This window comes from Strix uralensis, chromosome 3, assembly GCF_047716275.1.
Source record: "Strix uralensis isolate ZFMK-TIS-50842 chromosome 3, bStrUra1, whole genome shotgun sequence".
Taxonomy (NCBI): Eukaryota; Metazoa; Chordata; class Aves; order Strigiformes; family Strigidae; genus Strix; species Strix uralensis.
In genome coordinates, this window is record NC_133974.1 from 100331789 (window position 1) to 100475967 (window position 144179).

Genomic DNA, 144179 nt, shown 5'->3' on the forward strand with positions numbered 1-144179 from the left:
AGCTTTACATCTACTTTCCTACTTCAGGACACAAATGTATGACCTTAGACACTGCTCCTCTTCTAAGCCCCTCTAGGCTGGGAAAAAAAAGGTAAGGGAGTGTGTATTCAACCTGAGACAACAAAGTTGTCTCTAAGCTTACTCAAAGTTTATCCAAAAGAACTTCAGAACCAAGAAGGAGTAGCTACATACTTAAACTGCAAGGAGGGAGATGCAGACTTTTAGGTCTTGCCCATCCATGATAGTCCTGCATCGCCCTGAGGTATAAGGGATTTGCTGGGAGAACAAGTGCCCTTTGTCACTGGTGCCTACTTTGCATCGACAGAGCTTCATTCCTAGACACATTTGTATTGCTGTTGATGAGGTGCTTTCTGGCTCATGCCTATTTCAGTTTCGGCTGGAAGGAAGGGAGGTGAGGAGGTTGTCCCCCACCCTCAGTGTCACTGGGATCCCACCCAGCCTGCAGGTGTAGCTGCATAACTGACTGGTTCTCTCAGTAGGGTCTGGCTTAGTCTAAACACTTTCTATAGGTTTTTGTCTTCCCCATTTTCAGGACTGACTTGTTTTGCTAGGGTTAGGAACCTACTGCACGCATGCTTATGCTGGCAGAAGAAACTAATTTTCTGCTAATGGAAGAAGACAGGAGGTTAGGGGGACATTACTCAGGTGCAGCCAGAGCAGCTGATGGCTTTGTGCTTAATTTGCTAATGCTATATCTACTCACTTTTGCCAGTGCTAGGGAATTATCGTTGATTGCAATTGAAACATTTTGGAAATGGGGACAAGAAACCTTGTTTAGTAGACAAAGTTATGCTGCCTTTGAGAGGGATCCAAATATCTTTTCTACCATAGGTCTTTGTAATCCTTCTACCTTTTCCCCTGTTCCAGTTGGTGCTGGTTTTATCCTTAGTCTGGTGGACCTCTGTGATAAAGCAAATCTTCTCTATGCCAAGTCCCTGTTTTGTTACTGTCATTCAAGATTCAGCTCTTATTAACTATCCTGAACCTGGTGGAAGGGGGGAAGTTATTTTGAAGTTACTGTTTTAAATTCAGCTGTATTTGTATACTATGATCTGCATGTGTCTCTGCCCCCAAATTACTAAAATTGCAGCACAGTTGTCCAAGGCTTATTTTTTAGTAAATGATTCTTATAACTGTCATTCAAATTAACTACCATCTTAGAAATGCAGCAAGACATTTAACATGTGTGGGATACGATACCCACCTCAAATAATTACAACACTGCGTCAGTAGGTGTTTTCATATTTTCAGGTAAGCAGGCTGGTGTTGGGGAAAAAGGTTAGTCTATTAACACCTCTGCTCAAAGCAAGCCAACTTCCTTTCTGCATGGAATAATTACTTTTTCACATAAGCCCTGTAGGGCCTCTACTATGTTTGCACTTCTAAGTCTCAAACATTGCAGTACAGATCACCCTTTATGAGTGGAATCTGAGGTCATGTGTCTGCATTTAAAATTCACTGTGCATGGGCTATCATGCACTGGCTTGTGAATTCTGTAGGTGTAGGAGCTATGGGCCCATATTTCAGGTGTGAAGAAAGCAGGGCCTTTTATAGCGCTTAAAGCACCCATGTGTGCAACTCACAGCTATGAGTACCTTTGGCAGAGCTTTATAAATTCTGTTGACTCATAGCTGGCATCTCACCCTCTGTATGTGCAGGATTACATATAAATATATATGTCCTGTACATAAGAGGACCATTTAGAGCATCTCTACTGCATAAAGGTGAAGTGAACTTGGACACAAAAGTCATTATACGTCTGTGGAAGACTTGCTGGGTAGAATACTGAAAGGCCTTTTGTCTGCCATAGTCCAGGGCACAGAAGTGATTTTAGGTGGCTGGTGATCCATGCTTCTGTTCATACAGTAAGGATGGTGGGAGAAGTCACTGTAACCAGCATGCCAAGGAAGTATCAGAGATAGGAAGGCTTCTGTCCTGGATCTTGAATCCTGGGGCTTTCATGGATAAGAAGTTGCAGCTAGAGTTGGAGAGTATGTAATGACACAGAAATCTTCATTTTAATTATCTTCTAAAATCATGCCTACAGTTGGCTTACAGAAGATGAAAAAAGTTAATGAACCCTGAGGAGGTCTGATCTGCAGCTGTCCTCAACAGCCTTCTTGAAGGAGGTCTTTTTTCATTGCAGATATAACTGCTGCATGTTGCTGTTTCATGCAGCTGTGTCTTGGCTACTCCAATATGCTCATTGCTGGAGCTATCTGTGAAAACTCTGGCCAGCACCTGAAAAAATATTATTATTTAAGATGGCATTAACATCTAGGTTCCAGCCACAGTTTTGTGCTGGGCACACTACCGTTGAAATACGAGAGGCTGTCCATGCCCTAGAAACTTATTTTCTATCTTCAGACACTTTAACTTCGAAAGAGGAAACGGATAGAGGTGATCTAGTTTTTTCATCCAATATGAGCTGGCTAGACCAGTCAGTGAGATTCTTAACAGGTGTGAGACTGCAGTAAGATTGGAGTAATCTGGCAGAACTGCAGAAAATCTGATTTTAAAAAATAAAGCTTGTGTCAATCCACACGTGATAGCAGAGCTAGAAGGACCTCAGGAATGAGGGGTAAGACTGAATTTCAGCTTCTCTTACTATCTTTGCTACAAAGTCTTATGTACTTACATATGTAATATATATGTATATTTCACTGCTGTGCTAGATCCAGAATTTATACATTGTGCTGCTGCTAGAAATTTAATCTTGCACCAACAGTACAATTTACAAGGGACATGCCCAAGTGATCTAGAATGACTGTAACTATGCTGGTGCAAGATGTCCCCATATAAGGTGAATTCTTAGTCATGCAGGGTATGAATCTGTAGAAACAAATTGTCATGACAACTTGAAGGGGGGAAAAAAGAACAAGGAAGAATACATTGATGCAATTTATCCAGTGGTACTGTGCTGCAGATAGGAAGGCAACCCCCTAATTTCAGAAATGTGAAAAAACCCCCAGTCTGAAAGGTGTCTGTCTTTGCTCAGTGGATTTTTCTTTTTCTTCTTTTTTTTTTTTTTTTTCTTCTTTCACCCAGCATATTTCCAGCTTTTTAAAATCAGAAATGTTTGCTGTGAGGAAACTATTAATGAAGCCCAGCAGAATGGCAACGGGAGGGGTAAGTGCATATAAATTCAGAAATTGAAAGGGCATGTTCACAAGGAAAAAAGGTGTATTATCAACATTTGTTAACAAAAATATGATAACTAGCTGCAGGCAAGAGTTTAAGGCTATCAGGCCCATGTAGGGAAACTGGGAGAGCCCTGGGGTGAAAATTGCAAGCTGTCTGAATGCAATGTTCAGTACTATGGCTATGTTTCTAAATTAGTGCAAGTAAGGTGCCTGTTTGTCCTAGCATGGATGAAGCATTAAATGAGATGTTTTGCAAATGTTTAAATATATGCTTTTGTTAATATATTATTGGCTAGTTAATATTTTGAATAAAATTAATCATTGTGAAAGCTTTAAAAATTAACTCTTTGCAACTGATCATTTAATCATAATTAAAGGCAGTGAAGGAAGCCTGAAACATCTGGTAATTTCAGCAGTGAAACTGAGGAGGGTGTCTTCTGAAATTCTCTAATATTTCTGATGCAAGAGAGGCAGGGAATTTATTTTAAGTAATTGTTTTTGGAAAAGTATCCCTGCTAGTAGTTTCTTTTTTATTCATGGAATACCCAAAAGAGGGGAAAATTTAGGAAGAAAAAAAAAATAGCATTACAACTCACTGCTAAAGGTGTTAATATGATGCTAATGAACCATAGCCTTTCCAACCTGTAGCTGGCAACATTACCACCCATCTGTGCTGAGTGGGATGTGCAAGCAGAAGTCAGGGCTGAAAACCCTCCACCTGTTTTTGGAAAGTAAGTGCACACGCACTGAAGTTACTCAGCATATTTGTTCCATCTTCGGCAGTCTGGGTGATGTTGTTACTACTACTTTTCTGCTGTCTCATATCTCCTACTGCCATGTGCCAGCTGATAGGGGAGCTGTGACATACCACACCCCCGTGGTCAGGGAGGGGGTCACATGGACTGGTCTCATCCAGAGAACTTTAAAGAAACTGATAAGCTCTATCTCGTTTAACTTGGCCTTTGGAAGACGCTTGTGGAAATTTCTGCAAAGGAGGTGACATCAGTTGTTGTCACAGCTGCTGTGTAAGTCTGCAAGACTGTGTCTGCTCAGTATCTGGCTGGGGTGCGTATGTGTGTGCAAGTAGATATTGTTAATGGATTGCATTTAAATCAAAACCAGTTCATATGAAGTTGGCGAGGAGGTTCAATCACTCAGAATAGGTGCATTATCATTGAGACTTGAGGCAATGATGGAGTACATAAACTTAATAAAGCAGAAAGACAACCAGCTTTGAAACAAACCTTCTCTCAGGGGAATTCCAAGTGTTAGCATGTGGGACATATTCCAGCTGCTAGCTGCTCAGACTTAAAATAAACCAGGCAAAATCCCATATTGAAGCTCTACCAACCGAGGCAAGCTGCAATTGCAAACCTTTCATCTCCCCATTTCTTCCAGTTGGGTCAGAATGACAACAAATATTTTTGAAAGAGCATTTAAACCTTAGTATTTCACACAGCTTTCCTTGTGCTTCTCTGAAGTCATGTGTTTCTCAACATAGTTCTAAAATTAGCAGAGGATCTGGTTTGTACAGGTTGAAACACTGTCCCAGGAAGGCTGGAATTAAAAAGGGGTTAGAAGGAATATTTTTACCTTGTGTGACAATGATATTGCTACCAATAGTACTGCTTTCCCAGTCTAGGTGTTTTAGAAATCGCAGCATGACTTCATTAACAGAGGACTATTTTCCTTATTAAGTTGAACTGGGGAGACCCTTGTTCTTAAAGAGAAACACATGTGACTTTAGGGTGGTTTGCCTTCTTTTTTTTCCCCTTAACATATTGAAGAGGAAATAATTCAATGTGTCTGTGGAAGACACCATAGCAGAATTTCAAGAAAAAAGATGTCTGGGAGATGCATGGTTGTTTGACAACTAGAATATGAAAAACTTCGAGGAGGTCTGAAAATAGATTACAGTACTGTTTGCTTTGTCTTGTGGTTTGAGATTGACTTCAGGTTTTTGGGTTTTGTTGTTTTTATTTTTTTTTTTTTTTTAAATTTTATTTTAATAACCCTCTGACTATAATTTATTTCTAAGGTACTGAGATGCTTGGGAGGGGTGGGAAACAAGCAACTTAATGCAATCTATGCAAATAATGTCTAAATTTTTTTTAAACATTATCCTGTATGAAACTTTATTCATCAAGACTACTCAGTTTTTCTGTGATAAAACCTGTTGGGCAACATAGTACACAACATTTAGGAATTTAATGCTCTTAAAGCACAGATATCGAGCTATACCAGTCAGCTTGAAAAGTGTACAAGTGACTGACACAACCTACCTTCCTGCTTCTTCTTTTGTTTCTTTAGACACAGACACACAAATTCTAGTTCAAACCAACAAGCTTATCCAGAATATATTTATAAGGGTGAACTCTGCCAGGCTATGGTTAATCACATACAGTGCTAGGGATATCTTTTGAAGGTATCCTGAACATTGTGACAGAAGTATTTCTCACTTAAACTATTTATAATTCTAGGAGTTAGCAAGGCAGACAGATGTTTATTTTTTGATTATGAAATGGCAACTCTTCCTTTGTACAAAAGAAATTGGCTGTGTCTATATGGATACATCAGGCAGATATGGAGCATTGTGGTTTTGGGAAACACCATGTTTGCACACCGGACACACTGCTACTCAATTAGCCTTTCTGTCTCACAGATGACTTTGTAGCTCTGTGGAAGTGAACCCATTGTCTGCTGGACCTCTCATTTCTGTGGACAGTTGGAAGAGGTCAGTGCAGGGTAACTCAAGAAATGTGAAGCTTTTGTCTACATAACACCTCCACTAGAAAATTTTTAAGGGCTTCCAAACTGAATAAAACTATGAGCTCTAGTGTTAACCACAATTTTATAGATATATATATATTTTTTGGATGGTGTGCAAAACTATACTAAGGCCATTCAGCCTTTGAGAAATAAGGTTGATAAGCATCACAGTTTTTTTTCTTATTTTCCTAACCACCTCAAGCAATTAGTTTTGAGAACTTTTTGGCAAAGTTTATATGCAGGTCATCCTTCCCTCCTATTCCTTGTTATGTGTCTTGAATTATTCTTAACTCTGTGTTTCTGGGAATCGTGGGCAATGTATAGACACAACGCCTTCAGCAGGCACTTGAGGAATGTTATGAGGTTAGCAAACTTCCCATTTCACTGGTCACTCAGAAGATTTATGTGCCAGTAAAATGAGAATGAATGATGAGGTGTTGTTCACTGATGGAGACCCTATGGGTCTGTCTATGCACAAGAGGTTTTGGAAGCTGATAACCTTTGTGTTTCAGGTTTTGTTTTGAATAGATAGAAGAGGAGAAAATAGTTATTGGTAGATGTAAAACTGAATGGACAAACTGGAGGGTATTAGCCACACTCTGGCAGTAAAGCTGAAAATCTGAGCTATTTATACAGTTGGAAACGGAGTATTTTCATTATTTTGGCACACAGTATCAACTTTTATAGAGTCAGGAGATGTTTCTGCCTAGAATTTCAGTCTCTTTTATTTTTTGGGAGACGATGTGATGTATCGCAGCTTTGGTCAGAGCACTGGCCAAGTATAAATGGAGGGGCAGATTTCGAACTCTAAAACTGAGAAGTCTCTAGGTGACTCTAAACTTGCCTGGAGACAAGGCATATTAAAGTATTTTTTTGACGTTCAAAAGCGAGATAAAATGTCCATAGACAGAACCACTATTACTACTATATAAGTTATTCACTTCAACACCTTTCTCATATCATATCAAGTTGATGACCATTTTGCGCGTCTGGTATACATCCAGAACCCCTGTTGTAAAGTCAAGGTTGCATGAGATATCCCAGTTTGCATTTTTAAATGCTATAGCACACTATATTATTTTGACAAGTATCATAAAGCTATGTGAACAGAAACCATACTCTTAAGATAATTTTTTTTTTTGTCTAAAGGATACGAAGTAAAGATTAGGTACTGAACTTTGATTTTCAGATACATTACGCCTTCCCCTACATATCCTAAGTAGTAAATTCTTGGGAACCTAAAAGATAAGAGCCTGAAATTTTTTGCTTTTATGCACCTAAAATGTAGCTATCTTTAGCAGAAGCCTACGTATTGTGTCTACTGGAGCCACATTAATTCCAGAAGAAACCTCTGTTTTCTCTGGTATTTATCATTTCATAATATCCACTTTCTTAAAAATGTCAGTTGTCTTAAATGTTCCAGCAGCTCCACGTTATAAGCTCTTGAGACTGACTTAAAATTTCACTGTGCATTTTTGCAGTGTGATAGAGAACTCAAGCCAGGACTTCAGGGCTTAGGTCCTATTCAGAAGTGTTACCCATGTGCAAAAGCATTTTTCTAAACATATGGGAAAGAACTGGGTGCTCTTACATACACACCTGGAAGATAATTGGAAATCATTGTGCTCCAGTTTTCAAAAATAAGAACCATAAGAAACCCATCCTAGAATGACACAAAGCACACACATTTTTTCTTTGAAAGGCATTAACTTACTGTTTTTATGTGTACCTATGAGATGGTTGTTGGAATGGCATTTGGAAGCACTCCTTAACAATAGTCTCATCACCATCTTTGTATCTGTGCTGGCTATAGTGGAGACAGACTGTTATTTACCCCTGTGTCACTGTATAGCCACCCATGGGAGTTAGAGGCATAACTGTGTACGTTGCTTAGTATTGGCAGCCAGGCCAGATAGTGGCAGCGGTGGGGACAGTCTTATGTATGCTGCACAAAGCTGCGGATAGTGATGCTTGGTGAGCTGGGGGTCTGATGGAGAGGGGAAGCTAAAGGACCAGCCAGAACAGCCCCATTCTCCCATGTGGTCCAACCAGGGGAGGAGGAAGGGGACAAAACTGCTCTCTTGGGAGCTCCATCTTTCCCAGGTGTGGGCCTGTGCCTAAATGATTTCATTGAGCCCTGAACTTGTAATGGAAAAACTTGCATGATTACAACTTAATATACCATAGCCTGTGTTTACGGCTGAGTTGGCTTGAGTTAACAGTACCTTTAGAGATACACTGCTTGCAAAACATGCACCACTAGCCAAAGCATGCCTTTTATCAAGATGGGTTAGGAATATCCAGTGCTTCCCTACAGGCATGTTGCTACCTGTAGCTGAATTTAATAAGACCAGATTATTGTACTGTGCTTTATACTGGCTTTTTTCTTCATTCTTTTGAATCTATTTATTTACTTAATTTTCCTACCACCAAGAAAAAAACCTATGAATACTTGTAGAAGCAGGGTCAGATGGTGAGACTGGCTTGAAAGAAGATATTTAGGTTCTTAGGATGACGCTCAAAAGAGCCTGTGGGCTCAACTATGCTACACAGCCAAGTACATTATAGAGATCCCTGAGCTAATGCCATGATCGGAAGCTCTGTTAGTGTTGTTGTGTTCTCTCTGGACTAATTAACAGGGGTGCCTCTCAGCATACCTAATTAGCTCCATTCCTGCAGCATCCTCAGGGGCAGGGCTAATTAGCGTGGGTGCTTTGCTATACAGATACAGCTATATTGCCTCTGGGATCTAAGCTAGCATCCGTGCATGGCATTGCAATGTACCATGTAGACAAGCCAGTTTCCCCAAAGCTACCTCAGGGTCTCTAACAGCCTTTTACTGTGTAGACTTGCCCAGTGCGTTAATGAGACCCCAAAAGCTTACGCAGGGAGGATAGCAACTCGGGATGTGGGTCAGAGGGTAACATTTTGGGAGATAACTGTTTTAGGGTGAGTCCCAGATTCATTTGCATTTACTTTACATCTATTTGTTACCTTTGGATTAAAAACAGTATTAAAAGTAAACACCAGCTACAGTGAGGGAAAAAAGTAGGCCTGTATTGAGGTGTATGAAGTCTGAACCTGCTACCTTGCAGCTTGCTGGTTTTTGCTTTTAGGTTCTCAGCAAAACTTATAGCTAGTGAAATATAGTTATGAACTGAAGCATTTTTAAAGCATATTTCCCCATTGCTGTGGTCAAATAATAATGGTAACAAAGTATCCTTTATGGTTTTACAGACCCTGCTCTCTCTGATCTTGAAGTGCTTCGCAAGCATGAGTAAGCACAGCTTCACATGAACCCTGTGATGAGGAAATCCAACAATTCCCATAGTACAAGTAGTAAATCTGAGATGCAAATACCAGCCAAAAGTAACTTAAATTTATTAGAAAGAACATGTCCTCTCTGGTTTAACTTATTCTTGCACCTTGACTCCTCAGAATTTTCTTGTACTGACATTTTTCTTATCAGCACTGTTTTAACTCACTGATATCAGGTGATTGCAGGTTCAGTTTAGCTGAGCTGACCTGAAAATGTTGCATTGCACTATACAAGAGCTTCAGAAAGGTTGCTTATTATTCACAAAAGGGCTGTATACTGCAGAGGACCAATAAACAAAAGATCCACTGTTTCTGTCTTCTGCTTACAGTATCAGTAGCAACAGGGTGCACTGATACCTTCCCTGATAGCTCAGCCTTGCACAGAAAAACAGTACCATTTGTAACTGCAAATTCCAGCCTCTGCATGGAGTCCTCAGGGGTTCAGCACCTCCCAGGAGCTCAGTGGGAAACTCTTCCTGACAAGTGGAAAAGATCTGTCAGAGACAGCCTAATACACCTATTAATCTTGCTTCACTTTATTCTCATTGTTCTAACAACCCCAAAGATACATAACATACAGCTATCCAATTTTCTCTTCTTTCCACAAGGGAAGCCTGTAGCTACACCTGCATTGTATCTGAACTGATCTTGGGAGTGGTCTGAAGCCTGCAGTGTTCATCATGTCTTTTCTGCACAGAGTTCAGAATGCCTATGAGTTGTTCTTCCTCTGGCAAATGATTATGATGTCTATTTGTGAGGAAGACCTTTTCTTTACTGGGAAGACAGACTGGATACATGGAAGTGATCTGGTCAGGCAAGGGGAGGCGGCTGCTGGAGTCTCTCTGCAGGCACGTATGCCCTTCAGTGCCTTGATATGCACAGATCAGCCCAGAATGCATACCAGCAGGTGAAAAATCTAGACAATCCCTAGCTATGTCCTTAAATTCATCCTTAAGGATGAACATTACCTGAAAGAGAGCACAGGTAGCCTGTGCTTCTCTCATTTCCAACAGGGAGAAGTACTGTGAATGATGCTGAGCCTGCAGCATTTCTTTAGTGATGCAGGCAGGAGAGGGGTCTCTTGCAGCCAGATCACCCGGTGGCTGATTCCACATCCGCCTGCCAAAAGCAGCAACCTACCAAACGCTGCTGTGGTGCAAAAGGGGCCCATCTTCCCCACCTTACTGCTTTGATCAGTTGTAGTTAGGCACAGCAGGTGAGCTTTAAAACAAGAGGTGAGCAAGGCCTTCTAGTTAGAGCTCTTTACAATAGCCTCTTCATAGAAATGACTTCTGGTTTTAACAGATGATTACATGCAGTTAGAAAACAGCATTGTTTACTTGTATGGATCCTCCTTCATTAAAATCCCAGAAACATTCTTGCTTGAGCTATGTGCAAAAGAAATCTGGGATTAAAAAAAGGCCTCATGAGCAAAGAGGAACAAGAGACAACGAGATGTGTGTCTCAGCAAGACTTCCACAGAGAAGCCTCAACATGCGTGCAAGGTGAAAAGAAAAACAGGATGACTTCAGCGTTGGCTTGCGATGGGCAAGGGAGGGCCCTTTTCATCACAGTCTGGCAGAGAAATGTATAGCTTCAGAAGAGGGAGGAAGTACAGATCCTTATTTCAGAAATATAAATCCTTTTTTAATAAGTGACTGAAACTGTAGGAGTTCCTAAAGAAATCAAGCTTTCCTGATTCTCATATCTTTAACTCTTTCCCTGCCTCATGGAATGCTGATATTGCTTTCACTTTCCTGCTTTGCTCAATCTCCTGTGCATTTTAGGGAGAGAGTGAGCGAGCAGTGTTACCTTACACAAAGAGGTCTCCAAAAGGTCAAAAATCAACACCAAGACCTGCACCCGAAATAGCTGGAAGCCAGGGCACTTGCAGAGTTCCCAGTGGCTGTATGATCCCACAGGATCCACAGGGTAGGGCTACTGCTTTTAAAGGAAAAGGTACCCACGTTCTTGCAGAATATGATTTTTTTTTTTTTTTCCTAAGGCTTAGGTTCCAGCAGCAGATTTATCTTGCCTACCTTGAGCAATGCGTCTAGTCACTAAGCCCTGTTTATAGTCAATGAGGCTAAATAAGCATGTCCAGAGGACACTTCATCCCATGTGTGTTAATTTGGGGAGATGGGGGTGGTGATGGTGGAAATAAGTGCCCCTGGGTAGGACCTGCTTACTCCAGCTGACCACACAGGGAGGCCAGGCAACTTTCTGGGACTGTTTTTTGTCTATGGCAAAAGTCTGAGTAATGCAGTGCTGCCTATGTTTTTGTCTTGACTGAAGCAAGGAAGTACTGAAAAATGCATGAAAGAAGCTGTTACCTTGCTGTTCTCAGGCTGAAGCCCTGAACATTAACCAGGCATCACAACAGTGTAAGTAAGGGTCCACACCTCTGAATAAAGGATGCAGATAAGAAAAGCACTCATAATTTAAATATGCTCATACTTGAACAATTGCTAGCAGGATCTGAACACAAGACACGAAGTCATTATTTGCATGGTAGTTTTGGTCTGTTACTGTTGAAGTTGTGATCAGGTTTAGAAGCTATAGTAATTTACAGAGAATATGATACCCTTGAAAATGATTTTGCAGCACAGATAAATCATAATGAATCATCTAGTGCCATAATGCAAAATTTTCCACTCCCTTCCTTATGTTCTATTCTGATATCTGCAATCCACCAGTTTAAACAAAACTAATGGTTTTGATTTACTTTGTGCAACAAAAGTCAAGGCTAATTTTCATAGAAATATTTAATTTTAGTATTGAGATAAGAGTGACCAACCCAGATTCTGACAAACAATTTTATCAGTTCAGTCTAATGTATAACTCTTGTTGCAACGACACTTGCCCTGAATAAAAAGCAGGTATGCTAGCAGAGACGAGAGATTTCCCAGCCTAATGCATCCCAGATGATTCCAGTCTGGGCATATTGCATATCTGTGCAATCTGAGTGTGGCTGGCAACTGTGCCTTGCTCTCTGCTGCTGGGTCTCCGCTGCTTTTGTTGGAGCCAGTGGCCTGATGAGGTGCTCAGCACCTGGCAAGGCTGAGTCCACTGGGCTCTGGGATGGTGCAGAATTCTGATGAGAAGAAAAAGACTTATGAGAACAACTTGATTCTGTGCTTTTCCATTAGTGGATTGCTCTGCAAATTGAAAAGTTTTTTAGCAAAACTGTCCTTAGCACATGTGTGTAGGAGGGCAGAAATTAAACAACCTTACTTTTTGTAAAGCCAAATCCAGAGCAGTGATTTCTCTCTCCCTTCTCTCTTTCCAAATTTCTGGAGTCTCACTGAGATAAAAATAAATACTTAAAGAAATCTGGGGTTTATGTGAAGGAGCAAATTTAAGTAGGAAGCAAGTTAGCAGAAAGTTTCTTGCTGAAACTTGAAACTATACTGAAACATTATGTCTAATGTCCCAGAGCTGTTTTCCTGCTGTTCTCTTCACAACCCGATTTATGGATTTGTATGTGCCTAAGAGGTATAACTCTGGCCTGGGATGTATATTATGGTTCAGGCTGCAAATCCATCCTGTGCCCTCTCCCCGCTTTTCCCACTCCCCTTGGCAGCAGAAAAATTAGGACATGTTTGTAAAGGTGCTGTTTTTTTCCTTGGCCCATCATGCTGGATGAATGACTCATAAACCAAACATTGATAATATCAGCTGGCAGCTATTTAAACCTGAGGTTTCAGGTTAAGGAGTAACAATGAATGCAAATCCAGCTGGTGAGAGACTGTAATGCCCACACGTGTGTTAGATCTTGAAAATTTTTAAGGATTGTTACCACAAAGTGCTATAACACAAAATTATAACACATTGTATAGCGAGTCCATTCTAGGATGTCTGTCTGTTTTGATGATGAGGAGGTGTACTTGCTTGTTAGGTACCCCCCCAAAAACTTCAACTCATCCCTGGGCTCAACAGAGAGGACAACTATTGTTTTCCTTGCAAACACCACTTGTTAGTAACAGACGATTGCTGGTCACTGCCTCATGAAAGAGGAAGGTGGTTTAAAAAGACATTATTAATGTTGTGGAAGTAGCAGTAATTACTTAAGCTGTGCCTGGGAATATTCCAATGTGGGACATAGTCATCCTTGCCTGTGACTCAGAGCATTCCCTGAAGACAGGGCATCCCAGAGACCATCCCAATAGGCAGGTTGCACACAGTCACCCACTTCCACAGGCTGAGAGAGGTTGCCAAAGTAGGCATGGGACAGTTCTCAGAAACGGTCATAGCAGATTTCATGGTCTCATTCTTTCAGCGCAGCAATATCAACTATGATGGTCATAGGTTTCAGTTTAGGAAATGTCTTGCTTATTCTGTTAGGGGAAAAAATGCCCACTTGTCCCTCTCACAGATTTTCTCACTGTGGATGGGCAGATAGCTTGAGATCATTCTATTCCACAGCTTCTCTCCTGTACTGCTGAATGAACTGCCTTGGTGCTGTTGATTTACCTCTTTGTGATCTTACTGGTAATAACTAATACAGACACCTGGGTGAGAAAGCTCTCACTGAGTCCTAGAATGAAGCAGTGAAACACCAGCGAATATACTGAGTAAGCCACCAGCAGACAGGAACTGTCTTGATTCTTGTCCTTTCCTATAGTGGCGACAGGAAATGGAAAAGACTCTGGGATACATCCTCACTCTTCCTCTTCTTACCCTTAGGTCAAAGTCTGTGCTTCTGTTTCCAACAGTTGTCCAGCCCCCCACTCTTCCTTGCCCCCAGGAGTTTAAATATACATATTTTTTCTTGGGAAACCTGAAAGATTATAGCCTAGATTTTATGAATATAGTAGTAAGACTGCTTAGTTTAAATATTGAAATACTTTTCTTTGACATTTACTTTCTAGTGTGTGTTTCTGTCCCCTAGAAAATCAATCCATAATAATGTTAATAATGCCACTTTGGAATAGAAAAAAGGAGAGCTTTTTACATGAAGTGAGATTCTGTTTAGACAGTCTGGTAGGTGCTTTAATGATAGATAGATGACTGCATTCACGTCAACCTCTTATAATGATTTTTTACTATTTTTTGTTTTGGACACAAGGGGGATTGGCAATTATTTATATTTTTTTTTTTAGTTTTGGAAATTCTAGTCAGAAGTGTGGGATGACATTGAGAGGAATGTCTGGGTCTTCTACCTATAAACCTTCTCCTGGGTTTATGATTTGTTGGCCTATATCACTTGACAGAAATTATTTCATTGTGTTAGTTATATTGCACTGAGTTGTATATTCATTCAGGAAGAGAGAGACTTCGATCACATCAACATGTATTACCTTTAGGCTTAGTCTTTACTGGGGATATTAAATTAAACTACTTAAAATCCTGGAAACATTTGTGAACAAGGCATATAAACACATTAAAGCATCCTAGAACAATTTATAAATAGTGTAATTAGTGTTTAGAGTAGCTGAGCTTTAGCACATTTAATAGCCAATTCAGTGTTTGAAACAAAGCTAATTAAGTGCCAAACAGGACACAGGAATTAATTCCAATCACCTAATCTCCCATTATGTGCTCACAGTTCATCAGAGGACTTATGAAAGATTCATAATTCCAAGGAATAGGAAATTCTTAGAAAAAGCTGCAGATGAATATTGGAAGTTAGAGGACAAAACTTAAACTTCAGCAGGTCTTGCTTATACAGGTCCAGTTCAGCCGATTCAATCACAAACTGTTCGTTCCTGTTGTGCAAGCATGACCCAACTGAGATATGGAAGTGGAGTTATTTTTCTGAAACCCCATCCCACTGTACTTCATAGCTGTGTCTTTTTTATCTTCCAGTGTGGTTCTGGACAATCATAAATAGAAACCATACAGACCTCCACCTCTGGTTGCTACTTGTAACCTAGCAAAGTCTGTAAAGTGGTGCAGAATCCTGTCTGCAGCCTAATCGCCTGAGTTCCTCCATGCTACCTACTTTATGTTATGTATTCACAGCATTTCCAGGTGTTTTTCCAGAAACTGATCCTGCTAGTGTCACCTTGCAGAAAGAAAAGCCACAACATTTGAAAGCAGAAAAAGTCTCTCATGAAAGTTCACTGCACCTCCTTTGAAAACAAAATACTTTGGCTGTTTTTAAAACTTGCGAGGAAAAACCCTTTCCAGGGACTTCATAAAACCCTGCAGTCCTCAGTCTGCATAATGATAGATAGAAGGCGAAACACTTTAACGACCCAGAGGTCATCAGAGTTACTTATCTAAATAAAGATCAGTTGGCTGAGGTCTGTTACATGGAATAAGTGATAAGAATGAGATGTTCAACCCAGGTGCTTTTAACAAGTTAAGTTATGCCTTCTTCCCCCTGCAGCATCAAATATATATGCTATAACTGTTGCTTCTACTTCCAAAGTGTTTCATTCTGGTTTTGTGCAGTGTGCAATTCATAGGGCATTCTCTCTCAGTGGTGGGAAGGGAATTTTTTGTGTAACCCATGTTGACTTCATAGGAGTTAAGGTTGCGTGCAAAGTTAGTTCCAGTCTGTTCTGTGAGACGGTGGCAGCAGCATAAAGTATAAGTAGCATATTCATACTGGATTTTAGTGATGCTGTGTAAATGTGTCCCGATAAGAAAAGAATTTCCCAAAGCTGGGAGATGCTTTTTCACAAGATTTGTAAAAACATAGTTTTCTATTCACGTACAGCCTAGCATTCAAGTACAGGAAAAAAAAAGGAGTCGTCAAGATGCAGTGAGAGAGCTCAGTGGTTATGTCTGGCTTGACAGATACTACATGTTCTTGTAAGCGTAATTTCTAAACCAAAGGAAATTGCAGACATTCGGATAAACAACTGATGATATCTGAAGTTTCGATAATCTTGTTCATTAATCTCTGTTTCTGTGCCTCTGTTGCAACTACCTTTGCATGCTCTTCTAAAACATGTCTACTGTCTCCTTTTCAAGGGCTTCTTGTAGCAGAAATGTTCTTAAGAAGTGAGTCGGTAAAATATTTACCAAAACACCCCTAAATAACCACCATCTCATGGTGCGTAAATACTATTGCTCAATGTACATGCAATGTTACTGATGGTAACTTGCTTTATTTCATTATTTCAAACCTTTTTCTTGGCTTTTTACTGCAATTCTTTGGAACTGGGTTATAAAACCTTCCTAGTAAGCTCCTCATGTGAGTTTCCTGTGCAATCAGTAAATAATGGTGATGAAATCTGAATCAAAGCTTTCAAATTGTTTAGTGTTTTCTAATCATATTTAGTACTAAATTTTTCAGTTGTTTTTTTTCCAGCAAGTAAGACACTGTAATTTCTTACACTTACTACTACATGTCAGGAGTCATACAGAGCTTGGATCCGTTCACTAGCAAATAATATTGCCGTAAGGACTGTTCTTTTTCGTTATTCTAGCTCTTAGATGGGAAGAGTCAGTTTTGTTTTCTTCATTGAAGGCCACTCCTGGAAAACTTTCTTTGTTCTCCTGCCCTGACTAGCGGGGCTGCTAAAACAAGGGTGCAGCTATTCATATGTTTAAATGGGCAAAAAAAATTTTGTTTTGAATAAAGCTAAATCCCCTCAAAGAATGAGGGGCTGACCCAGTGTGTTACATGACCAGTAGACTTTCCTCAGAAATGGTTAGGACTTCCAAGTTAATGATAGAGCTACTGCAGTAGTGTGGGGCCAAATCTGTAGCAATCCCCAGACAGGCTCTCACTGTCCCCAGCGGGACCAGCTTCTTTTTCTGCTCAGGGCTGGGGGGGGGTGGTGGTGTGAGGAGGAGGAGGAAAGGGCATAGGGTCAAGGAGAAGTCAAGTAGCACATGACAGAACTGAACTTGGCCCAGTAACAGAAATGTGAACCAGAATACTCTCCTAAACACTGCCAATGTTGTTTACATGGGTGGGAGCTCAGTGCCCATTCTCTACAAGGGGCTAGCATATATTGCCCATAATAGTTAAAATAGAAAGGGAAATCTAGCTTGCCCAAATAAGTGCTAAAAGAACTATGCAAGTGAGGAGTCAGGTGGGCAAGGCTGACCTAGATGAAAAACAGGCTGGTTATTGATTGGGACATATGTATTGGGACACCAGTAAAGCAGAATGTTACATAGAACAGTGAACGCTGCCAAAAACACAAGAATGTGCAGTTTTAGTAACAGAATACAACTGTGTTACGTTTAGCAGATGTCTGCTAGAGTATTTATCCTACCACCTGCAAGATTTGCCACCAACATAAAATCTGAGAAGAGATGAAAGGATGGTGCCAGTAAGTGCTCTTTTTAGGAAACGAAGATTAATGCTGATTTATTTAACTTTATTTAATGTAGTGTCCAAAATGTATTGGGTGTCTTGCAAGAAAATCTGAGACAAAAGAATAAATCCAGCCTTTGAGCCTGAGAGATTAAAATCCTGTTACTTTTGACCTTTTCTCGCTCCTCCGTGTGCGTTTTATACCACTGAACACCAGGTTTTGACCAAATCCTATTCATGTCACTGGGATGACTTCTGCTGCCTTGAGTAAGGTTTCTATAGGAATACACCTTGTCATATTCTCTCATAACATTTAATGTTAGTTTTTAAGGTCAGCTTTGGTAGCATTGATTGACAAATGACAAGAATCAAGGCCTTATCCACCAATTTTTAAATACTCAGGTACCAGTATTGAATTTTGACCATTGTTTCTATCCTCTCATATCACCTACAGTCACGCCAAGTGACTACTGTATACCATGTCTGCAAGTGCTGTAGTTTGCTCCTAATGGTTCTTTTAGACTGTGAAATGATTTATTAAGATATGATCCATATCAGAGAGATTACAGATCAGAAGTATTTTGATTAAAACATTTGGCAGGCCATGTTTGCTTGAAGATATGTTAAGAGACTAAAAGAATGATCTAGAAAAAAAAGTTGCTGTAATGAGTAAAATATTTTTCTTCTTATGTGTTTCTAAGAACTTCTAAATTATCCATTTTACCTCTTCAAAGATTTCAGGAGTTACATAACTCCTGGATATTTTCCCTCACACCAAATCCTACAGTACTGCCAAATGAATTCCAAATAAATCCTTCCTAGTTTTCTGTATCTCATTGTGTATCAAGGTGACAGCTAGCATGCTATGATCCAGACTATTGCTTCAACCAGATAGTTTGCACTCTGGCTAGTTTACCTCTAAGAGACATTGCTGGCATGAAATTAAAACTGTATCAAATGACATAGGTGCAAAATGCTGGCCTTTGAAAAATTATTAAAGTTGCTAATAACTTAGTCTGTATAATTTTTCAGGTCTCACAAACCCACCTAAATTTGGGTGATATGAAGGCCACCTCAATTTATAAAGGGCTCTGAGGTATCTATTTACACAAGTGTAGCTAAACTTGCGCTGCCTAGAATCAGTGCAACAAACCTTGGAGCATGTGGTCACAATTTTAAAAGACTTGTGCAGTTCATCCAGAAGCCAGGGCTTTGACCATATGTCCTCAGGTGACTGATTAGGTAATATTTGTACACCTCTACAGAAAAATAACAGGTTTGTATAGAGAGGTATGTAAAAATTAGCTATTATGATTGTTAATTATGTTTTCCCGACTGACATAATCTGTTAAATTCACTGTTGAATGTATTTAGCAGGCATTTCTGATCTATCCTTGTGGAGTTCCCTCTTCCACAGTGTCTGAGGACCTCACATTTCTCTAAAAGATCCTGTGAAGCAGGAACATGGTCCTGTCCTCATTTAATGGGAAGGACTTTGAGACGATGCTGCGCTGAGACTTAACTCTTCACCCTGCATGAGCGAGTGTGTGTGCTGGCCGACACTGGGCTGCACTCGCTGAACAGTGCCGGGCGGGCGGCGCTATGGGCTGCAGGATGGGTGCCTGGAGCCATCCTGGGGTCCCTGTACTGTGCCCCACCACGCAGCATGGCCGGGTGGTAGATGAACTGCCCATGGCTGCATGGAGGCACTGGATTTTCTAATGCATGTGAGGAAGTTTTGGCCCATCCATCTTCTCTCCTAAAGTGCTGCATGGAGTGAACCCAGAGTTAATCTGGGTGTCCACCATGCCCGGGGGAGTCTGTCATGTCATGCAAGACTTACAAAATTGGATTTATTTGGGCTTGCAGCAAGGCTGGGACAGTGCAGGCTTTGCAGACTGCCTGCCCCCATGGGCTGAGAGGGGCAGGGGTGTCTGCAGGCCAGTGTGCCTCCTCCCCAGCTGCTGGTGGCTTTCCAGGGAGTGACACTTCTGACAGTGTCATACTTGTCCCCTCACCTTGCCCTGAGCTGGCTTCCTCAGGAAGGCAGCACAGGACTGTCCACAGCCATCGCGCCTGATTTCTCCTCCATCTCAACAGACCCTGGTTTAATTTGCGTGTCAAATGTTTACAGATTATATCCTCTATTTAATAATGCTTCTGTGACAGTTGTTTTGTCCAGCTATCTTCATGATGTAAATGTTTTCACCCAAAGATCCTTAGATACCTACTAATGTGGTACACTTTCTCACGTGTTTGCCAATTTGGTATTTATTTGCCTGAGAAACTTGCTGAATTCACAATGTATATTTTTGCCACTCTACTTCTGTTTCAGGGTAATGTTTAATCCACAACTCGAAACAGCTTTTTCATTCTCTTCGCTATAATAAATTACTAAACTGAAAGAAATGGAACTAAGCTCCTTTAGTTTAAATTCGCCGAGCTTTTGTTTTGTGGTTGAACAGCGAATCTTAGAAAGCTTGTTTTTCATTTGTCCTGAAACCTTGCCCCTCCTGCCTCCCCCTTTTCATGCCAATAAAAGGTAACCAGAGACAGCTGGGGGCTCTCTTTCTACCTCCCTTGAATGGGAGCGTCTTCTGAATGCCTCTTTCATGTACCTGCAAAGACCCTGCTCTGCTAAACACTACGCCCGAGGTTCTCAAAGGTTGAATAGGTTTTCATTGCCTGCATTTCTGGTCTGAAGCAGACTGAGAGAAATGAGTGTTAAGTAAACGCGGTGGCAGCCCTGCCAGCGTCAGCATTCCAGCCCGCAGTGTTGCTCTGGACTGGGACACTGTCGGCACAGGCTTCTGCACATCCAGCTGTTGGGGGGTTGTTTTACTTGTTAGCAGTTGAAAAGAAGAGGGACGCGAGTCAAAGCAAAGAGTGGCGAGTCTACTTTTTATGAGGCTGTTTATTCTTTCTATAACAAGTGTGTGGTGCCTTATTGATGTTGAATGGGAATTTAATACAGTAATAAAGTAAAACTGTAAACTTACCAAGTCTGTTTTCAGCTGCCTTTGTTCTGTACCTCTAAGCATCTGCAGAAAACATGTTCAACAGCACTCAAACACTTCTGTGAACTTATATGTGATCTTATTCAGCACTTTCTGCAGAGAACTGTTCACCTTGCTGCACCTGATTGAAGTAAATAGAAAATGAAGGTGTTTGTCTCTCTTTCCATGCTAGGCCTTTTGTGTGTGAAGTCAATGCTCGCAGGATTTTAAGTGAAAACAGAGGTTTATTTCCAGTTTTCTATCATGAGCATTTTACAAATCTGTTGCAGTTTAAAGATCAAGATTTAGGAAACACTGATATTTGATAATAGAGGGGATTTGGATTTGGTGTTTTTATTAGTCAGGGCAAACTCCAAACACCCTAATGCCCAGCTTACAGTGGAAGTTACACATGGAAGGATTGTGCATTCATAATGTGCTAATAACAACGTCGGGGTATTGTCTGTTGCATCAGGCAAAAGAACCTGAACTGCATGAATTAGGGCTTTGTTTCCACAAACACCTAGGCATTGTGTAGACAGGAAAGTTTCCCCCTTCTACCAAAATAACCCTGTTCCCTACCACACGTAGGCACTCTTATGCCAGTTCAAGACCTTCTCAAGTAAAGACAGTTTTATTCAGGAATGAAAATGTGCACTCAGGGAGTTATCTTGCAGTAAATATAGTGTGGGTTCCTTCTACCTTGCTTGCTTTCAGTTGCTGCTCGGTGAGCTAGAGAAGTTAACTCCTGTCCCAGCTGCTTGTTCAAGATCTTTTGTTGGGTGATGCCATTCTCTTAGCTCTGCCGTGTAGCTGACTTAGATAATATTCTTATTCCTGTTTCACTCCCACTGAACTGGTGGCTGTAGCTGCCTTGAGGGCATCTTGAAACATGTCTGCATTATCTAGTTAAGGTACCTAACAGGGATTACTAATCATGGCCTGGGTAGTGCAGTGGTGATGTTTGTATTGACTTCTCAGCTGAATATGTGTGATGTTAGGAAGAAAATGACAAGTAAAAAGGCTTGTGGTTGGATCATCAGTGCAGGTGTAACCGTAGAAGGGGGAGTTGGGAAGAGTTACTAACACAGTGCATATATTGCTCTGCAGCAGTTCTGTGCCACCCATGACCTGTGGCAGGTGCTGCAGAAAGGTCCTGCAGCAGAGTTGGGCAGCAGGGCGGGCTGAGAAGAGAGCCAGCAGGTGTGCTGCAAACAGCCTCACATTTCCATTGTGCCCTACAGCACCGCACCTCGGCTTCTGAGACCCAGAGTCCAGAGCTGCATGCCAGTTGTGCTTCTGAATGCTCAGAAGTATAAGCTAGAGTAGTTCACCCTAATAATTTTTCACGAGTTCCTACAACATCTGAAGTCACGTTTACAAAAATGTGTGCATAGAGCTACAAGTCTTCAACTGTTTGTCCCAGAGAAAAATTTACGTGCTGACTTCAGAATGACTACTGATGAAGGACGCATCAACTTCTTGGAAATGGGATGTAAAACATCTTTAGAAGAGCAACTTCTCTGGATGCTCAAAACCAGGCCCAATGCACCTTAGATTTAAGGTAACAGCAGTTGTAAGTTCTTGAAGATTCTTTTCCCCTTTCTTTCCCCTTTCTTATTGTTGCAAGTATGTGTTACCATGTCATTAAGATTTCTTTTTTTACTCCTAATTGATGGTGCTGTGTTATTTGAATAGTAATTATTTTCAGTTTTGTATGTAGCTGTTTGTCAGTTTATTGAAATGAACTGCCATCCGTGCACCCTGATCAAAGCAAAAAGCATGAAATCCCACGTGTTGCACTTTTGAGAGCATCAACAATGAAGCTAACCTTTCACCCTTGACTTTTTTTTAACCCTAATTTTGAAAGACAGTAGCAAACAATTCAGCTAACTTCTTAAGTGAAAGAATATTCAAGCTAGCTCGATTGTAATGCAGTGTCCTTTTCAAGTGAATGGAAGATCTCAGAGTAATGCATACAAATACAGCGGCTGGGTAAGTTCATTACTTTGGAGTTTCTGGTGTGGCAATAAGCAGGGAAATGGTTAAAAGGTTGGCTTTAAAGTGGTCACAATTAGGCTTCAAAGTTAACACCCCACCCCACCGAGATGAATGGGAGCAGTTGACATTTCTTAGTGCTATTGTTTCAGTCTGGCCTGCTGTAGCTTCTAAAATAAGACAACAGTACATCTGTTTACATTCTGCTTCCGCAGACCCAGATGGGCTAGAAACTTCATTGTTTTTTAAGTGGAAGCTTAGATTCTGGAGAACACAGCAATATCCACGGGGTATCTGTAGGAAGAAGAGCTGAAAGCCGCCTTAATCACAGACATCTCCCCCTTCCCTGTAAACTTCTATTGTCCCAGGACAAATCTGTAAACCACTGGGGGGAAAAGTAAGGTAATGTATATTTGAAGTACTTTTTACTTACTACATGACATGCACACAATAACTTCTCAACAAGTCCCTAGCGTGCAGATTTTCATAAATGGATGTGGGGCTCTGAACTTTTTCAGTGAGTAGTCTGTGCTGTAAAAGAAGGTAAAGGTCCTGCTTTTACTGAACGTGGTAGCTTCTCTTAACCAGGTGTTAACTTTCTGTGTTCATGAGTAGAATCCTTTAATTTACCTCTGAGAGTGATAAAAGAAAAAAATAAGATTCTTGGGAGTTATGTCTTGCATTTTTCTGGTACTTTAATAGGGCAGCTATATTAACTGCAGTAAGATCTTAGAAGCTGGAATGGATTAATAAAGGTGCAAGGAAGGCCAGAATTTGTAGCAGATGGTCTCTATTACCCTATGCCTCAGTTCATGTAGGCAGTACACAGTGTCCTCTCTGACTTTTGTTGAGGGGTCTGCACAGTGGCAAACTGCCCTCAGTAGCAGCCAGAACCCTCTGAGAGCTTCTCTGATAAAGGCAGCCCATTAGATATGCTTAGGCTGTAGATTGAAACCAGCTGTGAATCTGTCGGAAAGATTTTCCTCATTGTGCTTTCATCAGGGTGGAAAGTTTGTGGCTCATTCTGCATATATATGTATTTTGGGCTTCATTGCTCTGACTTTGCAAGTCCTAGAGTCTGCCAGTGATGAGAGCTCTCATGCATACAGACTCCTTTTGTCCACTGGCACCCAGAGACCCTGCGTGCCTTTTGCCTGTGGACCAACACAGCTTGTGCTTCAGAAGTGACATTGTGGGCTCTCCCAAATGGTGTCTCCCAGATTTCAACCCCTGATGAATCCTATGGTCAAGGCAAGCATGCGTGCCATCTGTGGTTTGGGCTAGTGAAGCTTGTTTCCTGCCCAGCTTCAAGCAGCATTTTCATGAGTATAAAATAAAGCAGCCCTGAGCCTAGACAGGCCTCCAAGTCATCTAAGGCAACTGTGGACATTTTGAGAGTAGAAGCTGTCACCTCTCTTGTCCTTCTCTTCAGTTCCTGTTCCATCCCCTGGTGGGGAGTGCAGCAATCTGGTCTGTGTGAAGAAAATACCTGAGAAAACCCAATAAGAATATTTATTTTGAAAGCTTCTCTCATGAGTTTATCTCTCTATTTAAAAAAATGGCTTTAAAAAAAAAATTATGTTTAATCATTCTGGAAAAAAGCAATTCAGATGTGATAGAACTCCTACAGTGTGCAGCAAGAAACACTCAATACAGCTGCAGGAGGAAGGGCATGTTATTTAATGGAACAAAGGGTTAAAGAATAGCATCAACTATGCATGTTTTATTTGTTTCCACTTTCCATCTCCCTAGTCCATTTCTGACTGTGGTTTTCCATAGTATTGTGTAGAGATGAGTTACGTCTCACATATCTTGTTGGAAGAAACAGATATCCTATTAGACCTTTCAAATCTAATCAGAATGACTTCTGCAAGGCTACAGTAGGTCAGTGGCAGAGCTTGGAAAAGAAGTTAGGAGTCATGCTGACTGGTTTTGTATAGTTTAACTAGCAAACTGACCTGCTTCCCTGTATTACAATAACATTGATACCTACACATTCAGAAGCCTAAACTTTGTATGCTCCCCTATCACAGAGAGTTTCCTGAATAGACCTGAAGGAAATATTACTACAGCTTCTCTACCACTTGTGCCCTAACCTGCTTTTTGCCTCATATTCAAAGGTGATTTTAATAACAGAATTATCTTTCAGGGAATATGAAATACTAGAGATTCAAAGGGACAAATGTGAACAGGGCAGGAATCTGTTGTCGTGATGACATTATAATGCAACTTTTAAAAAATTAACATTTTATGAGAAAAAAATTATTTTTTTTAACATTGTGCTGTTTTATTTTTCTTTCAGAAAAGAAAATGGAGCCTTCCATTTTAAGACTATTTAGTTTTGAGTAAATTCTGCATTTCCCTTTTGTGGTGAATTTCTTTAGTCAATTTATAGTATGCATGCCTACTGCTCCCTTGCCAACTGGTATTTGCCACTAAGCAGCAGAATCCTAGTTCTCTTTGAGCAGCTTGGTACATTATGGCAGTCATTATCCCATAGAAGCGGATGAGGGACGCAGGCAGTCACTCCTGTAGCTTTCATGAGAAATGCAATAAGAACTCTGCAAATTGACACAAAATTTTTCAGTTCAGGAATACTAAAATTTAGAATTTCTTCCCAAAATAACCCTCAAGTTTTGTTTTTTATTGGAAACTCTTTTTTAAAAAAAAAATGAAAACCAGTTGATATTTACTTATTCATCCCAGGTTAGGAAAAAAATATTGAATATTGAAGTATTTTATAGGATTAAATTCCTATCTTTTTTTCAGCTCTAATTATGTACAAGGATGTTTTTTTTCTTTCTTTTTCTCCTTCCTTTTCTACCCTAGACAATGAAAATAATTTAATCTAACAGCTTTTACATTGTGGTCTGTGGACCAGAGCTGACTTGTAAAACTTTTTCTTTCAGTGGTTTCATTGTTCAAGAACTGATGCTTCCTGTTACTTCTGGCCATGCGTTTTGATTTGAGTATGCTTAGACAAAAGAAGAATACTAATGAAGTACCTTTTGTACAGCTTTACATTCTCATTAAATCAAAAATGATACCAGAAATGCAGAGGTAACAACTCCTCTGAAAGATGGAGTCAACTGGAAAAAGACAGAAGTGGCAGCAGTCAGTAAGAAATCTGGGACCTCTTCACTTCAGGCATTCAGTAAGGAAGAGGAAACAGCACGGGTAAAACATAACACAGAATATTGCTCTGACTGTAGAAATTTTAAACTTGATGGCATAGGAACTGTGTTTTGGGTTGTTTTTCAAGGAACAGAAAGTCAATCGGGTTCTGGTTCGTGGCAGGGTCTAACAAACCAAGTAGTGATCAATTATGATTTAAATAGATAAGTGAGAGCTACATGATCTTAGCTTCTGTATCATACTGAGATTTTGTTTCTATATTGGCTGTTGTGGTTTTATTGTTCTAATGCTTAATTTTTGTGTAGTTTGAAGGTTGTTGTATACGTGACTAGATTCGCTCCCTACTGGGATATGGGCCAAGATTTTCAAAGTGATTGTTTATTTTGAACACCTCCATTTTTTAAGGGTCTAAACATGAGAAATTTTAGAGTAAGGTGCCTTGAAAGGAGTGCAGACCATGCATCTTCTAAAACTCAGTTGTCTGTGTGGTGTGTCAATATGTCATGGAATAATGAAAGAAGAAACAAAGGATGCAATCAAAATCCTTGTTCACTCTTCTTCATTTCAGTATCTGATCTTTGGTTTGCTGAATTGAGTCAAGCAGATTTGGTACTGCTGTGCTGAAACCCGGAATGCATACCCTGCTGTGGTCCAGACTGAAGGAAGCAAAGCTGAGCCATGTGACAGCACCCTGACTCTGCACTTCCCTTCTGTAACATCCTAATTGCTCTAGGGCTTTATCTGAGATTTAGATGTGATCTTCTGCTAAGATGGCGGTGAGACCAGTGCTGGCAGTACTAATAGATGTGATAGCTACAGAATATATATTATAATGTATATATAACCTATGTATTCCCTCTTTCTGTCCATTGTGTGGGTGAATTTAGCCAAGGCAGGGGTAACAAGAGGACAGGCTTTTTAAAAGGACAGCATGAGCATGGGTTCTGTCAGGATAGTTGGCTTAGAGTTAACTTTTCTCTCAAATTCTTTCTTGCTAATACAGAGCAGGACTGTTTGGGTTGCAGAAGAAATTCAATTTAAAAGAAATATTGGTGTTGAATAAAACAAACCAGTCCTGGAAGCATTTCTATAGGTTTTAGCTTTTTGAATGCCTATTTTTAGGACTAGATGTCAGCTGACATAGTTCTTTTAAAAATGCACTTTGGCTTCAAGGAAAGAAAATAATGAAGTGTAAGCTGTGAAGTCTTAATTGTTAGAAGTGCAACAATAGCTTAAGAACAGGCTGCAAAGCCTGCTCTCACAGCTGGAGGAAAGGATACTTTATTAATAGTTGCAAGGAATGGGTGGATAGGGCCTGAAAGAGGCAGTGGGGGATATAAAAAGAAGCCTTCTAACATGAAACCAGTGCCAAAACCCCTTACTGAATAATTTATGAAAGAACCTGCATCACGTAAGCATCAAGGTAACTCATGATGAACATGATATAACAGACTCTGAGTGATATGCCTCACTGAAAGTTAAGGGGCACCAGTGCTCACTCCACCTCCGCTGTGGTAGATACTTTGGCGGGCTGGAGATGAGCACATGTGGCTCACGAGTCAACAGCCTCTGTTTTCATGACTCAAAGTTTCTGGCTGGTAAGCCACAGATAATGCTTGTGGTGACTGGAGAGGACACTTGCTGAATAATCATCACGCTTCAGTATTTTATAATCTGATAAGTCCCCCAAACTTCCTTGCAACTGATAGCCAAGCTACTCTGCTAGTATGACCTAGGACAAATAACTCTAAACACTCATTACCTGGAGGAGGTGGAAGGGAAGATCCCTCTCTACAGAGATTTCATGTAACTGCAATCCCCCCAAATTAAATCCCCAATTTAAGCACAACTGCATGTTTTCTGTAGCCAGAAGCTGACTTCATGGAGATAAGGGGATTGCAAACTGTCCCCCATTGCTCCAGCCCCAGCTTCAGGGCCTCTGTGCTCCCAGACCACCTGGGTGCCCAGCAGTGCAGTGTCCCATGTTAGACTATGACTAGTTGTTTATGATGGATCCAGACTACATCAATTTTCCAGTTATTCTTTAAAATAAGTCCTTAGGTAACTGCCAATAGCCCCCAGAAGTTGGGAAAGCCTTGGGAGCAGAAGGGCTGCAGTGCTAGGGAAGTTTTTATTTCATTTGAAAGCATATATCCATAAAATCGCTTTAGCGCAGACTCCCTGTCTCATGCCATGCTGGCTCTGTGTGAGATCTGACATTGTTCTCCACTCTTTAATCACACGAGCTCGGGGCGGGGGGCGGGGGGGGGTGGGGTGGGGTGGGTGGGCGGGGGGGGGAGAGGAAATATGAGCAAAAATCTGAGCCTGATTTTTACCATCGTACAGATTTAATCCAAGTTGCTTATGCCAATCATAATCCCTCCTTTCAGGTTTGTCCTTTCCATGTGGGTCAATGGCAACTCAATGCCTGATGCATCAAATCCAGAAACTTGCTGAGACTGTCACTATCCCTGGCAGCATCACACGGTGCAGATGACACTTATTTTGACTGTGGTACATGGTAAATGTATTCTCAGGGCCAGTCTTTGTTGTGGGCATGGTATCAGTGTGGCTTCCCTTCTCTACTGCTCCCCTCCGTTGTAGGTGTGTTGCATTAATATGAAGCATTATTTGTCTTCACCTTAGTTTTAACCATTATTGCATTTATTTGTTTGTTGTTTTGCTTTTCCTAGAAAGATGTTTTCCTTTTTCACCAGTGATCTCAGCCAGCTTCACTGGAGTTGATGGGAATCTCTGCTCCTGCTACTCTGCTGTAGATGTCCTTTCTAAACTGTTTATGCTGTACAAAGCTGATATACCCTTTAATAGCTAATGTTTGTTTGTGAGAGGAATTGACAAAGTAGGTATTTCCTTGCAGCTTTTCCTGCACAGCATTTTTTCTCCATCCTTTATTGCCCTCTCTGGGTAGCACCAGTAATGGGAGCAGCAGAGCTGCCAGACGAACTGCAATGTTCAGATTTGCTTTGGGTGGTATAAGCAATTAGCTAGTTAGAAGACTAGCCCTGCATTCATGTTGGTATTTCTGTCATTACAAGTGAAGTAAAAATGCGAAGGTAGATGTTGAATGTGGCCCTGCTGAGGAGAATTTGTGTTACTAAGATGTGAGAGGAATTGCATTTCCATGAGATGTTTGGGATTTTGTCTGCTGGATTCTTTATTCCTGCACTGTGCAAGGGAAATGTTTAAGGGGCTAGCGTTTTACATACTGTGTAGGAACGTGCCCAGCCTAATCATAAAAAGACGGTGATTGCAACTGCATTCATTAATAACTTTCAGGTTGAGTATCCATTATGGTAGACTTTGTAGAATGTGATCAGAAGGAAAGGCAAAGACAAATGTTCTTTGTTGCAACTACTGATAAGATGTTTACCCACGGTTTTCTTATTAAAGCCATGTTGGCATGTGACAGAAGGAGGGAGAACACTACTCCTCATCCTTTCCAAAAGCGTATATATTTATTATTTCTGTTGGCAAAGTCTGAAGTCTGGTTGGACTGGCTCCCTCTGCTCAGGTATGCTTTCTTTCATACATCCTACCTATAAATGCTAAATCATGGTTTGATTCCATGTTTCAGCTGCTCTGTACTGAAATGTTCATCAGAATTTTCATTTTGGTCCCAGGGAGGCCTTCCTTACAGTTTTCTAAATGATAAAGGGTTGATGTTAGAAATGCTGCTAGCCATGCATCTGATCAACAAAAAATATCACTTAAGTTAAAGGAAATAATTCAACTTTCTTTGTTCTTTTTACTCAGTTCGGGTTTAAAGTGTGTTGAGCATCCTAGCTATACCAGAACATGTTAATTGCTGCTGTACATTATTACTGTTATATTCCAGGAGAAAGACACCCTATCAGGAAAGATCTGCTCCTTATTTATTAGATTAGAAAGAAAAATATAAAAGGTGTCACATGAGGCTGAAACTCTAGTCCATCTGTTGGGAGACTTCGTGCTGCTACGGGAGAGGTATGGTGACGCCATGCTCCTTGAAACAGCAGGATTATTACTTCCAGCAACTGAGGCATATTCCCAGTGTGCAGGGACCTACACCCTGACTTTCTTGAGGTAGGTAGCTCTGAAAATAAGGTTATCTCCCTGCCTTTACTGGCCTTTTTAATACTTGTAGGCATCAGTTGCCTTCATGGGTCTTTGTTATGGTTATAGTTACTAAAAAATGCAACTGGTTTGAGTTCCCCACCTAAATAGCTTAACTATGATACTTGCCATTCTCCTTCTTCTTCAAAGCTAGACTACGATCAATGAAAATTTGCAAGCAGTTTGTTGAAACAACTATTATTTGAGAATTTTCTCTTCTCCCTGAACATTGCAACCTGTGCAGCTTCCTTGTACTTTGTTTCTTTAAACATTATTCAGAGTAAAAAATAATTTTGCTCCTTACTTGGACTTTGAACCCTTTGAAATGGCATCAAGTGAGTTTGCCTGTACTCAGCTGGTTAGGATCTTAAGAGTGTCTATTGTTTTTCTGTGGAGGAAGTGCCATAGCTGATTAAAATAGACTTGATCTTTTGTCTAATCCTCTAGATCAGCAGGTTAATTTGTGATTTTTAGATCTACAGTAGTATCACAAAGTTGTAAGGTATCACTGTAGTCTGACACTTCCATAGGAAAAAATAGTGTAACTACACTGGGTTTAGCCAGGGTTTGTAAATCATAGTGATTCATATAAAATATATCTGAAGTTAGAGTCTATGAGTGCAGCTAGGCTATTGACTCTCCTTATGAAGAAGATAGAAAAATACAAAGTACCAATGATTCCATCACTATCTCCAAAACTAGGACTAAACGTGATGACATAAACACAAATATACATAAATATATAACTATATACACACATAGATAAAATATATATGTATATATGCAATTCTGTAAGTGTTCTCCATCAGCTCTGTCCTCAATTCATTAAGTTACTAATATGCATGCCTTATACTACATATCTATACATGTGATAAACATATGATAAAAATTAGACACAGGCAAAAATGCCTTGCAGAATTTGTGGTCCGAATGACAATTTATCCCATATGAATGCCTGCAGTGTGGTAATTTAAGTTCATTCCTCTTCTGTCCTAGCAAGTGGTAGCTGCTCTAGGAAGCCCTCTAAGCTTTCCATAACCAGACGTGCCACTAGTAATCTTTCCAAAATGTGATGTCAATGGAGCTGCAGCTGGTTAAAGGGCTACGCAGGGCAAAAAGTGGTATTAGTGGCTAATAAAGGCTAATTCTTTTGCAAGCAAAATTAGCTCGCTTCACTAGCTTGTTATGACTTGAAGTGTCTGGCCATTGAACTATGCATCTGGCTCATTTGTTGCTCTCAAAGAGATCGCACCCTGACTGACAGTTGTACTGGACTGGAAAAAAGTAGCCCAAATGAGCGAGAACAAGAGGATTTCAGTTTGTTCGAGTTTGGGACAGTAGCAATCCATGCAAACAGCTGTAATAAGCAAAAGAGATGAACCCAACAAAGAATGTCTGTGATATAGATCCTGGCTCAGGGCACTAATTTTCCTTACATAACTGGTTGCTAATGCAGAACTTTGTCACCCACTCACGTTATACACAACTACCTAAAAGACACAAATGTCCAGTAACTGGTTATAGCAACCCTAAATAATCACTAGAAGCTTAATTTCCAGCACATTCGAGATCTTCTTGTGATGCTCTAAAGTGATTTAAGCTGCACCAGAATAGCCCAAGCTCCATGGATGTGTATTTATTTTTGCTCACTAATGTTTTGGGGTAAATGCCACATCAGAGTGTTTTTATTATCAAGTTCCTGTTCCTGCACAATGCAGCTGTACCTATTCTAAACTCCTTCATCAAAGGGGACCATTTCCTTTTTTTCTTAATCTCAGATCAGTTTACCGAGAGCAGTTGTCCGTGACTTCCTTAAGCTTGCCCTGCATAAAAGCTTTCTTAAAGTCTTCCCTACATCCTTTCTTTCCTTAGCACATAGAAATGTGTGTGTATACATATAAACGCTCACACACACATGCCCATGCATATTTTAATCAGTTTCTGCTTCAGTCCTACAGCCTTGTGCATGGTCAGAATGGCAAAGGACTCATGGAAAAGGTTACTGCCAGAGAGCAGCAAATCACATGCTTCTTCATGTACTTTGGGTGTTTCCAAATGGTTTTAATGCCTTCTTTATTTATGAGATGGTTCAAATTTCCAAACTCTGTGATAATACCACGCAGACAAATGTGCACTAAGGTCAAGACTGATTACTTTTTCACCTTGGTATTGTTTTCTCAGGTGATTTGAGGCTCAGTGTTAATACAGGTCATCAAGAGTGAGAGGTTGGTTGATGTTGCCTTTTGTGCAGTTAAACCCTTGAATGTTGTTCCTGGATTGAGAGTTTATAGAAACCGCATGGAAATACTGGTTTATGTTGTTAAGTAAATTCTGGGTCCCAAACTTTTCTTCATTATCAAACAGTATTTATGTTAAAAGAAGACCTTGGACTAATGAATGAGTGAGTTTGGCTTCTGTAGCATGCCTGTGACATTGCTTTCTTTGCACCAGAGACCCCATGAAGTGCCACCACCAGCATTTTGGTAGAGGGTGGAACAGGAAAGGGAAATCCTTCAAGGGAAGACCTATGGGTCCAGCTCATGACCCCAAAAATGACAAAGGAGAGAACTACTAGCTTCTATAGAAATATGGTGCTTGAAATTGGGCTTTTGCATCTCTATTGTTTTGTTCTTTGTGAAATTTTTTCAGATTAGCCATGGTTGGGTACAGCCTGGATGCTCAGCCCTTTGAGAGTCTGAGAGATGGTGAGAGACAGTAGTATAAATGCTTTTTGCTTACTGAGCATCTCAGGTAATCATGCAAGATGAAGCTCCCAGTATTTTCTTTTCACACTAAAAGGGATTTTTCTCACACAGAAATAAAAGTAAAAGCTCTTTGATCCAGTGGTAGGCATAAAGATATACTTAAAAATTGTGTAGAGAGGAGTCTAACATGGTGTTTAGTAAATGATAACTTCACACATTGAAAACATAATGAGAAATTACAGAAGATAGATCTTGCAACAACCAAGATGGTAGAGAGGAGAATTGGAGCTAACATTGGACCCAGAACAAAACTAGCCAACTGGGAAAGCATTTGCAGAGTTAAGTTGCTTGCCAGGGTACATGAAAGATTGGTACTGAAGAGCCGTGCTCTAATTAGATGCTGCCAGTTAGAATGGTGGCAAGATGTCAACCCTGCTGACCATGCTCAGGCTGCAGGTGACAGCCACTTCTCTGAATCTCAAGTATGGAAGTATTAGTACCATGTATTATCAGCAAAGACTGATAGAAAGCTTCTAAAGATATCTTGACCTGACTGAAAAGTCAGAATAGTCTGTTTCGTGCTGGATCAGACAGTTTCTCTGTAAGGAAGCAAAGAAGAACTGAAATAACGTAGGATGTGACAACTTCCTGCTCCCATTAGCTTTTACCATTGTCCTTCCTCTCAGTTTGTGTCCCCTAGAGAATAAATCTCAATTGTGAGTCCAATATAGGGAGTGGTGGGCTGGGATCCTTTTCATCTTTTTCTCCTTATGGTGCTACGCTGTCACCAGTGTTGTTACCTTTGCCTCCCCTTTGCCTTGCTGAAGAAATTCAGCTCTGTGTGACTATTCTTGATTGTGTTCTGCTGTTATTGTACCTCCATGGTTTCAGTTCTTCTTGGTACCCTCTTATCAAAGACAAAAGTACTGCTCAAACCTTTTTCTCCTTCTACAATCTCCCTGGTTTCTTCTGCTGTAACTCTGCAACTGAAGTTTTTTCCCTGCTTTTCTGTCTTTAGTCCGTGAAGCTGGTTTTGTGCAAATAATAACACCATGCTACAGCAACAGCCAGCAGTGGTGCAGTTGCCCCAGCGCTAAGCTGATAATGCAGACAGCGCTGAAGCATTTCTACCTCTGTGCTTTGAACTCCTTCTCGGAGGTGGTTTCCTGATTTGTCTCGTTAGCACTGATTTGCTTTGTACTCACTGCAATTGCTCTGTTGGTAAGAGTCACAGCACCTAGATCACCATTTTACCCTAGCATAGGCAAAGCAGCAGTGACAACTGCCTCTCCCTGGTTTTTCCTTGGCAAACTTCCCAGAAAGATGTGTACTTAATTGTAATTTTCTCTCTGTGGTCAGCAGCAATATCTTAGCTTTTAGTATCTGAACAGCATTTCTATATTTAACTCTGTATGTGTCGAAGGCCTCACCTGCTCTTATACAGAGTAACTCTGTATAACAATTAAGTTGAATATATGCAGCAGAAATGATCACATTTATTGTATATACAGTTAATTTGCTTTTCATTTGCTGCTTCATCTGCTTGTTGTAACTTAAAAACTAACCAACCAAACAAAAAAGGCCCCACCATTTTCTTTTGGAAAAATAATATCACTTTCTGGGGAAGGCTTGCTCTGCGCAGCTAGTACATCATACTGAGGCTGTTATTGAGATTTAGGCAGAGAAGCAATTGTCTGTCAAAGTGCTTCAAATGAAACCATGAGAGGGCCGTAAATCCAGGAGCAGCACAAGACTGTGAATATGAGACCTGCAATATGTAATATGAGTCTTTTAGTCTAACCTCTCCTATTTCCATCCTTGTGCTAAATATACTGCTGACGTCCTTGCAAGAAAACAAATGCACTGAGCCTGGACATCAGTGGTTTTGGAAGGGCAATGAGCACCATTAGTTTAGGGTTAGTTTCACTTCAGTAAATTTCCTAGATGATACATGAAAGAGGACAAATTCTTGTATTTGTGACTGTGTGGTGAAGTTTGGCAAATATCAGATCATCTTAATCAAATGTTTAATTTTAAATCTAGCATTTCAATTTTAAAATATATTTTTAATATAAGTAGAACTGACATCTTTCAATCCAGGTACATACCATGCTCTCCAGGAACTCCTATTCTGGATTAAGAAAAGTGAAATTTACATTTGAAGTGCACTAATAACTGTTGTAAGGTAAGATGTTTAACTTGGCTGCAGCATTTGTATCAGATAAGTCAGCAGTACTTTGCTAGCCACTGTTGTATTCTATTTTATGAAGACAGATAACCATCCCTGTGTGTCCTGGAATGAGCCTTTCCCTACTGTTGGTCAGGTGGTAGTTTGCTTTTTCTTACTTCTAACCTCAGGGAATGTAAGGAAAAGTGATAATGTTGAAAAACACCCAAACAAACAGATTCAGGTTAACATGAAATTATATTAAAAACTCAATTCAAATATTTTTTTGTGTGTAAAAATAGCATATTGATTTTGAAACATAATTATCCAGCTTCTCCAGATTTCATGTCTTTCACCATCACTATCTTTCCTGTCCAGTTTTATAATCATGCTTGGTCATCCACAAACTGAATTTTTGGGAAAATGTGTGATTTTCCATTTTGTACTCTTAGCACTGTTGATGGAAGAATAGAAAGCCCATCCAATGTTGTAAATGACACTTCTCCAGGATTTTGCAGCTTCATCTGAAATATTCTGCAATACTGACAGCAGCTCTTGTTTTGAACTTTTGTATGTAACTCTGCTTTGCTTTATAATAGTTATCTGGGAATAGTTTCTCTTAAAAACATTGATATGGCTTTGCAGCAAGCTTTTCAAGATTTCTTTCAGAATCTCTTTCTGTTGCCATTCAATGAATAGTTCATGTCTCTTTTTATAGCTTTTATCTCAGAATTTTCTAGTTACTCCATTGTTAAATGAAGACTTTAATGGGTTATAAAATATTAAATATTGGGTACAAGTTGCTTATGAAATCAGGTAGGTTTTGTTAATGTGATTTATTTCGATGTGTTTTGTATAAACAGTAAGTTTCATTAAATAATTCTGATTGTCTCACAAATGAGTAATACTTTTTGTAGTTTTTTTTTATAAGACTTAACATGCTGCCCCAATGCATGTGGATTCCTAACATCTGAATCTGATGCAAATCACCAGGGTAAGGACTGGCATGTGCCACATGTTGGACATGGTGGGTTATGGCTTGTGTGTGGGAGCACCCACATCAGGTTGTGCCTCGCTGTGCCCCTTTCTCTCCAGGGGCATAGTCTCAAGTGGCAATGGGAGGACCATGGCATCAGCTTTCCAGTGGAGCATCTCTCTCCCTGGTCTCTGTAGGGGACAGTTGCCCCTGTTCAGGGATTCCCCTGAGAGGCTGTTGCCTCTAAGGGGATTACAGAGCTGTGTACTAGCTGTGTCTGGCAGGTTGGGATCCCAGCTTCAGAGTGAGGAAGTGATGCTGCCCCAGAGATGCATGAGAGCAGCATTGCTGTGGTGCTAATAAGGGGGAGGTGATTAGAAGTGTGTGAGACAAGATAGGCTCTGTAAAATTTGGGAAGTGCTCCTTTTTGCTGATTTTTCTATTCTAGGCCCTACAGTACTGCTGGCTGACTCCAGAGAGTCAACTCATCATTCTGAGTTGGAGTTTCTCCATCTACAAAATCAGGGGTAAGGATCAAAGTATCCTGAGATAGTGAAATGAAAAGAACCATGGTTATTATGATTATGCTGCTTGCTGTTAATATCAGAAAGGGAGAAACGATGTTCTTGCATTTGGGAAGAATCAAATGCTGTGAAACTAGTGGAATTGTAACAATAGCATGAGGAATGCTGGTAAAATACCAGCATGACATGGCTTGAGTTAAAAATATTATATTTTTTGCCACATGTTAGGAACCACTAACCCCGGTGGCTACTGTAACTGATTAAGAATTGTATGGGAATCTGTTTTCAATATCTGTGATTTAAAAATATCTTGGAATGTAACACTGGAAAAGAAAATATATTTCCTGAAATCTGCCTCAATGCTGTTTTGTCACTGTCTAATTTCTGGTTTTCTTCTCTTGTTGGTTTTTTTTTCTTTTTTTTTTTTGGTTTGTTTGTTGTTTTTTTTTTTTTTTTTTAAATTATTATTTTATACGCCATTTCTTCATTTTCCCAAAGAACTGATATTTGTCAGAGGTCACATGCTGAAAATCAGCTGTGTAGTTATATATGCTTTGTTTTCTTTTCAGAGAGAATGTTAAGCATTTCAGGAATAAGAATCTATTTGTCTTCCTGATTTCTCTAACATGAAATGAAATAGTAAGTAAACTTGAAAGGTTTTCTGTATACTTCTGTCATGTCTATTTTTTTTTCCTTAAATATTTGACTATTACAGCTGAAAGGATCTGATGAATCACATGAGGTTTTTTACAGTTCCTATGGTCTCTACTTAAAGTGCATTAAGCACTTAAACTCAGCTTCACTAAACTGGAATGGATGCTTTAAAATAAGAATTATCTTCCATTTTGTAATAAGGAAATGAAAACTGTAGAACTGCTAGTATCATCATGGCCACTTTTCTTCATAAACAACACAGACAGCTTTAACTCACTGATAGTATCATTTCTGCCCTGTGGGACTTGAAAGCTCAATGAGAAGACTTTCCCATGCCACAGAGAAGAACAGGATATCAACAGTTCTGAGTCCAATTTCTAGCTCTGACACAGATTTCTTCTGTGGCTTAGAACAAATTATTTCTTCCTCATATGTTTTAGCTTACTCACCAGCTATATAAAACCTCTGAGGTGTATGTGCTTGCAAAGTGTTTTAAAGCAATGAGGTGAAAGTTTAAAAATTCTTTAAAAAAAGCTTCCATGGGGTCTCAGCCTACTTCTGCAATTGTCAAAGTTTTACCATAGACTTAAATGATCAGAGTTAAGTTTAGACTAACTTCTGTTAAAATCCCAGCTATAAAGAGGTTTGTAAATTTAAAGTATTGTTGTCAGAAATTGCTTTAATTTAAATTAGTGACTTTATGTAGATATTCATATTCACAAGTTTTCTAGTCTCCCTGACACTTCATTCAGATTACAACTTGATTCTCCTGAGCTAGGAGAATAGAAGAACACTAGGAAGCATTCAGGCAGTTTAGCTGGTCCAATTTTTATCCTTTCATCCACCTAAAAACATACCTTCTATCATAGAATCATAGAATGGTTTGAGTTGGAAGGGACCTTAAAGATCATCTAGTTCCAACCCCCCTGCCATGGGCAGGGACACCTTCCACTAGACCAGGTTGCTCAAAGCCCCGTCCAACCTGACCTTGAACACTTCCAGGGAGGGGACAGCTACAACTGCTCTGGGCAACGTGTTCCAGTGTCTCACCACCCTCACAGTGAAGAATTTCTTCCTTATATCTAATCTAAATCTACCCTCTTCCAGTTTAAAATTGTTACCCCTCATCCTATCACTACACCCCCTCATAAAGAGTCCCATCTTTCCTGTAGGGCCTCTTTAAAGTACTGGAAGGCTGCTATAAGGTCTCCCCGGATCCTTCTTTTCTCCAGGTTGAACAACCCCAACTCTCTCAGCCTGCCTTCATAGGAGAGGTGCTCCAGGCCTCTGATCATCTTCATGGCCCTCTTCTGGACTCGCTTGAGCAGGTCCAAGTCCTTCTGATGTTGGGGGCCCCAGAGCTGGACCACAGCGCTGCAGGTGTGATCTCATGAGAGCGGAGTAGAGGGGGAGAATCACCTCCCTCGACCTGCTGGCACATTTCTCTTGATGCAGCCCAGGATACAGTTGGCTTTCTGGGCTGGGAGCACACATTGCTGGCTCATAGTCAATTTTTCCATCCACTAATACTCCCAAATCCTTCTCCTCAGGGCTGCTCTTGATCCACTCATAGCTCAGCCTGTATTTGTGCTTGGGATTGCCTCGACCCATGTGTAGGACCTTGCACTTGGCCTTGCTGAACTTCATGAGGTTTGCATGGGCCATCATCCTCAAAGCCATATCAAAAAAGCAGTTCATGCCTGAAATGCCACCATATTTAACTGGTTTGGTCTGGAGGTGGCAAGCGTTCCCTTTGTTTAACAAGGGATTTTGGCTTTAAAACCCTCACAGCTCTTAAATGTGATATGGGAGTAGGAGCAAGTGCTGATCAGATGCCAGACCATAGGCTATAAGTGGCTCAGTAGGACCAGAGGATAGCTTATCCCAACTCAAGAGCACTGTAAGCCTCCCATCAAGGTGTTCTGGTCAGTAAGTGAGGAACAGAATGGTGTACTAGCACCCATGTCTGCTGCTGAAATTGATACTGCGAGGTTGTCCTGATAGGTTCAGCATCTACATATCTGTTTATGGGCCAGTGGTGAGCTGATTATCTCCTCCTGCTAATTGGTCCTGGATCTCCCATACGTCTGTTGGCTTCCTAAGATGTGTAGTAGGTACCTTGTTTCTGTGGAAGGCTCAGGTGCTAGTTCATATGGCCAGAGGGTTGGCCACAGCTCTGTAGATAGTCCCCAGTTTACTTACTCAAGGTCACTGTGCTTTTTTTTCATTGAACTCGGGTGAGCTTGCTCTGGCCGTGCTTCAGTGTTCTGGTACTGGCTGAAGCAGATAGGACCTGAATGATAATGGGCAGCAGCAGCAGCCCAAGAGCATGAGGTCTCCTGCTACCTTGCTGGCTGTCCTAATGGCCATGCAAACATTTTATGCAGGAACGTTTTCAAAGTGACATTCTTCTAGACTGCACATCAAGGGGAACAGTTCTACCAGAGAGCAGGCTTGTCTGTCTACTTCTACCTAAGACTTCAGGTTTAGGTAGGAAGCTGCCAGGCTCTAGATAGCAAACTAGGTATGTGACACCCTATAGCAAGCCAGTGGAAGATGCAAATCTAAATGCAAAAATAGGTATTCCAGCAAGGCAGAACTTTTCTCAATGTCAGATTGAATCTAGTGGGTCTTCAACCTGTAAACAATGCTGCCAAATGGTTTATATACAGTAGTAATGCTTAGCAGCAAATTACTGAGCATACAAATGGAAGCACAATATATTCTTATAGTCTCAAGAAAACTTTCACGTGCAGTATTCTGATTTGGGGAATTTTGTCCTCAGTGTCAGGAAAACAATTCCCCTAGATGGTCTTAGTTGCTTAAAAACTCTGTGATTTTACTAAGGTTATTTTGGACAGCAGAACTTAAAAGCTGAAATGATGTAAGGTGTTGGAATAAATGTGTATGCAGAGTTTGGTCTTCGTGGCTTTACAGAATTACTCAGACTTCCTTTATTTAAAAAAGGAACCACATTTCCCACGTCCTAAAAGTGACAGTCCTATAGTGAAAAGAAGAACTTGATAATGCTCAGCTTGATGATAGGGGTCAGTGAGATGCAGAAATAAGTGTTCCTTGAACACACAGATCCAGATGCACATGCAGGGATTAAAGGGTTCATGGCTCAGAGGAAATGGTGTAGTGGCTAAAAGCTACCTGACAAACAAGGTCAGCTCTGAGGCTGTTGTGAGTTTTCTACTCTGTGGCCACTCCTATTCTAAAACAATTCATTTAATTGTCTCTACAAGCGATGAATGCCCAGATGAAGCAGTTCTTTTATAATTGGAATTGGCTGAGTTGCTTTTCATGGTTGGAGCTGAACTAGAGAAATGGTCAAAAATATTTGAATGGTCTTGGCATGTTTGGTACTGAGTAACTACTGAGAAAATGTAAATGATTACATGGTAACTAGAAAGATGCATGCCAGGTTAGTAGTGTAAGAATGCCTTGGCAAATTAGATTAATGACTGCATGGGACACACTCTGGAACAGATCCTGTTAGTCATATGAGTATGTTTGATGAGAATGAGATGTGTCCAGAAGCTTGAGCAAGCACAGTCTGAACCAAGTGCTCATCCTGTTAATAGAAAAGACTCCCAGAGTCATACCATCATGACCCATCTTTCTGTGTGTGTTCACACATCCTGTTGTCTGATCCATGAAGCTGCAATGATCAGTTGAGGCACTTGCAGTCAGTTGTTCAAAGATACTTAGGGCAAATAGAATGTTTAGTAGAATTGCCAGAAGCTATCATGTACTACTTTTGATTTAATGGTGATTTTGTGAAAATCCAGCCCAGGGCTAGTTCCACCAAAGAACTTCTGTGTTCTAATGCATCTAATGGAATTTATCCAGAAAAGATGTCCTATACTGCGCTGAGGACCATGCCTGGGCACCTTGTGAGGGAACGCACAAAACTCTGCACATAGTGAGGAGGAAACTGCTAGCAGGTAGGAATTATTTGGAAGAAAGATAGGACATAACTTACTCCACCTTTCTCTACATTCACGATGCAGTTCAGCCTCCTTCCTCCCAGGGTCCTCAGCCATGAGCTGTTGTTGAGTGATGCAGCTTGGCGCTGCATGGCTAACATATTCTTCTGTAGTTTCCCAATGTACAAACAGCTTCCCAAAACTCTTTAGCCAGTTTTAGACCCTTCTTCAGCTCCTAGAAGTGTCTCCTTTTCAGCAGCTTTTCAAAGTGTTAATTTGCAGCCCACTGCTCCTTTTCTCACATTGTCTTTACTCTCTCTAAAAGAAATCTCTCCTTCCCTGAATAAATCTGTCCTTCCCTGAACCTACTGAACTGTCTTGTAGTGGTTACAGAGACACCAGCCTTCCCATTCAGTGGGATTAACACTGATACTGATCTACAATTTCATTTCTTTGCTGATTAGAATTCGTCTTTCCAACTGTTGTCTCAATCATCAGCATCATTCTTTTTGCAGCTCTGATATTTTTCAGCTCTACATACTCTTACATTTTCTAGCCTGATGAAAGGTCCACATAATCAGCTAGTACTTATACATTTATACAACATAATCCATGGAAATATACATAATGAGAAGGGAAAACTTTAGTCTTGTTTATGGTCATTTATGGTCATGTGCTGAAGTACTGTAACTGGTTTTAGATATTTTGTTTAAAAAAAGTTGGCTAAATCTTGAGCTATGTAAGAAAAATGATGGTAGGTTTCCAAAATAAGACCCACGGTATGATGTTAAATTGAGAGAATTAATCACATTAATTCCAGGAAGTTTAAAGTGACCTCTTATTGTCCACAATAGAAAGGAAACGAAAAAGAGACTGTATTTGATTGTTCTCATTAGGTAACAATAAAGAAAGAAAGAAAGAAAGAAAAAAAGTGGCCCTAAGCATTGTGAGGGGAACGTTAGGATTATATGTCAGGGAAAAGTTTATAAACATAAGGACTCATAGCCAAGGAAACCAGCTGCCAAATGAAGCTTTGGAATCAGCACCACTGAAGATATTCAGGGCTCGGCTAGACGTCCATCTATCAAAAAAGGATAAAGAAATCAGTCCAACCACAATGTAGGGATAATCCAGCAGAGTTCCCTGCCAAATTTCTACCCCAAATAGTGTATGATTTAGTTGGAATGGAAAAGGAAAGCACTTTGGCTTGCTAGATCTTTCACTGTTACAATTTTAAAAGGACAAATTCTTCTATCTTTAAAAAAAAATTATTACTAGTAACTTTCAAAAAAAGAATTATTTATTGTAACTGGAGTGTTTAGGCTTTGTTGTAGTTTCAGACACATTGATCCTAGCTTAGAATGTTATTACATTTTCTTGAGATTTTTAAAAAAGGTATTTAGAATAAAAAAATAGCTCTTAGAATGAAAAATTGTTTCACAACATCTTTTCGTAGCAATTTTCTGGACATTGTCAGATCACTCATACCAAGCCTGAGGAGAAACCATCAGGAAGATTTTTTTTTTTTTTTTGCATGATAATTAGAGGTATGAAGGATCATAAAACTGAAAGGTTAGGATGGTTATAATGGTATGGTTAGCTCTTTACCCCTGTGTCACAACAGGCTAAGAAGGATATTTCTCGTTCATTACTTCTGGGTTACCATTCAGATGGGTGGTAATGACCTAGTGGGCAGGTGGGTAACTTTCATACAGTACAGTGTTCAAGACTGAATTGAGCTGGCAGGCTAAGACTACTGGTCATCAAGAATAGGGGTTCAGATGTTTCAGGGTATCTAGGCCTTTAACACTGAAGTAGTTGCCTACTGCAATTTTGAGGACTTTGCAAGCACTCACCTCGAGCTGAAGTAAGTGGAGTTAAGGTACCTAAGCTCTTTACAGAAAGCTAAATATACATTTATCTGGAACACTGAACACCTTTAAAATTACAGCCTAGCACCCTCAACAAATTTTCAATGAAACTCTGATTCACCACTTTTCAATGCAGCCTCAATAAGCCTCTGCTTTCCCCATTGTTTATACCAACACATACTGTAAAGAGAAGATGGATGACAGTTCATTAGCTTTAAAGTACACTGCTGCAAGTGTAGTCTCCTTTCACGGCAATATCTTCCAAAGCATCAGTCACATCAGAGATAGCAGGCTAGCACAGAGATGAAGCAGATAATACAGTTTTAAAGAGGCTGTTTCAGAAATAGAATTAGCCTTAATAAAAAATGAATCTTCAGACTAATTGAGTACTGATTTTCTGCAGAAATGTAACACATAGAATTTAATATTTACAAGCACAGTACCGTTCATATGTTGCATTCCTTAATTATACTATAAAAATTAGTGCTAGTTTCTAGAAATGCTGTAGAGTAGATCAAGGCTAATTCTTTGCAAAAGTAAGTCTGCCACGTTGTCACTCTGCATTATGAAAATGTGTCACATGGTGGAAGGGAAGTCTGAATATCTGCTATCTGATGTATACAATTGAAAAGGGAAAACACAGAGTAAAATCATCAAGCCACATTAGCCGAAGTGAACAGATAAGAAAGGGTATAACACTGGAATTGTAAACAATCAAGCAGAGATTACATCTATATGTGGAACTGTGCATGTTTTTTAGCTGTGAAAACTAAAACGTTGATAGTAGAAAATAAAAAAAATCTAGAGCCCTCTTCATCACAGAGAATGTTCAAAATGCTGTATGGATGGAGCAATAATTATATGTATGAAAAAATGCAATTTTCTGTGTCACTTGAAACTGTTCTATAAAAGGTACAATTTATAAGCAAGGAAATTAACTGCCACTGGGCTCCGATGGGGCTCATGTATGTATGTGCATCCTGTGCCCTTGTACCCAGCTTCTTTCTACAACTCCAACAGTGTCACCGACTGTATGCCACAGCTCTTGCTGCTGCCCCACCAGCCTGACCTGACATCCAGCGCACCCTTCTCAACCACCACAGGAAACAGGTCATGCATGTGCTGCTCATCATCTCTATCTTCCCTTCTGAACGTTTCTGTGAAACCACATGACATCAGATAAAATGCAAGAAAGCCTCACCATCGGAAGATCTTGCCTTTGAATGCAGCAGTCTCCATTGCCCTCGTTCCTTCCCCCTCCACTTTCGAGAGAGAAGCCACGATGGCAGGAAGAGTGCACCATTTCCTCTCAAAGAGACTCATTACCTCTGTCAGTAGCTCACATTTACCCAGATTTTGCTCTTTCAGTGTTGACATACTTTCAGCTGCATGAAATATGAGACTTACCTGTACATTTTAAGTCACTTAAATAGGACATTTTGGTAGAGGAAACAATCAAAATAGGTTACCACATAACGGGAGCTTTTATAGTTGACCATTCAGGCAGTGCTGCTGACTGCTGAGCTAGCTCTTAGTAAGAATGTGCAAGTTGTGCTATTTTTACTTGCTACTTGTCTAGCACTGGACTTGTTTGTAATAATTAATTTATTCTTGCATATACAGGTATATATCTAGCAACAAGAATTTAGAGTAATTTTCTGAAAGCTAATAGAATTCTCACAAGACTTCCATTGAGGAGGGAGAGAAAAAAACCTTGCTGAAAGCAGCTTTGAATGAACTTTAGAAAAAAGGTCCAAATACATTTGACACTCCCCTCAAAATACTCACGTTTTAGCCTGTGGCGAGCACACTTCATTACCCTTGTCATGCCACTTCATAACTTCTTGTTAACTTTTTATATTTTACCCACTCATCTAGTTCAGTGGGTTTTATTCCATGGTTTTCAGCCACCAGCCTTTCCCAGTTTTCACTCTTTCCAGCTTGTATACAGACACCATCTGGCTTTACCCCTGGGGTGTCCTAGGCAAAGGCAATCTAGTTAGCCTTGTGAAATCCAAACCCCAGGCAAAACAAAAACTGTACAAAACCTCCACAAAACAGGCTTTCTCACTTCTGTGTGAGGGGTATCTACATTATCCATAGCAAGTGTCAGAACAGAAATCACATCTTGCGTGGAAAGCTATCTTCTCAGTACTAAAGTACTTTTTTTCCCAAAACTTTTCCTTTCAATTTACTGGAGTTACTACAAGTCTGTTCTAGTCAAGAGAAAGTTTGACCAGTGTGTGTGTGTAATTATGGAGCTTCAGAGTAGAACATCATGTAAGAAACTGTCTATAAAAATGCTTGGAGTAAAGTAGATTGAGAACAGATTTACTAAAGAAATTAGGAAGTCATTCCAGTGTTCTTTTCTGTTCTAAATAACATAGTGCAAATAAATCTCTGAGGCAAGATTCTGGACAAAGACATTCCTTTGAAAAGAGACCACAAGATTCCTGGTCCTCTTAATGGAGAAAACAGAAAGAATTGGTCTCAGTCTGGGACTCTCAAAATGCTGATCCTTTTGAACAATGTGGACAACTGCAGAATATTGTCCAATGTATTCATCCTTGAGCAGAAATAAACCAAATATCTGTGTGCTCTGACTGTCTCATAGGAGCTGGGGAAAAAAAAAAGAAAAAAGACACCTCCCTCCCTTTCTTTTCCATGTTTGCTAGTTTCCAAAGTTTCTAAAGGAATTTATTTGGGCAAGGAGTTTCGAACTGTATATCTGATTTTTCGTGAGAAATTATGATCTAGCTGTGCAGTTCAGTGGTTTGGAGCCAGGTACTCTTTTCTTTCAGGCTTTGGGAACCTAAAGTCAGTAGGGAACTGCATACCTACATAGGTGCAATTCCCTAGTGCTGGCCACGGAGTGAGGACTGAGGTTAATTCTCCACTACACAACAGCCATCCCAGCTTATAAAGACTTAATTTTAATTTCTCACAGTTTGTTGTATTTTGATGTCTCCTCTAACTTAACTAACTTAAGTTACTCCTGTATGTCTTCACATGAAGAATGCGTATCACAGTCCTGCTCTGACAGCATAGTCTCAGTGAAATGAAGATGAGCAACTTTTCGACTGTTGTACACCATGGAAAGGTAAAAATACAATCAGCTGTTTTCTCTGCTTGGCAGTCACACAATTGGAAAGCAGGGTGTATGTAAGGATAGTTGTGGACCAGTGATACAGATAATAACTTTCAACCTTGTTAAATGCCCTGTGAAAAGCAGCATATGTTGCTGTGTGCTCTTAATATGACTGAGGTTGTATGCCATTTAGATGATAAAATATGGTCATGTAAGAAGTAGGTGACATATCAGATGTGCTACCTTTGCTTTACAGAGTTCCCCAGTGAAAACCACAATTTCACTTTGGTTTAATGAGCATGCTCTGATGACATTGGTAGGTTTACATTTTGACATGATCAGAAGAGTAGAAATAGACTGGCTAATGTTAGCAGGGAGCAGTGTCTGATATTAATTAGGTAGAATTTTGCAGTCTAGAACTGGGTTTTTGTTGCTTTTTGAGCTTTCTTCTAAAAATGGTGGCCTTTTCAGTCAACACTATACAGAGAAAAGTCTTGCCGGTGGAAATTCTTGTGTCAATTAACTCAGTTATTTATCAACAGTCTTAGAAGAATGACTTTTAAAGGATGTAAAATGTAAATGAACAATCTCTGGTTTTAATCACAGTGGATGCACAGGTTCCCTTTGAGTCCTAATAAAAAAGTTTAGAGATCACAACATGTTTGACTTAATTCTGATGTTCATTTTGAACATTTCCAAGGTATCTAAGATGTGGCTAATAATAATAGCAGGTGTTGTCTGTTTCTCTCAGCATGTGGCATGAAAGTAGTGTGGTCACACAGCTATGCATTATTTACATGGTGTCAACATGTCAGCAAGTGGGATGGCAGAGAGCCAGATTAAATCAATTCTGATTTTAAATACAGGACACTGAATAATAGCTCTGTGTCACACTTGAGGACATTGGAATCTGGCAAATCAGCAGTAGCTCAAAGTGTCAGGCTAATTTGAATGGCTTCCCCCCTCCCCACCACGAATGATGAAGGAATCAAGAGTCAAGGAAACTGTAAATATTTGGCTCCCCTGGCCTGAGCAGAAGATTGTATCCAGTAAAGAGACACTCTTTGATTGCTTAATATAAAGATGCATGGGTCTCTGCCCTCATGCAGGAGTGTCTACTCCTGAGAATGGGCAACCACCCTACGGTGCATCTGTTTGCCATTTATCTTTGTTGTCTTGGTAAGTCATGGTAAACCTGTTTGGTATGATAACTTTCTTTCATTTTTTTTTTTTGCAGAAGTTAGCACAACAGATCCACAATCACAAATGGTAAGTGTACTTGTAAGAGGCATTAGAATGGATGCTTTAAGGGTTTGAGGTCTCCCAAGAAAGTCTAGGAGTGCTGTTCTCAGCTATTGCTGCTTCTGCACCAGCTCTGATTTCTGTATCACCCCTAGAGCTGGTTCACCTTGCCAGCTGGCAGAAAACTAACTCAGCAAAATAAAAACATGAATAGTTTTCTCCTGGTTTAGTAATCTAATTGGGTTCACCAAGGAGCCATGTGAAAATCAGAGAAAGTGAAAGGGAAGGAATGGGCCTGGCTGCCAGGGAAGGAAGGATTCAGGGAGAAGTGGAGGGAGCAGGACTGTTAGATGAATTGAGCCATACTGTGAAACCTCGCCCTAGAATGGTTAATGCACAAGGAGGGAGCTGTTAGAAGGTTAAAAGAAGCATCCAAAATACTGGGATTCATTTTACCTTGTCACCATAATACCCTTTTTATGAAACTAGAGCTATGCATGCTCATAAAAACTTTTTGCTTTTTTTATTTTAAAGGATAATGCAACCATTGGAGTCTGTGCACCGTTCTTTCAAGTTAAATGCTTAGTTCAACATTCCACTTCCATTTCCTGGTAGAAAATGTTTTATATGAAAGCAACTTTAACCTTTCAGAAGGGTTCATTTACTGTTACGTTTGGTATCAGCTTTCCAAAAAATGCAGTCTGCATTTGGTATATTATAGGTTCTGGTTTTAATATTGGTTTAGAAAAAAAAGAGTCATATGCCATAAGTCAGAAATAAAATATTGCGCCAGAATTCTCTCTATACAAGATTTCACTCCATGAGCGATTGGTTTAAAGTAAGTTTGATCACTTAAAGCCAAGACTTTGGCTCAATCTATCCATGAACCAGCTGGTAACAAATAACACATTCAACTCTTGGTCACAGGAAACTGTTAGGTTGCCTTTTTATAGACAACTACAGCCCTACAGCTCCTGAAGCACAAAGGAATATCATACGGACTTGTAAAGTGTTGAACACCTACCATATGCACATAAAGAAGGGTAATAAAGATGAAAGGCCTGAACTGAGCTTTAATTCCTATTTTTCTGCTTTTGATTTATCAGCTGCTTCTGCACTGCTGTGATTTTCTTTGGCCTAAAATTAGGTTGAAGATGCTTGAATTGCTTGGTTTGATCAAATCAGTCAAACTTAGGCTTCCCTCTTTGTCAGTGTAACAGATGATAAATGTAAAACTTTAACGTACATTCTTGTATTCTTTTCAGTGTTATTGTGTGTTCATTTCTGAGGTCCTGACTGTTGTAACAATCCACTGCAGCGGGTGGTTCCTGGCCGTGTGTCACTGTTATGGAGGCGCTGCAGTCATGGTGAGATCGGCACTGAACTGGTAGAGCTGTATCAACGTGACTCTGAACAAGTGCTAGGGCTGATTTGGTTGGGTACAGGGACATAAAAACATGGCTGAGCTGCTTTTGGGATCTTAACATCTTCTCTGCATAGTGCTGCAGTTTTCTGTGGGACTATCTCAGCTGTCAGGTTTGCTCAGGAGTGTCTACACTGTGGTCTGTTGCCATGTATGGATGTATTCTGGGAATTAACCTTCACAGGACTTCTGCCATCAATAAGCACGTCTTACAGAAAAAAGGGCCTTCAGACAGGCCTGGCCATGAGTGAGACAATAAAGGCTAATCCTCTGGGCTGCTGAGCCTCAGCTTCTAATAAAGGACTCAGAACTTGTAAGGGTAAAGCTTCAAAGTAAGTACAGATTTACAGAGGGAGGGCAGATAAGAGGGTTGTAGCCCACCCATTAAGACCACCTGGTCTTAATATATGGTAGTAGTCAGCCTTTGTGTGACACACACTTTCCACATCCTAACCCTGTTCCAGGGAGTGAGATTTCCAAGAATTCTGCTGGCGATGTACTTGTCAAAGTTGGGTGCACTACAGAGGCTAAGTCTGAGAGTCATACATAATAGTTTTATCACCCCTTGAACTGTGGCAGCTAAATCTGACAGTGATGGTGAAGCAGAACCTTAGTAAAATAACAATTATGATATTTAATATCATTAATCTTTTCTGATGATGAAGGCATGTCCAATGCTTTGAAGATGGAAAGGTCTGCAAAAATGCAAACTATTATTTTATCTGGAAATGTGTTTTGTGGCATCCCAAAGAGTATTCACATTTCTTATTCCTTTTTTGTGCATGTGCAGGAGTTCTCATGAATTTTCAGCAATGAGTCCGTATGGGAATAATTTCATTGTGAGAAGAAGGCTTCTATTCTATCATAAAAAAAGGCTGCATGGAAATCACAGAAAGCTACAGAAGAAAGTATCAGTCATTGTTTGAAAGCATTGTGGCCTATGGAGATGGAAACCAGAATGTGGATTTGCCTCCAAATTTTATAAACTTCTAGAAACCCAAATGATGAGAAACAAATGTGAAAAGTTCACAAAAGTAGTGGTTGCTTAAAAAAAGAAATTCTTAAATCCCTGGTTTTTTTATGATGAACAGACCTGGCGAGAAGGATATTAATTATCTTGAATACCATTGTTTAAACAGGTAGAGCTATTCCCAGTATGTTTTGGTTGCCACCTAGATTAATGTTACACTCCCCAGTTGCTAACAATGAAGTTATCAGCCACTGGAACAAATTATTAAGAGGAACAGTGAGCTTACATTTCTTGAAGTCTGCAAACTGAGAGTGGATGGTATGCTTTAGCAAACAATGGAGACACAGCTGGGTGAAATTATATGGTTGTACTAAAGAGAAGGGAACATGAGATATTCTATGTCATCCTTTCTAGCCTTAAGAGCTACAGGTCTATAATTTCACAAATACCGTTACAAAGAACTCCTTAGACATAGTGATGACCATAGCACCAATCTGAATCCATCTCCTGATTTGGGGTAGATATTACCCCAATGTATTTTAAAAAGTTACCAACTGCAGTACTGTTTCTGCGTGTTTCTATCACTACAAGTCATATTACTAAGATAATTTTACAATATTGGAAATCCCTTTTTGAGGACTAAAAGGACCCGTCCTCTGCCCCAAAGAGCTCAATGTACTTCAGTTCATGAAAGAGTGCATAAACAAGTAAGCATGCATGCTGCTGCTTTCCTACCTGATGTACTTCAGTCATTGAAATCTGAAATAAGTAAGTTAGATTCAGTCAGTGAAATAAAAGGCAAACCATGAAGGAAATTCTAAGATACTTCGCATTATTTCAGACCATTTCTAAACTAAACTTTAATTTTGCCCTCCCTGTAGGGTGATCTGGCACACTGCTTAAAAGATGTTTTTTTTTTTCCTTATAGTAGTCCTCCAGTTGAGAACAGCTAAACCATTTTTTCCCCCAGATTTCCAGTGTTTTGGGGCAGCGGGACAGTTAGAAGTTTGGGAAAGCTGTACCTGACTGAACAGCTGGACATGAAAAGAAATAGTTCTTCAATGCTAAGAAGTATTTTTTTTTTGCTATAAAGAAAGAAGGAATTAAGTGACTACATGCTTGGAAGAAAAGCCTTACCATTTCATGATGGCTCTTGAACATCATCTTCATAACTCCATTTCTCTGATAAAAAACCTGTAGCTTACAGTACAAAGTGCTTTGGGTATATGTATAGAAAATGCTGTTATCAGCAATCGCCACAATGGTTACAGAAGGTATTCCTTCAGTATGGTTAAACTGTCTCATTAATCATAAGACAAAATTACTCCTGTGCTAGTATGTCTTCCACCCACAGAGGTGAGTTTGGCAGCATAGACAGGACAACATAGTTGGGATGTCCTAACTAACACTAGAAGATCTGAAAAAATGTCATGGTATAAATTTTCAACTATTTCAGGGAGAGCTGATGATTTTATGTCCAGAATGGATATGCATAATTCCAGCTGCAGATTTTTAGTTTTCAGATTGTAGCCAATGAATAGTTACCCTTGCTTCTGTGACTGTCTAAATCTCTATTGGTGAATCACTTCTTCTATATATGTATGTTGTGCCTAAATAAATATCTCAACTGTCCCTCAGCTGGAGGGCTGTCTGCACGACGTGCTTTAACCAGAGTGTGTCACTTAGATACAATGAAGGGAGCACAATATAAGAGAGCCCAGAGGAAATGTCATTGCTTTATCGAGCAGTCTTTTTTGGTCTTAAGTTTTATAAATTTATATCTTATGCTGATTCAAATAAGTTCCATATTCTCTTGCAACTGCGTTTTGTGCTCTTGTGAAAAGATGTTTGGAAAAGCTGGATGCTGACAAGAAGGAGTGGCCTATGACTGTTCTCAAGCTTTTCAAATATATCATCCTTTTAAAAAAAACCCAAAACAACCCAGTTTATCATAACGTTTTCAGCATCAACAGTGACTAATCTATTTGCCATGCAAAGGCTATATTAAAATACAGGTGTGTATGTTTAATAGTTTGATTTAATGAATCTACAAGAACAGTTTTGGGTTGATTTGGTTGAAGGAATTCCCCTAAAGTTTTAGTCCACTAAAGACTATCTGTGTAGCTCTCTTCTAAAACATATAGTAATAAAAATAAAAAAAGGAAGAAGGGAATAAGAAGTTGCTAAACATTTGAAAGGTTGGAGGTCTAGACTATGTTTCCATTAATCAAGGTGGTTCTCAAAAGTAATTTTTGAGCCACACTGCAAGGAAACTGGGAAGAGCTTGAACTGATAATGTTCCCTTTGCTGTGTGGATATACAGAAAACAGTTTTCTTGTCCCACAGGCATTCTGCTGATTTTGAAATTTTAGGCCTGGCGTGGGGCTCAGTGAATATATGAGTGACTTAAGAAACAAGCAAGCATATTTCATTTTAATGCTGACCTTTTTTTTTTTTGTTTGTTTGGTTTTTTTGTTTTTAACCTTTTAATATAAACTAAATTAAGTTTCAAGAGGAGAAGATGCTTTTAACCACAAACCCAAGACCTTTTGTTTGAAAAATGTTGAAATGGCCCATTTCTAGAATTTCAAAAACTGTTTTTCCAATTTTTTCGAGGACAGGAAGCTCTTCTGGGAATAATTTCAGTTTTGATTAATTGTCAGTTGTGACCATCTCTCTTCTTCTTTATGAAAGCTCTGTTCTCACTACCAACTCTAAACCCAGGCTTCCAAAACTTTCCAGAAGTCTAAGGTATGATTGCCTTAGTTACCTTACTGATGCATTAGAGGTAGACGTAGGTTTTGGGCAACTATCTTTATCCACTGGTGCAATAAGACAACAGCAAGAGTGTTGGGATTCTTCTTCCTCTACAAGTACTTGAGATTGTAACAGTTTTGTGTTTTGTTATTCTATGTTTCACATACATACTCTTTCACATCAATTATTCACAATTTGTAAACAAGTAGATACATGTTACATGTACAATAGAAATTAATTTCATTAACACACTGAGTGTTTTTTTCCATTACATCTGTCAAGAAGGATTATTTTCCTGTAACTAACGACCATGGTTGTGTTGATGGGACAAAATCCTTTGGTGAAGGATTATTAAAGAACCCTGCTTTAAGAAGTCTGGATGGCTCTTACACCTGGAAATGAACACTGGATTTTTTATTTTTTTTTTTTTTTTACTTTTGATAGCAATAACTGTATATATTTGCATTACCCTGGAAATAAATTCCTTTCATGATTTGACTGAATGGACCATCTATTCTGCTAGGAAGAAACTAAGGCACCAATTGTCCTGTATCCAGAGGAGCTGCTTTGCAAGCTGGAGGTGGAGGAAGTCCCAGTGGTGGAACAGAAGCACCAAGGGCTGGGTAAGGTCTGCACAAATACTGCCAGATTATTCCAGCATAGGTCCTTATGTTTCTTTCATGTGTGAGAAGAGAAATGTGAGTTGAGGTGTTCAGACCTCTGAAAAGAGGAGTTGGTTCATAGGTACTGTACAAGGAAGTTATCAAATAAGCAAGAAGTGGTTTCTTCCTGGCTGGAACCAAAAAGTCCTTACACTCAGCAGGATTTTCCCATCCCCTCTCCAACCATGCACTACTGTATAATGTCCACCAGCTGGTAGATGTATGTTACCTTATATGTGAACTGAGTACTGACATTTTTAATAGATTTAATAGCTTATATTCCTGCTCTTTGGTAATATTTTAAATGGGTTTATTCATAAAATTGCATAATTTACTCAGCTATACTTACATAGGCATCATTAATGAGCATAGCTTTGGAATGTCAGGGCACTGAGGGCACCAACAGACCCCAGTGACCCTGCCTAGCTCCTGAGGCTCCCCCACCTGCCTGCAGCCCAGGACTCCATGTCAGCCCCTGGGCCATCACCCCCTGCCCCAGCAATACTGCAGCAGGGCTGGGCTCCAGCTTCACCTGTGGGCCCACAGCCCAGCTTGGCCTTGGCCTGTACTGGTCCCCAGGGAGGTGTCCAATGTCCAGGGCTGGGGCTGCCCACTCCTGGCTGGGGCAGTGGGACAGATGCTGGCTGGTGAGGTCCTGCCCTGATGGACCCCTGGAGAGCCAGCCCTCCACTGGTACCCGTGCCTGGCTCCAGGTAGCTGCTGTCCCGCATAGCACCCTGACTTGAGTTGTAGTGAACCCTTGCTACCCATAGTGCATAGAGATATCGCCATTGTGTCCAGATACAGCAGACACAGCCTTTTCTAACCAAATATTCTTGTGAGACAGTGTTGGCCTCCAGAAGGAAAGGACTCCTCATGGTAGAGGTGCTGTCCTTCATTCTCAGGAATGAACCACACTTCTGATGAAAGCAGGTATGGAAAACTAGTTTTTATCTTACATTTGTTGTAGTGGTTTCCCTTGAAGTACATGACTCTGGTGTGCTGTATGACAATAATATATAAAATAAATAATAATAAATAAAATAATAAAATAATGAAAAATAACTGGACCAAAAGTGAAATTTTCAATTATCAGCTTTCTGAAATTAAGTACAGGTTGACAGCTTTTCAGACTTGAGGACAGCTCTACTCTTTTGTTTCAGGCTTAGCTGAGAAAGAGCTGAGATTTCCTAATGCAGATATTATATTTACATAATAGCTTATATCACAAGTTCTCCATCAAAAATGGTGAAAGCCTTTTGTGGAAATGCCTGACATCAGAGGGGGTTTCAGCACGTTATTCAGTCACAGTAAGTTTGAGCACAACCCATTCTGAAGCTCAGATGGCATTAAGGATACACTTTAGGATATATTTGCATTCTCGGGACTCCCTTTACTCTTTCTTGTCTTTTTTTTTTTTAAAGCAAAGTTTTGAAATTGTAACAAATACTTTGAGGTCCATCTGGAGTCTGATTAACACTGTCTCTGGGATCAAGATGTCTTATTGCTAGACAGCTGAAGGGAAATACATTTTCTCCATTGCAGTGTCTGTATATGCTGCATATTATCACTTCTGAGCTGGAGGAATTAACAGTGGCCTCTGCAAAGCTTCAGCACTTCTCTGTAGTCCCGGAGAGGGATGGTGCTTCATGATGCATCTTTTTCCAAGTAACAGCTTTGAAAGATGCATCCCATTATCCTTCCCATGCAGGAAACCAGAGGTCTTTTCTGTTTTCTGTGCCAAGACCTCCTTCCACCCTTATTGCGAACTGGCAACTCACAAAGAGCAGCTAGTGGAATATCCCATTAACCAAATGTATTACCAAAATTAAATGCCTTACTCATGTACTAGCCTTAGTGTAACAGAGCACTCTGAGTTTCATCCCTTGCTGTCTGTGCTAATCAGTAGCACTCTTTTGCTATCCAGTTCATTTTGTATTGTTTGAAATCTTAAATTTGAAGCATAACACCAGTGTTATTTTTGGACTGACAGAGCACCAGTGCATTGTAGAAGATCAATGGAGAGATTTTGGCAGTGGAGTAGGGAGCAACGGGGGCTTGTGGTGCTGCTCTTTGTGCTTGGAGTTGAGGTTTGTGATGGGGGGGCAGGACTGTGCTCTGCTTTCTGTTGGGTGCAAGCAGTTTGCACTTGAAGGCAGGGGAGATTTGGTTTTCATCCACGTCTTGAGAACTGTGAAAGTGACTAACTGCTCTTTCATTTTGAAACTGAAAAGGAAGTGCATTAGCCTGTGGTTCTGCTGCTAAAATAATTTGTTTCAATTGCAATTCTTGTTTCTGAATCCTGATGATCATTTGATTTTGCTGATTGTGAGTTTGGAGCATCTGCGGACTCAGGAAAATTTCAGCAGCTTCTATCTGACATCAGTTTTAATATCTTTCTTCGTGACTATGGGATAAGTACTTCTCTATAAAAAGAATGCTTCTTGTGTACAGTTATACGGCAGCTAAAAAAAGGCAATTATTTGGAGGTTAATGGTAACGACATTTAATCACATTATCTACTTGGCGTGCCAGTAACTGACTCGTGGCAGTGTCCTGAACCTACAGTTGCATAAAATGAGTAATAGGCATCACAGTACATAGAAACCTTGTTGAAAATAATATTAGCTCTGAAAATCAAATAACCTTTCAGGTACATAGTCATAGTACTAAACTTTTACTCTGATCATATATATGTCTTGAATTCTCACTATCTGTTGGGTAGTAGGGAAGTAGGTTTGGTTGTTGGAACCTCATCCTGTCATTGCATTACTTAAATAGTACACTAAATATTGTATAAATACTTATGCATGAATGTTGTCAATACAACATGCGCATATGCAACATATTTTGAGGATATGCATCCTCGAAATTGAGAATACAATTAAATGGCTATAAATCAGGAAGACATATAATATTTTTTAATGTTGATTTAAGTACCAACCAGAAGAAGGGGCAGTGCTGATAAATAGTGTGAATATTTAGGTTTAATTATTTGTTAGCATAAAACAAAAGCACTGGATTTTGAATAACTTTATATTGGCTGCATTCACGCTTCTGACTATTTCAGGCATTTAGCAAGCTTATATATATATACACATATATATATATACTATAAGTTGAATACAAGCCCTTTCTGTCATTAGGAAATCATATACTTAATACTTGAAGGAAGACTCAGTCTTTACATTGGGACACTTTTTCTTTCTCACTTTTGCAGCATGTCTTCTATACTTCCAGACTCAACTCAGAGTAATATTTGCAACTGCTGTTATCCAAACAAAGATACCTACTATCATTGATTGGTCCTAACCTGACTTCATCATACCTCAGGTCCTGCCTTCAGGAGCAGCTTAGGAATTTGACTGAAGGAACTTCTTTGTAATACAGCTGTGAAGGGCAGCATTTCATACTAACTCATAAGAAGAGAAGATTTATTCTGGATTTAGGAGATGTTACTTTTATGCATATTTTGGAAAATTGAAGGGAAATAAGTAGCCTTCTATCTCCTTCCCCCTGAAGCAAAGAAATCTGACAGCTGCAAATGGAACAGACTGAAGCCATTTTGGAGATGGATGTTTAAGTTGTACAGCATGGATGGGATTGTTTAACAAGTATTCTCTCTTTTTCTTTCATTACATGAGGGTTTGCTTTTCTTGGATCACACAGATTCTTGTAAAAATGTAACAAGCTACTATTCTGAATATGCCAAATAAGAAACAGATGTATCTCTTTAAAGAATAGTCTATCAGTAATATTAATGGGATTTCATGTTTGGGGACCAGGCACCTCCCTTTCCTCATGCCAGCCTTCTTGGCCTGAACAAAGAGGCTCTTCTAGCAATGACTTGCACGTGGCAAAGGAGATAAAGGAGGTTTTGGTAGCTACAAAATAAAGCATGGCTTTTTTTCTCTTTTCATGATGTATTTTTAATGTGCTATACCTTTGACACAAACCACAAGGTTTTCTGTGGTGGACTGATTTAAACCCAAGATTTGACCCTGTTGTCAATGTCTCTTTCACACCACAGTTTAACTGGTGTAACTCCAGTGCCTCAGTGAAGTTCCTCTGACTTAAATGTGAACCTCCCCAATGTAATACCATGTAGAGCTATATTCAGGTGACTAAGCAAGATTCTTCTGGATGAAGAAAATTCCAGTTGGTATAACGTACAATAGGATGTACATAATACTCCTTAGATGACAACTTATTTATTTTAGATTAGAGCTTTACTGTAGGTTTTGCATTATCTTTTTGCTCGAGCTGAAATGGCCCTGTACTCTCCGGTTCTCTTGCCTTGTGACACCTTTCTCAATAAAGCAAGCTTAATGGTATGAAAGACTGCGTACCTCTACTTCTTCATGAACAACAGCTTCATATAACACAAAACCTGTATATTTCTGTGCTATATACTATCAAAACCTGACTTACCTGCTGTGCTGAAAGTAATCTAAAATAGCAACTTCAGAAATGGCTGAAGTATGCCCTTTTGAGCTGATTAGACCCTCATGAGTATACTTGATGTGTCAAGCCTTGAGTTGCCTGTGAGACAGCCAAGTGGGTGAAGGCAAGCATGAGACAGATTCTGTGATTCTTGTAGCCTCCCTGACTGCTCCCAAGTCTGTTATGGGCCAAGTATGTGAGCTGCACAAAAGATGCCCTTCAGAAAAATCAAATAATAAAGCTGAGATGTTCCTTTACTGCTGTTATTTTCTTTTACTTGCGATATTTCCAAAGTTGGGCAGATGGGATGTACAGTACTTGATTGTTGATGAAATGGTAACTTAACCTAGATAAAGCATATACATACTGGTATTTCAATAAAAGAAACAAGGCTCACGTTTAGTAGGGAAATATAATACAGTAAACATCCTTTTGTACTGGCCTAGTTGTTTTTCTAAACTTGAGCCAGGCTGAGGTATTTGCCTTCCAAAATAGAATTTTTGCTAGAGTCTGCAAGTTCTGTAATACCTTTTTCAGTATCTGTTGAGTGAGCCAAAGGTCTGTGGTCAGCTGGGCATCTCAGTTACAACTCTTCCTTGAACATTAGGCTTTAAGTCCCATAGACCTTTCTCTTCCCGAGAAAGGCTGTTGAGCATTTCATTTTCAACTTCTTCCTAGTTCCAAGGAAAACACCAGAAAATGAATCCAGTCTTCAACCGGTGATGCCCATGAGTCTTGGATGTCCATGATGTTTTGGTTTAAACTATTCAAAATGATCAGGAAGATTTTTTTTTTTTTTTAATTTGACTTTGAACAACCTGAAAACACAGGGAAAAAACATACATTTTCAAATTTTATCCCTATTTCCCTTAGAGCACTGATTTTTTTCAGTAGTTATTGAAGCCTTGTTAGAATGATCTATTCAGATTTTCTCACCTTTTTGTGCATCTCACCTTTAATGCCTTTTAGAATGATTTTTAAGTAAATATTTGATACGTCCAGTCTTTTTCCATAGATGTTATTGCCACTCCTCTCAACTTGTAGTAAAATTACTTGTAAACAAGGTAAATCACCTGAGTGTTTTGTATTTGGTATTCTGTTTCCTTAACACCAAGTGTTCTGGTAGCACAAGCTAAGTTGCATTTAGAAATCTTCCTAGAAACATTCAAAATATTTATCTTTACAGTAGATGAAGATTGCTTAAAAACTGAGCTCCTGCTTGGTGGGATGTTTGAGGTCTCAGAATATATGTAGTTTATTTTTGTCTTGAATTATAACAGAGAGTCAAAAGTGTTTGCAGAAAAAGAATTGAAATGTTTTTCTTTGATACTATCAGATCAAATATAAGAAAACAAAAATTCTCTCTTCAGGGAAGAAATGCTGGATATTTGATGATGACAATATTAATGACCTTTGAAAATGCATTATAAATCCAGGGCAATGTCAACATTGGTATTAGTGGTGGATAAGTTTGTTTAAATAGCATTTAAAGCAGCTTATTCATGAAACACAATCTTTTGGATGTTTAGAAATGTCTTATTGTATTATTATGCTAGAGCTTATAGTTAGAGCTGACCTGTTGCTCATTTAGCTGGAACTGAAAAAGTTGTTCTTGCAGTCTATCATATTTGCTTGGAAGGAGGAAAGGCTGGCAAAAGCAGCATTGCTGATAACTTTGTTTCCAGTGAGGAGGCACTAATGATGTTCAGGTAAATATCCAAAACATTAGGCCACCTTCATCAGAATGGTGTTATGTACCAACATGTTCCGCTGCCAACTGTAGCCAAAAGAATCCTAGTTTAGTGTCTCTGAACAATGCTGGTACATTTTTTTGCAAAGAACAATGCTGGCCATGCTTATCCATGGGATACTCATTAGTAGTTTGATTAGCATTGTTCTGAAATACTGTTTTCCAGCCAAAACCTAACAACCTTCCCCTCAATCCCCCTCTGTGAAAACTATGCTAAAACTCTGTAAGGAACAATGAAGTTTTACAATCATTTAGTGAGCACACTTTTGTTCTTCAGTTGTGTCTGTACAATAAGGGGAAATCTGCGAAGTGGTGAGCATCCTCATCCCCCACTAAGTTCAAGAAGAAGCACCAGAGTTTAATTACTCTTTAATATCTCTTTCTAAGAACTTTCCATTCAGAATTATCAAGATGACCTTATCAAAATGTTCTCTTTCAGCAATGACAGAGTGTGTATATTTTAAACAAAAACCACTATGCCATACTGATTTGCAAAAGCTCGAGTGATTCCATGGCTCCGAGAAATCTGCTGTATGTAGGGACTTATGTACCATTTGATGGGCATTTTTGTTATTAAAAGCAACACATAGGTCCGGCTTGCAAACTGAAGAGGCTTCATCCTGCAGCAAGAGCTCAGTACTGAGACATGTCTGAATCTGAGCTTCAGTAGTTCCTGGTGGAAGAAGTTTTGCTTTATGAGTTTTTGCTTTATGAGTTTGAGGTTGAGTAACTCGATTGGTTGCCTCTGCATCCCAATTTTCTGTTTCCAGGGTCAGCACAAGAGGAAAACCAGGAAGAGGCAAGACTAATGCCTTCTGCAGATTATGCAATACATTAGGATTGAGGCTTCCCTGCTTTCAGTCTGTGTTACAGAGGTATTAATCATCATCAACAGGAGTAGACCTGAGAATTATAGGATGCTTCTTACCATTTCTGTAACTCTTATGTGTATCTCCAGGTCTGCAGAAAATGAGCTTTCTGACAATGGTAGATAAAAACCATAGGTATGGATCCATTGTACTCTGAATTTTCAATCATGTCAGCTGAAGATGAATGGGGAAGATATAAAGAAAATTTAGATAGTAACGTTTGATTCTGTGTTTCAAGGCTGGAATAATTACTGAGACTGCTGAAAGATGTGCATGGCAGCCTACTCTGTATCTGCTATGGTGGTGAGCACTGTGCTCATGGCATTGACCATGCAGTTGCCACTCAAGCAACAGAAGCTAGCAATTCCTGACTTCTGTCTATGGACAAGACGTGATATCATGAGGTCAAGGGTCGGAGCCTGTTGAGATGTATGGAAAGCTGTAAAAGATGCCCAAGCTATCTGCACAACAGTGATGTGTGAAGGTCAGAGGTGGCCTATCTGTCTTACCCCATCTGTTCCAGGGAACAGAAATTATGCATGTCTCCACTCTCTCCATTGTAGACCTGGTGAGGTTTTCTATTAACAGGACAATGTTTTTCTCCATCAATCTGTGAGCCATTGCAAAACAGTTCTGCTCTTTCTGTATCCTTCAGTGATGGCAAGTAGGGTAGAAAGCATGATGTCTGAGCTTCAGTAATTTGTAGCTATGGAAACTTGCATAGAGAAGACATCCCTTCTAGCTGTCCTTGTAGAATCACAGAAATGAGTGGACTACGTGTTTCTCCTTGATGACCTTTCTTACACTTTTTCTCTACATTCCTGCTGCAGCTACAACCTATAAGATCATGGTGGAGTGTGCATTTTGCTGGCAAAAATCTAGATGTCAACTGATAATTGTGGCAATTGCTACAGCACTGCATTTCATCTCCTGGATTTTTGTCATGTGTTGCCACCAAGCCGGTATTGGCTGAAGACTGAGAATGGTAGACATCAAAGATCATCTCTGTGATCTCACAAAGCTGCCATTTCTTTGTCCTCTGACACAGCCTTGGGACACCTCCTGCTAACATCCCTGGCATCACTTTTTGCCTTTAAACTGGTAGTCTGGCTAAAGGCTGTGCCATAGTGGATGCCTTAGAATGACATGTTTCAGCAGGTGAAGAATACAGTTGTCCTAGCACACCTCAGGGATTTAAGTCCTGATGCTTTTCTGACATGCAGTCCTCACAAGTATTTTTAAGGCTTGGGAAGATCTACAGATAAGAAAAATATTTTTTTGTCTTAATTTGGAAAGCTTCAGCATAAGGATCAGGACATGGATTGTTATCCTGGACTCACAGCAGTACCACACATCTAAAACTGAGGGTTGCAAGGAGATGCTAGGATTTTGGTGTAGGTCAAATGATGGCCTTGGACAAGACCTTCTTAGAAACAGTTTCAAAGGTAACCAAGATTGAGCAGGAAGTGTAGTTATGATTAGCTAAAGTTGTCAGTGACTAGAGGATGGGAAGTGGAGAAGTGAAAGAGCGAGGCAGTGGGGGCTTACCTCTACATTGTTTTGATTATATTCAATCAGCACTGCTATAATGATATACATGGCATCTGAAAAACTATCTCTTCTTCATGAAGTTAAAGAGGCTTGTTTCTGCTGAAATCCTGCAGAGATGGAAAATGATGGCTGCCTTCCCTGCTGCTGAGAAAAATGATAACTGATCTTGTAGTACTTGCTGCAGTGCCAGTGTCTTACTCACGTGTCCTGTGTTGGCAGTCGCAGACAATTATTTGAGCTGGAAAGCTAGGGCAGCACACATGAGGTGTCTGGTTTTGTGATTAGAACCTGGGTTTGGCTAGTTGCAAAGTTAAATTATGAGTATTAGTAATCTTTTGAATCTGCTAAACTGAAAACTTAACCAGCTAAGATCTGGGAGTGAAAGACCATGTGCCATCGAGGTTTCACTGTGGTGCTGCACGGAGCAGGCAAAACAGGGAGTTTGCAAGGTGTTGTTAGACTGGTTGCAGGGTGGGGAGGAAGTTGCAACTATTTATGAAGCATCACTAGGCTTGAGTAGCTTCCATGACTAAAAGACAACATTAAATAAGAGTGATATGCACACTCGGAACCCTGTAAATATGCCCCCTTTCCTGTTTCTGCCTGGACAGATTGCTCTGACTCATCTAGATTGTAATGAATGCTCTTGTCTGCTTTTGTATCTGAGTTGCGCTTGATCTCTCTAGAGATACATAGGACCTGTGGCCTTCCACGCCCTGGGCATCTATCCTATTCCTGTCTGAAAACTATATCCGTCCCTGGATATCTGCCATGCCAGCCTGCTTTCTGAGGGTGCCCATCATTGAGAGATTTATATGACCGTGTTCCTGGATTACCAAGCTCCAAATTCTTTAAGGCATGGCATTGTTTTGCCTTGCTGTCTTGCATGTAATCTGCCTGTTGTTTGGTCCGATAATGGCCCAGGATGCTGATGATCCGCATGGCATATACTGCATGTAAATGGCCCATATAGCCATGCTGCTCTCATCCACATCCTTGATTCAAAGGAAAAGCAGGTTCCTCTGGTACCGCTTTCACAGTGGGACAGATCAGACTTTGTACACTACAGCTGTGGTCTTATAGAGGTCACAGAGATGAAGGCATAAATGTGGTCATAAATAGGTTAAAGACTAGAAGAGTACTGTAGAAGTTTTCTGGTTTGCAGGAGAGTTGCACCCTGTAGGTAGTTGAAGGTGGTAGCAGCACTATCTAGTGAAAAACAGCATTACTTTCTCTGCACAGAGTAGTAGGAAAGGGACCTTGAACTTACTTACAAAGGAAGTGGGACATCCAGAAACATAATTTCCAAATCTTTCATGACTGGAGAAGGGGAAGGAAGGCATCCAGCTGGGTGCAAAGGCAATTCAGGGCACAGTGAAGTACACAGATGATCACAAGTTTTTCCAGAAGAAATGAGTGTTCTGACTTCATCTGAGATTTAGACTGAGTTAAATCTGAGCTGCCAGAGCCCATCGTTGGTGTGTGTTATGGATCAGTGTCCACTTTTGGGTGATTTTACTCAGGTTTCTGTTGTTTTATGAATCAGATAGTATGATGTTATCTATGCATGAACACTTCCCTCACACAAATCTTTTCAGCAACCCATGAGCTTGTCAGTCTGGGCAGAGGTAACTGTTGTGATGTCAAAAAGTCACAGCTTTATTAGGTTCTGTTAAAATGGGAAGGGATTTTTTTTTCAGCCAATTAGTACTGAAGAAAAAAAGCAAAAACCGTGTCTTCCTCAAACACGGTACACCATGTACTTCTTATTAAGGGCAATGTGTGTGCTGAGTGTCACATTTCAAACTTCAGCTGTTTTTGCTGTTTCCCTATTCAAAAACAAGTATGGTTAGAATTTCATTACAATGGGAAAAGTGTGTGCGTATATTTGTTTCCCACTGTTCCATAGCACAAAAGCTGTTGGGAATTTGCTCCCATTTTAGCAAGATGTACTGGTGCTGTGTTTTGTTTTGTTTTTACCCTAAAGCATAAAAAAATCAGTTTCAAAACTGGATAAATGTGTGAAACCAAGAGGCTAAGGAAGAAATTATTTTCCAACTTTAACTAGTATCGGTGCTATTACTGTGCTAGTTGGCTGAATCCTTCAGCTAGGATCTCACAGTAAATAAAATTAAAGATTTAATTGGTGTAGGTATTTCTGAAGGTTCAACTGAGATCAGGGTGTTACATGAAGTAGTATGTCACTTCTGTAAGTGGCTTTGTGGCTTCTGTGTTTCACTGCAGGAATCTTTTTGTGACTGGATATGAGGCTTTTAGGGCTCTTACATTATTCCAACCACATTATGTAGGGTGAAAGGGTTAGTGTATATGTCTAATTTGACAAGATAGATGAAGTGAAGGAGCCAGTCTTTATTGTTGAGATAGGGAAATGAGGTGAAAGAGACATATGCCAAAGATCAGATAGATTACAGCTAAGAACTGAGGCTATGTCTTACAATTCCCTTAATGATAAGAGAAAGCATTTCTGTTTTGTTATGGCAAACTAATACAGGTAGTGTGCCATACTGAAGTGACGTCTGTTAAGGTCTTTTGGAATTCCCCTCTCTCGTCCCCTGCTTATTCACAACAAAATGTATTTTCACTAACAATGATTCTGCAGTGCTTTTGTACTATATGTACAGGAAGCTGAATGAGTGTCTGGGGACCTATTAACTGGATCTATAAAAAGTCTGTGTCAATAAAATCCTGTCAGATCTATCCTTCAGTACTGTGATTACAGAAGAGGAAAAAGAAAGGCATTGCTCAATGTGACTGCAATATTCCAGTGTGTAATCTTCTCCCATGTGGTCATGTTTCCTCAGATAAGAAAAATTGCCGCTCTGGTGTCAGTGGGGATGGGGTCACTGAATGGGAACAGGAGCGTTTTCATTTTTTTCACAATGGACAGTTGTTTTGTGTGTTTTCCTGACTGGATAAACTATGTCCATGGTTACTGAGCAAAGTTTATTTCTGTAGGAAATAGGTAACCATGTTTGTGCAGTGGGGGTATCAGAACACAGAGGATTTGAAAGGAAGGGTCCAGAGGTCATCAGCAGAGGGGATATGATGAGGAAATGCAATGAGATATATCGTGTGGATACTGGCATATACTTCATGGGATGCTTCCTTTCAAGCACTGGTGAGCAAGAGAGGCGAATAGAAGCTCTTTGATAACACAGCAGCAGGGTGAATTCATTTCAGGGCCAGCTCTTCACCTTGAATAAAATAGTGCAACTGATTTATGCCCACAGAGGATTTGGCCTGAAGCTTTAATTGCTTTCTTGGTTAAGTTCTGTTTTCCTTATGTGTGTCCAGACTATCAAAAGAGTGTTAAATGTTATATTTCACCAAAACCTGTTGCTCCTGCCACCCTATTTGTTCATTATGTTCTCTTGAAGTATGGCTGCAGAGTAACGTGATTTCATAGCTCTAATAAAAAATGTGTCCAGAACTACAAATGGCTTTGTGAATGCCAAGATCATTCCTAAATTGTCCTTTCTTGTTAAGTGACCAGTGGAATGCTGACAGGCTATAAACGTAGAGTTAATCTTACCAGATAATTTATGCCATTGCTACACTGTTTGTATCCTGTGTTTCCACATTCATCTTCAGGTTTCCACATTGCTTCAGGTATAACTTGTGATACGACCTTGTATAACATTATTGCCTAGAGCACCAGTTAAACTGTGACTGAAGCTCAGGTAGCTATGAGCGTAAAGCTGAGTGTTGCAGAGATGAGAAGTTTTGCTCAGACCAGACTTAAGACGCTGCACAAAAACCAGCATGGAAACTCAGGCAGTTGGTTTCTGCTGAGTGCTATGCAGTTATCCTGCCTAAGTTTAGGATCTAAAGCCCTTCCAAAGTAACATTTACTTGAACTGGATTTACTCTTGAAGACTGTGTAGCTCTTACAAGGAGAAAGTGATGGTACTTTCCCCAAAGGCTTGACAGTATAAAAGAACAACAGCAAACAAATAGTGGACAGCAAAAGGGATATTTTAAAATTGCTTTTGCAGGTAAGATTCAAATGCATGGAGAGACTGAATGATTCATGTAGGATCACGCTTAAAAATGTGAAATGTAGTGTTAAACTGAAATTTCAGGCCAGCACCTTAATGGCAGGATGTGAACTACTTTTGTTTCACTGTTGATTTGTGCTTTTTATGTGCATAAGTGTATCCATATTTTGGTTATACTTGAATCATAATCAAATATTCATGGTAGAAATAATGGCTGTGGAAATTTCAGGTGTGACTGTATCCCTGGCTGCTTGTTACCATATTTCTGAACCAAGTGGTGGAATGGGATGCAAGAAAGTTTCTCACCTGCCTCAGTGCAGAAGCCATATGTGTCTGGTTTAGCAGGGACATGGTTACCTAAATGTGGCTGGCTGACGCTGTGGTGGAGCAAGTCAAAAAGCATTCACTGAGACCTCATATTCCTCATATCCTCCAAAGGATCTCAAAGGTTTTAGATCTTTGAAGTCTCTCTAGAAGTGGGTAGAAATATGTGAAATTGTGCATTTGACTACACTCACAGTAAAAGATCATTTTTGCATGGGTAATGTACCTGTCTGAACTGTAGCTGTGTTACCTTTTCTCTCGCTGGGTGCATATTGCTGGTATTGGGAAGCTGTAAGGCAATCTGATACCTGACAGTTTGTGTTGTACAACCAACTTGCTACTCTTATAGCCATAATAATGCCTCATAGTTGTAGCATGTTTTTATACAGCATAAGAAAGTCATCACAGCATGCTTGAGGTGCTGCTGGAGGTTACAATGAAAGAAAGTGAAATCAGGAATTAGAGTAATATTTTGGTTCAAGCAATCCATCTGAGGGAAAGCAGACAGACTGGAGCTTCCATGTCAGTGGTCAGCTATTTCTTTGATTGATGCTCTTAGGGGTAATATCAGCTGAAGCTCTGTGTTGCCTGAGTACAGGAGGATTTATGATGATTTGTATTACAGATGATGGATTTGCTGCAAATAAATAATGCGTCTTTGGCATGAGGTGGAGGCAGCTTCAAGGGTGGACCAACATTAGCTCCCCAGTGCCTGTAGGAAAGTTATTGAGAGAGTGGTGCCAGGCTATGCACAGCAGTGCACGGTGGGAAGATGAGACCCAACAGACATTTACTGAAAGAGGAGAGGAGCAAACTGTGCACAGGGAAAAACATTTTCTCCATGAGAGCAGTCAGGCAGTGAAGCAGTGGAACATGTACCCAGAGGGGTCGTGTGCTCTCTGTCCTTGGAGGTTTTCAAGACCCAGCTGATCACAGCCCTGAGCGTTCTGGTCTGACCTCATGGCTGAGTCTGCTTTGAGCAGGAGGTTGGACTAGAGACATCTGGAGGTCCCTTCTAACCTAAAGTATCCTCTGATCCCATGACAACTTACACCACAGAACTTTATCATGTAATTTCTTGAGGAAGCCAATACCTTTTGCTTTAGTGGAATCATACACCTCTTAGAAATTATTTCAGCTTTGATTAAAGAATTCTATCCTGTAATAACTATTTTGTTAATTATGCTTGTGGTTTAAAAAATGGATGACAGCTTAGCTCAAAACTCTCATAGTATAACTAAAAACCTCCTACCTCTTCTCTGATTTTCTTCTCTTCCTCTCCAGAAAAAGTTCCCAAATAGAATTAAAAAATTTATTGGTGCAATCTTTGGTTCCATTTCATTGTTTTTAGTTTGTTTGTTTCCTTAAATTAAATGCAATGTTTTTTGTTCTTATTCAAAAAAGGTTCTGTTAAGTCATTTGGGCACATCTTGTAAAAGAAGGGTGAATTATGGGCCATATGGGGCACGTTATTTTTCAGACATACATTGGACTGGCAGCTGGAAGTTCCCATTGTCTCATTTTAGGAATTAATACACAAGAATAACTGATTTTTTTGTGTCTGTAAAAGTCAAAGAGGAAAATATTTTTATATTCTTAGAAATGCTATATTATATTGCAGAAGTGAAGTTGCAGAAACTACAAGAAGAGAATAAATAGCATGACATTGTTCCAAGATATCTATTAGGAATTCTCTGAGACAAATTCATGCTAGAAATTCAAGCACGCTTTTTGTTTGGATCTTGAAATGATCTTATGCACATGGCTCAGTTTTTATTCACCATATATAAGATTTGGTATATATTCAAGTCATGAGTGAGAGGATAAGATTTTGAAATTTGTGGCTTGGTTTTGGCATTTAACTGGAAGGAGAACATGATAGGAATCACATTCACATGGTATTTGAAAAAAGAATAAGGTTGTATCATGCTGTCAACTCTGCCAGCTTTACTTACCTAACTCTTCAGCTAATACCACTGATAATGTCAATAGGAGTATTCATTTGGTAAAGGAGGATTTAGGCCAGTAATGGTGGCAGAAGTAATTTAAATTTAACTTGTTTGTCCCTCCACTATGAAATAAATTCCTCTTTAACAAAGGCCCATCTTTTGCCTCTTTTTCTCATTCTCAATGGTGTCATACTCCAACTGTAGTAAGGTACTTATCAGTGAAACAAAAACACCAGGAATGAATTAATCTCGTATAGTTTAGGTGTCTAAAAGTTGCACCAATCTGAAGCAGTTACTTTGGCTACTTCTAAAACTGAGGCAAAGTAAGAGGTGTTCTATAAAAGCTGTTCATCCTACCATAGGAATATCTATTTGATTAACTTAAAGTTTGTTCACCTTTTAGTTAGTTAAGGGTAAGTTTCATCTTCTATTTGCATATTTTTATGTATTGACCTTTCTAGGTGGAGCTGAAGTAAACTAAGATGGTATTCTAGTATTCTAAACCAGCCTGTGAGTCATTACAGTATTTTATGTATTCTAAGAAACCTACATTCTCCCAGCTATTAAAAATAGTAAGATTATTATTGTCTAAAGTAGCATTCATCTGTTGTAATTTGTATATTATGTAGCAGATTCATTCCTGCTCAACAGCTTTCTGAGCAGTCATTTATTTTACTGTGCCACAAAGTGGAATGCAAGCCAGCAACATGAACAACACAGAATAACGATAGTGGGTACAAACATATCAGTAGCACACCTTCAGCTCAAATATTTACTGTATGTAATGCTTTTGGTCCTGCAGTGCACAAAGAACATTTTGTCCAGATAGCCAGTAGAAATCATGGAGAATCGCTTTATATTTTCTGCAGAAGGCACTGAGGTTAGCCAGAGCAGAAAAATACCAAAGTATCAGTCCTGATTATGCAAACATTAATTCAGAACAAAAATTTTGCTTTTATAGCTGTATTTTTTTTAACAAGTCCACTGTTTCTCAGAAATAGGAGAAGATCCCAAACCCAGTTACAGTCCTAAATATACTTCTGCACAAATTTCCCCAGTGTCTTGGCCATATATTTAAGGTGAGCCTGTTAGGCAGGGATTACTGAGTCCAGAAAAGACAAAGTGACATTAAGGGTGGTAGAGCTATGCAGTCAGAATTGCGGCTGCAGAATTCATACACCTGATGTGTTCTTTGTTCTAAGATCTGAAAGGGTTAGTTATAAAATGGATTAGAAAGGGTTAGTTATAAAATCTTGCAGTGCTGACTATGATGAACATGCTGCTTCAGCAACTCTAGCAGTGAGGGAAGTATTTTTTTCACCAGATCTCTATTCTCAGTGGGAAATATCTGGACCTTGCTCATGGTCAAGTGGCTGAGAGAGACAAATAACTTGCCTTACATGAAGTAGACTAGTTTTATTAAGTTACTTTTTTTAACATCTCTCCAGCCAACTTTGTGCTTGGAATAAGATGAGGTCCCCTCTTCCATAAGCCTCCCGTGTCTGACAGATGAGGCAACCCCAGGGTTCCTCGGCACTGCATTACTTGTGTTTAACTTATTTGCAGAACTTCAGTCCCCTGCTTTATATTGTCAGTAGGTCCAGCTTTCAGCAGACTGCGCTGGCTCTTCAGATGTTTTAAATGGAACAATGCATTATTCATATGCCATAATATGAATTCATGGCCCTTCCGCAAAGGAAATTACTTCTACCTACTTCTGAGACTTCTCCCATTCAAGAAAATTAAACGAAGCACTCAGAGATGTTTTTAATTGCTTACGACTCAGTTGAGAAACTTCTAAGAATGAGTTTCTTTTTGTAATGTAACTTGAGAGCTCATTCATTGAATGTAATTATGCTGTATGATGGATTGGAAAGTATAAGTGGAGAGCTAAATAAGATGGAGATGACAAAATAATGGTAATAAAAATAATAGTGCTTGGGTTATGTGATACTTCCTCACAGTGTACATCACCACAGTGTCACTGTCTCTGAATACTAATGTAGCCTCGTGGCTTCTTCCTGTAGCATATACTTAGCAAATGGCATGCATTGTATCTCTTCTGGACTTCAGTGTACAAATGGCTTGGTTGCAAGCTTTGGAGCTCTTTGGAGAGGTGGGAGTGAGAAGGCATTTTGTCCTCTCTATGGAGTGAGTGCAGACCTGATTCCTTGGGGTCAATGTGCTACCCCTCTCATCTGTAAGACCGTGTGGTAATTTTCACAGTTACGGAGACTTGCCATGCCTCTGCTCTTTCCCTACCTGGGGGCTCGGCTGGAGTCCAAGATGAAGCCTCCAAAGAGCTGTAAAGGCTGCTGGGTGCAGACCCATGTGTGTAACACCAGTCACCCAGATAAAGCACTGAAGTTGTTTACCACTAATGAAACCCCCATCACTTTTTCAATAGCAGTGTTAGAAAAGGCTTTTATAGATTCTTTAACATAAAGCAAACACATTTTATCAGTCACATGAATGAATGTGTTTGCCTGTCTAAATTGCTGTATGGTACCAGGGCTTTTCCTGTCAATCTGTAACTAGGAGGCTGGCTGGAGAAGAATCACTTTGCCACCTCAGTTAAGTGTTCACTGGGGCCTGCAGAGGAGGAGAATAGGCCACATATTCATAGAAAGTAACTAATGGAGGTGGGGTGGCTGAGGTATAGCTTCAAAGAGAGAACAAGAGCACTTCTGAGCATGAGATGTGGGGAGGAAAGGCTTATTGCTGAACATTTTCTTTTCTGAGTGCTAACTTTCGCTGTAACTTAAGAAACCAGACTACATGTGTTTTCCAGATTCCCTGGTTTTGTCTAGTGAGACGAATCCAGCCTTTCCCACTCTTCTGTTTCTCTTTTCCCACCCTATTCCAGATGTGCAGGCCTGCATAAACCAGCAGGATTCCAATTATAATGATACTTTCCCATTCACTATTCATCCAGTTTTTTCTTGATGTGAAAATGAAATGTGACCCAAAATAACCCAGTTGGGGGGGACACTCTATCATTACGTGCATGCGATTTATTTTTCCAGAGTGTTTTTTTATTTTTATCTTTTTTTTTTTTTTTCAAGTACTAAAACAAAACAAAAACCCACAAACAGGAAGAACAAAAAATTGGATGTATGCAGGAGACTCCTATTCAAACCAATGGCATCTGAGGACAGGAATTATCTCCTAGATGGAACAAATGAGCAAGACCCTGATACATAATGATTACTAATTAATAAAAACAATATCAAGACCCATAGTGATGAGAATCAGAAAAATGACTTCTGCAAACAATACCAGCATTCTTGCCTGGGGGAAACGGATGCATAATCAGAAATATAAAGAGCAAAACCTCTGACACTAAGTCCTGGAGCAAAATTTCAATTTACTTCAATATCAGCTTTTTCAGAATCACAGAAATATGGAATAGTATGGAATAACTGAAAAGTAAATATTATAGTATTTACCCCAGTTTTAATACTGACTAGGGGATTGCAATGCTGTTCTATTTTTCCTTTCCAGGTAAGTTGTGACAGCAAAAAGAATGCATTGCTTTTTGTTGTGCAGTTTGTACACCAGAACTGGGATGTGTGGCATTTTACAGGCTAAACAAACAATATCCAGAGGCAAGCTGAAGTACAAGTCAGGGGTGTGAGTTTATTTCCGCTCCTGTGCACTTTCCAGAAAAAAAGAGTAGTTTTTAAAGGGTGAGCCATGGTATTTTGAATTGAGGAGGAGGCTGAATGAAGGTATGAGGAGTTTGAAAGAAAGGCCTGAAAAGACGCGAGAGAAGAGAGTAAAGAGCCTGATATAGCTAGTGGTCATGTATCTCCAGAAAAATTGATCATTTAACATCAATTTGAAGAAAGCACAGCTGGCTTTCTTTTGTTTTTATCTGAAAAGCTCTCAAAAGTGCTTTCCTACAACAGCCTTTTGGGTTTTGCTTGAAGACAAAATCTTTATAAAACTTGTAAAAGAGTCAATTGGGAAGTTGGTTTGATTTTTGTTGTAAACAATTCAGGTTTAGAGGAGTTCTGTTAACTGAGTTGCTGCTCTGACAATTAAACTCACCAAGATAATGTGCTGAACTATTCTAAAGAAACTGTTTCCAAATCAGCTGTTTGCAATGACTTTGCCTCTCAGATGTGGATAGCACCTGTCTTGTACCAGAGCTAATTGTATCTTAAGGTCAATGCAAAGGTTTCAGGAGATCCAGAGGAGAAAGTTGTGTCCTGATGTAAAGCCCAATGGATCCAACCAACCTCTCAAAACAAGGTGCTTCAGGAAAAATTCTCAACCTCATTAACCCCTTTCTGTATCTCAGGAGGTTCTGGCCTTTAAACTAGATTAAATCTCTGTTCAACAGAACTGTCACATATCCATTAAGTTCAAAAATTTGTTGACCTTAACGATTTTAGACACTTTGGTCTCATTCCTCTTTCCATCCCCATAAAGTGCTGAGGTTTTTAATGACTGCAGTTGGTCTCACTAAGGGTTATTTAGCACCTCTGAAAAATTGAGTCCCTAATTACTGTATCCTTCCAGGAACATTCAGGGTGTAACTCTGCAGCAGTGGTGGAAGGTGAGGATGTTTTTTTTTTTCCCTTTTTTTCTCTCTTGACATACACTTAGTCACATACTTATCACTTTCAAATCCTATTTCTTAAGCATTTGGAATAAAACACAGTATAATCTTATGATAGGGGAGAACCATGTAGTTGGCTGCATAGCTATAGACCTCTTCACAAGTTACCAAATGTTTTCATAGGAGTGCCATGCTTTGTCATAATTCTGAATACAGGACTGTAGGTTCCAAATAACTTCATCTTTTTAAAGTTTTATTATATATTTAACATTCTTTTCTAGAATATTTTTTTTGTAAAACACTGGGGTATAGTTGGAAAATTTTTTATGCTCCTCTGCTTGGCTAGTATTATTGTCTGAATTAATGATAATCCATGCCTTTAACAGTTTAAATTATTGGATTTTTGCAGAACCCGATGTTCTGACCAGAGCAGAGACATACCCAGTTGTATACATTCTTGTGGGCATACGTATATTTTTTTAATAGATTGGTTTGAAATCTAGCTCTTTACCATTCCCACAAAAATAGGACTCAGAAGGTGTTATTCTTCTGAAAATTGTTGTCTACACCAAAGGAGATTTTTTAACACAGGGCTAATCTATAAACCTAGAAATAACTGAGATTTGCCTTGCAGCACTTATTCAAGGAACTATGTAGCAAAATGTGTGCTCTGAATTCACAGAAGACAAAAGAGTTGCCTGTTGTTATTACTTCTCAATTCCTCTCAATGGAACCTGATATTCTAATTTTTCTTATTTTTATAGATTAGGAAATTAATATAATAGTGGCATAGGTGAGAACAGAAAGTTACAACAAAAGTCTGTTGGAGCTTTGTGACTGCAACCTCCATCTCCTGATATGAGCCTTTTCCTGTGCTTGCTGACAGTACCAGCCCAGGAGGTCTTCCTTTCACAACCATGCTGACCTACCTTGTGGAATGAAAATAATAGATGTTTTTTCTTTCATTCATCCCACTGAAAACTTTTTTCCAAAATTAATTGATGGAACTTTTTCCATGCTGATTTCAAACTGGTGAAACTCTACTGCGTTCATGAGTTTTTGATGGCTGACAACCAGTGGGATAGGAGAAGAATCAGGCTCACAAATTCTGCTTTAGAAGCCTGGTTTAAAAAAAAGGTCACATTTAGAAAGGCTGAGCACTTGCCTATGCACTTGACAAGATTTTAAACAATTAGGCAACCAGCAATGACTTCTGATCCCATGGAAACGGCTGTAGAAAAAAAAAGGCCTTCCTCCATTGAAAAGTGATTAGTTGAAAGCATTCTGTCCCATTTTTGGCAGTTTGATGGCAGTTTCCATGGGGATGGGAGTAGAGGATTGCTGAAGTGTTATCATAACTCCTGCAAAAGACACAGATGGAGGTTAAAAGATGCAAATTATATTTCAACAGCACCTGTAAATATATTAATTTTGGGAGAGGGAGAAGGGAAAGACAACAAAATGTTTTTCCTCTCTCTCCATCTGCAATACATCTCTGATGAATGACGCAGCTAGTCAGAATAAAATAAAATGATCTTTTTGGCTTCTCATTCATAGTTCTGCAATATAGTAATATTTACCACTTTGAGAACATGATGACCAGGGGTGTCAGATTTCTACAAAAGTAGATATTGTTATTCTGATTTTATAAATTGGACAGCTGAGTCAGAAAAAAGGTTAAGTGTCCAAAAGACAAAGGATGGGGGATATTGCTGGAAAAACACTGTCTGCTCATTTCTAAAGCCCTGGCTAAGTGACTGTACAGCTCAAATAATGACATTTTGTTCAGGATTCCTATCACAGGGCCCTGGGGGCACCAACAGTGTCCAATGTCCTTGCCCAGCCCCCAGGGCTCCCCCACCCTACCCAAAGCCCAGGACCCCATGTCAGCCCCAAGGCTGTCAGCCCTGCCCCAGTGACACTGCAGCAGGGCTAGGCTCCAGCTCCCCATGGCCCTGCCCTGCCTGGCCACCCATGGGCCTATGTCCTGGCTTGGCTTTGACCTGTCCCTGTCCCCAGGGAGGTGCCCAGTGCCCGGGGCTGGGACTGCCCCAGTGCTCCCCTGAATGCTCACTCCTGGTTGGAGCAGTGGGACAGGCCCTGGCTGCCAGGCCCTGCCTGGGGGATTCTCTCAGGGAGCTGGTGGCCCAGGCAGTCCCTGGCAGTGAGCCTGAGCAAGGGCTGATGACTCCAGGCTGGGCTGAAATGGAGTCTTGGGCCACAGACAGGGTCGGGGAGACTCTGGGACAGCTGGGCAGTGGCACGCAGGGCTGCAGGTACCCTCAGGGCCTGGCCCTCGCGTGACACCAGTGACAAGCGCGAGTTTTCTTGAGAGTTGATTTTTGAAGCTTTTCAGCTCTGGCAGGACTGAAATGGAAAGGTAAATTTTGTAGCTTCTGAAAATGACCTCAAATCGAGTGCTGCACCACCACGGCTTTCTAACATCTTGCCTGTCTGTGATGTGGGGAAATGATGGCACTCGAACCCAGTGCTCTCTCTGTTTCAGCTGACGGTTGGGTGTGAAACCCAGAGGGTTTGAATTACTAGTGCTTTGATAATTTTTGCACTCAAACAGATACCTAAAGGGATTTTTTTTGGAGAGGAGGAGGGGAGGTTTGGGAGGGGAGGAAGAGAGTACGTGATTCTGACAGACCCAAGCTGAGACTAGGTCTTCTTGTCACCCTTCTTTTTCTTTGTTTTTCTAGTTGGTAACATTGAGGACGTACTTTGTGACTGTGAATTGTGAAGTATCTGCATGGAGATTAAAATCTCTTCAATAGATTCATGACGTGAAAAAAAATTGCTATGTGGATTGCTCATGGAAAATCTAATTTTAAACAGTGTTACTTAGCTGTGATTTGTTGGAGAGCTGCACGGCATCATTCCTCTGGTCTGATGTGATGAACATTGAGGTGCTACTATGTATTCTGTACTATCTCGTAATTTCCTATGAAGGAAATAGGATGTACTGAAGAATAGATATACTGGCCTTCATTTAATGTTGTCTTAGTATTGCATTATGCAAATACAATGGTTTTTTTCCCTATGGGTATTTGTGACAAATACACAATTCAACTATTATTAGTTCCAGTTTCTTTTAAAAAATATATATTTGTCAATCTTAGTAAATCTCAGTTTATCTTTACGCTTATAAGTTGTGCTGTGGAATTCTTTACAGTTACATCAGAATTTCATTTTAATTTCAAGCTGACTCCTAACCTAATCAACATTCAGTGCATTTCTATGGTCTGCCTAGATCTGCTTAAATGAGGAAAATATTCTTTTCACTGTCCTATTTGGATAGGAAAAGACATCTATCATTTCAAGTGGTAGGAAACTGAGAGAACAAAGGTTTAAAGGTGAATGCTACATAATTTTTTAGTGTATGACTCTTGACGTGAGTGATTCGTGTCTATTCTTTGGCAAACGTCCATCTGTAGTTTTATGACTTCGTGAAGAATCAGTTTGTTAGAGAGAATTGCTGAATCAGACTGTGGAAACGTCATTTGCTAAAGATCAAATCTGAATTGTAAATTTTCTGATTTGGTTTTTGGATAGGTGTTTAAATAATAGCAGACCTTTTTTTTTTAATCAAATAATTTATGTAAATTGTTTAGCTTTGGTCAGCAATAAATGGTACAAACAATGACTAAAGAAACACCTGATCTCACAAAGAAATCCAGGAATTTCAGAAAATCTGTGAAGAAGATAATCACAGGTTGAAGTGCAGGGACTATACCGGGGGAAAAAACATGGAGATCAGCTGTGTTTGGAAGAGCTACAGAAAGGAAATAAAGCCATTGGTATTTCAATGGCCAAGAATGTCTAAAATCAAAGCAAGGAACGCAGACATTTTGGGCCCCTCACTACAAAAAGGACATTGAATGACTCGAGTGTGTCCAGAGAAGGGCAACGAAGCTGGTGAAGGGTCTGGAGCACAGGTCTTATGAGGAGCAGCTGAAGGAACTGGGGTTGCTCAGTCTGGAGAAGAGGAGGCTGAGGGGAGACCTCATTGCCCTCTACAACTACCTGAAAGAAGGTTGCAGAGAGCTGGGGATGAGCCTCTTTAACCAAGTAACAAGCGATAGGACAAGAGGGAATGGCCTCAAGTTGCGCCAGGGAAGGTTTAGACTAGATGTCAGGAAGTATTTCTTTACAGAATGGCTTATTAGGCAGTGGAATGGATTGCCCAGGGAGGTGGTAGAGTCCCCATCCCTGGAGGTGTTTAAGAGTCGGGTTGACATAGCGCTGAGAGATATGGTGTAGATGGGAACTGGCAGTGTTAGGTTAATGATTGGACTAGATGATCTTCAAGGTCCTTTCCACCCTAGTTGATTCTGTGATTCTGTGACATCTATCTCTTCTTCAAGAATTAACTTTCATTTCTCTAATTCTCTGTAAGTGTGAGGACCAGAAAACATCCAAGTTCAAACTGCATTATAAAATCCTTTGAACATTTTAAAAACCACTGAAACTCTCTCCATCATCTCCACTTAACTCCACTCTGAACTTAAAAACGTCAATTGTGTATCCTTTCTTAATAGTCAGAAGCCATTTCTATGAGCTGGAAAATATTCTAATATTCTTTCAGTAAGTGTGGGGATGTGCTTTTACAGTTCTACATGCTCAAGGGTAAAATGCACGTTATACTTAAATCATTTTGACAAGTTTTTGTTACACACTGTTCAGGGTTGAAGGATGACTTACTGATAATGCACCTTGGTGGCTATTTAACTGAAGGCAAATATTTATGCTCATTTTCAGTTAATTTTTAGGCAGAGTGAAATCACTAACACCACTACCTATAAATAGTGCTATGTTGTCAAAGTTGAAATAAGTGGAATTTTAGTTTATATTTTCAAATATTTTTAGTTAAGTTCACTGTTGACTGAAAAAGATCAAATTGAAAATTAATTATGAACCTTTCATATGCATATCAATAAACAGCTTTCAAAACTACACTGAGACTATTGTGACTGGACATCTCTGTCACAACAAAAAGTTAAGTTCTGTTACACTAAGTTTTTAGTAATATACACTGCTGAAGGAAGAGCTAATGCAATGCTCAGAATAGTAAACCTTCTTCTAATAGGATATATAATTTAAAATCTGGAGAAACTTGGAGAATTATATTACTTAATTTACTTTTGCAATCCAGTGGTTTGTATGAATGATGTAAGACATTCATACAAACTGTGGTACATTTTTATTGCTTTTGTATCACTTTGTTTTCTTTTATATGATTTAACATTTTTGAAAAAAGAAGAAATTTTGTTTTTAGAGCCTATATTGGGGTTTTTTTAATTTGTTCTGATTTGTACCTGAAAGTTCAATGCTGTGAACAACTGAGAAACTTCTGCATAAACTGCAGCCCTGTGGCAAATATTTGTCTTTATTGAGCTATGTGAAATGATCTTCCAACTCACTCTGGAAAGAACAAATTGTCTTTTTAGGGATTGGATGTCAGTGGGATGTAATCATTAGAGTCACTAGCATGTCTGTGATCTGTGAAAGGAATGTAATAAGCTAAAAGTTCCCAGTTAAAGCCAACCTTTGGTCCTGATCACTTTGCTCTGTATTTCCAGTATGTTGGGCCAGTAGACTCTAGACACTATGCAGAATCTTTCCCACAGAAAGTATGTAGGATAAATCTTCAAATACTAAATGTTTAAGCACACAGGAAAATCCTGGCTAAACTGATTTTTAAGGCAGACTAGAGCTATTCTAGAAAATTATTTCACACTTCTTCTCCTTTGCATTTCAGTGGCATTTCTAAAATGAGTTCATAAAACAATTTAGAATATTTGGATTTTAAAGTACCGCAGAAGTGTAAACTATTGTTTTGGAGAACAATGAATACAGACAACAGTTCTTTGGAAGGGGGGTAAATGAAACATTTCCAGAAGTTTTCTTTCTCCTTATATGCTATTTCTGTACCTATATGTACAAAAATAGAAGTCTGGTGTAACATCAAGATTTAAAGCATAAAATTTGAATGATGAAACTAGACAGTTGGGTTCTATTTCAGATGGGCAAGTTAGTGTATTAGTGCAGATAATTTATTTTGAGTAGTTTCTTAATTTTTCTGTTGTTAGATTTTTGTTAATAAGTTTCTGCAGTGAAATTCTACACTGAAAATAAGGTTACTTAATGTTTATATATAGCTTTGATCTTTAAAGACAAAGAAAGACCAGAAATGAATAAAATAAAGGATTGTTCTTAAAGTTCTTAAAATAAGAGTCATTCTGACTGATTTTGTTTTGGGCACTTTCTGACTTTTTGAAAACTCAGATGACTTTTTTTCCCCACTGAAACTTTGTTTCTTGTCCCCTGGTCTTCAGTCTATGATTATCTTCTTTCCAACTGAAAAATAATTTTTTGTGGAATTCTTAGATTTACATGTAGGACAGACTCCACAGACAGGTTGCAGGAATGAAAACTGCTTGCAGATCTCCTGAGTTATCTTTTGAATGTTTCTTTGCAATTGCCGAATTACTCTTCAGTATCATTATAATTAAAATAAGCTGAAAGTTCCTATGTTTAGAAATGCAGAAAATAAATTATGTACGCACATGTATGTATGTAGTCTGCATATGTATTGATTTCTTCTTCCTAAAATATCAGAAGGATGTTGGGTTCCGAGACTTGCATATTAAGGGCAATGAGAAGCACAATGAAAAACTTCATTGGTGACTTTATATGATGAATCCTAGCAGTTGGTACAACCCATCACTTCTGGAAACAATGTATGAATAGTTGAGTGGGCTCTTGGTGCAGTAAACTGTGTGTAGAGAGATTTCTAAATATAGATGTAGTAATTCAGAGTCAGTTACTGTCAGTCAAATCAATATAGATCTTAAAAATGTCTGAATCTATTTTTGATGTTGAAAAAGGAGAGCGGTTACTGAGATTTTAGCAACTATGTGATGTGCTTTGAAGAAACTGTGTGACTGTTTATCGATGCCTTAGTAGTCTGTGATAGAAATTGATGTGACTGTCCTGATATCTGCATCTCTATGTTTAATATATATACTCATACACACAACACATTTTTCTGGTCTAAAAAAGAAAGGCCTGTAGTGGAAAGTGCTATCTATTGCCATGTCCAAAGCTGGCAGTGCATTTTGAACAGCTGACATTTGCCTTCACATGTAGGAAATTCCTTCTTCACTGCACAAAGCAATAAAGAGACCTCATGTGCATTAATATATATTTTATCCCTTTTACTTTTGACTTGTTTGTTTTAGTATCATAACAAGCAGTTTGAGTTGGACCTGTGACTGCATTTACGAATTTTGGACTGAAAATCCAGTAATTATGATGAAGTTAAATCATAATATAACCCCAATCTTCTCATAAAACTCTACAGACTTTTCATATTAAGAGGAGAATGGGGAAGAAAGACACAGAAAGCAGTGCGACATATAACCACCTTTCCCTCCTGATGCTTTTCTCCTTACATCTTAAACATTGGTTGCGTGCTATGGACTTTTCTGCCAGATCAGACTGACATATGGGATGGGGTAAAAGTCAGGAGAAAGGTTATTCTACAAGCTGCGAAACAGTTCTGCTGTTTCTGGGAAAAACAAAAGTGTTAGTGTATTTAGAGGAAACTTTCATCCTAGGGAAACACCCCAGTGTGATTTCAGTATAGTATAGATTAATTTCCCTTACATCTGTTTCAATATGTTCTGTGACATTTCTATTCATTATGAAATATATTTGTTGCACTAGCAGTTTTCGAACTCTGATGTCCACCATAGCCCACCTGCTCTGCCCACAAAACCAGAGTCCAGAATAGTGAATTGACTGTGTCAGAGTTGCTTGCCCAGCAGGCAGATGTCATCTGAAATGTTTGGCTGTGAGTGGTCTTTTGAACCAGAGAGGCTACAGTCCTTCAGTGAGAATGAGCTGAACCGCCCAGTCTCCCCATGGAGAAGATACAACTATTGACTTCAGACCGGAAGCATCCTTTTGGTTAAACCACTATAGTTCAGAGAAACATACTCAAATAACTGGAATCACATTTAAAAAACCAAACCAAAACAAACAAAAAAGACCCAACCAAGCAAAAACAGGGTTTCAAGTGGGACCACACCCAAGCAGTTTACCATGAACGTTGTGTTCCATTCTGGGCCTTATATTAACAGGAGGTGTAGTTGACCCCAAGGGAACAGGAATAACACAGGTATTGCAAGTATCACAATAGGGTAAAAGAGAAAGACCAGCTGAGACAGAATATAGCAGCTCAAAAAACATTTTTAAAAGCTAAAAATTCCAAACAGAAAGAAACATTACTCTGTGTAGCATATGAAATGTGTAAGAAGTGTGGACTTTTCCATCCCTTTCTCAGCTAAGCAATTTTTCAGCATAATCTGGTTTTCTCCTGTGATTCTTTGGATTTTTTCTTACTAGGCTTGGCATTATCAATTATTATGTGACCCTCTCTCCAGCAGGGCAGGTCAAGCTTCTAAAATCAAGTACGTTCAGCTCCATCAGAATGGAAATAAGAAAGTCTCATGTAAGTGTAAGAGTGAAAAGCAGAGGAGCTCTGTTTCCAGTGCTGTGAGAATGTGTGCACAACGCAGCAGAAAAACATACTTAAAGGAGACAACATTTAAGGCAGGGAAGGAGGTAGACTAAATGGTTTTAAGAGGTCATTTCATCTTTAGCTTGTCACGTAATGTCTAAAATTATGTCTGTGTTCATATAATACTTTTTATCCGTGATGTCAAAGTGCTTTTACAAAGCCAGGTAGTACTGTCTTTGTTTAAAGACAGCAAAGTCGTGCCAAGATGCGTAACAAGGAGAGAGCCTAAAATAAATATGTATTTCCTCACAAAAAAAAAAAAGTCGAAGAGTTGCATAACAAAATTTTGTGACAAAAAATTGCACTGTAACATCCCATCACAACAAGACTCCAGGCTTGCAGTCATAGGGAGTGTTTGCATGCAGTGTGGCCCAAAGTTCAAATTTCAGTTTTCATTCCACTGCCATGTAATGAGGAATAAAAGCTGTCTCTTGCTAAGACAGCTCTAGGGGACAAATAATTGATCTTTCTAGAGCTTTAGGACTGCTGCTATTGCCCTGCCTGGATTCCCCATGAGGAACTCACCTTTCTCTCTTCCCCACTGTGTCTGCAAGCAGTTCAGTCAAAATTCGTGATATACATTCCTCTTTTCTAATGACTGTATACTGATTACAGTATAATTACAAGATGCCACAGATTGGATCTAGTATTGTTTTATATTTCAAAAGGTGTAACACATTTGGAGAATGTGATCCAGCCTTTATATTTCCTCTTGCCTTCTTCCTGCTCTGCTACCAGCTATCTTCAGTTGGGAAAGCTGTGGAATTTGAGTGTGGGGTATAGAATATACAATGTGATGGGTTAAGAGATTTCCTGGTAAGTGAGGATTTTGTTTTGTTTTCCAGGAGGGAAAGTGCAAATTTAATTGAACTGCCCTGACTCCAGGATGGAAATTACCCATATTTCTGTTGAGGAGGTGTTTTTATGAGCAGCAAGTAGGTATGATTTTTAGTAGAAAACAGAGATACAGGGAAAAGTATTTTAGGAAATAGAAAGTCCAAAGAAATACAATCACACGATCGGGATTAATTTCTTAAAATGTATCCATGCTCATGCTGCAGACACTCTTCTCTTGCCATTTCTCCACTTCACATATAGAGGTGTAAAGGTGTGCAGTTGAAATGGTTTTGTACAATTAATCATAAATCAGAGGCTCAGTATATTTGTCTCACAAATATGTTTTTCTGCAAGGACTCATCAGATCTTCATAGCAGTAGCATTAATTGTAATTCTGTGTGTAGAAAGAAAATGTGGATTTATCTGTGTCCTAAGCAAATTCTCCAAATAGTGACTATTGCGAATTAACAAGTTTAAGATCTAAAAGGTGTTTGGCAGCTTGGGGTATATCTGAAACCTCACTTCCCCCTCCTCAACAGTGGTTCATATAGTGTGTTTGTTTTGTACCTCTATGGTCTTGAAAGAGAGGGGGAAATACAACTGTGTAGGAGATGATGTCAGCTTTTCTGTTATCAAAAGATACAGTGAGTATGTGTGTGTGTGTTTGGGAAAAAGGAAAAGATACTGGCTTTGAACCCAAGACAGACAGCTGCGTCTGCCATGCCATTAATGTTGCTGGATCAGTGCTGAGAGAGGAAAAAAAAATAGTCCTTTGGACCCTCTGCTTCTGCAGCTGTCGGACAAAGGTCTGAGTTTCCTGCAAACACTGTGAAGACATCGACTCTCAAAGGATCTAGGGAAGCTTTATAAAAGCAAAGAGATGGAGGGGAAACCTCTCCCTCTCCTTTTCTCCCTCCCATCTACAGGGCACTCGTCCACTGGTGTGCCAGAAATGAAGTGATTTTCTGTCTGCTCTGCCTATACAGCCTCATTTCCTGTGCATGCTTGGGCCCAAATCCTCAGCTACTTTGGCACTGCTCTTCCCAAGTCAATGGAGCTGCCCCACTCAGGACCTAGCAGCTGAGGATACAGACTTCAGTGTTATTCTTAGGCTCTCTGGCATGCTGAATGCAGAGAGGAGCATCGTGCTGGTATATGCACCCTTTGACTAGGTGAGATGATTCTACAGCTACGAAGCTGAGTAGATGTGAGTTTTGGAGAGGGGATGCACTGTTTTCTGGGAACTGAGTCCTAGCTGTTGTTCTGTGTTTACTTCAAGGGTGGAAATCTAGACTGCTGGGTCAGAGTTAAATCCTTTGGGAAAGTGCAGTTTTCATGAGTCTGATAGTCTGAATTTATGCACTCTGAATTTTTTTAATAATTTCTTTTCTCTCCTGACAGAAACTAATCCCAAATCTGGATTTTTGTTTTCATTTTTATATTTTGTGCCTGAATTTCTGCCAGATTACACCTGGGGGGACTTGAGCCTTTAGCCACGTAATGGGTGAGTGAGCTTAAGAAAGTATACGTTTTCTGCACCTTAATCATTCTAAGGACCACAAAACTACATCTAATGCATTTGTAAACAAGTCACATGGGAAGAAAGGCCTGGAAGTATTGAGCAAACTGAAATCACTTGCTGAGTGTTTTGAGAAATTCTTCCACTTTTTAGGTGGAATGTGGCAACTGTTAAACAGTACATGGCAACCACAGAGACAGTCTGGGACAGGATAGGAGACAGGAATACAATATACTTGTGGGAACTGTGGGGGAAATAGAGAGAGACAGACTGCTGTGCAACAAACTCCAGGATCGGTTTGTGCAGAGGAATGCACAGTTGGAGGGGTGGGGGGTGGAAGGAAAGGGAGGAATAAGAAAAATAGGCTTCCCCTCCGTGAAATGGATATTATTTAAAACAATAGCTGAGGATTTCTCAAATCACCAAAAGATATGATGCTGAAGAATACAAATACACAACTGAAGAGGGAGAAAGAGAGAGCAAGAGAAATCTCAAAATCAGCTGGATAGTGCTGGTAATTTCAAGACTACAGGAAGAATACTTGGTCTAATCTGTGAGCCTTCTTGATACTAATTAAAAAGCACATGGAAGAGAATTTTATCAAAATTGTTATCACGGAACATAAAACCATGGGGATTTCTAAGCGGGGAATTCCCACATTGAACTTTAAATAAGACCTTTTTTTAAAAATTTCTCTTTTTAAGGCTGTTGCTTTGTACTTGTAGTTATTTTCAAATGAAAATGCTAATTCTCAGCCTACAACCACATAACTAAAAGGCAGGTTTCAGAAAAATTTTGCTCCCACTTTTACCCTAGGATATGTGACAAACACTCAAAATCTTTTAGTGTACCTTTTACAAAAGATAGAACCCTAAGTGTCTGGCTGTGAGCGTTTGGGTACTGAACACTTTCAAAATTCTGAGCCTTCTTTAGCTGCCTAATTAGGCACCACGTGTGAGTGGTGGAGCATATGAAAAATTGCTCTTTGCCCCATATGTCAAAAAAGATGCTAGTCAACCTCTTGCACTCTCTAGGTTCCACTTTATCTGAGACTGTACATCACAGGTGCAGTTCATTGCTGCTTAATCTTCAGGTTTGCTGTGCTCCCCAGGGCTTGACCTGTGAGTTTCTGAGCACTGCTGCTGAAATCCTTTTAGTTTAGCTGGAGAGTGCTCCACAGCCACCAGCTCAAGTCTAATGTGTTATCCTGTCATATGCTTGTCCTTCTTCTAGAAGTGCTGGAGTATTTTTTTTCTTTTTCCTGGGGTGAATTTAAAAAGTGATTTGATTCAAGATTTTTGCAACTGCTGACGTTATTGATGCTAGAAAGTGGGGTATATAGCTATGTTTGAAGAATCTTGATCTGTATGGCTGAACTTCTGAGCCTCTGTCAACTTCAATGAGCACAGAAATCTGCTTGTACAACTCAGGCCCTAATTTCACAACCAGGACTCTGTTTCATTTTTCCATAATACAGCATGTCAGCAGAAACATGAAGGGTAGAGCCAAGGGATCCTGGCTCCCAGGCTCCTACGCTTTCTCTGGACAATGGTTTTCCCTTAGAAACCAATAAGTTGTGGACTAAGGACTGCACCATTTAAAACTATCTTGGGCTTTATGGCTAAAAGGATTTTAATAAAATAGGAGTGATTACTAAAGTATGTTACTGCTGAGGGGGGTGAGGATAGTTAAAACTTGTGAAAAGGCTTTGCTTGCAGCAGAAAAGCACAGTAACCACTTAAAAATATCTTTGCTAATGTTTTTATTTTAAAAATGGAAAAAGTGAGTCAGCACTGAAGGCTCTGTATTCACTGCTGTGTCCAAACTCAGCTGCTCTGGAGTCTCCCCATTCCCTCCTCCCATCTATGCTGTTGGCACAAGTGAATATAGCTACTCCTAATTTAGCAACATGCAGTCTCTACCTTTGCATGGACTCTAACAATGATCCTGAGAGGTTTTCTGCTGTAGGAATTTCTTTTCCAAGGCTGTAACCAATGGTGGCCTCTGTGCAAAAATACAAGGAAAATAATATGCAGGGATCGTTTTCAGGTGGCATGTGTGTTCTGTCTCCAGACCACTGGAACAAGAAAGTGATGTTAGTGGAGCATAGCTCCAGTAGCAAAAAATCAAATGGATTTTCATATACACTTATCCTTATTTATACTTGGTCTAGAGGCTAATTCACTGTGGCGGTAGCTCTGGGCATATCTGCAGAAAGAAATCTTTCCAAATTCTAGGAGAGTTTATTACTGCACTCTGGGCTTGATCAGCTCTGATCCTATACTGTATTTTGCATTGTGATTAAAGGCAGAATAGCTGTATTAGAGGGTCTCTAGCAGTTATTGGGTCCATAGGAAAGAAATAAGGGTGGACTGTTTCCTACTATAAGAAGTAGATACAGTGGTGTTGTCACAGAGGTGTGTATGAAAATGTGGAACGCAGCATCTTCCGTCTCCTCATGCAGAAAGCCTTCCTGCCTGGCATGCAGCTTTTTTTTCCTAAGGAAAAGCTGTCTTCCATATTTTATTGCTTCGATATCTCCTGTGGGTCCCAGTCTGACAGGGTTTTCAATGCACACTGCAAGCCTAAGCGAAATACACACCGCGCTGTGAAAGAGATACGTTACATAAGAGGTCTCTGAGGCTTACACAGTGCTGGACTGCAGTATAAACTGTCTCCGGGATGGATAAAAACCATCTCGCAACCTAGGATTAACACTGATTCTTGTCAGGGGCTCTTGATTTGAGAGAAGAGAAGGAAATTTGTGTGTGCTGTTTTAGTGAGTTTTAGCAGCTATATAAACCACAGTTTGAAAGTCTGATGTGTATCTAACCATCAGCATGCCTGAACTGTGTTTGATAAAAGGGGCAATGAGCTCCAGTTATGCAGCCCTTACTCCCGTTGCTTCTCCTCTGCAACCACAGAACAACCAGGGTTATTTGCATATAAATCCTGAGCATTTGGCAACTTCTGCTGCAGTATGAGAGGAAGGGAAAGAAATGCAAATTCCCCATAAGTTAGTTTGTGTTTCAGCCACACTATGGAAGATTTAGTTTATCCACTGCTTGGCAAGTGATCCCAGCAAGGCAGCTGGGGGTCTGTCTGCCTGTCTGCAGCTTCTCTACAATGGCCAGAGCCCAGTATCTGGAACGAAGTTCTGGTATGACAACAACAGCTGCAGTTTGACCCCTCAGATACCGTGAGTTTCACTTTGTGAAGGGTGAGATGGAGCTTTCCTGGAGGCCACTCCAAAGCTCCTGACCAGACATTGCCAGGGACGGCTTGCTGTGACAGAGCTCACTTACTTCAATGGAAGAAGGCTGCTTCCACTTTGACTTCTCTAATAGCCCGACAAGCTGCCTTCTAGCAGCACATACGCTGGGAGATGTCCTCCCAGACCTCCAGGCAGGGCATTCTAACACATGCACCTTTTCACTTCAGGGGAGAGAACAAAAGTTGTATGCTACTCAAATTTCCTAGTGAACTATTGGCAGGCATTCAGATTGCGTGGTAGAAGATGAATACTTTAAATACCTGTGTTAAAAAAGATCAAAAAAGTAGCTATATACCAGAAACAAATCCCTATACTTAGTGACCCATTATCCTAAACATGGACCTGCATGGAAGAGAGGGTGAAGTGGTTGGATCATGATAATTACTGAACACCTGAAGTCATACCCGCCACAATATCCAACATTTCACTGGAGATATTCAGCACCTCTCGGAGTTATATGAATGCTACAAGTTCAATTTCAAAGCACAAAGGTGAATTAAGGAATGGATTTACAAGCAGGATTATATAATACAAAAATATGAAACTCGTATTAGTCCTGCACACCATCACCATACCATATTTTTTCTTCAAATTTCTTACCGAAGAGCTGCAGAAAGCTATTATGTGAAGACTGTTACATGAAGCTTTTAGATAGGGATATATAAATGTATCCTCCTGATACATAGTGCTTTCAGAAAGTCTAGAAGCACACTACAAACCACTGCAAGGTGTTGCCTGCTGCAGATCCCAGACCTGTCTATCAGATCTATTGGATACTTTTAGACTGCTGGTTTTTTATACATACTTATGTCTTATGTTAAAAGATTTTTTAAATTGCATCTATTTTTCGTTCCTCATTTATCAAGGGTAATTCTTGCTATCTTCCAAAGGACTGCTACCTTGCTGTTCTGTAGGTTTGGCAAACATTGGTTCGCTTAGAGTTGCAGATAAAATTGCCAAACTTTTATCAGCCAAACCATCTTCAAAATGTTTTCTTTCCAGGAGAAAGGCCTACACACAAGCCTTTTATGGAATTGTGTATTTATAGCTGTAGTCTGTTCTGTGAATGAACGAATCACTCCACAAAACACAGTGTGGAGACATTTGATGAGCATGCTCAGCAGTGCGTGAGGCCACTGAGTGGGGAGGCAAAGGTGCAAGGCACCTGCTTGGTTTCCCATTCTTGCACAAGGGATAGTAAGGAAAGGCTTATCTGAGTTTGGGAATGCTTGAGTGTGTCACTGCAGAGCTGGTTCTCTCTGAACTGCTGAGGAGCCAAAGCTCTTCCCCCACCCCTGAGTCTTGCACAGTTCTCCAGAGAGAAGTGGGGGACAATGGCAGGACAAAGGCTGAGCCGTGACTGTGGCAGCTGGTCAGTCAAAGCTATCCAGAAGGTGGTGGGGCCTGTGACCTGCTGGTGCTCTAAGGCAAAACATGCACAAGCCTCACTGGTGGCTCCACCAACCAGCAAGCTTGCTGTCCACAGTTCCCACTAGTGTTGGAAACAGCTTACATGCAGAATGGTTTGGGTGTCTCTGTCATCAGTGTCACCCAGTGATATGATAACATATTTTGCACCTTTGAATGCCTATCCTGCACACTGCTCACAACAGTGTCCCTTGGGGCTCTCTCTAATATCACATATTTAGTATGGCCTTGGTCAGCAGCCATTTTTTTTCTGAATTCATCTGCTTTATTGAATTACAGTTCCTGGAGAAATATCTGGACCAGTAGTAGAAATAAGGCTGTTATCTTAAAAATCTGAAGGATTAGGAAAGATAGCATATCTTTCCAGACCAGTGAACAGATTGAAGTAAGTGCTAATGGGAACTGTGACACAAAATGTTTCAGTTAATGAAGCATACTCAAAATACTGTTCTCTATGTAAAGCTGTTATAAGAGATATATTTAAGGTTTTGAAACATATTATATTGCTTTCCATTGGAAATAGTTTGTCTGCAGTTGAATCTATGATAGTGATTGGTTCTATACAGCTTTGATATTCTATTTTTTAGAACTCAAAACATTTCTAACACTTCATGATCCTTATTTATTTGGTGTGTGAAGAGTACATGGAAAGATGCTGTATGAAAGTTGGTTAGCAACTGAATGACATGCCTGAGCTATTTCGAACAAACTGATTCAGCTCAGATCACTTCCCCACCATCAGGTATCTGCCTTTATTTCCCATGAAAGTGTGGGCATCAATAAGAATCTATGAGTGCATTTTAGGTAATCACCTCCCACTACTATAGACAGATTTTCAGAGTCTGGATCTCAGTAGTTCAGATAGTAAATGTAAAATTTTCAATAGTAGCTTCCCATGTAACTGTGAAAATCTGGTGTGCAGAGACAATATCAACACATATCTCCACTTCTTAGAAGCATCCTCCCTAGTGAATGCTATGTAAAAGTGACCCTGAAACTATGTTTGGAAGTGATTTCTGCATGCTGCCTCTGCCACTTTATTCATCTGGCAAATTGCTCTTAATTAATATTGCATAGCAGTAGGGAGAGGCAAGATCTAGGTCCCAGTCCCTGCCCCAGTGAATAGAAATTCTATCAACATAGAAACTAGAGCAGAGGTTCCCTCTCTATTGTGTGAAGTGTTGGAGGCATCAAGTTATGGAAGATTTACCTACTTTATGCTGTTTCTATAAAGGCAGACTTTGCAAATCACACTTTACAAATTTGTCCCAGAAGAGGAGGATTCCAGCTCTTCTCAGGTGGAGGAAAGTTTTGAACTGGTGTATCTTGGGAATGCAAATAAGAGCAAAAAGGCAAAACCTTTGAAAGAAAATGTGCAGAAGAACCTGTGCAACGTAGGGCCTAAAGATGTCTAGACTTGGAATGAAATTATAGATTTCCATTTTATTTTTCCAATACTTTAGCAAATATTGCCAAAACAAACCATCCAAGTTATCTCAACCCACTGAACTGCCATCTATGCTGAGGATAGTGCTGTCCTACTGTTGCCAGTTCTTTTAGCAATAAGATTTTTTAAAGCAGGATTTTTTGAACAAAATGTCTCTCAAAAGAATATTATCATCGCTGTGACATCAAGCACCTTTTTTTAAAAAAGATGCTAGAATAAAGATTCTCTTTAGAGAGCCACAAGAAAGCATGCACTTGTAGATAAGGCAGTTTGGTTACTTTGCAAATGCTGGCAGATTTGCAGGTTCTTGTTGTTAGGGGGCATAAATGACGCAAACTGCAATTCATAAATGGCTGTTGCTGTGAAAGAGTGGGTGCAGTTTTGGGTGAGCTGCGGTGTGATATTTCCGTCTGATACCTAGAGTCAGCCAATAGCAGCAGGTGATGAGAGGCTGAAGAGCACAGCATGTTCCAGTAGCACCTGAGGTTTGATCTCTGTGACACACTGGCTGCACGCTACATAGTGAGCCTCTGTCATTGCTGCCTCTGAATTTGGTGCATACAAACCAAAAGTACATTTAATTTGTTTAGATCTTCAGTAACTAGTGAGCATTTCCTCAGAGGTATGATCCACTGAACCAAGAAAGAATTCTCAGACATCCTGGTGCAGGCATTGGTGATTCTCTAGCAGATACATATTTACTTCTTTTCTTTCTGGTTTGCATTCAGGAGTTGTGCCTTCTTGCAGGATTTCACTCCCTACTGTCTGCAGTAATTAAAAATGATGGGGTTTTAAATACTTTGCCAAGCTATGTTTTTTCTCTGCACAATTTAGAAAATCACAACCTCCATGATCAGTCAATAGTGCTATCAGAAGAGGGATGTATGTTTCTGTTCCATTTGTGGAAAAAGAGAAGGTGTGAGCAGTGTTATCTCAGGGATTGTAGATGTGCCTTCCCATGCTATTTTACTACTTATAGCAAGATGTTCTCTGGAGTGAACGCATCACCCTGGGAATGTGTTTTGGTTTAGGAATGGGACTCAGCTGCCACAAATGAAAGGACTGTACCTAAAGGTCCAGTTTTGCTTTGGGTTCCTCATCTGTGAAATGTAAATCTGACAAATCGGAATGAAGTTTTAACAAAGGTGATGTTATAATTTGGCCTGAGGGTATGTGGGGCTGTGGTGTAGTGCTCACTTCACAGGGTCCCCAAACTCGGAAGATCACAGAGCTCATTTTGTACATGTAGCTGTAAATCCAGGGGGAACTTTTTGTGACAGCTTTCTGTAGACAGAGCAATCTGGAAAAGGGTCACCTGCCACTGAATCTGAGCAGAGGTAGTTTAGGGTGTTTAGGTGGTGAAAACTGCATTGTAGGTAAGAGTTTTGACCAGAACTGTCCTGCTTACCTACTCCTGCACTTGCTGGGTTTTGCACATTTTTTTTTTTAAATGTAAGTACATGGGTAATTTTTGGCTCTCTTTTCTTGGCTGGTTTGGTTTTTTTTCCTCCTCAAAAAATGCAATTGTGCTTTCATGTTCCCAAGGAATCAGAGAGCCTCTAAGTGGGAAGTACCACAAAAGTGGCCTACAGGGTTGTATCTCAATTTTGCAGAACCAGGAAGAGGAATAATAGGCTAGTTGGGATCTGTACTTTTATTTATTTCAGGATGGTACCCAGGACTTGTTGCTGCAATATGGTTATTTCTTCCCACTGAACCTGCTGATGAACTGTGCAATCGGAAGATCTCCTCAGCTGCATGAGCTTGTATTAGTCTAGGCATTAGGCTAGTTGCAGAGAGGGGGACCTGTTTCTTCAGTATTTTCTTCTGATGTCTTCTAATGCTGGCTGTGACATCCTCTGGATGTTGTGGGTTTTAATCTCTCTTCAGTTTTAGTGGTTACATTAGTTTGTTACAAAGCTCTTTTCCTAGTGAGGCTAAATTAATTTGCAAACTGTAAGTGATAGGAGAATCTAGTATCTTTGTTTAATTTGTACCCCCTAAATTTGTGTGTCCATATGTGCCTTTTAAATCTCAAATGTATATTTTTTCACTGAGTGAAAAAACGTAACTGCAACTTTCTGATCTTCTGACACATTGGAAAAATGGTAATATCTTTACCACATAAGGAATCTAGCCATATTTCTGCAGGATCCCCAGTTTTGGACTCCAAGTTAGATCCAGTTTATACCCCAAATACCCCAAATATATGTGTTACTATAATTAAGACATTATTTGAGAATTTTTCTTTTCAGTGGAAGTTTTTTGTTTTCCATTGCATTTCATCAGGTACTAGCAGAATTTAGATCTACACACTGTTTGCACAATGTAAACAAATTACAAGTATTTAAAGACAATATTTTAAAATTAATATCGAGAAGCAAGGTATATATAAGTAGATTTTAAAAGTGTTTTCTCCAGATGGAATTCTGTGACTGTCAAAGAGAAAATGAAAATTGGTTATAGGTGAAAAAGTAATTTGATATACTTCTAATGTATGAAATCCTTCAGCTTGTGCCAGGAGAAGGGAGTGTAACTGGGTTATACTTAGCAGGAAGGTGCAAAGCTGAAGTGAGATTTATGTCTTAATTTACACATACTTCTATGCCATTGTCAGTTGTTTTCCCTACTGTGTTTGTCTCTTCTGTTTTTTTGGCATATTAGTCCATTCTGCACAGAGAACCCTAACTAAAGAAAACACGTAAGATTTAAAGTCAGGCTGAGGCTAGACTGTGCCTATTAAGGACAGAATGGAGTTATGTTTTGTGGTTGTTATAACCCTTTCTTGAAAAGTGTATTGAAGAACTACACATACATGGTATCTTTTCCATAAGTGTCCAAACTGCTCTGTGAGATGGTGCCAGTGCCTGCATGCCCTTTGGGAGAAGATCTGTTCCTTCAGACCCAGAAGGAGAAAGGTCCAGGGCCTGTGCATAAGAGGCACTGACTGGGCAGTGGAAAGCTCAGTAATTCCTGCTAATCTGGTAATGCTGTGAAACCACATAAAGGCCAGTCATTGCCCTGTCCTGGACTTCTGTAACAGTGTGTTATGACCAGTTGTGAAGAGGATCAGCTTACACCAAACTCCAGTGTCATGAGGCATCCAACTTTCACATTGCTTTAGGAACCAACCTTCTCACCTTACCCCTTAACCCTTAGCACAGAGGTAGATGCAAAAGCACACTTGCTTAGGAATTTAAGACCAGAGAGGCACCTTGCCAAAGGCAGTTTTCTGCAGTCCTACAGTTTATGATAATGCTGCAGGAGTAACTTTATTATGAGTTATGTGTCTTCACAGGTCATATCCTCATTGGTTTCAGAAAAGACATTTTTTCTGCTTTTTTCTTCTGGCAGAATTTTGGTGGTAATTAGAGTTGTATGGTATCATTGTTAATAGATATCACTTGCCTTACCTGGACAATACCACTCTTAAGTGATCTTGGTCAGATACTACTTTGTGAGTCATTATGATTGTGCACTAAAGATGTTAAGCACTCTGGTTTTGAGGAGTTTTGTGTTGTGAATGACTCTACAGCAGAAATATTCTCCTCAACATCCTATGTAGTGGTGGAGCCATGCTAAGAGCTCTCTGCTAAACATGGAGGTAACAAAGTTGTCGGCATCTTGGTTGTGTCTAAGGCAAAATTGCTCCAACCTCCAGAAAAACCCTATTGCCTCCTGAGTTACAATTTTTCATATCACTTTGTAAACTATTCTATTGGCTGGCCTAGATGAAATTACCTCCTATAGCAATATAACAGTGTATTTAAGTGCGTATGCGTAGCCTTCATTTCCTACAAGGTGATGAGAACTCCCATTACACAATAGTTTCAGTAGAAATTCAGGGGCCTTGTCACCTTGCCACACTATGTCAATAAATTAGCTTTTGGGCCTAATTTTCTTTATAGTTTCTAAAGTGCCCTACACATTTATAGCACTGTGTAAATAATAATTCTTAGTCTAGCAACATTATCTTGTAATAAAAATAAATATATAATGGAAAACCAGCCTCATCAGAGAGGAATATCTTTAAAAGAATTTTCCCACACGATTGGGAAGACCCAAGTTCATTCTCAATCAAAAGAGAAAGACTGCCTGTGAACATTTAAGTAGTTCCCTCAAGTTTAGAATTTAATTAAAGTTTAATTGCTTTTTGGGCTAACAGAATATTTCTGTAGTTAAAATAGAAAGCCCTACAGTAATAATTGTAATAAAGGCAGATGACATTACCCAGCCATGTCAAAATCCAGTGCTGTACCCACCATCCCAGCATTAAGACTGTGGCAGTAAAAGGGGCAGTAGTGAAGTACACTGCCTGCAGCTCAGCTGGTCCCAGTTCCCCGTGTCCAGTTCAGGGCCTGTTTGACAACACCGTGGCTCTCATCATACACCTCCCTTCTGAGGACAGCCAGGTAGGAGTGTATGATGGGTGAAGAAAGCCGTGCTCAGGCTGGTCCTACCCGAGGACGCAGTCAGGATGTGGTGAAAGGGCATGCCCTCCCCTGGGAACTGTGGTACCCTCCTGCAGCCTACTATCTAGCTTTTGAATTTCCTTTTCTGAATACTGAGGAATATGAACTCTAAAGGACTGGAATAGCAGAAGGTAAATTACATTTTTAAATAATTTTTGTTTAGTTACTGCCAAAAGCAAAAGAAAGTGTGCATTTACAATGTGCAACGTATTTACTAGTGCCTTAGGAACTGGGGTGATAAATTCTTCTCCCTTTGAGAGGTAATTCAGTGTATATTCTACTTTTAAACTGCTTTGAGTGAATGGTTCATTATGTGGCTTTACTTATACATGGTAGAGTATATCACAGAGCAGATATATTAGCTCAAGTCCCAGAAAGAGAACCACAATTTAGCGTGGTTCTGCAGCAGAAGTACAAAAACTGAGCTTTGCTTGGGCAAACCTTACTGTGAGTATTTAGAAAGCTACAACATAGTGACCCCAAACTTAGCACTGAAATTGTAGTGCATATTCCTGTCTGGCTATAATTTCATATTGGGGTGATAACTCTGGTGCTGAGGAGAGCTGGCAGACTTTGGTGCAGAACTGTCCCTCAGCTACTGTTTGGAGCCAAATGGGGTATGTCCCTGGCATACTTCATAGCATGATGGTCACACACACACTTTGTGCCTTGTAGTCATAACTAGTCCTTCCCTGAGGTGGAAGGTTTTTGTCCCTTTTCACCACTATCTTGAGGCTCCAAGTAAATCATACAGCTTGCTGCAGAGTTTGTGGCTGAGCCTGGAATTGAACCAGCATCTTTGTGTCCCAGCCTATTGTCCTAGTCACTCTCTGTTCTTTGGGGTCTGACTCAGCTCTCCTCAAACATCTCAATTTCTATTTTTCCATTTTTTTTCTGATTTTATGTTCTTCCCCCCCAGCAACCTTCTGCCTCCGCTTCTATTTTCCCTCCTTGCCACTCTTCATTATTCAATCTTTAAATATTCAGCAAACTCAATGAATAGCAGTATAACATTGGGGAAAAAACTGTTACGGTTGGATGATGCTACATAATCTCATTGCTTATTGTGTTAGAGACGATTTATTCTGTTGTATGTTTGTGAATAGGTTACCCTTTTCCAAATACTAGGATGTCTTTTTTTTTAGCTCACAATTGATCCTGTAAATTCAATACTATTTATTTTCATTTATTAAAATTAGGCTCCTTTTCTGGAGGGAAGAAGAGGATACTGAGTTCTCTCTGGGTAAATTTATAAATTTTGCCAGTGTGCAGACTCTCCAAGTTTGGACTGGAAAAAATGTGGAAATGATAAAATGTCACCCAAGATAGAAAAGAAATTGAGGGATTTCTTTTAAGCATGCTTATAAGAAACAAAATAATCTTTAAAGATGTTCTACCCCCCTACATTTTTTGGGGAGATATTTATAACCCAAACCAGTAAACTCCAGTTGTAAACTATTGACGAGACCAACATTGAAAGGAAAGAGTTTGTTTTGGAGGATGATTTCAGGCTCAAAGGCATTACTCTCAAAGCACACAATGTTACCAGTAAGAGGAAATAGTACACCTCACTTGACATCATTGCATTGTTTCATGAACTGTGCTTTTTTTTTTATCTCCATGCTGGTCTGGGAACATCTCTTTTTTGCAGGTTAGAGTTATGACATGTTGGCATTTAGCTGGCATCCCTTTGTTTTCTTCATTTAAAAAATATTGTCAGACCAACTTGCTTTGGAGGAATACTTTAATTTAATGATACTGGCACTAATATCCTATATAAATGTATTAGCAACTTTTATGCTGTGCAGGTACATTTCAGTTTGGTGAGAATTGGTCCAGCTCATTTTTCCATTCGATCCCATTCAAATATCCCTACAGAGTCATATATGGTGATGTGCATACATTATGGATGGGAGAGGGAAGGATAGTCTTAACCCCTGTTTTCTGTAGTCTGGTTTATGGACAACATACTGAGTTTATTACAGTGATATAAGTGTTCTATTTTTTCCCTTTTTTCCATCCCTTTTTTCTCTTCATGCAAGCTGGACGTAGGAAACAGACTTTTTTGTTTGCCATTTTTCTAGTAATTTTTCCTGTCTGTCTTTGATGGGAAGCTGCAATGTTATTGCTTGCCAGCAATAGTAAAATCTTAATGAGGTATTTGAGAAATCCCAGTGGAGAACCTACCACATGTAAAGAAAATATAGAATAATGCAGGAAATATGCAGGCCAATGCTTTGCTTTATGGATTGTCCTGATGCACGTAATACAGAACTATTCATTTAGTCACTTGTATGACTGTTCTTGACAAATATTTTTCATAGAATTATACCTTTCCTAGCAATTCCTCACAGGAAACTAGGTAGATGGTTTCATCCAGGCACTTGATCAGAGCAGCCCTGCCTTCTGAGAAAATTTAGGTCTGTTTTGGAGATTCACGCCCACTTCTAACCTTAACCAATCATGGCTTAACTTTTGTTTCAACAGTTTTGCAGAAAACTTTTCTTTCTAAAGACTCCACTTTTGAAGTCTGTTGCTGAAGGTGAGAGCAGTGAAGGATCAGAAGCTGAAGCGCTCTCTCTCCTCATCTTTTTGTCAAGGTGCTTTTCCTACTGCCAATTTCTGGACTTTGACTGAGCTTTCAGCAAATCAGTGCAGGATAGCACCCTCAAAACAAGGAAACCAAAGCTGACTTGTGCAGCTGTAGTGCTTTAGACAGTCTGAAGAGTGACTTACTTTCTATATCAGGGTTATGCTCACACTGCTGTCTGGCAAACTGTAAAGGTAAACGCCCAAAGAGGGGAAGGCAGTGTCCGTGGGGTGAGCTGTAAATACAGCAGTCTGTGAATCAAACCACTCTCTCTCTCCCACCCTTTCTAGAAATCTATCAAGCTGGCAGGCTGCCCTGCTTGAAATAAATGTGGAAAATATTATGTAACTTTGCCCTGTGCGCTGCGCTGACAGCGTAGGCACTAGGCAGGTTTTAGTTACACTATCTGCCGTGGCTATTTTTGGTGACCAAAGGTTTCTCTCTTTAAATTTATGTCTCTATTTCCTTTCCCCCCACCCTCTCATTTATTTTTTTTCCCCACTGACAACAGAATGCAAGTCAACATCTGCAAACAGAACGACATCAGCAAAGCTGTTTAAGGGCAGGCTATTCCCTTTTAAAACAACAACCAAACAAACAAAAACTGCCTGAGGAGGGATATATTGCCTCTAACTGTAGCCAAGCACTGAAACAGTCAGTCTCAGATCTCCCCTAGAATTATATGCTGTGTCAATACCTCCCTCTGCTGAAAGCTCTACATTCTTCCTCTCTTGCTTGACTATTTTTTTCTTCTGACAGGACTTGCATAGATCAGGAGCAATCTGTGATACATAATAGAGCAGCCTGCTCACTGCAACGCAGCTGCCCTACCAAGATTATATGCTCTGGGGAGTGCATAAATTTAAACTATTCGTCCTTCCCCAGCATGACTGTTTGCAGGCTAGAACCTGAGATTAGGAAAAGATGATAATTCAGAGTCAGATGACTTTTAAAAATACTCTTTAAGGAACCCCTGTGCTGGTATTCAGCCATTGCCAAAGGGACGTCTGTTTAAAGACAATTCTATGTGTGTGTGCCTTACAACTTCAATTTATTTCCTTCAGTTTTAGTCACTTAATTAGTTTTTGTTCTAGAAATAGTCAAATTACAGCATAGTTTGTGATCCATTGTGCTGCATAAACTACCATGTAAGACTTTAAGTGTTGTGTTACTCAAACAGATTGAATTATCTTAATGGTTGGAAAATCTATGAATCATCTCAGCTACAGCTGGTGTGGTTATTAGGGAGCTCAAAGTCAAGACCTCAGTTTTTCAGAGGCTGCAGGATTAGGGACCCAAGCCAGTCATTTCTCATCTCAGGTCATTATAGGGTAAAGATTTTAAAGTGACCAGCAGATTTTATTTTTCTTTGTTTCAGGTACCCCAAACTGATATACCAGAAAGGGTAGTGATTTTGTTAGATGTGAATGACTGAACTTGATGGAGAACTGAGCAACTTCTAAATGTCTTAAGACCCTAATTTTAGCAGAGGACTAGAAGCAAAAGACCCTAGTTCATAAAGACTATTTTCCTTTATGTCTGCCCCCTCCTTCAGAAATTTTGAAATTTCTGCCAGTGTTGCAGGAAGGGCTAATGCACTGCAAAACAATAGCTAAACTGCAGTAGTTCACAGCTTTTTAAAATTAATAATCCTTAATATTTCCTCATTACGTTCAGCTGCTTCAGAGGCAGTTGAGTTTTCCCTCTGATCGCACATGGCAACAACCACTTTACATCAACCTTATTTGGGAAGAAGTACGGATCACGTCATTCCTATTAACTTTTTCAACAGCATTTTTTAATGTCTTCAGGGACTTTGGTAATGTTAGAGGTAAGAGGAGGAATAAGTCACACAAGCAAATATCTAAGGAAAATGAATAAATTCTGTGTACAGGCAAATTGTCCTGATTGAGTGGGGGTTAAAAGAAACAACACACAAGGCAGGGAACGAGTAGAAGGCAGACAATAGGGTGCAGGAAGAAGCACAGTTGTAGGGAATAAAAACACTCAGTGGAAGGTCATACAAGGAGGAGAAGGAATCATTATCATCACATGGGTGAAGTTTTCAGGAAGGTGCTATTGTATGGAGATTTTTGAGGAGACCTGACCTTATAAAGGAAAAAACAAAGGACTACTTGCCACAACAATGATGGTAGGAATTAGGCTTTGGAGGAAGAGAGGGGTGTTTGACTGAAAATGTGCTGTGAGGTTGAGGTTTTATGGCTCTCTAGAAGATGGCTTCTCCTACCAGGAGAAGGCTTGGCTAAGGAAGTGTGGCTTGAGGAATGGCACCCTGTAGAGAGAAAGAGGTGACAAAAATACATGTGTGATTCATTAAACATCAGGTTTTTTGTGGAGGTTTTCTCATTCTCAATTCCTGTGCATAATAGTGTATCTTTTTTTCCTCATATCTTTGATACTTATAACTGGTAGAAAAATACTAGCAAAATTACTGAGGATATGGAAGGAAAGTCTTGGCATGTATTTGCACTTGACACTTCTTCAAAATGATATGGGGTCATGTTTGGAGTTTATTTTGATATCAAGTCCCTCATATACAGGTTCTGTAAGATACTGGATGTGGATGTGACATGATGAACTGAACCTGAGAAAAGAGGTGCAAAATTACTTAAATGGATATGGAAAAAAGGATCCTTACAGATTTTCTGGACTTCAGTGGTTTTTGGATATGCCAAGATTTCTAGTATTAGGTTGGATGTTATTATTGCTAAAGACAAATGCATATTCTTGCCTCTGATTTTTTTTTTTTTTCCCAGACTGTGGTACAAAATTGTGATTTAGAGGCATGTAGCTTTGACTGAACTATTCAGTAATTAACATATGAGCATTGCTGAACTTTGTGTTAGCTTGTGCTTTGTGAGTTTTAGATGGATGTGGTTAAGAGACAAGGTCCCATTCTGTGCTTTGAGTTTACTTAGATACTGCGGGCCCTCAGCTGAATGTCTTCTAAACAGAGATAGATTTAGATGCAGTGAGGCAGTCTACAAAGTGTGTGTCCTAGCTGTAACAGGACAGTCAGAAAGACATCTGTAATGCTGTGGGTATGTAGTTGTTTGCAGTCAGCTGAGAGACAAAGTCTAAAGCAGTGACTCAATGGGAATCTGCTGATGGCTTTGGGTCTCCAGAGCTAGGTTCACTTCTGTGAGCTCTGGAAAGCTTCCTCACATTCTGCAAGACTCTTCAGGGATGAAAGTCCTTTATGGAAGGCAGATGAAATGAGGATGTGAAAGGCTCTGCACTCATAGCATAACTGCATTCAATTAATTTTTATCACTTTTTCAGACAACAAACTATGTATTTCTGTAGGCTTTTTTACTCAACACAGTAGCTGTATGCTAAGATGCCTCTTAATGCAGTTATATTTTAGAGTATCAAAAGTGTCTGAACTAGCTGCACTTATAATTCATGAAATACATGAACGTGTAAGACACTTAGAGCAACTTGCTAGGAGCACACCTCTCTTGCAGAAGCAGTGTCACATGTTTATGTTGCCCAGATGTTAGAAAATAAACCAAAAAACTCAAGGAGATGGAACATGTATCAGAAGGGATCATTAACAATTATGCTAAATGCTCAGTGAAATGTGAGACCAGGCAAATCTCAACTGGTTTCAAGTTTTCTTACAGTCTCAGTCAGGTTCCTTGAGAGTTCAAGAATTTCTGAGCAAACCTAGAACTTGAATAACAGCTTTGCAATACATGGTCAAAGCACTTGTTATAAACATTAATAAATTCCCACAGCACCCATGTGATTTAAAGAATTTTGATTAGCCTTCTCTTACAATTCAGATCATAGGCAAACAAAGAAACAGATTTGTGAAGGGTTTTAGTATGTAATGATGCAGTTGAATATCTCATTGGGTGACTAACCTCCACAGGTAAGCCCTCTAGGTTCCTATCTGGTTTTTAAGGACCTACAAACCTTTAGAAGTATTGTACTGAACAGGTTATCTTGGCGAAGTCTGGTTGTGATGAGAGCTAGATGAGCTATCTGCAATGAATGCTTTGTGCCAATAATATAGGTCCTATTGCTGGTTTGTAAATCGATTTTTATTTTAGTATACCTAACCATTATGCAGATCATTAGGTGAGATATTAAATGGAACATTTGTGAATGGATCAAGATTTGCTCTGTAAATACTATGATTTGAATCCTGGTGCTATTCTCACCATCCCTCAATTCACTGTCTGCAAAGCCGGGTGAGATGTGCAGTGTTTAGATGTGAATAATTGGGTGAACAGATGCTAATGTACATCTTGTGTGAACTGTTTATTTTTGGCAGGGGTTCTGTAGAAAAATGGTCTGCATTATCACATAGAGTAGTTCATTTGGATGCATATGGGTGTGTGTATGCATGCACATCTCCTCTCCCCTTGGTCCCCAAAGGAATTATACAATGTACATGTGCAAAAGAGACAGGATGGCCTCTTCATTAAGTCACTGAACAGGAAACCAGGAGAGTTAACTCCTGTTCCTGACTCTGAAGCTTTCTGCCTGCAAATCTGGGAAATCCACTTAGGAAAACTGAGGCACGTAAAACAGGAGACTGGAGTAATTTCACAGTTGTATCTGAATACTTCAAACCAGCATGGAAAAAACCATGAAAGTGTCTTAAAAATACTATTAAAACTGACTTTGAAGCCTTGAAATACATGTAGCCAAGTACAGAAAATTCTTTAAATATATACTTCAGGATTATAGATAGATATTGCACCAAAAAAATGTTGCTTTGGCTGCTTTTCAATAACAAAAGCAAATTTGTCAATATCAAAAGACAGATCTGTATTTATTCTATTAATTACTCTTGAAATGTTTGTAGAACTCTCTATCAAAACTTAACATTTTTGCTTGAAATGTCCCTTTTTGATGTGGGGCAAATGAAAAATATTGCTTGTGGTCTGGCTTTTTAAATGACATCTCAATTTGTGTACAGTCTTAGCATTCTGCTAATGCAAAGTAAGTCTTCCTTTCCAAAACTGCCAGAGAACTGAAACTCCTCTTATCCTTTGTTCTGATTAGTTATATGGATATGCTTTTACCACCTGTAAATGCTTTGGGTACTCTGTTTTGGTTTTAGTGGCAGTACTCTGCCATGTCTCTGCTTGTTTCGTTGAAGGAGCTTATATTCAAACACGTAGTCCTAGGAGTGCTAGGACTAGTGAAGCCTGATGCCTATGGTTTTGTCTTGTTAATATGGCTTGGAAAGTTTTTTGTGTACTGCGTGTTCATAAACTTTCTGCTTCCTTTCTGTGCATATTCCTGGGTGTCTTACAATGTGTGAGCTCACTGTTGCTTTTCCATTAAAATGTCTATCAGGAAGTGTCCTTGTTTCCTTATGGGAATTTCCTATGTATGCAAGAAAAAAAACTACTGCCAAGTCATATCTACAGGTTAATTGCCTTAAACAAAGATGGGATGTTTAGCCTGTCTCTTTGCTCTATCTAGCTGCTCACTTTAAAGATAAAATTTGGAATCACCTAGGCCAGTTTAGGCCATGGGACACCTGCCTTAAAACAGATGAGGTCAATACAGAGCTGTTAGATCTTTTTTCCTTCTTCCTGAGCCATAGCGACAACATACTTTGAAGTTTCTGTATAAATTCTTGAGTTATACTTCAGGAATCCAATTTCTTCTTCTAGAAGAGAAATTAAGGCAGATGCTTAATGGATGACATCTCTTACTAGCTACATCATTTAAATTCTAATTGCAACCTGATCCACTTCTCTAGGTCTTCCTCCAGGTGTACAGTCTTCACCTTGCTGGTCCTTTAGCAGCTAGGACTTCAGGCACCTATTTTTGTGCATCTGTTCCTCTCTCAACCCAGAGTTCCAGCTCTGGACTGGCCAGCAGCGGGTGCTAGGGGGGTGAAGCAATTGGCACCTGCCTATCCAAACAGCAGGGCAACCATTCTGCCTGTCCAGGACGAAGATACTGGCCTGGATTAGTGTTTATAAACCTTGATTGATAACTGCACCTGTGTGGCTGCTAAGGTCAGGCTGTCTTTGGGAAAATGTTTTATCACCATGGGCACCTGGCTTGGCATAAGATTTAGGGACATGGCCTGTCTTTGATGACATGATTCTGGCAGTCTTAAAGACTCTGTTGCAAGACATTGGCTTGCAAATTCTAGCCAGGTGACAGCTTTGCTTTTTGACAGCTATCAGAACTTTGAACAGGGAAGAAAGTCTAAACCCCACCTAGTGCATCCATAACTGATGTTAATACCTAATAAAAGGTAATGACTTTTTTCCACTGATGAATATACTGCTTCTGAGGGCTTGGGGTTAAAGAGGTTAGAGATTCCTTGCACTTTTTTTTTTTTCGTAAAGCATCTACAGGTGTTGAACTACTTTTGCATCAGTATATTTTGACTTGAGGGAGGAGGGATGGATGAGAAGTCAGACCAGGTTTCTCAGAGCTTTATCCAGAGAGATATTCAGAAGCTCTGTGGATACAGACTGCACAGACACTTTGGACAACCCACTTCAATCTCCTCATGGGGTGGAGAATTTCTCCTTGCATCCAGTCTGATGTATCTTGTTTCAATTTATGCCCATTGTCTCTCATCATCTCAACACTTATCACTGTGCGTTGCCTTGCTCCATCTCCTCAGCAACATCCACACAGGCACTGAGGAACTGCTGTTGATCTCCCCCAAAGCCAGTTCTTCTCCAGACTGAGCAAGTTTGGGTTCCTCAGCCTCTCCTTGCTCGGCAAGTGTCCCAGCCATGGTAGCCTTCATACATTTGTCAGCAGAGAAGAACTGAAGAACAGAGATCTTGAGGGGAAAAAGGTAAAGGGATGTTGCAAGGAAGATGAGGGTAGATGAATGGAAAAGGTAGCCTTTGAGAGCAAGAGGTTATTCTGCTAGTATCGCCTCACTCCTGCCCTTGAAAGAAGTGGGGAGATTATTTGTAAAGAGGGACTGAGACGGCCAGAGGTAGAAGCTTAATGTGTTGATCGCAGGTGACACATCAAGGAGCTGGAGCTGCAGAAGATAGTGTAGCTGAAAAAATACGCATGGGACTTCTGCTTGGCAGGATGAAAGGAAAGGTGGGGAAAGCTATGGGCTGGGCACTATTGTTATTCTTCAGAACTTTGAGCTGAGGCTGAGATGACACAATGAGTTGGTGATAGTCATAATCTTTGAGAACTGGTATAATTTTTAAGCAGATATTTAAGTACACTATAGTTCTTTGAGCTGTGTTTACTACCCTCAGCTGTCACATATTGAGACTAAAGCTGTGCACATCTACGTGCTTTCTCTTGTGTTACTAGGTACTGAACTCCTGAACATGTGCTAGTCTTTCTCCAAATCCTGCAAGTTGGAGCTTCAAAGCACTGACTTGAATTTAAAAGAAGAGACTGCTAAGTAATTCCTGAGGTTGCCTCTCAACTCTTCCAAGGGCCTTGACACATCTTTGCAATTATAGTGTTATGTTGAATACAGTATGCTTTTTCTTATCCTACCCCAATATTTTAGTTAGAATGCTCTGCTATGGAATGATTGGAAGTTAACATTTAAGCATCCTATTGACTTGTTTATCACAGAATTGTCTAGGTTGGAAAAGACCTTGAAGATCACCTAGTCCAACCATTAACCTAACATTGACTGTTCCCAACTACACCATATCTGTAAGCGCTATGTCGACCCTACTCTTAAACATCTCCAGGGATGGGGACTCCACCACTGCCCTGGGCAGCCCATTCCAATGCCTAACAACCCGTTCTGTAAAGAAATGCTTCCTAATATCTAGTCTAAACCTTCCCTGGTGCAACTTGAGGCCATTCCCTCTTGTCCTATCGCTTGTTACTTGGTTAAAGAGACTCATCCCCAGCTCTCTGCAACCTCCTTTCAGGTAGTTGTAGAGGGCAATGAGGTCTCCCCTCAGCCTCCTCTTCTCCAGACTAAACAACCCCAGTTCCCTCAGCCGCTTCTCATACGACATGTGCTCCAGACCCTTCACCAGCTTTGTTGCCCTTCTCTGGACACGCTCGAGTAATTCAATGTCCTTTTTGTAGTGAGGGGCCCAAAACTGAACACAGTAATCGAGGTGCGGCCTCACCGGTGCCGAGTACAGGGGTAAGATCCCTTCCCTGTCCCTGCTGGCCACGCTATTTCTGACACAAGCCAGGATGCCATTGGCCTTCTTGGCCACCTGGGCATACTGCTGGCTCATGTTCAGCCGGCTGTCAGTCAACACCCCCAGGTCCCTCTCTGACTGGCAGCTCTCCAGCCACTCCTCCCCAAGCCTGTAGCGCTGCTGGGGGGTGGTTGTGGCTGAAGTGCAGAACTGGAATTTGGCTTTATTGAACCTCATACAGTTGGCCTGAGCCCATCGCTCCAGCCTGTCCAGGTCTCTCTGCAGAGCCTCCCTACCCTTGAGTAGATCAACACTCCCACCCAACTTGGTGTCATCTGCAAACTTACTGAGGGTGCACTCTATCCCCTCGTCTAGATCATCAATAAAGATGTTAAACAGGAGTGGCCCCAAAACCGAGCCCTAGGGGACACCACTCGTGACTGGCTGCCAACTGGATTTAACCCCATTAATCACAACTCTTTGGGCCCGGCCATCCAGCCAGTTTTCTACCCAGCAAAACATGTGCCCATCCAAGCCACGAGCAGCCAGTTTCACCAGGAGAATGCTGTGGGAAACGGTGTCAAAGGCCTTACTAAAGTCAAGGTAAACAATATCCACAGCCTTTCCCTCATCCAATAAGCAGGTTCCCCTGCCATAGAAGGAGATTATGTTGCATTAATCTGTTTTACAGTATTTTGAGTTGTACTTACACTAAGGCAACCATTTCAGAACAGAACATTTTGCTGCAAGATCTGACTAATGTAGGGGTTATGTATGTTAGCTTACGTGCTATGTTTGAATTTTTTGTGGTGGTTTATGGTCCCTTGATATCCATAAAATCACTGCTTGTACTCGTGACAGGACTGCTAACATACATAAATAACGTGTGCTCCTTCTTTTTCACTTCCTTATGGGTAATTGGTGTATTGCCCAAAAGTCCAGCTCCAGCAGAAGTAGTACACTGGAAAGTATAAGTCTTCCTAGTGATTTGGGTAATAAAAATGTCAATCAGTCTTAGGCAATGATGCTAAAGACTTTCTATAGAAGCTTGTGTCACAGGATAAATATGAGTGTGGGTTTTAACCCACACTGTTTCAAATAGTTCCTTCTGCTGAATCAGAGGAATAGCAAGCTATGTTTGGTCTCCATGTATGGATTTGGGCAGGAGAATGATGCTGCTACACTTTTATTCCATAGATTTCTAGATTGTGTTTTTGAAGGGGAAATGCACAAAAACTTCTATAGCTGCTCTAAACAGCAGAGGAAAGGTCTAGGTTTCAAGCACTGTTAGAAGATGAGGGTGAAGATTTTAGTAATCTCTTATTATAATGACTGGCTTAACATGTGTGGACAAACAAATGTCCTTTTGACATACCTGACTGCAAGTACAAAATGTACTGCTGTGTCTAGAGTTTTCATCCATATTATTCAGAACCAGACACAACTGCGACTGAATTTCATTTTACCACACCTGTTTTTCTTCAAACTGTGCAATCTGTTTTGTCCCCCGCTGTTTAGATTCCCATTTGGCTATTATTTCTCTCTGAAAATACATGTTGGCTCTGTAAACTTGCTTACTCCCTTAGCTGTATGTTTTTTATGTGTGCTCTTGCATCATGATTATTGGTGTATTAGAACACTGTTGTATTTTCTCTGCTTAGGGAGGTAGTAGAGAAAACTGCCCAGGAAGAGTTCTCAAGCTTTGACAGGAAACTTCATGACCTGCTGGAGGCCAAACTCTGTCCAAATTGCTTATCTGAAGCACTAACTCTAAAGATTTGAAGAAACTGGGCTTTGGATAAGGCTTTTGAATCCTGAGTTTTAAATGTAATATCTTTGAATTCAGTGCAGTTATTCCACTCCGTAATGCAAAATGAATAGATGTATTGGTGTGGCTGGTGAATTTTATTCCTTTGGTGAAAGAGTTCTGGTTCTTCACTCTGTGGTTATGTACTGTGGTGATTATCCATTAATTTGATTATCCATTAATCCATAAATGTCAAGTATTTTATCCCCTTTCCAAATAGTAATACCGGGACACTGCAGAATGGTATGCAAAAGAATTATCATCTTGATGGTCTCTAAGTCCCTGTCCAAGCAGATCCTTGGGTATGGTAGCCTGCTGTTGTCATCCATTTTTACATGGACAAAAGCTAAGCTTGCTGACAGCTGCTTTGAAATCTATAAGCACCCAGCTGCAAAGTCATGATCTCTCTTTTAGACAATGTCTAAATGTCTCAAAAGCTCAGCTGAAGAGAAATTGGAACAGCAAGTCAAAAATGAGACCATGTACCCTGGTGTCATCTTCAATCTGTTTACATCTAATAAACCTGACCTTGTTTCCACTAAAGCTGATGGAAAAATTGCTTTGCTTAATGAAATATATTGTTTTAATGATATGTTCTGAATCTGTTATCACCTACTTCTAGAAATCCCCAAGAGGGTGAGATTCTGTTGTGCTGTTTGGTGTAAAAGTGAATAAATGGAAGCAAGATCATACTCTGGGCAGCTCAGAATTTCAGCACTGTCGTTTGTCAAGTGGATAAGATGGGGACAGCAGTCACCCCCAATCTCCTGTCTCCCTGCACGATTTTCTGCTTTTGGGGGAAAAGATTGAAAAGCCTGGAGCAGCTGGTAGCTTTGGGTCACATGGGTGATTGATTGTTTTTTTAAAAAAAGTGATGTTTACAGTAGCACTGGATGAACTACAGTTCCTTTGACTACTAAGGCAGAGCATAAAACATGCAACTTCTAGCTTCATATTGAGTTCGTTTTTGGTTTTTTTTTTTTTTTTTATTTCCACCACTTTCCATTGCTTCTTCTGTCATCTATGTGTGAACACTTCTATGAAACCTTTACCTCTGCTATATTGAATCATTCATATCACATGGTTGCCACCAACTAATTTTTATCGCTGTTTTGGTAGAGACTGTGCAAGAGCTGCCGTGTGCCTGTACAGTGTGCTCCACAGCTCCTCAGGTGTGACTGTGCCATGAGCAGCAACGTATAAGCACATGCCATTTTAACATCGGTCCATTACCTCACAAGTGTGAAACCGCATACAGAAACCAAATGGGTACCAGATTCAGAATGTGCCTTCCTGTTTTTGTACTGTTTTCTGACTTGAGCTTAGAGTGTAAACAGACCTTTGTTTTTGTTCCTTTTGCTTAGCACATGCATCTGTAGCAGCTTTCTCCATTCAGCTATCAGCAGAGAAGCGAGACTTTTTCCCTTGAGCAACTCTATAAATGTGGTAGGCTTGCACCCTTGAAACCTGTAGGCCAGCCTCAAGCTCTTTGCTAAGCAAAATTGACTGACCTCAAGTCAGAGTTTTTTTTGAATAAAAGGCTGTAGTTTTTTTATTCTAATGAATATTTAAAGCATATATAATTGTTTATTATCCTGTTCTGACACTGTAAAGTGAATGTGCTGTTTTTTAAATTTTTAAACACTCAACCTCAATATCCAAACAATAAGGAAACAAAACAGAAAGTCTCTTCAAAAAAAATCTGTGTAACTTGCATTTTTCAAGTAGTTAAAAGTAGAATCAGGCCTTTGTGCTTGCCAAAGGTCTGTTGGTTCATACATAAACCATTCCTTTGGAACTATTTGCTATTGTTAATAGAAAATAAAGTATTTTAAATAATATGTGGTACATACTTCACCTATACTAGTTTTCTCCATCTCTGGCTTTGTATTCATTGGTATTGGTGAACTTTGATAAGAAAAAGCAAGTTGGATAAGTTCATAGGAAAATACTGAGTGCAGAATTGTAATGAAGAAGTTCAGTTTAAAAGCAACTTACATAATGATGCAGGGGATTTGCCATCAGTTGAAATCTTGACCTCCACACTGGATGCCTTTCTGAAAAATACGCTTAATTTAGTCAGATGTTTTGGACTTGCAGCAGGACTTGCTAGGTAAAAATTCTTCTCAGTTTATCCAGGACATCAGCCCAAGTGGTCATAGGTTTCTTTGTTTCTGCTTCTTGTGAGGTAGTTCTTAAACCGAGAATCACCATTATTTTACATACAATTATTCGGTCCCTGTTCTCAAGGCAGGTTGATGCAGGGTTTCTCTACAGGAATCTTCTGTGGTGTTTGCTGTATTGCTGTGCAGCCACCAGTGTGTGTTATCAGTGTAAACTGAAAGGGGAGTGCCATCTCTGTTCCCTACACCAGATCTGTAGTGGATACTTTCCTGCATTTCTGAACTGTTGTTAGTGTAATGTTAACTTCCTTTTAGCGCAAACAATTTGGATGATCCCCGGCAGGACTTCGGAGCTACCTTGGACTAACTGGTAGTCATAGCAGGTTGTTATTCTCTCTGGCCAAGTACAAGCATGGAATGAAATCTAAACCCTGCCAGTCAGCTCCACCAATATTGATGGCTATGGAAGCAAGGAGGAATGTGGGTACCTGGGGTCCCATTTCAGGCTTTGGAGAAGAGTAGGCTTCATTCAGCAAGCCCAAACTCTTCTGCACAATTTATGCACAAAATTTCTCTTTGAACAAGATTTTTCCTAAATTGTGCCTAATTTACTGTGTCAGTCCCTGCAGCCACCCCCTGGTCAGCCTGGCTCTGAGCTCCTTGTCCAGCTCACCTCCTTGTTTCTCAGTCTGCCTGCTCTCAGATCACAGATACCTTCCTGGATTTCTTGCTCAGTTGGGCAGTTTGTGCCTTCTCACTGTAAATGCACTGCCCACCCAGATCCAGTGCTGCTTGTTCCCTCTCTTGCTCCACTGCTCATGTATCCTGGACCTGTCAGTCATACCCTCAGACTGTTTAATGCTTATTTTAATGTCTATCTTCAGTTTCCTATTTTCTTCTGTGGGTCTTTAGATTGTGCTCAGCCCCTCCCAGTCTTTACCACCGCACTCCTCTGCTACACAAAACCCCAAAACACATCCCTTCTCCAGACCAGAACCTCCTACTTCTTTGGTCATGTCCCCCTGTCTTCCCCCAAATACCCCCCTGTTTTCAGTTCAAAGGAATATTTTTTAGACATATTAAAGCCCCTCAGGGATTCACTGGTTTACCAAGAACAGACGAGGTCTCTGCCATCAGTTGCCCAAGCAAAGGAAACAGAGAGAGGTATTACACTGAGAAATGAAAAAATAAATCCAGATTCATCTGCTTCTTCTCAAGTTGGAATTAATTCATATATTCTGTGGCAGTTGCAGGCAGAAGTTGTAAATGTATGGAGCATGTTAAAATTTCCTGGTTTGAATAGTATACACAGCTTGAACTGATGAGAGATGGCAATTTGCTAAATGAAGAGGGACTAGGAAAAGTTAACTGCTAAAATATCTCCAGGTACAAGTGGATACTTTATTTTTCATTTACAAGAGCTTAGTGTGGCAGAACTGAGGTAAATGTACCCAGAACTACAAAGGCCCATCTTTGATGCAAAGGTTTCTCTGGTAAAATATAATATTCCTACTTCAAGGTCTAGAAATATTAGGGATGCTTAAAGAAAAAGTTGATAGAATTTGAGCTTTGCAAAACCAATTTACTTTTGATACCACTCATCTTAGAAATAGCTGAACTGTGGACTGAATTTCTTCTTCCCTTTCTCTCCCTCCAAATTTGGTTTAGTCAAACACATGGCATGGAAAAACTTCAGCCTTGTTAGTCTTACAAAATTAGAAATTTGTTTTCAATTCATTACAAAGAGAAGTCTCTGGATATAATTAAAGGTAGGACTATGTTTTCCACTGTTGTAAATATATCTTATGATCTTCCAAGATGAGTAAAACTAGAAAGAGAAGGAAAATAAAAAAAAACCCCACCTTCTTGCATCCATGTTTTCTGCTTTTGGTTACTGATTGGATGAAAGGACATTTGTGTATGTGTATATATTCTTAGATTGACAGTTTGGCCTTGTGAGCTCTTAAAAGTAGTTATCTTTTAAGCCTAGATCCCCCCCCCCCCCCCCCAAAATGGCAGCAATTTGCAAATTCTAGTTTTATACTTTTCAGTCTCTGCCTTGCATTCTGAAAGTCATATTCAAGTTCCTTGATTTTTTTTTTTTTTTCCTCATGAAATGCAGAGCTCTGTGACTCCTTGACCTCAGGTTGGGCACCCAGCAACCTACTAGTGACTTTAAAGGTTATTCCTCTGGACAACTTCAAGATGAAAAAAAGTGGAGACTTCCTGGCAAGTCACTAAAAACTTTTCGTGATATCCATGCAATAGGATGTTGGTTTTTTTCCCTGCTGTGCAAGATTTAAGCAGATAGCATCAGTAAACAGCAACTGAAGTGTCAAAACTTGTTGGATTTCTCTTCCCCAGGCAGCCTGTGTTTTATGTGAGAAGTCCTGAAAACTCTGAAGAGCTCTACTGTTGAGAGATTTAATGGCACACAGTTTGAGTTCAGCATTAAATTTTATTGGGGATGAAATGAAACAAAATAGATTATATTTCATAATCTCTGCTGTTTCAGGTTTTCTCTTTCTCATGCTGCTTCCTTTGTTGGTGTTGATAACCTTAGCAAATTTCTAGAAAGCTGAGAATGTGTGTCCAGGAAACACTGGAGAAAATTTGGTAACAACAGTGACTTTACGTAAACATAAATAACAGGTAGTGTTAATATTCCTCACTGTTAAATTGCCATTCTTAGACCTGGCACGTTGGAGACAAATTATAAAAGTGGGTTGGCTGTCAGTCATTCATGATCCCTTCCCCTTATTTTGGAGCAACTAACAGGACAAGAAAAGATATTATAGCTGAAGCCTTTAGGAGCAACAGGACAAGAGAAGACGCTATAGATTAAGCCTTTCGGGGAGTACAAGGTTTCTGTTACTGTCTCTGCTGTAGTTGATTGCACTTGAGAAATGCCATGTATTAACATCAGAATCCACAGGTTTACATTGGTGACTGAATTTTGTTTCCCTCCTTATCCTAGATCTAAATTTTTCAGACATCCTTAAGATCTGGGCTGATACTTTGCTAATTAGAGTGCAGTCCATGAAACTGAGAAATGGTCTTGTTTCAGTTACAAATCCTAAGGGAAAGGGGCAATTTGATCTCATAGAGTGGAGGGTAGAATGCCAGTGGCCCCTTGGGCAGAAAAGCGTATGTTGGTGGTGGACAATCCTTACTGCCAGTGTTTGTACTGGTAAACACTGCTGCTTTTTTTTATCAGCTCGTTTTTTGACTTTCTCACTTATTGAGATGTCTTTCTGAAAACTACTACATTCAAATGGAATAAGTTACAAGAATATTTGTAATGATTCCCACTGAGCCTTTGCACAACATGGGCAATAACAGCTATTTCTATTAATACAGGGGAGTTTCCCCAAGGCAGCTATTCATACCTCTGCACAAATGTTTTTAGAAAGTCCTGCACAGTCCCTTTTTATATTGCAGTAAAAGTTTGTGGTTGAAACCTCTTAGAGGATGCTTATATATAACTAGACTGAAAATCCCCTTATGTGAATGTTGTTAGTGGCCAGACAGGTTCTTCATATTTTTATTGTAAGGTTGAAGAACTACAATGAGGTGCTATTTGGCAAAGATGCTAGTTAAGAAAAAGGTTTATAAAGTGTTATGTAATCCATTCAGAAGTAGTGTTTCCCTAAATGTCTTCTCTAGATCTAGGAGTAAGTCTGTTTAAACAGCTTATGAAGCCTCATGCTACACAAGCATGATTGCTTAAGTTAAATTCATAAGCTATCAAACCCAAGTACCATTTCAGTAGTCAGTCTAAACTGCCCCCCCCCCCCCCCCCCCCCCCCCCTTCCATTTGTTCGAGATGAGTCCCACTGAGTTTTGTCTCTCATGGAACAAAAATAATCCTCAGCAGTAAACTTTAGAAGATTGTCTGTTATCTCATGGAATGACTCCTCAACAGAAAAAACTAATACCAAACCTGGTTTTCCTAGCACCTGCTACAAATTGATGTCCCTCTGATTTCAGCAAATTTGATCCTGGTTTTTCTTTATGACACATGAGAGTCAGATTCGCTTGTAGATGGAAAAGGCTATTCTGGTAGTAATGCAGAGAAAAGTCAAAAAGGCTCATTTGGGACACAGTGTGTCCCAGAAATGTAACTGCAAAACCAGGACTGTGCAAACCTGAGTTCTAGTTGCAGCCTTGATACTGATCATCTCTGATCTTGAGTGAAAAGCTTCAACTCTTGCCCCTTTCCTGTCTTCTAGCTGACTTGTATATGTTGGCCTTGTCTCTGAGAATAAAATGTACCACAGAGAGTGAAACAGTTTTAAGTAAAAGTTGCAAACTAAGGGAAAAAACCACTAAATCTGGTTTAGTTTATATCTATCTGACCTCCATTTGCTTAATGTTTTCTTTCTGTTTTCTCTCATCCCCTCTTACTTTTTTCACCAAATATATCAGCAAAAGAAGTGGAAAGCTGAGATGAAGCTTAGGGTTTGCCTCTTGCATTGCTACAACTTTCCTCTGAAGAAGGAAAGTTGTTCTGAGATTTCTACAGTTAATCTCCTGGGTATATATCAGTCTGCCCTCTGAAGTAAATGCTGGATGAACTTAGAAAGATCTCAGAAAATCAGAAGCAGGACCACTAGGTCTGTTAGGGCCAGCAATAATAATCTGAGCCAAAAAAGCAGTCCAGTTCTGTTGCATTACATCCTTGATCTCAACTAAGCTTGCCTCTTTGGGCTGTATCGTGTTACCTTGTGTCCTGCCTCCTTACTGGAGATGAATGGCAGATGCAGTTTGGATAGCACCACCAGATCCTACTGTAATTCCAGATTATCTGAGCAATTTTGTAGAAACATTGGTCTGAGAAACTAAAAGAACAGTAGTGTTACATGTGCCAGTGGCAATTGTGTAAGCATTCAGAGTGGATGTATCTGTACTCTTGTCTCTGTGCATACCTAAGGAATAAGACTGCTTGAGCTCTGACAGTAGAGCTGCCTATTGACAAGTGCCAGCTGGTTGAAAATACAATTTTCACTGTATATTCTCAAGAAAAAATGTTTGGGTTTTTTGTTTTTAGTTCTGTGAACGTATTTACAACATATTTATCCAAAGATGATTGTTACTGGGTTTTGAGACAACATACCATTTCAACCAATTTATTTTGCTGAAAATGGCCATTCTGAAGTTCCCACTCCTGTTAAAATTAATTTTTTTAAGGTGGCTTAATTTGCTTTCTGTCACACTAGATTTTACTCTAGGATTGCTCATTTGGGGGTTCATTTGGATTGTCACTTGTAAAAATGAGAAACAAGTGAGGCCATTGAGTCTATTCAAATTTTAATTTTTATATAAGCTCCTCAAAAGCCCATAACAGCCAAATCACATCTCAGGTTTTCTACTCAACAAAATACTTCTAACATTATATGTACCCCCTTATCAGCTATATGTTGTGAAAACAGGCACAGCTTTACTCTTTGCAAGGCAAGTAATTGCCATATCAGAATGTTAACACTGTAAGACATTGTACAGTGATAGAAAGGACAGTAAAAAAAAATGTAAATAGATCTTCATTTAAAATGCCTCACTAGAGGTCTTGGCAGCTTCTGTTAGCCTCTCAGAGCAACAGCAGTTTGAGAGAGCATTTGGCTCTAACAGCAATATGATCTCATTACATAGGACAGGAATATAGAGTGAAGAGACAAAACACTCTGTACTAATTTTAGGTTCGATTTGAATCTGTGACATGTCTTTAAACTTGTCTTCACAGCATCCTAGTTTGGGTTGAATCTCTTCAATAACATCTGATGTAAACGGATCCCCATTAAACAGCACAGCTTCTTGGTGGTGCTTTACTTCCTGTTTGGTAGTGGAAGACTTTTACATTTATTTTGGTACTTTCCTCTTGCTGACTTTTTGCATTAGTATCAGTCAGAGCAGAGTATCATCTAAAAATCTGCATGTGGGGAGCCACATGTTCAAGCTACCAGAGTCCAGATGACATTTTGACTGAACCCATCTCTAGTGTTTTAATACTATGTGATTAAAAACCAAAAGAAATTAAATAGGAAACCACAAGAAGTACACTCTTAAAATGCTATTGATTTAGCTTAGTAATTTGATTTTTGTCCTTTTTTATCACAAGTCACTTCTACACAATCCATACAAAGTCAGTGCAGTTATTCTGTAGCATATTTTGTGTTAGTAATGGGTTGATGTTCTGGGACTCCTCAACCCCAAGGCCATACCCAAAGATGATCTAGCACCTCAGTGCTGCTCTGGTAGCTCAAAGAACTCGAAGTCGACCAATTTCCCTAGCTGGGGATTCCCCAGGCACAGGGGAATCTGCAGCTGGTGCGCTCTCTGCATAGCTGTGTCTCTCCACCAACACCAAGCTGCAGCTGCTCACAGGGGAGCCTGTCGGGACCAGCCACCAGGCGTGAAAACTAGGGTAGTTTTGTGGCTGCTCTAATGCTCACCCAAGAGTTGTGCTTTTTGTAGTCTGTCTGAAGCCTAAATGTATTTAAAACCCCACTTTAAAAAAAAAAAAAAGGGGGGAAAAAAAACCCCACACAAATTTTTGACTGCAGTGATCCACAGGTGGTTTGGATTACTTGTGTATAACCTGAACTGAGTTATATAAGAAATATCTCCCCCTCATGCTCTACAACATAAGCCCAACATAAAAGCCTTAGATTTTCAGAAGGACTTAGGAAGTTAGGCACATAAATCCCATCAAATTTTAATGGAATTTAGGGTATTATTTCGTCTCTCTTGAAAAATTAATTCTAAATCTGTGCAGGATTAGAGGAAACTCCCACTGTGAACAAAACTTTTCTCCAATAATGCACACCTTTTCCTGAAGCTTCTAGCCACTGTTACAGTGTTCAAAATATCACTTCATGCCTGAGGAGTCTGGCAGAAATCTTTTAAAGTTCCCCTCAGTTCAGGAGGCTGCACACTGGTCTAATTTACAGCAGCAGTTCCTATTGCCCCATGAAACTTTGGACTTGCCTTTCATTTAATAGAATGAGAATTTATATAACTATATTAGCAGTTGCTTGAGGCAAAGAATATATTGGATAAAGGCTACAACAGTGGGTTTTCCTCTTTTATTTTTTTTAAAATGGTAAATTAGTTGGTTTCTGCTGTTGTTTTAATTGACATACTGTAAAATATATGCTTTTCTTAAAAAGTGAACATCCTCCCTGTTCATGACAACATTTCAGGCTTTCAAAATCATAGGAGTTACAATAGCTGTCTTAAGCAATATTGCCAATATTTCTTCATCCTAAGGCTCTGTTACCCCACTCAAACAACTGTCAGATGTTCTGTCCTACAGAGTCTGCCTGTCGGCCACTGCAACTGCATATGGTCTCCCCTATCGTTTCCTTTCAAGATAGGGTACTTCACAGGTAGTGCTAAGTATTGTAAAAGGCGGTTGCCAGATATCTCTCAGCTGCAGAAAAGAGCTCTGTTCCCGATACTTATTCAGTTTTATATTGCTATTAACTGTTGGCTGTCAGCTTGCAGCTCTTCCCCTGTTCCACTTCTCGCTGAGCTAGCTGCATTCCCGTCTCTGAGAGGAGGAATCTCCTGGTGCTGTTTGGCTTCCAAACTATTTACACTGAAACATCCTTGTAGAAATGGAAAGAAGCAAAGGTCATGTTAACAGCCCCATGTTAAAGGTCGACAATACCATGGTAACAGTAGAAATCTATCCAGCTGCTTGCAGAAAAGTTGAACCCCTTACGAATAGGAAATAACCCAAATAAACAGGGAGGTAGATAAAAAGCAGTATCTTAGCCCTAAGCCATGTGTCAAGTGGAACCGTAACATTTGAGAGTTTGTTGGGTATTTCCTATGCCTAACTTTGAACTACATTGCTGAAAATACAAAACCATAGCAAATATTCAGAAAAATAACTGCCTTGTAAATGTTCTCTCAACCTGAGGCTTTTTTTTTACTGCAAGCGTGTAATGCAGCCAAGTGTTGTTTAGTATCCTTCCTGTGCCTTAAAGTGTGACTTTTATGGGTGACGTTATGTTTATGGGTCTTTGTTCATCCTCGGCCTCATGTACCCCACTGCTGCTTCCTCTGAGGCTTTGCCGCCACACCGCAGGGTGTTAATTTCCTGTTTTGAGTCTGTCACAGACAAATTCAGAGCCTCGATTAAAACACAACACACAGATACATGGTGCTGACAAAGGCACTAATAAAACGCTAAAGTTTAAAGGTGGCCCTGGTGTTTCCTCACTGAGCAGCATGGGGACCTTTCACCTCTTGGAGACATGCTGTTTGCAAAGGTTTCTTTTCTTTTTAATTAGGGCTTGCCTGAATGAGTTTTAGCAAGCTGCTCTAGCATTTGGTGTGTTTGGTTTATGGATGTATTGACTATAAAACATGCACAGCTCACTTGAGCCTTTTTTTTTTTTTTTTTAAAAAAAAGGAAGCCTTATGAAACTTACAGGAACTACAAAGTAAAAAAAAAAAAGACTTAAACAGAAAATGTGTCGGTTACGGTGATGGGTCTGGTATGTATGGTCTCTGCAAGACATAGGCATGGGCATTTGAATTTCCTGACCTCTTATCTTGGTCAATGAGCAGGAGGAGGGAGGAAAAGCCAGCTTTTTCTTGCTTTTGTGAAAATCCTTCCTTTTGCACTCACTTCCAGCAGTGGAGGACTTGCAAAAGTCATCCATTAAGCATGAATTTCTACAGGGTTTTTTACCCCACTTATTCACCTAGCACAGTTTAAAGTGTCTCAGCACAATTATTTTGGACCATCCTGGAGAGTCACAGATCCAACAAGCAAAAAACCTTTTCCTATTACTCAGTACATGTTTTTCCTCGTCTTCAATCTGTTCTGTTGTTCGCAGCATTGTTGTAAAAGCCTTTCCCCATATATAAACACTGCATACATGTTTACAAGAGTGCGTTTTAAACTTTGATTTCTTCTAATGGAGGCCTTGCTATTTTCATGCAGTGTTGGGACCTTTTTTTCTGTTTCCAGTAAAATAGTCCTTATTTCTGTATCCTAATGAATTTTAACATTAAGAAGTGTATTTGAAGATGTAAGTTTCTTCACTAGTCACACCTAGATTTATGACTACTACTTTGCATGTCTGCTACAGCTACTCAGAAAGCCAAATACCTCATTACAGAGTCCCCTTGTAATCAAGAGGGAGGCTCTTGAGTTCCTGCACTGGTCTGTCTTAGAGATCTCTCTTGCAGTATACATGAAGTTTAACTAAACTCAGGCTAATTATATCTGGAGAATACCAGATTTCTTGCAGATGCAGCTGTGCCCCTCTCCCTCATATCAAAGGAAATACCAGCCATGTGTTCTTCATAGCCTTCAGATAGAAAGACTCTAAAGTCTTGTAACATCTGCCTCTGATGACCCCCCACTGGCTATCTTTAAGCCTGCCATGTCTTCTTAGCTTCTTGTCCTCCAGTATCCAATGTTTGAGCCTATCTGAATGACTTCCTTCTTGCCTCTCCTGTATACCCCTACTTTAGTGGTGCCCTGCCAGCCCTGTCCTCACACCCAACTTCCCTTGCTCTCAAACCAAGTCCCAATGTGGCTGTGAAGATCACTTCAGGCCTGATGCATGGAGAGGGGTATCATGCTAGGCGGTGTGATAATTCACATGTTGCAGATGCTGCATGTCACCTTGTGCACCTTACCCTGTGGTACAGGGTGGAGGAAGTTAGCTTCAAACTGCACTTTTCCTCTGTCTTTCTGCTGCAATATTTCCTACAGCTCAGATCCATAGCCTTATGTTCTGCCTGATGGGTTCCTGGAACCTCTGTATATTTTATTTTTTTTAAGCAGTGCCTTGGGCCAAGTAAACTGCTGCAGGTCTTTTTCTGGATTTGACTGATTCTTAATCTAATCTCTTTAAACTGCCTTACTTGATGATGTTCTTCCCTTTTCTATCAGCTGTGCTTTGTCTTCGAGACTTTCTCTTCTTCTCTGTCCAGTTTGCTTTTCTCTTTCAGTGGCTGCTTCCACCTCTCTCCATTCAGCTTATACCATTCCATCTAAATCCTCACCCAGGAGAGAGAAAAAAACCAAACCAAACCACTACTAAGAGCTGTTGTGTTTTCTGTAGTTGTGTTTGTTGTTTCTGTAGACTGTTGCGGTCCTAGACTGCTTCTCTGTCTTGTCTATTTAGATGACAGTGTGGACAATCCATGGATAGGAAACCAGTCTTCTTGCAGAAGTTGAGTATGCCAGACTTCCTCAAAAAATGTGATTATTAATTTCATATAAGGAGCTGGTGTATTTCTCAGTAGAGCCTATGCTCTGTATGTTCAACAAAAAGGGAGCTAAGAACACAATACTACTTCTACGTGACTTAGTTGTTGAAACAAGCTTTGAATTCAAGCTCTGAAATTCAAATTCCAACTAAGAAAACTTTGGCTTACAGGTAAGCCTAATGGTTTGCTTAAGTGCAGACAGACCTTTGGTGCTGCTAGCCCTCTATAAAACACAGCAAAAGGTGACACACTCAGATACGAAGGCATTCCCTGTGTGTAGAGAGTATATCAAAGATGAAATGGGATGCAATGGCTCTGTGCTCCTCAAGCTCTGACTGGAATGGGTAGGAAGTGAAATGCTACTACAAAACTTTGGGCTAAGTCAGAGCATTCATAAGGCATTCTTAACTCTCCCCAAGGGTAAGTTCAGTTCATTTTAAAACTCTCACATGCCTTTACTTTACAGGACCCCATTTCTGCTTTCAGAATGTCTCATGGTTACTTTCTATGGCTGAGTTGACCTAAGGATTGGTAGGAGAATTAGGCTGTAAGTCTTCTGAGGCAACAATTCTTTCTTTGCCTCTGCACCATACAAATATCAATATGGGTGGCAGCCCATAAATGAGATCTAGGCATGCCTGCTATGTGTATGATACAAGCACTAAATGAGTGTTCAGCATTGTTCAGTCTTTTCTATTCTGAAATGATACATTCTTCACTGGTCATGCCTTCAAGGTAGTGACAAGTTTGTTTGTTTTTTTTTTCCTAAGCTGGATGGTAGCAGTGTGATAGCAGCTACTATATAGCTGGGATGAACTGTGCAAAAATAAGAAATGTGAATCATGTTTTAAATGAATTAAAGGTGATGCATTCCGTATGCAGGATGAATATGCTTCTGCACTATGAGTAAGACACAGATCTCATGCAAATCATGGGTTCTTTGTTTTTTGCAAAACATCTGTGACTTCTGACCTTTCCAGGCTTGTGTGCATATGAGTGAGAGCACTGGTGTGCTCACAAACTGTGGAAGAAACTTCACTGAGAATAACAGAGTAAATCTTGGAATGCATGAGAAAAGCTAATGGAGAGTTGGAGGCCAGTGGCAACACTGGGTGACACAAAAGACCAGACCAATTTCCAAAGGCATTGAGTTGTTTTAGCTAGACCAACTGAAGCAGAGGCGTTGTCAGGGTTTCTATTTTCTAAGTTATGCAGCTGACGTTCCTAAAGTTATTCAAGTGCAAGAATGATATGAAAGAGATGCACTAATGCTGTTCCAAACTATTTTATGTTAAAATCATACCTAGCACAAGCTGTGTCTGCAGTGCATGCACTATTGACTAATCCATGAAGCAGACCTGTGAGTGCTGGCTGTCAGTGTGAGGGACACAGAATGAAGCAGCATCATTCAAATCCTCTAACTTCACTCCTGATAGTGGGGCATTAACAAATTCCATAAGTGTCAAAGGTGTTTGTCTATTCTGAACTAATTTAACTGCTCTTTGCTCTTGGATCCTTGCCTTTCTTGTCTCCTGGCTACTCAGAGCTGCACTCTTCCTTTTGCTGTCCAAGAGTGCACATTCTTTCTCTTTGAGTCCCTTCCCCATCTTACTATTTTTTCTTTGTTAAAGCTCTAATTTTGTTCACTTCTGTTTCTGCTCTTCCCTCACTTATTTGCAACCAGGCCCAACCACCTCTTTTACAGCTAGCCTTCATGCTTCTATTTGTAGCACTTTACCTGTTCCTTATGTGGTGCTCTCCTATTAAATTCTTTCCTGATGTCTTTTTTTTTTTTTTTTTCTTTCCCAGAAGCCTCCAGTATGGGCCTGTTGAAGGTAAACCGCTACCACCACTCTTCCAGTTTGAAAAAACTAAATAGAGAAAAACCACACTAAACAAACCAAATGTCTTGAGATGGCATCTCTCTCAGATCAGCTCTGAACCAAACTCCACAGAAAAAGGAAGCTTCTTCTGTGGTATACAGACAAAAGCATTGATTGCTAAATGCTTCAGACCTGATCACAGCTCTGCCACAATAGCATTAGGAAAGGCACAGTCTTGACTTGCTGTATTTGCAACAGGTTAGATGATAGATTTTTTGTGGCATTCTGAGGAGAATGTCTTGCTGCATGTCTTCATCAAAGCTTGGCTAATGTGCTGGAGATGTAGCACAGCTGCAGGATATTTCTGCTTGCATGCTACAAGAATTCTGTTGGATATCTTATGTTCTTTCAAACCATTTGCACCTTGCAAGCAGAATTTAAAAAAAGTTTAATCATTATTGTTTTGTAGCAGTCTAAGTAGGTGGTGCAACATAACAGCCTAGTGCCAGGAAAATCACTGAATTTACAGACTAAATCTGTTGAACTGTAGGTTTCCAAGGGTCATCAGCTTGCTCATGAGTGGGCTGAAGAAGGGTTATAACTGCTTTTCTAGAAGCTAGAGGCAAAGACAGACCCTAAAGTGATTTGTTATTTTTATGAACAGTCCTTACTTTAATTGGCTATGATATGGAAGAGGTTGCAACACTCAAACTTACACACTATGGCCCCCAGATTGAAGAAAGCCTTATGGCTGCTGAGAATACTTGATATTGCCCAATCAAAATCCTGCCAATATTGCTATGGCAGGAGTCACTAGATGGCAACATTACCTGTACTCTTACAAATCTGTGTGTATGGTCATTGTCCAGCCTTTTGAAGAAGCCTGCCTTGTTCTGTGGAGATCTTTGTTCTTTTGTGGGAGCTCAGGCCAGCAATAGGGGTGAAGCTGTTTCTCTTTCAACCCCATTCTGAATGGGGAAGATTACTTGAATGCTGATAATGGCACACAGAGTGTCAAATAAGTCACTCTAATTGTATACCCACCAACTTCTGTTTACATTATCATGCCAGAAGTAAACAGTGATTTAGGAGTGTGTATGTATCTTACTCAGCTGTGCCTTATGTCAGAGGTGATGTTGTAGTCAGGGGCGGATGGGAAGCAGCAGTCAACTGGAGGTGTTTCTGTAACCCACTCACCTAAATCTGCCAGCAAATATAAATTAAGACCCCTTTTAATGCTTTGACTGGAGGCTGTACTGCCAAGGGCTTCACATCTGCTACCACTCAGAGAAGCTGAGTGTCCCTCTTCATTCTGGGCTTGGCAGGTTTTGCACATAGCTCCAATTTTGTGTGAAGTTGATTTTAGGTATGTGCCATAGAGATTATGCTAATCTACAAAAAAAAAAGTTCATAGGATTTCAATTTAGGATTTCAATACCTCTGTGAGAAGTGTGGTTAAGACTAATGCGTGAGATTTAGCTCTTTACGGTTGATTGAGAAATTGGCTAGATGAGGTATACGGTATTAATAAACATGAGTGCTGGACTTAGCTTATTTTGCCTAAGTTTTCTTTGCTAGAAGTCTGCAGCAAGATTTTAACAAAACTCTTTTTTTAAAATTCAAATTTTAATTGACAAATTTATGACTGGTTCACGCAGGTTATCTGGAAATCACAATGCTGCTGAAGTATGCAAAACGTGCTGCCTTCTCTCTGCCCTTTTCGCTGCAGATGTTGTTTCTATTCTTAAGTGTTTTGACTAAAAAATCTCATTGAAAAAAATCTTAGGGGGACCCCAATTCAGAAAAGTCCTGATGCAGTTAATTATTTCCTCTTAATTTACACTTTAATGCAAAATAACTAATAATAGAGTTCTGGGAGTAAATGCAAAATCAACCAAAACTTCCCCTAACGAACTGTTATTAAAATATCACAGTTGGGGGATATTTATTTTAAATAGTGAAACTTTTAATAAATATAAAGAGTATTATTTGGAATAGATTGGTAGTTTTCCTTCTCTCCAGATTGTTCAAAGTTTTCCACTGCAATAAACACATTGTACTTTTTTCTTGCAGCTACATATCCTATCAGGAAAGCCCATCCTAGGCTCAGATGTGGGACAGTCTTTTCTCAACTCCATAGTCAGCAGAGTAAGTCTGAGAAACATTAGTTTTCCTTCACCTGCATCATGTTTTTTATTTGTGAACCTCTTCTTCTCGAAGAAAATTCAAAGGTCTGTTGTAAGTAACATAGTCTTGTAGTGGGAAATATTGTTAGACACAGCTTCACCTTGTAAATAAAAAATAGATATACAGATTATTATTTTTTTTTTTCCTCACCAAAGACAAAAACTCCCACACAACCCCTTTGGAGGTCATTGCATTTTATCCTATTATCCTGAAACAAGAGAACTGTTGTGCAATGTGAGCTGTAGAGTAATATAGATTGATAGCTACACAGCTGTGCTCCTCTCCCCCTCCAGTCCCATAACCTTCTGCGCTGGTGTTCATCTCCACAGGTTCCATGCATAGACATTTAGTAATAGCATCTTACAGGATTCAGAATAATTTTCAGCTAGTAAAGATGCATCAAGGCAGGGCAACAACTGATGGAGATGCTATGTCTACTGATTGGCATGTTTTCCCTAGCAACTAGTAAGTAGTTGTCCCCTAGCAAGAGGAGACAAGTCTTCTGTGGTTTGTTTGGGTTTTTTTCCTAAAGTGCTGAATACTCGCTTTTTTGGGGGGGAAATCTCTCCATAAATATAGCAGCTGATATTAAAATATTAAAGCCATATTTATTAGCAACAGCACCTATATGGGCTACTCGCCTGATACTTAGCGAGCTGCTGGGTGCCAGGTCCAAGTGGCGTTACTGAAAGCCCATGCTGAGGACTGCCAGGCCAGCTTGCTTTGCAGAGCACCAGGACTTTTCCTGACTCTTACTTGCACTTGGCGAGGGCCCCTGGTGAGTACTAGTGCTGCTGCTCCTCATATTGAGTGAGGAAATTGAAATGTACTTGAATTAGAAACAGATGACTGGAATTTACAGATGAGTTAAAACTGCTCTAAGCAAAGGGCAAGAGTGATATAATTAGTCTGGCTTGCGACTTGTTTGCTTATGCTACATATTGGAGCACTTTTTTATAGCTTTAAAAAGTAACAAAAGAAAAATGAGTGTAAATACAAACATATCTCTTGGATTTGAGCTTTACAGTTCACTCTTAGATCTGAAATGGCCCAAAGCAAAATGCCAGAGCCTGATTCTCTGCTGGTCCAGGTCTTGCACAGGTATGATTTCACTGGAACCAGTAAGATCATTTTGAACTGAAAAGGGCATTAAAGGACCACAGTGAAATTATTTCCTCTGCCTGCTAAAAATTTGGCTAGTCTCCTTGCTTTATTAATGAGAAAATTAAAATACATATTAGAATATGTCTCCTTAATTTTGTAGAAGCTTGAGTCACTACTTAAGCTATAGGGCTTGGATCCATCTGTTTTAAAAACTTGAATTTGATGATGGACTTTTGCAGTGATCTCTTAACTTTGTTACCAGCACTCTTACAGAATATTAAAATGAAAACCTTCTCAGAGGAAAGTGGTCCCCATTGCTTTTTGGGTGCTTTGTCTGGTGCTGGCTGTGCTCCAGGAGCGCGGTGATGCCGACGTTCACTGCATTGATGTGTTGGTCGATGTAATACTGCTGAATGACTCGGAGAGCCTTGGTTTTCAGAAGGCATATAGCAACTGAAAACAAAAAAGTGAAACAAATTCTGTAAGAGATTAGTTCAGATGCTAAAGACAAACAAGACTTTTTGTACATAACAGTTGGTTCTCACCTTGTCCTTCAGAGTCTTTAGCTGTTAGCTGAGACTCACTGTTTTAAATAGCAGCAGCATGAATGGGTGCACTAAGGCCTCTGATCAAATGAACACAAACCTGCAGATAATTAATTCCTGTTACAGCTGCAGGAGTTGAAGCATAATTTGTGCCAAAGTATAGCAGAAGGACAGAGCAGTTTTACTGTTGTAAACAGCAAAATGTTCCACATGTTCAGGCTCCTTGTTTCAGAAAAGCATAGGTGAAAGGGGTGGTGGGAGTACAACCACCCACTTTAGTGCCACAGACATCTTGTTTGGCCAACATCAGGTTAAGTTAACAGAGAGAACTCTGACCTCAGATGTGACCTAGATAGCAGAGATGCAGGTTACCATTTATCGTATATTGTTTATTTTAAGACATGGATACTGTATCTAGGAAAACAGTCATAAAGTGTTTAGGTAGTTGTGTGTGTAAAATGCGAGATTATCAGGGGATATTCGCAAAACTCAGGTGAAAACTTAAGAGTGTACTTTCAGGAGCAGCACATATTTTGTTGTACAGTTATCTTTGCAGAGGACCTTCATCTGGAGCTCCTAGTTATTACTGTATAATGCATTATTTGAGCTAGTAATGAAATATTATTCATTTGAATTACTTATTTTTTTCAGAAATGCAGTTTTGTTGAATTTGTGGTATTTCATAGGAACATACAGGTTGTAAGCATTTGGTTTTTTCACGGAGGAAAACTTGTTCCTTTCCATCCTCTGAAATGTCTTAATTTATACTTTAAAATGCTGGAGAATATTTTTAATGCCGTACTGTTTTAATGTACAATACACACGTTCAGTACAGTGATATATTTTTATGGCTATAAATTAACCTTAGTCAGATCTTTCTAGAAAGCTTAAAAACTTTAGCCTATCACTTGGAATCTCTTTTGTTTCTTCTCTTGCAAAACAAATTCTGACTTCTGACTGGCTTTCCATATAGCAAAGGAGTGTAGGGCATCCAGTCTGCTGCTTCAGGTGTTTCTCTGCTCTAAGAGGGGTGTGTGTCTACAGGGGGAAAAAAGAATAGTTGCTTTTCCCATTAAAGTTATAGGGTGTTTTTGGTAATTTATGGCAAAACAGCTTTACAGGCTGAGGCACGATGTGACTTACTGCAGCTACTCTGGAATATTTGGATTACCTGCACATCTCTGAAGAGTAATGAGGAGTCAGTGCTTCAGCTTCTCTGAGAGGGAGAGGAAAATGGTCTGACTGGGAAAGAGTGGTGGGGAAATGAAGACCCAGAACTTGGCCTTGGTGTGTGATATGGCTTTCTGGCTATCCCTGAGCTCATTGACAGAAAATCTTAATTTGAATACCTGGAACTCAAACAGCTACATCATTTTAAAAAGGTCTTACTGCATTGCTGAGGCTTTCAACAGTATCAGAGCTCTTAGGTTTGCTTTAAGAAATGGCTTTCATCTGAATCCAGGTGGGATTTCCATAGTGTCTCCACCTGCACAAAATCAACAAATGCAGTGAGCCTTTAAAAATATTTCTGCTTGTGCAGAGGGGGACAGAGGTGTAAAGTTTGTTACACAGTCACAATATTAACCTGCCCAGAGAAAAGGCATTTGACTGGGTGTATTGCAGCAGTGCTCAGTGGGATTGCTTGTTTTTCCCTCTGCCTTTCTGCCTGTTTTCTACCCCATTCAGTCACAGAATCTGCCAGGTTATCCTGACCCTAGTACAGTTTAGACTCCCTGTTGATGAAGGAGGGTCACTGTATTTCTCCTTTATTTTGCTCCGTGCCTGGACTGGCATTCCAGGCAGCTGGTGTGGCCTGACACAGCTGAACTTGCACTGCCCTCTGTTAAGGAAATGCTTGAGGCATTGTCAGCTTTAGGACAGATTTAAGTGTCTGTTGCACTAATTAAGTTGTGCAAAGGAGCCTTAAAAATGCTGAAGATCTGAGTGTCTGGCTGTTATGACTTAGCCAAGTAATTACTAAAGTTTGACATGCAGGAACTGCCAGTTTTTGAACTGCTATTTTGTTATTGTAAAATTATAGTAAGAAATTGCTTTGTCTTTATAACATTCTCTAAAATTGAAAGTAAATTAACAAAAAATCAAATTTCAAGTTTGATGCAATGAAGCATCTGCAAAAATACTCTAGAGGACATGATGATAACCACAATCTGCAGCTGTTGTGTTATTGAGAGCTCATCTCAGATCTGTGGTCAATGCTGATTTCAATTTTGTACTTCACGTAGGGATTCAACTTGTATTTATGAAGTCTTATTCCAAAATGTTGCATCCGATCTTTGACTATGGGATGACTTTGAGTGTCAAGCTTGTTACAAATTAGGTCATTTACTAAACAATTCTTAGTTGGAAAGTTCATCACTGTGCACTATTCTTTTGCACACAGGATCTCCAAAACAGAATAGCAGTTAAAATAATATTTTACTGTGGTTAAAATTAATTTAAAACTCGGGGGCAAGCTATGTTTAAAGAGAAATTTTTAGAAGAAAGTATGATGTGTTACCATTACTTACCAGACTGGAACACGGCAGCGGGGTGCTTTCCACCTGAGAAATTACCCTCTTCAGAATTTCATGAAGTTTTCTGTAATGATGGAGTTCAGACTTAAGGATCCTGGAACAAAGACAGCTTTAACTCAGTTTGTACAATTAGGAATCTGGGTTTGTAGCATTACTAATGATAATTACAGTGTTACAGTTTGTCATAGAAGGGCACCCAATGATCATTTGGCTCCTTTTGAGAATCTCAATCCTCATGCATAGCTTTCCACTAGGAAACATCTGTTCCTGAGTGATCTGACTTTGAACCTCAACTTCCTATTACATCCAATACAAAGATGTCTCCTGGTGCTTATTAAAGAAGAAGAAAAAAAAAAGGTATGCTTGGCTAATAATGCCATGCTTTGGGAATTTCACTTGTCATCTATGGGGTCATGGAAGAAACAACTTCCCCATGATAAGTTATAATTTGATGTGTGTGTTTTGGGTTCTCTGGTCTTTCTCTGAAGCACAGGAGACTAACCACTAAGGGATTTAGGCAGGGTACATTCTTTGAGCAACATTACATTTCCAGGGATCTGGTTCATGTTTTCTTGCAGACATGTTTGGGTCTAAGACTGCCAGTTTTTGGGTCAGATCTCTTTTGATTGTCAGAGTCTATTGGATTTTTTTCTCTTCTATGCAGATGCACTGGACTATTAATTCCTTGAATAGGCAGAAGGCTGTTCCAATTCAAACTGAGATGAATTAGATGTCTCTGCAATTCAAACTTAATTCATAGATTCTAATCTGATGTTGCAAACCAACAAAACACTTTGCTATAATATATGTATACTGGAACCTCCTAAGTCTGATGGGTTCTTATTCTTTCTGCAAAAATATCATGGAAACCTTGCTGCCACTTCTAATTTGATTGGCAACCAAGTGCAATGTTGCTTCAAGCCTCTCCCTTAACATGTGCTGAAAAGTCCAAGTTGCATGTAAAACTCTGGCTAAAATCTTTCATTACACTGGAAGAAAAAATTTTCCCAAAAGAAACGACATTATGATTTTATGGAACTGTCAGCTACAATGTAATAGATTTTCTGAGATTTCATCCTATAGATAAGAAAACAGATAAAATTCCACTGCAAACATGATATTGTAGCACAGTTTGGAGGAACTGACAGAAGGCAAGAAGCTAGACTTTAATGCTTTTATGAGTCTTTGTATACTTGTGTTCCTCTACAGGAAAGTTTTCCTGTTGGAAGTCCAATGAACTTTGTTACACTCTCTTCAGCTATAGCTATGTGTCAGACAGACCAACATCATCTTTGAATTTAGACCTCTGAGTTGGAAGGTGTCTTCAGTATAAAATCTGAAAGTGGTCTAGATTTAGGTAAGCTTTAGTTAAATGGGAACTAAAATGATGTTTGTGCCTAGTCTATTCACAGTCACTGTAGTGCATCAGTGGTCAAGTGCCCTTTTAGAGACAATTGATTTTATTACTGCTTTATTTGTATGGGGAGATTTGAAAGGAATTTTGAAAGATGCAAGAGAAATAACTGCATAGAAGTACAGTTAAATTTGTAGCATGCATAAAATTTGAAGATTAGAGGCAAAAATGGATTCTTTGAACTCTGTGCTGAGAAGTGGAGTTCTTAATGTTTTCTATTTAATACAAGCAGTAAAGAACAGCTGCTGCGCCAATATATCAGAGCTCCATCAAGAATTGACAGGGTGCATATACTGTGCTAGAGGAATGCAGGAGGAGAAAACAACAAGAATAGGAATTGTTTGCCTTTTACTCAGAACCACAATGGTGGTGGGAATGGAGTGGTATAAAGGAGGGGTGGTGCAAAAGAGGTCCAGAGACGACCCTGATTTTGGAGTGCAAAGCCTTTAGAATGTCCAATATAGATGGACTGCAGAAAAACAAAACCTGCAGAGGTAGTCTTTCTCTGATCTCTTTCCTGAGTGATGGATGTCAGTGCCTTTCCCCCCCCACCCCCTCCAGTTTCTGTGCTGTCTTTATACCTCAGGGTATTTGTGCTCCTGCTACCTGCAAATGGAAGTAGCTGATAAGGGAGAATGTATGAGAATGTGCACGTAGCAAGCAGCTGGGCCAGATCCTCTTGGTCCATTGTATTCATTCAAAGTTCAGTGTGTCAAAATTTCCCTCTGTGTGTAATTGTTACTGGATTTCCCCATTTATCTTTTTCTTTTTGGGGGAGGGTGGAGAGGAGGGCATAAAAGAGATTAAATTACTCATACCACCATCTTGTTCTCTGAGCATGTTTAACCTTGGTGTCACTTCAGGTATCTGAAATGAGCAGTGATCAGTTTTGCTGCACTGAATGCAACTGCTAATATTCAGTTTCTGAATGCTTTGCTGGAGGTCTTCAGAGATTAATGGCTAAAAACAAACCTACTCATGCTTGTATGACAAATGTTCTCTAAATTCTATATAATATCACCCTAGGAAGGCAGAAGCTCTATGATCAGTCTTTGAATACTACTTTGTTACAGCTCATTCTAGATTTTCAGTGGCTGCTCATGTACTTGCCACACTATACCCCATGCAGGTCTATGATCTGCAATGGTCTGTATAAAGTGTTTATTGGAACAGATTTGCTCTGTAGTTTTAGTGTCTAGAAGCTTCTCTGTAACTCCTTACATGAGAAATGGCACTCTCCCTTGTTTTCTAAGAATAATAAATGAAAGAATGGGTAATTAGTTAATTGCCTTTTTTTTTTTTTTGAGATGTGAAGAATCTGCAACATTGATTCAAAATTTGTCTTTGATGTAGTTAGGAGGTTGGATTTTAATGTAGTTGTAGCACTGATTCACTTATATTCTTTCTGAAGTCTATGAAACATTCTCTGTGACTTGAAAACCATTATTCATGTTTCACGTTCCTTCAGTACAAATCTGGTTCTGCTATCAGCATGTCGTCTTTGCTACTTTAATATCTCATCAATGCTTGAAGATTCTGTCAGCTATGAGTATAAATCTGTTGCAAAATGGCAGATTTTGAATTTTCCTGGAAAATTTTCATCTAACTCTAGATGAAAGTTTATTTTGAAAGTCACTGCTCTCATCCCTCTGACATCCAGACTGATGACTAATCTGTACAATTCTAAAGAGAAGGAACAACTATAATAGAAGAAGTATGAGACATAGCAGACTGAACAATGGTGAACAGCGTTACTGATCAATGTATGTTTATGTTGATTGTCAGCTACGTGGCACAGTAGGGTTAAAAGCTTTTTCCCCAAGATACAATCTTAGACATACGTATATTTTTCCTCCTAGTGCAGTTCTCTGCTTTGCTTTTCACTCAAAATAGTGCCATACCAGTTTGCTTGAGACCTTATGGTGAAATAGGGAAAGACAAAGATTGTGTTTAACTTTCATTCTTGTTAACTCTGTTAGCCCCAAATGGCTAAACCTCTTTGTCTTAATCATAGAGGATCAAATCCTGGCGCGGCCCTCCCTTAAGGAAAATAAGTAATCTTAAATCGTTGAGCTGAACCCTGAATTTCGTGAGAGACAACTCTTGTTTTGGTTTGTGCTGGAATCAAAAAGACTTGGCACGATATAGGGCTGAATAACAGCTTTGAGATTTGGCCCCTAGGAATTTCCTGTTTAAAGAATGCTGGGCTTGGCCATGAACATCGTATATGCAGCGCACAAAACACCAGATGCATGTACTCTCTTTTACAGAGCTGACGGAACTGAAGGCACTCCTGGATTTTAGCAGGATGTGCAGAAGCTCTGACAGCTGATAGATACTAATGTTGTATCCATAGCTCATGAGTTGCCATAATAACATACACAGTACTGCATAGCAATCAAGTATAATCTGTAGCTTTACTTAGGATAGCTGGAGTTTAAATATAACTTAGTACAAAACATATTTTTTTCTGCTTTTTTGATTTATTTCCTACATATGTAATTTTGAAGATATGGAGCAGCAAAGCATGACTTAAAATGTAATTTGGAAATAAGTGTGTAAGCTTTCTGTGGTTCTTTGAAATAAAGTAAAAGGAGTATCTAATTGCAGGATAATTTTTATCCCTCTAAAACTGGTTGATCCTAAATTGTTGCAGAAGCCGCTTCAGGATCATCACCTGAGTATCTATTCTTAAAACAAAGCTTTGATCTGATTACAAACAATGACCCAGATATTTAAAAGCACACCTGCTATAGCCCTGAATCCAATAAACATTTAAGCAGAATTTACAAAAAAACCCAACAAAACCACACAGGAGATACTGTCACCCAACTGTATGCTTCAGCCCCTGGGACAGGAGGAGCTAATGGCCAAAGGCTCATCATAGAAGGATCGGGGCAGGACTTGGAGTGCTTCTCTCTTGTGTTTCTTGCAAATGCCGAAATGTAGAACCTCACAACCTTTTCATTCAACTTGGAGGTATCAGATGTATAAAGTTCCCTCAAAATATATGGCAGGTGCTGTTTTGCACCTGCACAGTATATTTTAGAGTAGGGCAACTGTTTCTGTTGAATCATCCCAGGTTGATTGGCAGGTGGGTTTTAGGGCTTGGGCTGAGCAGCCTCTCTGTAGCTTGGTCTGGTTCACATTTCTAGTGCTAGTGTGGATTTTTTTTTTTGTTTTGTTTTGTTTTTTGTTTTTTTTTTCCCAACCAGCTTTGAGTCTGTCTCATAATTATTTCCCTAGTATGTTTATGAGAATATTAATGGGTCACGTAAGATCTCATGAAAAACTGTTTGTGTGTGTACACATAAGGTATGTGCATATACTATCTTCTTCTTACGGGTATATCTTGTTACTCAGTCAACAGAAGAAACTACATTAGTGTTACTTCATTTCTTCTTGGCAAATCTGTGCCAATGTTTCTTACCCTGTTGCACTCTAGGCTTGTAGTGCCTGCTGGTGTTCGGCACAACAGTTTGAGTGGTCCACAGCCGGCCTCCTGCCTGAATAAGTGAAAATAAAACATTTGGAAATGGTCTGATATGTATGATTACATTACTTTGAGGGTTCCTGGTGGCCTTTGCAGTTCAAAACTTGGGAAATGACTGTTGTAGATCTGCTTACAAATTCATCACCTATACGATACACAGATAGATACTAACTAGGTTATAGTTCCTGGTGTCCTCCAATGCTGTTACTTTTGTACTTCATGGATCTTCTATCACATTTTCTCACCTTCAGACTTTTCACTCTTTTTCTCTTTTGAGCTTTTGGAGACATTTGAAATTGCTGAAGCTTTCTAAAGAAAACTCAATCAGTCCCTGCTGGCTAGAATTAATCTTGTCTAAATATTTTTAAGGTGTTGGGCTGATATTACTTCTCCCCTTAAGTATCTTAACAGCATATTTTCACTGTTAACCCTTTGTGGTTGGAGGAGGAAAGCTCCATCTCTGGGCTGCGGTAATGTTGGGATCAGCTGTAGTTTGTGATTAAAGGCAGGTGTAGTTTCCTACTGGCTGTAGGTGTTTCAGGGCTGTGAATCCCCTTTACAGGTGACCATCTTGCTCAGCACTACCTCCTTTTCAGCATTTTCTCTTGGCTAACTTGCCTCACACTTTTTGTCAAAGTGCCATCTTTGACACTAATTTATTCTGATGTGCTCTGCAGAAAGAGTTGGGTCCTAATTGAAGATTTTGGATTTCACTAGACACCAATTGATCTTTAAGCACAGGGTTAAGTATGAGCTCGCTTACTGTTGAGTCAGGCAACCTTGAAAACTATACCACCATTGGACTAAAAGTTGTTTCTACCATGTTTGTTCTTGAACTGGCAAAACCTCACGATCTCTCAAAAAAAAATAAAAAATTACTCTTGCCCAACTGGAGAATGACAAAGCATTCTATTTATTGAACAAATAATCTCTTTGGGCTAAGCTGGATTTACTTTTCCTGACAATATCTCTTCCCAGAGTTTTACTGAGGCCTTGTCCATGCTTACAAACTTTGCCAACACCAGCTGAGAGCTTTAAAAAATAACTAAAACAACAATTAAAAAAATATCCAGGAACTGTTCTGGGTAAACTTAGATTAAGAGATGATGGTGAAAAGTCGTTTTGCCACTACTGCTTACTTTGTTCAAGCAGTGATATATATACAGGAAGGGACCATTTAGTAGGTGTCAACTTTAACCCCACTTAAAGGATTTCACAGCAGATAGATAGGAGCTCTGCTTAAACTGTCTGCACATGAAGTATGGATTATGCAGGGTTTAAAAATGGGTCTACTAATTTGTTTGAGAAGGGCTTCTTCCTTCCACCTATGGGTGTGCACATTCAGGGTTTGATTATGAACAACAAAATGACGGCACTGCATGTCATGAACAAAATGACGGCACAACATGGGTAGTGCTCATACATTCCACAAGCAAAAACAACTGAAAGCAGGAGCACAGTAAAAGAGAAAAGGAGCAAAAGTCACTTACTTTTATTGCACCTTCAGGTGATTTTTGCAGACAGATGATAATACTGGCACCAGGCTTCCTTGTTTCTATGCTTGTCATCAAATACATAGGTATGTACTAAAAACATAACTGAGAGGCTTTTTAAACTGGGTCCATTTTCCTAACCCTGTCAAAATATGAGAAGTAAAATAAATAAAGGAGGAATAGAGAATTAAAGAAAGGAAATAAGGAACAAATAGAAAATTACAGAGAACATGCAGGATAAATGACAGCGGAAGTGGAACAATATGAAAGATGGATAAAATGTGGTTGAGAAGGTCCACATCAGTATTTTATGTCCTTCGCAGTGACTGAAGGGATTCATTGAGTACTGCACTCTTCTCCAGGGGTATATGCTAATTAAGTATTATAATTCTTTCTTGGTTTCTCCCCCTTTCCCTCATTGGATAAAAGCAGCGAGATACAGTTTTCTGGCAAAATCTTTAGTATGACTCTAAATAAAATATTTGGTTTTGTTCTTTTTCCTGTCCAAACATTAGCGACGTGAGACCTCTGCTGTGAATGTCAGACATGGGTAGCTGAGTCATACTGAATAAAAGGGAAGTACAGTTGACCTGCCATTGTTAGAATGCCCTCATCACAGCTGTTTTTGTTACCCATATGAGAACTTTTGTTCTTTGCACTAGTATTCCTGTCTAAGTCTGCCCACTTAATTGTGTTGAAAACCGGTCCCTTTCTGTAATCAGCTAAACATTCAGAGTACAGAAAACTGCAAGTAGACTAAAAGCTTAGTTGCAGATCCTAAAAGGTACTAGATGTCCAACTTCTACTTACATAGGTTTCACTGGGGATCAGAGCCCCACTGTGAACTGCAGAAGCAGCATCACTGAATGCTGAATTGGCATCATCCTACACCTGAATAATCCTGAGAGGCTGAGGGCAGGGACAAGTGGGTTCTGCCTCTTTCCTACCCGGGTCTTTGGGGACCCATAACTGTCACAGTGGAATCCAAAGAGGAAGGGAATGGGCTTCAGAGGTAGTCATGCAGAGCATTCCTTTTGACATTAACTCTGGAGGGACGTGTCCATACTTACAGGTGTCTGTCCCTAAGAAATTATTGTTAATGCTAAAGAGCATCTGCTAGGGTGAAGTATCCAGATATGCTGTATGTGCAGCATTTGAAGAAACAAACTTGTTTTTTCATGTGATGCCAGTATGTGCAATTTACATACAGCTGGCTGGGAGGAGTTGAGGAAGACCAGAGGTAGACAATACAAAGACAAATGTTACTTTTCCTTGTGTGCAGTTCACCACATAGCGGTACCTGTAAAATATTGAGAAGACAGAAGAACTACCCCCTGAAAAAAACCAAGAAGATGATAGAGAAAGTGGAGATTTGGTTTGAAGTTCAAAAATTGTTGTAAGAGATTAGGATGAGATGTTATATAACAAAAGAATTATTAGACTGATGTTTTCAAGCTAGCAATTTTATCTGTTGGGTGCAACATTGCAGATGCTTTGCAACAAAAGAGTAATGAACATAAACTGTTAACTCAATTTTTAGAACGTTTTTTCTTTTTTTTCATTCTTTGTAAGCCTTTTAATTCCCTCCCTCCCACTTGCCTTTTCTAAATACCGCATGGGTGCAATGGTGTAAAATTAGCTGCTGAATCTTTGGAAGGAAGCTTCAGGAAACAGATGATATGCTTTCAGGCTAGACTTTCAAAACACTTCCCCAGCAGATCAGATTTATTCTGTATTGGATATTCAAAAGGGAAATAGTAAATTATGTTGCTGTGTCCCTTGGCTAAGGAACAAACCATTTTGAATTGAATGCATTATGCTGGAGCAGGGAGTGCAGTATTTCTCTGGGGTGGCCTGTGGCTGAAGTTGTTCACTTTGTCCTAGATTCTGGACTGCATGTCCAGAAAGATGATTTCACGTAGCTCTATAATAAATGACATTTGAAAGAAGCTCCTTCAGGAACACTAAAAATATCTTGCTCTATTTAGCCCTATTTCCTGTTCTAAATAGGTCAGGTGTCTTGACAAAAATTTTGGGGGAAAAAAAAAAATAAATTGGGTGTGTGTATCCTTGCATCTATATTAGCAATATAGGGAATTACTGCCAAAAATTCCTAGACCTTCAGCTGCCGTGGCATCTTCAGCTCTGTATTTACAGTAGCCTTTGTTCTTTCCTCAAGTAGGCTCAAGGTTTATCCCTGTCTCATGTTTTTCCATGGATTAGTAATATCCATACTCATTTGCAATGTATTTTCCTTCCATATAACACGACAGTGTGTGGATATACTGAATCATTGCATCATTATCAGGAAAGGGGTGGGGGTTCAAGGCATGCTATTTCTGACCTTGCACCTCTCAATGCAAATGGCTGCTGTAACTACAGGTTCTGGTCAGATTTCAGAGATCATATGGTAAGAAAGTATTTATTCCTCCTTTAAAATAGCAGATGATGTGTGAACACTGGCATACAGATTACAGTGTAATCTCTTAGTACCTGCACAAGAGGTCAGGCTGTAAGTGAACATTAAATTCATAGGAAGTGACAGGTACAGGTTGGGGGTATGCTGGCATAAAGGAGTTGGTAGCCTGGTTTGAAGTAAAGGTAACCAAGAGGATTATCTGAAAAAGTTGGAGGCCTATACATCCATCCTTTCAGCATGTAAACTTATCTCCACTCTCTAATTTTATTTTTTTTTAAAAATTAAAATATCTCAATTGTTTGATATTTAGCATTTTTCTGTATGTGCTTTGACTTAGAAATATGCAAACCAGTTTTTCTTTTATAAGAATCCTCAAGACCATTTTTATGCAACTCAGTTTCTTGATTTTTATGCTGTGTCTGTAAGCAGATTCATAGGTTTTGAAGACAGAGAGGACTGCTAGGATCACCTAATCAGATCTCTTATGTAAGACTTCCTTGAATTATTTCTGTCTGGAACTAGAGGAAGTCTTTCAAAAACAATAAAGGCAAAAATCTTCCAGTCTTGATTTTAAGTAGAGATTTCCTTTATTAAAAATAAAAAAAAAGTTGCTTTGATTTGTTGAGTTTTGGAGAGCCATTCAATCCATAACATTTTAAGGTGGTTCTGATCGTTCATCTTTTAAAATTATAACCTTGTTAACAAATTTGATTCATGAGCAATAGTGTTAGGAGAGCCAGAATTTGCTATGGATATGTAGCCTTTCCACACCTTTTGCTCTTCCCTCCTCCCTAGGTACTCCTAGATACCCCAACTGAGCAAGGGACTACTGCACCATGCTAATTCAGAAGGGTGTATGTGTTGACTGCCCAGATGTCAAGTGGACTTGCTGCTGGTGGTTTCTGCCTGCTTTTCCTCAAGTGGAGAACACTAAATGAAATATCTTAGCCACAGTTTTTTACAAAACTTCATCTTTGAGATTTCTATGCAACTTCTAAACTTGAAATTGCCCAGTCAATTCAAAGCCGACTGGGGAGGGCTACAGGCAGGAGGGGAACAGCCAGATGGTGATGGTCATGTCTAAGACCTATTCCCTTCTATGTCTAACTGACACCTGGTAAAATCTTAAAAGCTGGAAGTGTGAAAGATTTAATAGTTCTAATTATGGCTTTGAATTGAGCCCACAGATTCAGATGTTCCCTAACTTTATATTTCATGGGAGGTGTAAACTTTGCAGCTGGCTCCAGTTCATTAAGGATGTGAACATGATTATCTTCGGGAAGTTTGAAGCTGGACTGTGTATACTGGGCTCTCTGTAATCATATTGTCCGTGTCTTTCTCTGCCAATACAGTATGATTTTTCTCTTTGGGCTTTTTCATGGCAAATGGAGTATCCCATCTTCCAAATTTGTTTCCAAAAGCCAAAAGTGTTGTATCATTACATTTAGCAAATCTAACATAAATTGAGAATTCAGTACCCTGTGGTCATGGTTGACATAGAATTTCACAGACATTAAGATGTTTTATGGCTTTTGGATTTGCTGAGGACTATAATTGTAAGAGGCACCAGACATTAATGAGCATGGAAACTAAACTGCTGCTATGCTGCAGAAGGAGAAATTATTCCTCCAGGTCATGGGTGAAGTGATGAAGCAACAAACTGAAAGGAGTAGACAGCACACTGCCCACTGGCAATTACTTTTGGACTGTGGCTATAATGATTTTCCATATATTACTAAAAAGACCTTCCATCTTTATTATAGATAGAACAGGCAATAATAGCAAGAATTCATCCCATTACTGAAGGTAGAGTCTATTTGGGCAGTTATCAACATTCATTTAAATTCCTCTGCTGGAGATTTAAACTGGCACAAGCAACTATTACCGAGGTCATAAGTGAGCTGCGTTTCTCTTGTCCTAAGATGGCTAGCCAGTCTGTTGCGCTGCATGTGTACACGCTATTTCTACAGTACTGTCTATTGTTGCCAGTGCTGATGATCCAGAGCACTCCTGCCCAAAGGCAACAGGCTCTAGGAATGTAAACTATTTCATGAGTCTTTGCCTTTTCACACACAGAAATAAAAGTAATAATAGTCTTGGCTGACTTATACAAGGGACCATTAAAATAATCAAATAGAAAACATTGAACTCACATGTTGGAAGCCCAATTATGAATGGAAACTTGATTAAAAAAGTAGTTGCTGTCATGTCCAAAATAGCAGAAGGCAAATGAATGTTTCTGTCACTGCTGTTAGATGCAACTGCATATTTAAAGATCTACCATTTAATCCAGTGATAGGAAGACAGATACATTAACAGGAAACAAGTGCTGTCATCCTCTTTCTAGCATTGACTTTAAATTCAATAGTGTGATTTATCTCATGGCTTGAAAGGGAACGCGCTTATGTTGAGCGTGTGTGAAGATGGCATTCTGGATTGGGTCCTATGTACCTGCAGGTAAGCCACGCTATATGAGTAATAAGATATGTGGAAGGATGTGTTATGTTCTGAAGCATATATGGCAAACTTACTGATCTCACTCTGCAGAGATCCAACATACATTATCCTAAAGAGGAGGAGATTGTGCTTTGTGAATTTTGGTTTCCAACTTTCTTTTAAATTGAAGTAATATATGAAGCTGCTATCTTGGTTTGAGATCAGATTCATGAGAATCACTATGACTGTAAACAGGTTGACTTTTTTTTGGATCTAGCTCTGTTGGTTGAAGACACTAACATCCCTAATGCTACTGCATCGCCCACCGGTTGCAACTTGCAGTGTGCATAATTCTTCACTGGCACATAACAAGAAATTGTCTGAATTTGCTTGCAGCTGTGCTCTCGTGAGTCTTAGGTCAGTAATTGCCAGTATGCAGATGGTGATGAACACCACAAAATGCTTCCATTTTTGGCTTGCCTGGCTCTTGACAAAATTAATACCTTTGTACAGTTTAAGCAAATCTGTATTTCTCTTTGAAATCTGTAGCCAAATTAGATCACTAGAAATTCAGTCTCAGAAGTTTAGGTTTGACTTTCAGGTTGGTATTAAAATACCGGTGTAATTTAGGAATTTTTTTTTTTTTTCAGCAGTAACCATAATGTTGCCACTTCCCTGTGCTTGCACAGGTGTTTGGGTGGTTTGGTTTTCAGATCCTCTTTGCCACTCACAAGTGTGATGCATTCAGTTAGCTCTAAGCAGTATGAAGGTGTGAATGAGTGGCCAAAAGCAGAGATGGCTTAAGATGACTTGTGCAGTATTGTTGCTGAAAGTGTAACCACAAGCTCAAGTTCATGCTGCTTCTGGTAACAGCTCCATTTTCAAAGGCTCTGCTTTCTCCTCGGATGGTGGTTATGGGAGGGAAGGCTAAAAACAGCCAAAAGGTATTGTATAACTTAAAATACTTTATACCTTGAATTTGCTGGAGTTATAACTCTGGTTTACATGACACCCTCATAAGGAAGTGAGTGAAACAGGCGATGAGATTTTTCCAGACTATTTGGAAAGAGAACATTATCAGTGATCCTTTCTCATAATAGCATACCCCTGAGAGGGGCTCTGTGGAGGTCTCTCTGGAGCTTGGTTTTATTGAAAACCTACATAATCTAAATGATGCCTTTTAAGTTTGTAGATAACACCCAAACTGAACGTGCTGCGGAATGACTAAAATTTGAAGAGAAATTGAAGAAACAGTCTGAAGAAATGGGATGTAGTTCAGTAGGAGTAAGTGCAGAGGAGGCATGACTTGGAACAGACAGCAGTACAGATGCAGGACAGGGAATAATTAGGTAGCTGTTTAGTAGAAAAGTGTCTGGTGTGGTCATGGCTAAGCAGCTGAGCAGGAACCAACAGTGTCATGTGATTGCAAGGAGGAAAAAAAGCAGGTGCTATAGAAGGTTGTAAAAAGACACAGCTTTTCAAGCTGCATAAAATGAGCCTTCTGATCTCATATTACCCTCCTGGGTTTAGGTTTTGGATGCAGATATAGATCAGTTGGGGAGAAGAACTAAAATAGAGGTTTAAGGGATTAAAGATCTGCATGGAATATTGAAATCAGGCTTTCTTAACCTATGTGAGAGAAAAATGAGAGAGGAAATCATAGTTTTGAAGTATGTACCAAGCAGCTGCAAAGAGGAAGTGATCAATCCATGTCCCTGGTAGTTAGGAGAGGAAGTTAATGTGCATAAACTAGCACAAGAAAGGCTCAAGTCAGGTTTTCTAGATAGACAGATGGTGAAGCACCGGTAAAATTTGGCTGGGGAAGCTGTAAAGGACCTTCAGTGATAGAAATCCCAATAGGTTAGATAAGCATTAGGCAGGAATGACATAGGTAGAGCTCGTCTTGCCTTGGGGCAGTGGAATAACCTTTTGAAGACTTTTTCAGGCTAATTTTTCTATTATGCTATAACCAGTTGCACATAATTTTTGAGTAGTAGTGTTACTGAACAACCAAACTCCAGAAAAAATACTGCTTTGTGTGCATTTTGGTCCAGACATAAGCTACGACTTTACACAAGTTACAGCTGATGCTGCCCATGCACGCTGACTCACTGGCCATGTCCAGAAACTGCCCATTGCCACCATGTTTTAAGTTGAGAAGATGAATGGCATTACATACAGGGAAACAGACAAGCAAAGTGCTAATAGAATGCTTTCTTTCAAGATGAAACGGATCAAAATTGAGTTTGCAATTTTTACAATTGCTTATAAAAAATATCATTTGGCTTTAGGTGTTAAACTGAGAAAATACCTGTATCCACAAATACTTGTTTACTTTGTCATTTGTATTGCCACTTTATAAAGCTAATAACATGTCAAGCCAACTGTAATCCTGTTTAAATTTGGGGTGAAGAGTGTTAAATAGACTGAGAATTGTCACAAATATTTGATTCTTGTTCTGGGCCAAAGGATTAAATTTTAAGGGTTGTCTGACCACTGTTCTTTCATTGTATATACATTATAAGCACATATTTGTGGTAACCATGTAGGATAATCTCTGTGTGGAGGCCTGATGCTGATCTGAATAAAAGTGGGATGCAATCTGCCATGCAGTATTTATTATTGAACCCAGGGCTTAATTGATGCCAAGGTTGGTGTTCCCTGCAATATTGTTTCCAGAAAAATGTGGGGAGTTGATGGAATGGTTAGACACAGAAAAAAACAGTGCATATGTGCTGGTTCTGTCTTAAAATGAAGAGGCATAAAATATCAAGATGGAAAGAACTGAAAAATGCTATATGATACACTCAAATGGACTCCAAGTAAAGCATCTGAATCTTTCACAAACCATGTCTCTTGAGCTTCTGTCATATTCTCCACATTTTCCATCTGCACAGAACAAAGTTAGTTGATTAGAGTGCCTGCAGCAAATTTGTCACTTATTTCAGCAAAGCTTTGTATTCAGGGTAAAGGTAGATTTGCCATACCAAATTGTGAGTATGATTCCCTGTGGTATTCCAAATCACAAAGGGATTAAGTGCTGGAAGGAAAAGGGTTTGTACTGAAAGTTGGTGTTTGTGGTAGTGTATGTCCTGTGAGAGACCGTTTGCTGGAATACAGTTGCTCCTTCATGGACTCTCCCACATTTTTTTTAGGGACACTGACCTTGTCTCCTGATGTCTTTAAAATATCTGCAGATTTATAGGGTGACTGAAGGATATTTTACTCTTTTCAGATACAGTGTCTTTTCTCCCCTACGTTTGAGGTCCTTACATTTAGAGGAAAGACAAAACTGCATAGACTGATCAGAGAATAGTTCGTAGCTTAGTATGTGTCTCCTTAGCTTGCAAGCTGCGTGTCACTGGATCCCTCTAACCTTACACTAGAAACCACAGTGTCTTTCTTAGAATACAGGCAGATTTGTGCAAACCTAATGCTCATTTATCTTGTGGCTGCCTAATAATTGTAGGGTATTTTCTAAGGCAATGCCAACATTTAGCTAGTTTAATGAATCAGAGCAAATAAATCCATCTTTTAGAACTGGCAGAACAGGACTGCATAGGGAATGGTTTGTGCTGATGCTGTTGAAATAGTGAAAATGCCTGGTATGTCTGGTGCGAGAGTCCAAAAATGTTACATGAGAAAACTACTATCACTAAACCTCAAAAGAAAAAGATAGTTACCATGCTGATTTTATGAGTTGAGTCTATTCTTGCAATGACAGCTGCAGGAAACTATGGTGAGATGTTCCTCATCTCTTCAGATAGTCTTCTGACCCCTGAATTGGAGTCTGCTCCTGTCTGTTGCAAGTTGGGGAAAATAAATTTTTGTAGCAGGAAACTATGGTTTGGAGTGCACTGGTGGTGTAGAAAGTGCTACAAAACAGGCTGTGCACTCAATGTAGCCTGAAACCATGTGCTGTCTCCTGCCTTGCACTGAGCAAAAGCACATGGTGTGTAATATCGATGATGAGAAAAAAATACTTGCAAATAGTCACAAACTAGCACTACACCTTCCTCCCCACCAAAGCCATTAGAGCTAGTGACTTTCTTCTAGAGGACAGTAATGGTCAGACAAATGTGTTAACAGGCCAGACCCTCAGCCATCTTAAGCAACTGTAAAACTCTAAAGCAGAAGAAGAATCAAGCCTTGTAATACTGCATCTTTTTCTGGAATAGATTTGTTATTGAACAAAATTCCCACGGAGAATTGTAAGAGGCTCTGCCTCAGGGGTCACCCATCTGCCTGACCCTGTGAGCAGCATATTTCTTCTGTGATGAAAGACACAAGAACACATACCATCATTAGGGAGCCAGGAGCATTGGAAAAGTGGGAGACAACAGGGCCCAAAGCTTCTGTAGAGTGTGCTCACGTGTACTGGAGACCTAGCATGCCTGGAGGAGTGGTGGCTCTGGTCTCCTAAAGTTGGGGACTGAGGTTGTACTGCAGCTTCTGCATCAGGAAGGTGTTGCCCCTTCTCAGAGCTCCTGCTTGAACTGCTTGGAAACCACAGGCTGTGATAGCCTCTGTTATGATTTGCTGAAGCCTTAGCGAGCAGCCTTTTCCATAGATCTCTTCACCCTTTCTGTTCTTTCTCCACTTACTGTCCTCATCATGTAAGAAATCTTATTTTTGAGTCTCATACATGTGGATGAAATCTCTGGATGAGACTTGGACACCTCTCTTCAAACACACTAGGTTTTTTTTGATGGGGTTTTTTAGATACTCCTGAAATGAGTGGAAGAGCTTATAGCTGTTGAGCCTGAGTAAGGGTTTGAAAGTCTGCTCTTCAAAGGCTTGTGATCCAGTTTATTTTCATCTTCAGTCCTAGCGCAGTTGCCAAGAGGGCTTGAAATTCAGGGGAAGTTCCCTGTGGTTCTTGTGCTATTGTCATTCTCTAATATCAGCCTTTATTGCCTTCCTCTGAATTTTGCTTACTTGATGGACTGCGTGATTAGACCTATGTGGGCATCTTATATTTCATAATGAAACACACAAAGGGGGTGGAATCTAGCAATAATGAATACAGCTGAACAAGATTTTAAATGCACAGGACACATTTTCTGCTTCAGAGATCTGCGTCATTCTAGGCCTTTGGCAGACGTGCCAGAAACTACTGCAAGTTTGTCTATCCCGCTGTGATGGGGGGAAAAACCTGAGAATATATTTCTAATGATACCAGTGCAGTAGCGCATAGCTGATACGTACATTTAATATTGAACTGGAAAAGAGAAAAACAGTTTTGTAACTTGTTCAGTAGGTACTTGATGCAAAGCACTCTTGAAATCTAAATGGAGATCAGCAGATTTTGAGATGTACCTGACCATATTGCAAATAGCTTACGCAAAATGTGGTTTTTAAAAACTGTTACCAAGCTGCAGATTAGAATTGGCAAGTCTTGTTTATTTTGTATGTGGCTTTTCTGGCAAAGTGAGGAATTGTACTTTTATCTGAAGTTTCATTAATGAAGCTTCATTAATAAAGCATGGTTATATTATTATTTTATTATTTTTATTATTTAATTATCTGTAGATGCCAATAGTCAGGAACAATTAATAACTTTGGAAAAAACAAATCTAAGTTATGGATACATTTCAAGCTCCAACTGAGGGTCCTGGATGTTCAGTGGAACAAAACAGAAAGCATCTCCTTGCATACACACTATCCCTCTTCCCTTTGTCCTCTTCCCACATCTTCCCCCCTCCCCAAAAAGGAAAGAACTAGGGATATTTTTTGTGAAAATGAAACATTTCCTTCAAAACCTTGTGAGACTTCTAGTTGATGACAGAATCATAGAATGATTTGGATTTGTAGGACCTTAAAGATCCAGTCTCCCTTCCATGAGCAGGGACACCTTCCACTAGACCAGGTTGCTCAAAGCCCCATCCAACCTGGCCTTGAACACTTCCAGGGAGGGGGCAGCCACAACTTCTCTGGGCAACTTGTTCCAGCGCCTCACCACCCTCACAGTGAAGAATTTCTTCCTTACATCTAATCTTAAATCTACTCTCTCTGTTTAAAACTATTGCCCCTTGTCCTATCACTACATACCCTTGTAAAAAGTCACTCTCTGGGATCAATGTGAAGACTTCATGCGGCACCATTCCTGCTAAACTTGATGCATTTGAGTAGTTCCACTGATCTCT